General features: G+C 44.4%; 2 protein-coding genes across 6 annotated transcripts; one reads left to right on the forward strand and one right to left on the reverse strand.

Annotated features, from left to right (window-relative positions):
• Positions 1-23,756: 23,756 nt before the first annotated feature.
• On the forward strand, positions 23,757-44,820 carry S1PR3 (sphingosine-1-phosphate receptor 3). 2 transcript variants are annotated; one of them, XM_028748652.2, is made up of 2 exons: positions 23,757-24,023; positions 39,931-44,820. In XM_028748652.2, the coding sequence occupies exon 2, from the start codon at positions 40,091-40,093 to the stop codon at positions 41,207-41,209; it is 1,119 nt and encodes a 372-aa protein (XP_028604485.2). In that variant the 5' UTR covers positions 23,757-24,023; positions 39,931-40,090; the 3' UTR covers positions 41,210-44,820. The 2 variants fall into 2 exon arrangements, with proteins under 2 accessions (XP_028604485.2, XP_077792169.1); XM_077936043.1 differs by lacking the exon at positions 23,757-24,023 and adding an exon at positions 30,324-30,386.
• A 9,071-nt stretch (positions 44,821-53,891) lies between these two features.
• On the reverse strand, positions 53,892-113,954 carry SHC3 (SHC adaptor protein 3). Of its 4 annotated transcripts, none has more exons than XM_077936046.1 (13): positions 113,571-113,954; positions 111,529-111,964; positions 88,013-88,083; positions 87,099-87,162; positions 84,263-84,382; positions 76,013-76,066; positions 73,368-73,419; positions 70,290-70,416; positions 69,250-69,406; positions 66,653-66,749; positions 64,650-64,844; positions 61,256-61,545; positions 53,892-54,837 (listed from the first exon to the last, which is right to left on the reverse strand). In XM_077936046.1, exons 2-13 carry the CDS (start codon positions 111,859-111,861, stop codon positions 54,709-54,711), a joined length of 1,689 nt encoding a protein of 562 aa, XP_077792172.1. In that variant the 5' UTR covers positions 111,862-111,964; positions 113,571-113,954; the 3' UTR covers positions 53,892-54,708. The 4 variants fall into 4 exon arrangements, with proteins under 4 accessions (XP_077792172.1, XP_077792171.1, XP_028604666.2 ...); XM_077936045.1 differs by having other exon boundaries at positions 111,529-112,377; XM_028748833.2 differs by lacking the exon at positions 113,571-113,954 and having other exon boundaries at positions 111,529-113,564.
• Between the last annotated feature and the right edge of the window lie 7,942 nt (positions 113,955-121,896).

Below are 121,896 nucleotides of genomic sequence, written 5' to 3' on the forward strand. Positions count from 1 at the left end.
TTGATGGATGTCCCTTAAATGTCCCTTAAACGATGTCCCTTAAATTTCAAAGGAAGCAGCTCCTCTCCCTCCCTCCCTCCCTCCCTCCCTCCCTGCCAGCCAGGGAGGAGGGAGGCTCCAACTGTGTTGCTTGGCTGTGTTGCTCATCCAATAAGAAGTCTAAGAACGACTGGGGGGTGGAGCTTGCATGCCTTGTGTGTGGCTAGTTAATGCAAGCTGAGAGGTTTTTTGAATGCTGGACACCATTTTGTTGCACGTGCTGCTGCAAACTTCACAGTGCAAAGCCAGGCCGGGGAGCCATCTTAAGTTGAGGCTGCATAGGCCTTGTGGTGCATGTGATTCAGATTCTATTCAGTTGAACCTCTGGTTACAAAGTTGGTGGGACAGTGTTCTCAAAGCTATCAGCAGGAGTTTGACCAGACTGCAGGAGGACAGGAAGACTGGAGTGCCTGGAACAGGTGAGGCTGCAGGTCCCTTATTTTGGCTGCTGGTCCCTTATTTTCAAGGCTGCTGGTCCCTTATTTTCAAATCTGTAAGTTGACCGCTATGCTTGTCACCCCCCAGGTCTGTAGCAAAACGCCATCATCCATTTTGGACCAAGTCCTCTGGAAGCCCTCTTATTTCTCTTTTCTCTCTAAAACACCTTCTAACTTCATAGTCCAAGCTCTTAGGGAAGGGGTGGAGAGCCTGTGGCCCACCAGATGGAGCCTGGAGATGGAGCCTAGACAGTGGCGTGGCGTGGCATGGCGTGGCGTGGCGCAAGGGGATGGTTGCTAGTGCAATTTAGGAAGGATATTAATAAACAATATATCCTCTCCTGTCACCCTGAACATTCCCTCAACTATCACACACAGGTAATACTAGTGGGCTTCCCATAGGCTCGTAGGTTGGACACTGTGAGTACAGGAAGCTAAACCAGATGGGCCCTTGACTTGATCTAGCAGGGCTCTTAACAAAGAATGACCCCAAGCCATAGCATTTGAAGATCCGAAGTGTGTCAAGACTGGCAGCTGTATGTTAAGAAATGTTTGACTATCATGTATGCATTCAGCTGGAAAGATTTTCTAAGATGATGACAATCTCTTTTATAACAACAACAACAATTTATTTATACCCCGTCCATCTGACTGGGTTTCCCCAGCCACTCTGGGCAGCTTCCAACAAAATATTAAAATACAGTAGTCTATTAAACATTAAAAGCTTCCCTAAACAGGGCTGTCTTCAGATGTCTTCTAAAAGTCTGGTAGTTGTTTTTCTCTTTGACATCCAGTGGGAGGGCGTTCCACAGGGCGGGTGCCACTACCGAGAAGGCCCTCTGCCTGGTTCCCTGTAACTTGGCTTCTCGCAGTGAGGGAACCGCCAGAAGGCCCTCGGCGCTGGACCTCAGTCCGGGCAGAACGATGCAGGTGGAGACGCTCCTTCAGGTATACTGGACCAAGGTCGTTTAGGGCTTTAAAGGTCAGCACCAACACTTTGAATTGTGCCCGGAAACGTACTGGGAGCCAATGTAGGTCTTTCAAGACCGGTTTTATGTGGTGTCGGCGGCTGCTCCCAGTCACCAGTCTAGCTGCCTCATTCTGGATTAGTTGTAGTTTTAGCAGTGAAGAAAAAAACCTGGTATGGATTTGTCCAAGGTCGCACAGGGTTGAACTATCTCTTCTGGGATTGGGATACAAATGTTTTTAGACCATAAAGCTGTAACGTTACTTGACAGCATGCTATGACAAATCATCTGGGCATTTTGATGTATAACCTATGTCGTTTGACCTGCAATATGATTTACAGCTTCTAGAGCTACACTGAATCATGTTGACTTGTGTTCCCCCCACCCTTTGCATTCTGCTTAATTTTAAGCACAGTGGTTCGTATGTCATTTCTGAGATGATCTGCATTTGAAAGTACAGCTACTAATGGCCCTTGCATGTTAGAAAACAAACAAAAAGGCTTATCTGAATATTGAACTTCTCATTGTCCATCTTGGAACTGAGAGTAAACAACGGAATGAAATTCTGCCAATGCTACTTGCATGAGAGAGTTGTATTTGAAACAGAAGTCAAGAACTAAAGTCTAATCTAGCATTTTATCTTGGGTATATTAAAATGGGGCCAGGACGTCACATGCTTCTTGATAGAGAAGCGGGGGTTGGGGTTGAGAATACATATCTTAATATAAACTTCCATGAGGGTGTAAGTTTCAGAGAAACCCATAAAACCAGATGTATTGGCCTTCGTCATGTCAAAAACCCTCTTGGTAAAATGGTTTCTTATTTTGCTTTCTATTTAAAGCTATTTTAAAACCTGCTTAATTATTTTTTTTTTAAATAATCAGTGGATTGGATCCAAATTTTAAAAAAATCTTGCACAAATCCCTCTGTACCCATTTGTCTGAAATTTGGCAGGATCCATCCCCTCAAAATGGACGGCTTTGTCTGCCAATAAATAAAAGAGGTTCGGATTTATTTATTTATTAAAAAAAAACTTTCTCAGGTTTTAAAAACTCCTTGCACAACCCCCCCCCCCAACAACTAAGTGCCTGAAATTTGCCAGGCATCAAACTCTCCAATGAGGTTTCTGTGCCTGAAAAGATATATAAAAGTAAATAAATAAAAAATGTGAAAGCTGTTTGTTGATTTTTCCTGTTGGGAAAGACATCTGCATTGACTCTTAGCTGAGAATTCTCTCATAGCATTACATTCAGGAAGGTTTGTAGCAAAGCTATGGTTACATCAGTGGCGGAGCATATGAATGCGCTGCCCAGGGCAGGCGTGCTCCCGAGGGGGGCGGGGCGTGGACGGTGCCCTCCCAGGTGCGGGATAGCCGCTCGGGTGCACGGAGTGGCATGCACGCTGTAGCCAGGAGCGGAGTGAGCCATCCATTGGGGCAGAGCAAGCTGCTGATGGCGGACATTCGGCGTGCCACCCACCTGCGACTCTCAAGCCACCACCAGCTGTCAAAATGAAGGCAGAAGGGGGGAATGCAGCTGGCAAAGTGGCGCAGCTCCTCCCCCTTCCCCCGACGGGGTAGGCTTGGGAGTCATGGGCGAGCGGCATGCCAAATGTCACCCCCCTCAGCGAAGACACCCGGGTTGGTCAGCCCCCCGCCCCCTCTTCCTCTGCCCCTGGGTTAAAAGGTAAAGGGACCCCTGACCGTTAGGTCCAGTGGTGAGTGACTCTGGGGTTGCGGCGCTCATCTCGCTTTATTGGCCAAGGGAGCCGGCATACAGCTTCTGGGTCATGTGGCCAGCATAACTAAGCCGCTTCTGGCGAACCAGAGCAGCACATGGAAACACCGTTTACCTTCCCGCCAGAGCAGTACCTATTTATCTACTTGCACTTTGACGTGCTTTCAAACTGCTAGGTGGGCAGGAGCTGGGACCAAGCAACAGGAGCTCACCCCGTCACGGGGATTCGAACTACCGACCTTCTGATTGGCAAGTCCTAGGCTCTGTGGTTTAACCCACAGCGCCACCCGCGTCCCAATGCTCCTGGGTTACGTGCATGCAAAAATAACCTTGTTTCGTAAAGTCCTTCCACGGAAGGTGCCATGAGTAACATTTGCCACCAGGGGTTGATTCTTCTCCCGTGTCTTGCTAGTTTTCAAAAAGCTGTGTCAAAACGCTGGATTTCCCATATCTTCTAGCCAAAACCTACTTCCACCTTTCCTATCTGATATAGCCAATGAAAGTAAGCTGGGAAAGTCCTTGCTGGGATTCTAGCACCCGATCATATAAACTAATATCCAGGAAGAAACTGGAATGGATAATAAGTTGTTGAGTCTTTTTTGCCTGTTTATTTTTCAGGAAAATTGCCCAAAACAACACTACCGACATGTCGTTGACATGCGTCCGGATTTTCCTGGACATTTTTAGCAGTTTCTGCCCAGCCACTGCTTCCGGCTGCAGTATTCCAGGTATGTCCAGGAAATTCAGGACGTATGGCAACCCTATTAAATCTCAAAATTACCCTCAAATTTTAAGAGCGGATATAGGATTTGGGGGTTAGTTTGTGTGATGTCTAATGATCCCAACCATGCCTGTGGTTTTGCACGCGTGCAACTATGTATTCAACATCCAATGTACCGTATTTTTTGCTCCATAAGACTCACTTTTTCCCTCCTGAAAAGTAAGGGGAAATGTGTGTGCGTCTTATGGAGCGAATGCAGGCTGCGCAGCTATCCCAGAAGCCAGAACAGCAAGAGGGATTGCTGCTTTCACTGCACAGCGATCCCTCTTGCTGTTCTGGCTTCTGAGATTCAGAATATTTCTTTTCTTGTTTTCCTCCTCCAAAAACTAGGTGTGTCTTGTGGTCTGGTGCGTCTTACAGAGCGAAAAATACGGTATATAAAAATTTGACTCAAAGCCTTCTATGAGCCAGAAGTACACGCAATCCATTTGAGGGGTGATGAGACTGAATGATGCCCTTGAAGTCCCCTTGATGGTGATCTCTGTGTACGACTGCAAGATAAAAACGGATTATCCTAGACTCTATGAATATCAAAGCTTTGGAACTTAGCCTCAGTCAGGAGCTCTGAAACTTTATCATAGTAAATCACCCCTGGGGGAGGTGGGAATATCAAGAAATGGTGTTTCTCCCAAAGGTATGGACATTTCCCACTTCCAACAGCCTCAAGCAGGAAATACTTTGTATCTGCTGTGTGGGCAGCAGAAGCCGCCTCGCTTCCTTGTTTTCAAGAACAAGACCATCTCATGGGACAGGCCTGTGTCAGAAAGAGCCAAGGACAATGTCATGTTTCCCAGGCCAGGCGCTCAAACCTACCTTCTCAGGGAAGGCTGAGAAGTTGTTTCCAGCATCCATTGTATAATAGCAGAATTAACCTATCTTTTGGTAGCAGCTGAAATGGGGAAAGCAGGATGGTAACATTTGCATGTTGAGGTCCCCAAATAAATCACAATTCACACAGAATTTTTGTTTAAGGTTTTTGGCATAATTTTGGCCACAACTTTATTAAAATACATAATGTGAGTAGTTGCTTAGGCATTGGTTACGACTATCTGTCCCTGCCCAGGGACAGAACTGACTTTCGCCACCCTGCGAAAGTCAGTAAGGGAAAACATTTTGGGGAGAAAGATGGAGCTGGGAACCATGCCCTCACCTCTCCTCAGATGCTCCCAGGGGCTCTTGCATGGCCCTAGCCCCTCGCCAGGGATTCGGACAAAAGCATGGCAAGCCCCTGGATTCCTTTAACGGAATTCCCTTGCAGCAGCAGCATTGGAGGGGCTGGCACAGCCAACCTTACCCCTCCACCAACCAATTTTTTAACCAATGCTTACTGCAGCCTTACAAGTTGTGACGATTTGCTATGCAGTAGGCAAAAACCAAATAGCACCAGCCAATCTGCCAAATGGACAAAATTCCTACCAGGCCCTTGCCCTGAATGCAGACGACCCCATGACAGGCATAGCAAGGTCAAACGCAACAGCCCTAAATTAGGGAGGGTGGGCGGACGATCCGATGTGCGCAGTGAAAAGAGGAAGCTCAACGTTGTGTGGGAGGAATATATAACGTTCGGGCTATCCAGCAATTTGGTAACATCAAAATCTCCCCCAAAACCCAGAATAGCCCAGTCACAGTCATGGCCAACTAGACAATCCCGCCCAGCAACCAAAAGGGGGTGTTTTGCTAGACCCCCACCGCAACACGTGCTCTCCATGAAGGAGAACACACTTTGTTCAAAGAATGTTAAGAAACTTCAGGCTGTGTGTGTGTGTGTGTGTGTGTGTGCATGCGTGCCGTATCTACCATACTTTTCCGTCTATAAGACAACCCCTTGTATAAGATGCCCCCAATTTTTGGAGACTGGAATTTAAGAAAATGGAGGGAGATGGCACAAAGTTGTTGAGCTTTTGGGGGGAGGGGGATTACCAAGGGTTGTTGAGCTTTCTTTAGGGGGGAATGATGAAAACCGCTCACCCGCACATGTTGCAAAATCCGCCTCCCGTCTGTCCCCTCGCTGACAGAAGCCGCCAATTGCCCGCCCAGTTACCGCAGGATCACCCAATCAACACCACCCATTGACGCAGCAACCAATAACACACACAATAGCCGCTGACAGCCGCGACAGCAACCAGTCAAACGTCCACCCTATGCACAACCTATGTATAAGATGACCCCAACTTTTAGCATGATTTCTCAGGGGAAAAACATAGTCTTATACATAGGAAAGTACGGTAATTCAAAATACAAACAACAATAATAAACAATAATAAATAAAATATTATTTTTCTGAAATGAAACAAAACATACAATAAGATGGAAAATGATGTTTATTTTTCTATATTTGTATAAATAATATATATAATATAATATTTTGTTTTATATGTCCCCCTTCCCAATATGCTTATTTTGCTGAATGGTTTATCAACACACACACACACACACACACACACACACACAGTATTTCCCAAAAATATATTGTGCTCAAAGCAATTCACAGAAAAGAGAGAGCTGTTATTATTTCTATTTATTTCTATTTATTAAGCATTATCTGCTTGTCATCCAAAGGTCTCCAAGTGACTTACACTGGGGGGGGGGGGATATGTACCATATGCATTATACCATAGAAAAAACACCTAGATTTTTATACTTGTTTGAGGCAATACTATCCACTCTGAGAGCTAATGAAAGCAATGTTTTCATGCTGTGAAAAAAGTATTTTTAGCACATAATTTCAATAAACCTTTAAATAGCAATGGACATGCTCTCAGGAAGTGCCCATGGGTGTTTTTTAAAAAATATATTATAATGATCTTGGGACACAATAGATATTTAACAGCTTTTCGGGTAGGTGCGGGGGAGAGCAAAAAAATATATCTGTAGATAGAGAACATTCTGTGTCCTTTCTATTGTTCAGTCCAAACAAAAAAGCAGACTAAAGGGTAAAGTTGTCTTTTTCACTCGAATTGGTTCTGTGCAGCAGCTGAGCCTGTCTTTCCCAGACGTTTAGACTAGGGGTTACAACCAGCTCTCCGTTTTCTGGAGCTCTGTGGGCACAACAAGACTTCCATTTCCCCTCCTCCTTTCTGCCTATCCCAAAGTGAACTTTAGGGGTTTTTGTTCATGTTTGTTTTCCTATCCAAAGGCCAGGACAAACTTCTAGCAATAGTGTTCATACAGTGGTACCTTGGGTTAAGGGATGTGGGTGGTGCTGTAGGTTAAACCACAGAGCCTAGGACTTGCCAATCAGAAGGTCGCGGTTCGAATCCCCGTGACGGGGTGTGTTCCCATTGTTTGGTCCCTGCTCCTGCCAACCTAGCAGTTCGAAAGCACGTCAAAGTGCAAGTAGATAAATAGGTACCACTGCGGCGGGAAGGTAAACGGCGTTTCCGTGTGCTGCTCTGGTTCGCCAGAAGTGGCTTAGTCATGCTGGCCACATGACCCGGAAGCTGTACGCCGGCTCCCTCGGCCAATAAAGCGAGATGAGCGCCGCAACCCCAGAGTCGGCCACGACTGGACCTAATGGTCAGGAGTCCCTTTACCTTTACCTTTTACCTTGGGTTAAGTACTTAATTCATTCTGGAGGTCTGTTCTTAACCTGAAACTGTTCTTAACCCGAAGCACCACTTTAGCTAATGGGGCCTCCCACTGCTGCTGCTGTGCCGCCGGAGCACGATTTCTGTTCTCATCCTGAAGCAAAATTCTTAACCCAAGGTAATATTTCTGGGTTAGCGGAGTCTGTAACCTGAAGCATATGTAACCTGGAGCGTATGTAACCCGAGGTACCACTGTACAGTGGTACCTCGGGATGTGAATGGGATCCGTTCCAGAGCCCCGTTCGTATCCCGAACAGAATGCAAGATGTGACGGCGCGTCTGCGTGTGCGCGGGTCGCATTTCGCCGCTTCCGCGCATGCGCGTGACATCATTTTGAGTGTCTGCGCGAGCGGCGAAACCCGGAAGTAACGTTGCTGTGGAGCACAACTCGAACGTGCTCAACCTGAAGCGCATTCAACTCGAGGTATGACTGTACGGTGATACCTTGGAAGTCAAACGGAATCCATTCTGGAAATCAGTTCAACTTCCAAAACGTTTGGAAACCAAAGCGCGGCTTCTGAATGGCTGCAGGAAACTCCTGCAGCCAATCGGAAGCCCCGCCAGACGTTAGGCTTCCAAAAGCAGTTCGCAAACCAGAATAGTCACTTCCGGGTTTGCAGCGTTCAGGAGCCAAAGCGTCCGGGAACTAAACTGTTCGAATACCAAGGTATGACTGTAATGTAATTTTAAAGCTACCATTTCTCTTCCACAAAGTGCTGAAATCCAGAAGTGAGCAACTTTAGAATGAGCTGTTTTGGTCCAGCATATCTGAAGGTTACCAGGTTGGAAGAAACTGCTTTATAGGGGGAGGGGGGAACCTGAATTTTTTCCAAAGGGCATATGGTCCCAGAACCCAGGTTTCTAAGAACCCAGGTCCTAAAGACTTGATCCAACAACAGGGTGATAGTGGCAAGCGGAATCAAACTGATCTTTCTGGTCCTCTGTTCATGATTTCCCAGTACAGTCGTACCTTGGTTTTCGAACAGCCTAGTTCTCGAACATTTTGGCTCCTGAACGCCGCAAACCCAGAAGTGACTGTTCCGGTTTGCAAACTATTTTTGGAAGCCGAACGTCCGATGGGGCTTCCGTGGCTTCCGATTGGCTGGAGGAACTTCCTCCAGCCAATCGGAAGCTGTGCTTTGGTTCTCGAACATTTTCGAAAACCCGTTCTACTTCCAAGGTACGGCTGCACACTACATTCAGCAATGAATGCGGTCAAAATGTTCTTCTCGAATTCCAAGGGTTTGGGTATTCCACATCTCTCAATTTCTGCACACTGTCACATCTGATTGCAAGCAAGGAAGAAATGATTACAGATGTCTCCTGAAGGTTTTGCCTCCGATCAATCCCACAGAGGGTACCGTGAACCAGGTAGAAAGGAAAGCATCTGGGAAAGCAAACAAACTATACTTAACATTCTCCACACATACATTCCCATAATCATTTCACATGCTCAAGTTCCATATTGTTTGAAAGGTGGAGAACTGGATCAGAGAAGGAGTTTTTTCCCCCCATTTAAAAATGCATTAAAGTCCCTGAACACATGAGATTGATTAGGTGAAGTCCATTTGCCTGATTTTGTTTCCAAGGGAAATGTGAAGCGATTATGGTGAGTTCCTGCAGCGCAGCATTCATCTAAAATTCTTCTCAGGCTCATTTATCTCTAAACAGCTGCTAAATGGATATACCTGGAATGAAGCCACATTAAACAGCACCTCTTAAGAAACAGTATCATTTCCTTTTCTTCAGGGCTAGCAATTTTTATTTTTTATTTTTATTTTTAAAAATACACTCAAACGCTGCAAAGAAATTGGTTGAAACATATTCTATTTTAAGACACACCACATCACCCTCATGTTGTTGTAGGGTTCTAACTGATATGGCAGGTTCAAAAGTTTGACTAAACGTTCATGAAATAAGCTTACTTTATTTATATTGCTCATAAAGGAATTTAAGACTCTCTGGCTAAGGTCTTGTGAGCATATTACATTTTTGCAGTGATTGACTATGTGATAAGTAGCATTTTCCCTGGGGGTCGTTGCCATCCTTTCCCTAAATAAAGATGGGTTGCAGTTTCTTCCAGGAGGGGGTATTTTTGCTTGGTTTCAGTGAATTGCTTCCAGATTCTAATTAGGACCAAACCAAACCAAATAACTTTATTGTACTAGCCATTGGCCTTGACAAATCCGAATCAAAATAAATGCATGTAAAGAAATGCAGCGCCACATATAATAGTCTCTGTTTAGATCTCTGCGTCTCCCTTACAGTTTAATTAGGACAAAAGGTATGTTTTCTTGAAGAAGAAAAACAGTTACTTCTTGGTGGAGCTACAAGAAACAAACTCTGAATCAGAGGTTTGTAATTGCACCAAAGGGACGTGGGTGGCGCTGTGGGTTAAACCACAGAGCCTAGGACGGTGAGCTCCCATTGCTCAGTCCCTGCTCCTGCCAACCTAGCAGTTCGAAAGCACGTCAAAGTGCAAGTAGATAAATAGGTACCACTCCGGCGGGAAGGTAAACGGCATTTCTGTGCGCTGCTCTGGTTCGCCAGAAGCGGCTTAGTCATGCTGGCCACGTGACCCGGGAGCTGTATGCCGGCTCCCTCGGCTAATAAAGCGAGATGAGCGCCGCAACCCCAGAGTCGCTCACGACTAGACCTAATGGTCAGGGATCCCTTTACCCTTTACCTTTTAATTGCACCAAAATACATATAGGGACTTAAGGTGACATTCAACTAAATTTTCTCACTACCACAAGGATTAGTGCTGGAACAAGAGGATTTTCCCACCCTCTCCTCCCACCATGGGTGCCCCCCCCCAAAATCTGCCCCAAAGGGTCCGGTGAACCCCCAGAACAGATATAGGGGGTACAAAGGGAGAGGAGAGAGGTAGAACATTACATTGTGCAAGAAACAAATCCTTGTGCTGACGGAACGTTCACCTTAGCACTATATTGAATTACAGCCCTTAATTTAATCCAGTTCTACTAAAGGCTTGCATTATTAGATCAGATCAGTACATCAGGCAAGCTGCAGGTTGAAGGAATCGGCAAATACATGAGAAGTTAAATGCATGGCTAAGCATGAGCTAAGAGATTGACCCAACAAATGGCATTTCCCTGCAGCTTCCTTTTGAAGAGTGGGACAGAAACAGCTCCTTGCATGGCAAGAAGCTGGTGTCCTAAGACTGGGCAAGCAGACATGCCCTCCTTTGAGTGGGATGGCCCTGTGAGGCATGTTTATACTGGACTCTGGCATCTCCATGTCCCTGGAAATGGAGGCACAGTTGGGGTCAGCTCAGCACTAGGCTTGCTCTCAGTTGCCTCCTGTCAGGAATGAGCCAGCTCTGAGCGAAGGTTTGCAGCCAACTGCAGAAAGCAGCCAGGATCAGAGAGGCTTAGATGTTAAGTCAGGCAGAGGAGCGACGGCAACTGCAGACTTTGGCTCTTTCAGACCTTGACGGACTGGCTGATAAGGCAGTAGCTGAGAGCAGGCTAGAACGCAGTCAAAGCTCACAGGAAGCACAAAAAGGCATGAACAGTCTCAGAGACAGCCTCTCAGAAAAGGAAGAGGTGGGAGCTGATTCACTAAGTCTGTAGAGTCGGTGAATAGGAGGGCTGTTAGATAGGAAGGAAAACAAGAGACGTAAGGGTCGTAAGTTCGATATCTGCTGTCATCGCTGGAAGGAGTCTTCAGAAGGGTCATCTTGAGTAATGATGCCGGAGGCTTTGTTAGAGCCGTCTGGAGCTATCTGTTTGTTTTTGCAGTAAATCCTCCATTTTAATTACCTACACTTACTGTGTTATTTAGCGAGGAACCTAGACTCCTGACACCTCCCCTAAAAGTGGAGCCTCCTCACTGATGGGGAGGCATCAGTGTTTTTAATATTTTGTTGGGAGCTGCCCACAATGACTGGGGCAACCCAGTCAGATGGGCAGAATATGAATAATAAAGTTATTATTATTATTGTTATTATTATTATTATTATTATTATGGTGGTGGTGGTGTTATGAAAATGAATGGGTAGAATGTTGAAACTCTATGGGAGCACATGCAATACATTATTAAAGATAATGTATTAGTACAGATGTTGTACTCAATGAGTTCACTGAGAGTTGCAAGTTAAAGTAACTGCCATTGGCCTGGCTGCTCTGATACGGAGAAACGTTTCTTAAAATAAACCGCAGCATGTGTAACTCTAATTAATGCATGCAGGGGTTAAGACCATAGAGTAAGCTGTCCTGCTAGGCTTAGCTAGGTCACACCTTGGGAGGAAGGGTTACTAAACACTTTGTACTCTTTTCCCTCCCACCATGTGAACCCGACCAGGAAGGATGTTTGTATTTCTATACAAATAATTTAGAATCACAGAGTCTTAGAGTTGGAATGGACCCAAGGGCCATCTAGTCCAACCCCCTGCAATGCAGGAATCTCAGCTAAAGCATCCATGACAAATGGCCATCCAACATCTGCTTAAAAACCTCCAAGGAAGGAGAGTCCACCAGCTCTCGTGGGAGTCTATTCCACTGCCGAACACCTATTACTCTGAACAAACACAAGCAATATGTCGGCTAATCATATGCTGACAATATTTTTATAACACTATACTGTATCAAAATTCATAAACAGAAGACATGTAATATGTGCATGGAGTCACAAACTAATAAGAATCAGACAAATGTTCCATCACCAGGAATGGTAGGATTGGTAAGTCACTGTCAAGGATCACTGAAATAGAGGCAGGATGCCTTTCCACAGTCAATTTCCTGCCAAGGAAATTGAAAAACATCTTTATGTATGCGACAACGGCGGCAAGAGCCTTAATAGCACAAGGATGGAAGAATGAAGAAATCCCAACCAAAGAACTGTGGCAAGAGCAACTGATGGACTATGTGGAATTGGCGAAGTTGACCCATAAACTAGGTGATAAGGACAACTGTGACTTTAAAGAAGAATGGGAACCTTTTACAAAGTACTTAAAGAAACAACAAAACGAATTGGACTCCTTGGCAGGTTTTGAATAAACACTCACAAACTTTTTATTGGTAACATATAGATAAATAAATTAAGGATCTTTACAATTTTATAACATGCAGAGAATAACATGTGCTGAAAAACCAGAGAGAGGAGCCGAGGGAAGTCCAGGGGGGCGAGAGGGTGGGGTTTTTTTTTCTTGGGGAGGGGGGAGGGGGAAATGGGGAGGAAAAATGAGGATGATGTGTTTTTGATGAACTGTTATGTTGCAATTCCTAATAAAAAAATATTGTAAAAAAAGATATTTGAAGATGGCTATCATATCATATCATATCATCATATCATTTCATTTCATTTCATTTCATCGAAGGCTGATCACCGAAGAATTGATGCTTTTGAATTGTGGTGCTGGAGGAGACTCTTGAGAGTCCCATGGACTGCAAGAAGATCAAACCTCTTCATTCTGAAGGAAATCAGCCCTGAGTGCTCGCTGGAAGGACAGATCCTGAAGCTGAGGCTCCAATACTTTGGCCACCTCATGAGAAGAGAAGACTCCCTGGAAACGACCCTGATGCTGGGAAAGATGGAGGGCACAAGGCGAAGGGGACGACAGAGGACGAGATGGTTGGACAGTGTTCTCAAAACTACCAGCACGAGTTTGACCAAACTGCGGGAGGCAGTGGAAGACAGAAGTGTCTGGCGTGCTCTGGTCCATGGGGTCACGAAGAGTCAGACACGACTAAATGACTAAACAACAATCATATCTCCTCTCAGTCTCCTCTTTTCCAGGCTAAACACACCCAGCTCCTTCGAGTGTTCCTCCTAAGGCTTATTTTCCAGACCCTTGATCATTTGGTTGCCTTCCTCTGCACACGTTCTGGAAACATTTGCAATTTTTGAAACTAAATTATCTGCCTGTCTTTTCTTGCTGCTGTATAGAAAAGCACTTGAATCTGACCTTTGAAGAGTTTGTTGAGTAAGCCATTTAAAACTTACTAAACGTGTGGTCTCTTTCTAGGCTAACAGAAGCGGGTAACTTTGATAATAAACAATGTAACTACAGAAGATATAAAGATATCTAAAGGAACAAGGCAAGGTTGTCCACTATCGCCATTGTTATTTATAACGGTTCTGGAAGTTTTTCTAAACGCAATCAGACATAATAATCAAATAAAAGGGGTAAAAGTGGGGCTAAATGAGTATAAAGTTAAAGCCTTTGCTGATGATTTGGTAATGACCATGGAAGAACCATTAGAAAGCGTAAAAGAGGTTTTGGAAGAGATGGAACAATTTGGAAAGCTGGCAGGATTCAGATTGAATAAGAATAAGACGAAAATGATTGCAAAAAATATGGAGCAAGACATGATCGAATTAATGCAGCAACAAACTGAGATAGAGGTGGTGAAAAAGGTGAAATATTTGGGAATATTACCTAAGAACATGGACTTATACCAAAATAACTACATCCCGGTTTGGAAGGGAATAAAAAAGGATCTGGAGGTGTGGGCCAGAATGAAACTATCATTCTGGGGAAGAATATCCACGGTAAAAATGACGGTGCTACCAAAGATGCTATTTTTATTTCAGACTATACCTATACTAAAGGGTATAGGAATTTTTAAAGAATGGCAAAAAGTGATTTCAAGATATATCTGGCAGGGAAAGAAGCCGAGAATAAAATTCAAGTTATTGACAGATGTTAAAGAAAGAGGTGGCTTTGCCCTGCCAGATATGAGATTGTACTATGAGGCAGCATGTTTATGCTGGGTAAAAGAATGGATAAAGTTAGAAAATAATGAACTATTAGATCTTGAAGGTTTCGATAACAGATTTGGTTGGCACGCTTACCTTTGGTGTGAGAAAAGGAGGGTTCATAAAGGATTTGGAAACCACATCTTTAGGGGTTCATTGATAGAGGTGTGGGAAAGATATAAAAATATATTGGAACCAAAAGTCCCGCACTGGCTGTCCCCGTTGGAGGTAATGAGTGTTAAAAAAATAAATATGAGGGAAAAATGGGGTACATACAGTGAATTGGTGACTAAAGAAGGAGGGAAATGGAGACTGAAGCCATACGAACAAATTAAAGAGTATACATATGATTGGCTGCACTACCGTCAGGTTAATGAAATAATTAAAAAAGATTTGAAGGAAAAAGGATATGTAGAAAAGGAATCGACCTTCCAAAAGGATATAATAAACAATGAGTATAAAACTCTGTCAAAAATGTATAAGATATTGCTGGAATGGCATACTATGGACGAAGAGGTTAAATCGGTAATGATAAAATGGGCAATGGATTTTGGGTATAATATCCAACTTGAGGAATGGGGGAAATTGTGGAAAGAGAATATAAAATTTACGGCATGTACGTTGTTGAAAGAGAATGTAATGAAAATGTTTTACAGATGGTACATGACTCCGGTAAAATTAGCAAAGATGTATAAAGTTGATAACAGATGTTGGAAATGTAAAGATAAAGAAGGGACGTTCTTTCATCAGTGGTGGGAATGCAAAAAAGTTAAAAGTTTCTGGGAAACGATATATAATGAGATGAAAAAAATGTTGAGATATACTTTTGTGAAAAAACCGGAAGCTTTTCTTTTAGGAATGATAGGAAAGGACGTAAGAAGAAAGGACTTTAAACTTTTCCAATATGCTGTAACGGCAGCCAGAATTCTGTTGGCCCAAAAGTGGAAACAAGAAGAGATACCGATGACAGAAGAATGGAGACTAAAACTGATAGACTATGCGGAATTAGATAAACTAACTGGAAAAATTAGGTATACAAAAGACCAAAAGTTCATCGAGGACTGGGGAAAACTGGTTGATTATCTGGTAAATACATGTGGTATAAACACAACGTTAGTGGGTTTTCAAGAGGCACTGTAAAAGGTAAATAAGTATTGTTTATCAAAAATAATGGGACTAAGGAGAAATAATGGCAATATAAAAAAGGGAATGCGCATTAGAGATAAGAAATCGGATGACTCTCAAAGACGCTGAAGGAAGTTCAAAACAGAGATAATTTGTTGTATTTGCGTAAAAATGTATAATTGGTTGAAATATAATAAAAAATTATTATAAAAAAAAACAACTTTGGAAGAAACGCAGAAGGGGATATTTTAAAGGTCTAGCAGTCTATATTTCCAGGCTTTCCTTTTGTGCTTGTTTTCTGATTTGAAAATCTCTGCTGGGTTCTCAAGAGTACTTGCCCAAACCTGGATCTAGGCATCCTTTTATTCTTTAACCAAACTATCAAAACCCAACTAGACAGACAACTGTCTTAAGATAAAAGACAAAGTTAAGCACTAGCAAATTGGGCCTTGGAAAAACCTCAGTGTGTGCTGCTTTCTGGAACCCACAATGGTAGCTTAATTCAAGGAGCTGGAAAATGCGTACCACAAACCACTTCATTTAGGACAGGCAATGTTCCAACAGTATCACAGCTCTCTCGATTCCAGTGCCAATTCTCTATTCTTATTCCTGTTGTCTCCATTGCATTCTCCTATCCCATCCAGATACTTGCCATTTGATTTTATTTCCTCTATCCTTTGACTATACTTCCTTAACAAGTCCCATTTCCAACAATCGTCCGCTTCCAATGTAACATTTTGTACTCACTCACTGATCGATTGGCTTTTGTATCTCCCCTCCCATCAAAAGGGTCCCGAAGAGCTTTTAGGAGGCTTTTAAAAGGAATGACACAGGCACCAAATACGTGGAAACGTCACAAGGGAACTGTAACTGTTAAGTTGTGGGTGAACATATCAGACGACACAGCGATTCTTCACACAGCTCTACTTTATTCAGATGCCAGAACAGAACTGAACTGAAGGGCTCAGTCAGCCTGCTTATATAGAGCTCCAGTACCTTGTTACTGTAACAACTTTCTAAAACTATCCAATCACTGAACGTCACTTTCGATCCTTCATTTGCATACAAACTATCCAATCACTGAACGTCACTTTCGATCCTTCATTTGCATAACTATCTACAGTATCCCCCTGCTGGCCCAGGGTGAGAACTTCAGTACATAACAGTAACATTTCCCCATTGGATTCTTACCTGTGACCTTAGATTTCTCTCAGGCTCTGCCCTTTGATACACACCAAAGCAGCTCAAAATGTAAGTGATCAATGGATGTGGTGATATGATTAGAACAAATAGTGAACTTACAAAAGCAAGGCTGAAGAGGATTTGTGTATGTGTTGTATAATAATAATAATAATAATTTATTTATACCCCACCCATCTGGCTGGGTTTCCCCAGCCACCCTGGGTGGCTTCCAACAGAATATTAAAATACAATAACCTATTAAACATTAAAAGCTTCCCTAAACAGGGCTGTCTTCAGATGTCTTCTAAAAGTCTGGTAGTTGTTGTTCTCTTTGACATCTGGTGGGAGGCAGGTGCCACTACCGAGAAGGCCCTCTGCCTGGTTCCCTGTAACTTGGCTTCTCGCAGTGAGGGAACCACCAGAAGGCCCTCGGCGCTGGACCTCAGTGCCTGGGCAGAATGATGGGGGTGGAGACGCTCCTTCAGGTATACAGGACCGAGGCCATTTAGGGCTTTAAAGGTCAATACCAACATTTTGAATTGTGCTTGGAAATGTACTGGGAGCCAGTGTAGGTCTTTCAAGAACGGTGTTATACGGTCTCAGTGGTAACTTTGGAAGAAGTTTAGGACTCCCCCTTCCCTGATCTGATTTGGGGCCTGATCTGGGATTTCCTGCTGAGAACAGGTGTGTGCAGCCAAAGCACAGTGTGAGGCTATTTGAAAGTCCTTTTGTAAACTGCCTCTCCTTCTCCCTCACCCACCACCCCACCGCACCCGACGGTGAGCCTGGGCTGTCTCAATCCAACTTGACTGAAGCCTGATTCCACCTGAATCAGCTCAATTCTGTTCAGAGTCAGTATGGTGTAGTGGTTAAGAGTGGTAGACTCCTAATCTGGTGAACCGGGTTCGCGTCTCCGCTCCTCCACCTGCAGCTGCTGGGTGACCTTGGGCCAGTCACACTTCTCTGAAGTCTCTCAGCCTCACTCACCTCACAGAGTGTTTGTTGTGGGGGAGGAAGGGAAAGGAGAATGTTAGCCGCTTTGAGACTCCTTCAGGTAATGATAAAGCGGGATATCAAATCCAAACTCCTCCTCCTCCTCCTCCTCCTCCTCCTCCTCCTCCTCTTCTTCTTCTTCTTCTTCTTCTTCTTCTTCTTCTTCTTCTTCTTCTTCATCTGGTGCACAACCAGTGCTATTTTTCTAGAAAAAGAGGTGCCTGCACTCACCATGACCTTCTCCCTTGCTCTCTTATAATAGCAATGGCTGAGAGGTGCCAGAACTGATTTCCGGTGAGTTCCAGCTGAAAAAAAACCCCTGTGCACAACCCTAGATTTATTTGCCCAAGGCTCTGAACCCTGCTTTCATCAAAGTTGCAATCATGTTAAGTAGCCTGGTGGAGAAAGAGGAAGAAAAGAGAATGGAGAATAATTTTGGGGCTTGAAACACTTCTCTCTTTTGAGGTGGGTTTTTGTGAGCCCCCAAGGCTCTTATCTGAACTAACAGATTTCTCTGGGACCCCAGAATTAGCCAGGTTACTTAATACAACACCGTGCTGCTAGATGGAACCATGCAGTATTCTGAAACACCCTAGAGAAAAATCAAGCTTTTTAAAAGGTGAGTTGCCGGAGCTCTTCTGCAGCTTCTCATTAATCTGCTGCTTGGGTGGGCTTCTGGAGAGGACATTACGAAATGGCAAATATATGCGGAAGGACATATTGAGGAATAACCTTGCAGAAGGAAGGGACCTTGCAGTTCTGTGGGAATTAGCTGCTTGACCATCTAGTCAAGTCCAATGCAATTAAACTGAAGCGATTTTAGAGATTTAACTAGTTTTTACTATTGGGCACTGTATCTTGAAAGCCGCTTACAGAATATTGTAGTTAAGCAGTATATAAATTGCTCAGCCAAACAAACAAACAAGCAAACAAACAAACAAACAAACAAACAGCTAGCTAGCTAGCACAGTTCCTCCTCTATGCATGCTGGTTGAACTTGTATAGCAACCATAGTGGAGATGGTCAGAACCACAGTTTCCTGCTTGCATCTATGCTTCTTTACATTACCTGCGTAGAAAGGTGCTCTGTACTCACGAATACCATTACCTCTTGCAGTTCCACCCCCTCTTCTGTTACTTCCTGTGGAGACGAGGAGACAACCAGAACAAAATTCCTTTTTGAAAGGTGATGGGGAAAAGAGCATTTTATTTGAGATGGGAGATCCCGAAGTGGTGACTTAGCAGGAAAATGAATGGGAGTGATTAATGGGTTGAAACATCATTTGTGCCGTACAATGGCCCAGCGTGTCCACGCAGTAGCACTCCCCCCAAAGGAGCCCTTTAGACAAATTCACACACTTTGCAGCCTCTGATGCAGTGATGCATTCTGCTGGAACTGGTCTCACAGTGGATCTTTTCAGCCGTGCTGTCAGTGTGCCCAAAATCTGCGCAGCCTTCCCAGAATTCAGTGTCCCTAACACGGTCAGCTTGGCCTCTGGCAAGGGTCTACTGTGGAGTAAAAGTCAGAGACTAGCAGTGCATTGGCTTTGCTCTGAGGCTACTGTTTCAACAACAACAACAGGCTAAAATAGCAGCTTCGCACATGGTGTTTGTGCTGCCCCTATTGGCCCCTTGAGATATTTCAGTAAATGCAAGGAGCGATGCTAAACTCAATGGAGGCAGCAGGAAAGTGCCAAGAATTGGACAAACTTTTTGTTCTGGTGTGTGTGTGTGTGTGTGTGTGTGTGTGTGTGTGTGTGTGTGTGTTGAAAAATCTATTGTAGCTATTTCTGATTTTTAAAAAACCAAAAACATTTAAATGGGTTCCTTTAGTTCAGGGATGACTAAACCACGGCCCTTCAGATGCGGCTGAATTCCAGCTTCCCTTAGCCCCATTCAGCATAGCTGATGGTCAGGAGAGATGTGGTCCATGCTTTTTAACCACCAGCTTAAAACAATATAATGATGATCAATCCTGGCTGAATCAAACCATTCACACCGTTTTAACAGCAGCAGCTGGACCAATTTGAGGCAAAGGTTTACAGGGACCCAAATGGCAAGAGGTGGGAGGAATGGAAGAGGGGAAGAAGCATGGTGCTGATAATTCCCGGGTTGCAGGATCAATGCATATTCCTGCATTGCAGGGGGTTGGGTTGGACCAGGCTTCCTCAACCTCAGCCCTCCAGATGTTTTTGTCCTACAACTCTCATGATCCCTAGCTAGCAGGACCAGTGGTCAGGGATGATGGGAACTGTAGACTCAAAACATCTGGAGGGACGAGGTTGAGGAAGCCTGGACTCTACAAATTGAGGATGCAGGAATAATGAGAGGGGAAGTTGGAAGGGGAAGTTCCAGGTTCAATTTCTGGCACTTTCAGTTTAAAAAGGAAGCAGGTATCAGGGGCTGGGAGAGACCCTCTGGGCCTGAGACTAGCAGTCAAGATAGGCGATACTGAGTTATATGAACAAATCGCCAGACCTGCTATGAGACCAGTTCTCATGTTTCTGTGACATACTAAGCCAACGTTGCTTTTCCATTAGACGGAGGTGCCACACAATCCTAATACTTTACTCAAGTTCAATGCAGTTTATGAGCATCAGAAGATTCCTGCTTCTTCAGGCCAAATGTCCAGCATCATGATCTCACCACAGTCAGCCAAAAGCCCATGGGAAGGCCAAAAGTAGAACAGGAGCACAATAACACTTTCCCTGGTTGTGCGGTCCCAGAAACTGGTACTCAAGAAGGCTACTTGCAACCTTCTCCCTGAATTTGTCTAATCCTCTTTTAAAGCCAGCCAAGTCGGTGGACATCACTGTCTCCTGTGGGAGCAGTTTCCATCATGTCACACTATCTGCTGTGTGAAGAAGCAATTCCACCATGCATAATTTTACACATCCCTATCCGGTCTCCTTTTACTTTACTTTCCTCTAAACTAAAAAACCTCCAATTGTGGCTACTTTTCCTCATAGAAGAGATGCTCTGAACCTTGATCTTTCCAATTGCTCCCTGTTCGAATCTTTCTCAGCTCTACAATATCCTTTTCAGGGAGGGGCGAGCAGATCTCTACACAGTACTCCAGATGTGGTGGCACCATAGAATTTCATAGTGACGTTATGATACCAGCAGTTTTATTTTCAATTCCTTTTCTGTGCCCCTGAAGGACCAGGTGCGCAGCCTGGGAATCATTTTGGACTCACAGCTGTCCATGGAGGCGCAGGTCAGTTCTGTGTCCAGGACAGCTGTTTACCAGCTCCATCTGGTACACAGCCTGAGACCCTACCTGCCCGCAGACTGTTTCGCCAAAGTGGTCTAGTTAGAAACTAGAAACTAATCCAGAATGCGGCTGCCAGACTGGTGACTGGCAGTAGCCACTGGGACCATATAACACCAGTCCTGAAAGACCTACATTGGCTCCCAGTACATTTCTGAGCACAATTCAAAGTGTTGGTGCTGACCTTTAAAGCCCTAAACGACCTCGGCCCAGTATACCTGAAGGAGCGTCTCCACCCCCATCGTTCAGCCTAGAACAAAAGTCCAGCTCCAAGGGCCTTCTGGCAGTTCCCTCACCACGAGAAGCGAAGTTACGGGGAACCAGGCAGAGGGCCTTCTTGGTAGTGGCACCAGTCCTGTGGAACGCCCTCCCATCATATGTCAAGGAGATAAATAACTATCTGACTTTTAGAAGACATCTGAAGGAAGCCCTGTTTAGGGAAGTTTTTAATGTTTGATGTTGTTTTGTCACTTGATGATGATGATGGGAGCCACCCAGAGTGGCTGGGGAAACCCAGCCAGATGGGGGTATCAATAAGTTGTTGTTGTTGTTGTTCCTAATGGTCCATGCCTTTATCAAGGTAGCCCCTGTGACCTGTTCCTGGTCTCATTCCTGGGTAGTTCAGAGGAGCACATCTGTGAAATTAAGGGCACATTTGTTTGACCCATATTTTGATCGTGCTACGTACCAGGTACCATTCCCCCACCCGCTGTCCGAGAGCTTCTCTGAGAGAGCTTCTCTTTTGCCTTGCAAAAACCTGACACTACCTGTCGAATCTGATCCTATCAGATGCATGGGATTTTGCTTTGCTGCACTTCAGTTCAAGGGCACAAGATTGGCAAGGCACAGCCAGAGAGCAAAATAGAAAGCGCTTGGGCCTGGGGGAATTTGCTAGTACAGAATGTGATCAAAATGCAGCTCAAGCGAAAGTGTGGATGAACCCCAAGATTCTTTGCCCTGCCATGCGTCTTGCCTTGGCCATTTTACCTGTTCACATCTTCTTCGTGCAACTATCTACTATCTTCCACAAACTATGAATTTGACAAATTCATGGAGGAAAGGGCTACCGAAAGCTACTAACCGCAATGGCTAAGATCTGCATCCACAGATGGAGGCAGCAATGCTTTTGAATCTTCTTCTTTAGAGATCACTCATAGCCAGGTAAGATGGTCTTCCATAAACACAGTCTTAACAGTGAGTCCGTGACTGTGGAGGCCAATTCTGGATCCACACATCCTTCCGCAGTGGGGACATTGGTTTCCGGGTGGGAGTTGATCCTGGATGTTTAACTAGATGGGCTATTGACTTGATCCAAAATGTATGTCTACTTAAGGATTAACAGCAACCAGTAAAAGGTAAAGGTACCCCTGCCCTTATGGGCCAGTCTTGACAGACTCTAGGGTTGTGCGCCCATCTCACTCAAGAGGCCGGGGGCCAGCGCTGTCCGGAGACACTTCCGGGTCACGTGGCCAGCGTGACAAGCTGCATCTGGCGAGCCAGCGCAGCACACAGAAACGCCGTTTACCTTCCCGCCAGTAAGCGGTCCCTATTTATCTACTTGCACCTGGGGGTGCTTTCGAACTGCTAGGTTGGCAGGCGCTGGGACCGAGCAGCAGGAGCGCACCCCGCCGCGGGGATTCGAACCGCGACCTTTCGATCGGCAAGTCCTAGGCGCTGAGGCTTTAACCCACAGCGCCACCCGCGTCCCTAACAGCAACCAGTAGTCTCTAATAATAATAGACTCCATCTTTCCAAGAATGGACATAGAAGAAACTCCAACATCCTCTGGCATTTGTAGCCCCAGCAGGATGTGGTAGAACACTGCATTGCCAATAGAACCTGCTCAAAATAGTTATGTTGCCAACCCTAGGAGAAACTAGATCAACATATGCACAATTCATGATATGCATACACTTAAAGCTACTTTAAAAGGAGCATCTCCACCACCAGCATTCTGTCCAGACACTGAGGTCCAGCGCTGAGGGCCTTCTGGTGGTTCCCTCGCTGCGAGAAGCCAAGTTACAGGGAACCAGGCAGAGGGCCTTCTCAGTAATGGCACCTGCCCTGTGGAACGCCTCCTACTGGATGTCAAAGAGAAAAACTACCAGAAGACTTTAGAAGACATCTGAAGGCAGCCCTGTTTAGGGAAGCTTTTAATGTTTAATAGGTTATTGTATTTTAATGTTCTGTTGGAAGCCGCCCAGAGTGGCTGGGGAAACCCAGCCAGAGTATAAAATTATTATTATTAGTATTAGTATTAGTATTAGTATTAGTATCATCTGAAGTTCTTAAAAATTAAATATGCTAGCCTATATGCTAACAACTATCTCTTTCCATTAAAAAAAAAAAAAGCAATTGAAATCCCTTCTCCTGGTTAGTGCTTGCCAGCTCCAACCCCAAAAGGGACTTGGAGAAGTGAATTAACCAGCCAGGATTGCTCAGTCGGCAGAGCATGAGACTCTTAATCTGAAGGTCGTGGGTTCAAGCCCCGCTTGGGATGAAAGATTCCTGCATTGCAGGGGGCTGGACTAGATGGCACTCTGGCGCCTACAGTTCTATAATTCCCTGGTTAAGTGTGCATGGGATTGCTGCCTGAGCTGGGAGAGTCTCGCAGGTAGAAACTTTTCCTTTTTTCACGCAGCCCCGCTGACTTGCAAGCGGGGCTCCCTTCCCAGTCCATGCGCCTCGGGTCCGACAGCCTTCTGGAATTGCCACGGATGGGAAACAAGAGAGTCGAGCGGGAGCGACGGGGGCGAGACAGGCGAGCAGAGGGTGGGCGAGATGCGATCCTGGGAGGCGCGTTGGAGGAGGGGAGGCTGGCCGGAGAAGGAATGTAGACGGAGCGCAGCAGGGAGCAGAAAGGGCCGGGATGGGGTGTGTGAAACAGGACATGGAGCGGGGGCGACCTCGCGAGGGAGGAGCCGGAGGAGGGGGCGGGCGGCGGCAGCAGCAGCTTCAGCATCTCCTCGCAGGCTGGCGGGGAAGTTGGCCGCGCTTGCACGGGACGGCGGGCTCTCCAACAGCGCAGCGCCCGTGGGATCAATTGGATCCACGCTCTGGCCAAGAGCCGGGAAGGGGGAAAGGGGACGATCGGCCGGAAAGAGCGCCGGACTCCGGGTATATAAGGCGCTCCGAACGTCCCAGGATGAGGCGCGCCGGGCAGGGAGCCGCGTCGGAGCGAGGTGAGCGGAGGCGCGCGGGATGGAACGCCGGGAGGCTCCGCGAAGTTTGGGGTGCCGTTTACACGGCAGCGGTCTGTAATCCGAATTAGTGTGACCCGCTTGGGGATGGAACGCCAGGGGATTCTCGGCTGACGCTTGGGGTGCCGTTTACACGTCAGTTTTCTGTCATCCGAATTAGTGCGAACCGGTTGGGGATCGGGATTTTTTTTGGGGGGGGGGGTCGTGAGTCCTAGGGATCTGGGGGGGGGGGAATGGTCGGCTCAGCATTGCCCTCCTGCGATGTGACAAGGACTGGCCATCCTTTCCCCGCAGCGTGGTTTGTATTACCATTTTGCCCCAGGAGTCTGTAAAAGTTTGCAGCGCTTCCCGGAGGAGAGGAGATGCCTCTGGATTCCCATCATCGTCAACTGCTGGGAGACTTAACTGGCGGTGGTGGTGCGTTGATGGTAGTTATAATAATAAACTACAAAGGGAGAGAAAGCAGGGGCCTCATCTAAAACTTTTCCTCACCTGCTTTTTGCTGCTTCTGCTCAGTTTGTTCATTTGACTCGTAAAAGTTGAGCTGCATGTGCGCGCGCGTGTGTCTCTTTGGCCGCAAAGCTGTTTGTCTTGGAAGACATCGCCGCTGAAAGCAATGGGGATGGTGACTGATGGATCTCCAAATTACTTGGGATGCTGAAGAATCGCGCTGTTAAAAAGGGCGCGGGAAGAACTGGCTTCCTGCAAAGTTCTTGCCCGATGAGGTTTTCCCAGAGCTTTTGTGTGTTGTGATGCCGAACCACAACGAGAAGCAAAAGTAGCACCCAGTTTGGTAGAGCATGAGACTCTAAATCTCAGGGTTGTGGATTTGAGCCCTATGTTGGGCAAAAGATTCCTGCATCGAAGGGGCGTTGACTAGATGACCCGTGTGGTCCCTTTCAACTCTGTGATTATTATTCGCTCCTAAAGGGTGTATGAGTCCCACTTGGTGCCTGTGGCCACCCCTAGCTATTCTTGATGGTCTTTTGTTGTACACGTTGCTGGCTCAACATGCATGTGTGTACACAACCCTGGTCTCCATCCTGAGGTTTGCGTTGGCATAGATGAGTGCCCTCACCGTGTGGCTTGGGGCTTAGACTTGTGGGTGAACTGATCGTGGGGCTGGCTTTTGGGGAAACATAGCAGCAAAGAAGAGAGAACATGAGATGAACAGGCTCTCATCAATGATTTACACTGTGGGATCATTTAAACCAGAGCATTCCAAACTGTGTGTCGCGACACATTAGTGTGTCAGCTGCAGTGTGTAGGTGTGTCGTAAGAACGCTCCCCGTGCTCCTCCCGGGGCTGGAAAGGGGTTAGTTTAACCTCTGGTTTGCTAGTAAAACTGAATTTTGTTGTTGTTTAGTCGTTTAGTCGTGCCCGACTCTTCATGACCCCATGGACCAGAGTACGCCAGGCACTTCTGTCTTCAACTGCCTCCTGCAGTTTGGTTAACTCATTCTGGTAGCTTCGAGAACACTATCCAACCACCTCATCCTCTGTCGTCCCCTTCTCCTTGTGCCCTCCATCTTTCCCAACATCAGGGTCTTTTCTAGGGAGTCTTCTCTTCTCATGAGGTGGCCAAAGTATTGGAGCCTCAGCTTCAGGATCTGTCCTTCCAGTGAGCACTCAGGGCTGATTTCCTTCAGAATGGAGAGGTTTGATCTTCTTGCAGTCCATGGGACTCTCAAGAGTCTCCTCCAGCACCATAATTCAAAAGCATCAATTCTTCAAACTGAATTACTGTGTTGCAAAATTATGCATGTCTAAGAAGTGTGTCACCGACATGAAAAGTTTGGAAAGCTCTGATTTAAACTGTGATTAGCTGTGATTCCTGCTTCATAGGTGACCCATTGGGTCCCTTCCAACTCTATAATTCTGTGATTCTATAATTCTACGAAACAGCCATACCCCAGTTGTCCAGAGGACAATTGTGCATGTTACAGGAAGCGCCCCAAAGCTTGACTCTCTTTTGCACTTCCAGGTTAATGTGCAAAATAGGGGACTTGTGGGTGTTCCCTGTGGGGAGGTACGTAAATCAACCAGGGAAAGGTCAATTCATGAGTACTTCTGTGTGTTAACAAAATAGTAATAAGAAATGGCCCTGATAATAAGAGACAGTTGGGATTGCGGAATCTGGACCAGAGGAGAAGAATAAAGCAATTTCTAGAGGTTCAGACTAGCCAAGATTTCCAAAGTAAGAGCTCATCGTGGAACCGTGGCATCTGAAATTGAGAACACCCATTATGGTCTCTGGGAGTGTAAAGTATGGAAATAAAGGCTGCCCATTACATGTTATAGGATTGTGGTGTTTTAGAGTATGAGACGGTCTCCTTAAATAAGGGGTGTCCTTCCAAATTAGTGTTCTATCTTATTTTAGCTGTGGCTCAGGAACTAGAGCTGGATGAAAGGATCTGAGCTCTCTGTTGACAATGTTCACAAATGTGCCAAACATCACCCCAAAGTACTTAGGCTACAGACATGATGGGCCCTTCTGTTTGTTATGCAGCCTCCTGCATTTTAAATTTCTCCGCAGCTCACATGCTTGTTGTAGAGGAAAGGGAGCACTGCACTCAACCATCTCCCTCCCCCAATTGCATTTTGGTAGGGGTTCCCTTTGGCTGGGCCCTAAAACCTGCAAAGTATAGTGGTTCACCAAGTCGTGCTAATCACTCAGTATTGATTCAAATTACCAGTGCGCACAAGACACATTCACAGTCACAAAACCCAGCTGTGATGTGAAACCTGAATGTATCAAGCTATGTTTTCATGTTCCCAACTGCCCACCCATTCATTCTAGTATTATCCCAGTACAGGAATTGATTGCTGTGGTTTAACTCTCAAACCTTCTGTAATTTTATGGCTTTCTGGAGAACCTCTGAAAAGTAATGTTGAGTTCTTGGAGATGCAAAAAGATTGAGGGAACGTTCTTTCATATGTGGTGTAAAGAGTACTGGGAAATGATATATAATGAATCGGAAAAAATGTTTTAAAGTACCTTTCCAAAAAAACCAGAGTCCTTTTTGTTGGGGATAATTCAGAGGGAAATTCCCAGGCGTCAAAAAAGACTATTTATGTATGCTACTACTGTGGCCCATGTTTTGTTAGCCCCCAAATGGAAAACAGGAGAGGTCCCAACTAAAGAAGAGTGGCAACATAAGTTGACAGAATATGCACAACTTGCAGACTTAATGTATAGAATAAGAGAACAAGAAGAACATATGTTTAGAGAAGACTGGAAAACGTTTATTGAATATATTGGAAATAATTGTGTACAGCTGAAAACGCTGGCAGCATTAAGATAAATTCAGCAATGTTAATAATTTATGATGGATGTAATAATGGGATACTCAAAGGTGTAGTTTCTGTAAAATATGCAGGGATTTATGATATGTAAAAGGAACCATGGAAAGAGAAGAAGGGAAGTCATTGATAGCTTAAGGATGTATAAATTAGTGCTTTAAATTGTAAAACAGAAAATTTAATAAAAATTATATATATAAAAGACTAATGTTGGGTTCCCTGAGAATGTTGTGTTCAGTTAGGGGTGGGGATTCTGTGGCCCTCCAAATGTTGCCTGCACCTCCCATCATCCCTGACCACTGGCCATGCTAGCCATACTGGTTGGGGCTTATGGGATTGCAGTGTAACAACATCTGCAGGACCACAGCTTCCTGTGTTATGTTCATAACCCACACCTGTTCCTTCTCTATCATGCCCACTCATGGGAACTAATTAAATAAAACAAAGGGGACTTCAGAGTCACCCAGTACTTGTGAGATCAGAGGTGTAAGCCACCTCCAAGAATACAATGGCTAGCCTCACCCATTAGATGTCAACCAAAGGGTTTTTCAGGAGATAACAGAAATCACTGGGTTAAAGCTGACCGAAAGTCCAGAGGTAGAATTGTTACCAGTTTACGATGGGGTGGAAGGTTCACAGGCTATGAAGGACTTGCTCACAAATTTATTGACAGCTGCACAAATTATTACAGCCAGGAAGTGGAAGGGGCAAGCAGAATATAAAATGGAAGAATGCTATAAAGAGGTGTGGGATATAGCTATTAATGATAAATTAACATGTACCATTAAGGCAAGGGACGTGGGTGGCGCTGTGGGTAAAAGCCTCAGTGCCTAGGGCTTGCCGATCGAAAGGTCGGCGGTTCGAATCCCCGCGGCGGGGTGCGCTCCCGCTGCTCGGTCCCAGCGCCTGCCAACCTAGCAGTTCGAAAGCACCCCCGGGTGCAAGTAGATAAATAGGGACCGCTTACTAGCGGGAAGGTAAACAGCGTTTCTGTGTGCGGCTCTGGCTCGCCAGAGCAGCTTCGTCACGCTGGCCACGTGACCCGGAAGTGTCTGCGGACAGCGCTGGCCCCTGGCCTCTTGAGTGAGATGGGCGCACAACCCTAGAGTCTGTCAAGACTGGCCCGTACGGGCAGGGGTACCTTTACCTTTACCTTTTATTAAGGCAAGACAGGGAATACGCAGGAGAAATGATTTTGAGGAGATATGGAGGGTGTTTGTAGAATTTGTACTGTTAAAAAGGAAAGGGGTCAAACTATTGCAAAAGGTGTTGTAATTTTGGGAGGTTGGATCGTTACAATGGAATGGTCTCGGTGGTGGGGTGCACATTTTTATTCTTATTTATTTATGATTATTACTTTGTCGAAAAAGGAACGCGGGTGGCGCTGTGGGTTAAACCACAGAGCCTAGGGCTTGCCGATCAGAAGGTCAGCTGTTTGAATCCCAGAATGAATAAGCAATGGAGATTTAGTGTGATGTAGTAAACAGCGGGTTGGGGTCAGATGAGGGAGATCTCTAAAGCTCACTGGATGACTGTGAGACTGTGTCTCTCAGCCTAACCTACTTATGTACAGATACAGGTTGAATCTTGAGATCTGTGGACATCTCTCATATATATAATTTCTCCAATCCTCATTTTACCTCCACAGCCACCCTATGAAGTCATTTTCCTTATTTGGCCAAAGTGGGTGAAATTTTAAGGCACATGTGCTCCTCTGGAGACTGACAAATTGTAGACAAATAGGTCCAAGGGCTTTTTGTGGAAGAAGGAAAATCCCTTGGCGGGGAGGGGGGGAGCAAGGGATTGTCTCTTGAGTCACACCCACAATGTACATTTGAAGCACTCCTATAACGCGGGTGGCGCTATGGGTTAAACCACAGAGCCTAGGACTTGCCGTTCAGAAGGTTGGCGGTTCGAATCCCCGCGACGGGGTGAGCTCCAGTTGCTCGGTCCCTGCTCCTGCCCACCTAGCAGTTTGAAAGCACATCAAAGTGTAAGTAGATAAATAGGTACAGCTCTGGCGGGAAGGTAAACGGCATTTACGTGCACTGCTCTGGTTCGCCAGAAGCAGCTTAGTCATGCTGGCCACATGACCCAGAAAAACTGTCTGTGGACAAACGCTGGCTCCCTCAGCCTGTAAAACAAGATGAGCACCGCAACCCCAGAGTCGTCCGTGACTGGACCTAATGGTCAGGGGTCCCTTTACCTTTACTTTGTCAAAATAAAAAGATGCCAACCAAACATTGACCATTGGGTGATCAGTTCTCAGCCTGAGAGCAGTGGGAGGGCTATTAAAGGTTGCCATGTGTCCTCTTTTTCATGGATGGAGTCGTCATAGTGATCCATAGTTAAAAGCAGAAGTTGGCAAATGTGTCCTCTTGTTTTGCTCTTCAAAATATGGCAACCTTAGATGTGCATGCCTAGGGTTCCTCCATGGGGAAGGATGCTTGGATAGATGAGGGTTCACATCCCTAGGAAAGGAGCCTTACTTGCATACATAACAGCCAACTCTTAGGGACCCAGGCCTCTTTGCTGCCCCCCTCCAATAAAATATTTGAGGGGGCAGCGACCCCAAAGTTGATGGACATTGCCATTTTAATGGTGGGCAGGCCCGGGCTCAGTCGCTGCAGCGGCACTGGAGAGCCAGAGGTCAGGTGGGCGGTGGCAGGGTGCGGCATGTGGTGGCAGTGGCAGGGGGTGGAGGATGAGCGGCCACAGCAAATTTTTTGAGGTTCCCTGGAGTTGGTGCCACTGCTTCAAATGGACACCAGTTATGCATTGGCCTGTCAGAGTCATCATATGTATCATCGCCTAAGGCACAGCTTTTCATGTTGGTGACACACTTCTTAGACATGCTGTCAGGTGTCAGAGGATCCCCACACCCCTGGTAAGTAGCCAGGAATGGATAAGACAAGGGAAGTTCTTACCAATGCTTTTTTATTCAATATTCACAGAGAGAGGCTTGGAAATGCAGCCGCTTGGAGTAATGACGTCTCCACCCCCTCCCTCTCTCCCTTCATGCGGATCACTACGGATGCTGAGGTGTGCCCTCTGCCTTTGAGCTCTTTGCTCTCCTACTTTCAAGGCTTGCCGTGTTCTGGGAGAGGGGGGTCTGGAATGCTTTCTAAAGACACTGAAGAGTTTGGATTTGATATCCCGCTTTATCACTACCCTAAGGAGTCTCAAAGTGGCTAACAATCTCCTTTCCCTTCCTCCCTCACAACAAACACTCTGTGAGGTGAGTGAGGCTGAGAGACTTCAGAGAAGTGTGACTGGCCCAAGGTCACCCAGCAGCTGCATGTGGAGGAGCAGGGAAGCGAACCCAGTTCACCAGATTACGAGTCCACCGCTCTTAACCACTACACCACGCTGGCACTGAGTCCATCAGCTGTCTCTCCCCTTCCTCCTCCTCCTCCTCCTCCTCTTCTTCTTCTTCTTCCTCCTCCTCCCCCTCCCCCATTATTTCCCAGCTTTCCCCCTCATCTGCCTCTGAGCTGTGACCTCCCTCAAACCCCTGTTGTAATTCTGAACTGTCTCCTTCTTCTCTAGAAGAGTCAGGCTGGGGAGGCAGTCTTCCCCATTCCTCCTCTGCCCCGTCCCTGACACATGCATAATTTTGCAACACAGTAATTCAGTTTTACCAGCAAACCAGAGGTTAAACTAGCCCCTTTGCAGTCCTGGGAGGAGTGTGGGGAGGGCTCGCACGACACACCTACACGCTGCAACCGACACACTAATGTGTCATGACACACAGTTTGGAAAGCTCAGACTGTCTGAATTTTGTGGCAGGGATTCAAGTGCATACTGGAACTTTCAGTTTGTGTATTCTAAAGTGGATTAAAGGGCTCTGTCGCCCAACGCAAACAACCCTCCCCCCACCCCCACAAAAAAAGCCCCAGACTTTCTGAGGTTTGGAAAGTGATGGAGAAATGCTTTGAAAAGTGTAGGGCGAACAAGTAAGTAAGCAGGAAGACATGCAAGGAGCCTGCAAGCAAAGCACAGTGAATGCAGGATGGATGTCCGTTGTCATATAACCATTCCGCAAACAGATCAGAACGGATGCTCCACAGGAACGGGGTATAATCTAGCATCCATGTAAGCTTTATGCAACAAATCAGAATGAATGCTCAATGAGCTGGATGTCTGGAAGGGGCCTGAGTCTTCAATGGAAATGCATTACTTTTATGGGCATTGCAGTGCATTCCTGCCGGCTAGAGGAGTTGCCCTGGCAACAGCAGCAAACCACTTCCTCGCCACAAACTCTGTCTGTTCATTATTTTGGTTTACCACACAGTTCTATCTAGACTCACCAGCAGGTGTCCGACAGCTAACAAATAAGCATACTCTGCTGAGACTGCCCAAAATTCAGTTCTGGAGTACCACAGATGGTGCTGTGTGCTGCTGCTGATGTTTGTCCTCTTTCTAACTTCACTGGAAATACTTAAGACATCAAATGATGTTGTGTTTTGGCCTAACTGGACCACGGCCATTATACTTTTGAAATTATGTGAGGAATTAAAGTCTTCCAAACATTGGTACAGTCATACCTCAGGTTACAGACGCTTCAGGTTGTGTTTTTTTGGGTTATGAACCGCCGAAACCCAGAAGTACCGGAACGGGTTACTTCTGGGTTTCGGCGGTCGCACATGCACAGATGCACTAAATCGCACTTTGCACATGCGCAGAAGCACCAAATCGCAACCCGTGTTTGCACAGATGCGCAGCTGCAGGTTGCAAATGTGTATCCCACACGGATCACGTTTGCAACCCAAGCGTCCATTGTCGCCATTTTTTTTTTATTTCTTTTAGCTATGGCTCAGCTTTATTCACCACCAATTCCCTTTCTTCCTCTTGCTAAGGGGCTAGTTCCTGGGACATTTCTTTTCAACATAAGCTCAGGTTTTTCTTTTCAGTGTCATTTTTATCACCAGTCTGTTATCTTATGTGCCACGGTAAAAATTCCCAGGCTCCTATAAATCAGATAACTTGAAAGGTAGAGTTGTTGGTATCAGTTCCTGGGATTTTAGATTTATCTCTCGACATAACAAGAGCTAGAAGGCAATTCGAGAAATAAGAATGACTTAGGGCTGTAGGATAAATGTTTGCCTGCACATTGATGGACTTCTAAGGAGGTCTGGCTAAACAGTTGTGGACCTCAAAACTGCTCTAGATTAATCCACTGGGAGAGCGTGTTCTCCTTCATGGAGAGCACGTGTTGCGGTGGGGTCTGCTCAGCCACCCCTCTGTTACCAGGCAGGGTCTCTAAAGATGGCCTGGGGCAGTGATTGCTTCACTGGGTTGCTGGGGTAAAAGTTATGTTGCAATTTTGGTGGGAGGGGTAAAATGTTTAAATACTCTGCACACAGCCTGGAGATTTCTCTTTGCTGTGTGCAACGGATCACCCGCCTACCCGCCCTAGAGTAAGGGGTTGTTGCATTGACCTTGCTATGCCTGTCATGGGGTCGTCCGCCTTGGAGCGGGGGCCTGGTAGGAATTTGTCCATCTGGCAGATTGGCTGGGCCATTTGGTTTTTGCCTACTGCGTAGCAAATCGTCACAACTTGTAAGGTTGCGGTTAGGCATTGGTTATAAATTGGTGGAGGAGGGGTTAGGATAGGCTGGGCCTGCCCCTCCATGGTTGCTGCGGAAAGGGAATTCCGTTAAAGGAATCCTGGGGCTTGCCATCTTTTCGTCCAATCCCTGGAATGGGACTAGGGCCGGCAAGCCTTCGGGGAGCAGGCGGGTGAGAGGTGAGGGTCTGTGACTCAGCTCCATTTCTCCCCCACTTGCTTTCCCCCGCACTGTCTTTCGGTGGTGCCCGGAAGTCAGTTCTGTCCCCAGGCGGGGGGACAGATAGTCTTAACCAATGCCTAAACAACCACTCACGGTTTTGTATTTAAATAAAGTTGTGGCCAAAATTATGCCAAAAACCTTAAACAAAAATTAAGTGTGCGTTGTGAGTTATTTGGGGGGTGGCTTGGGGACCTCGACACGCAACTATATGAATATAAGATATACCGTAGCTGTCATGCTTTGTTCTGAAAATACCTTTGGACGTCTAGGTCACTGTGTTACTGGAAAAATCTGAGGGCTCCCTTGGACAAATAGTAAAGACACCAACCAGAGTAAATTGAAGCAAATCAGCAGCCTGTAGGCTTGGTCTTTATTGAAGAAAGACTGTCGTGACAGGGTGCTCCCCTCACTTGCAGGTGAGAGGAAAGACCCAGAAAAATAGTGTGCAAGGTCTTATAAAAACTTTTGAAAATTTCCCTCCTCTAGGTCAAGCCCACCCCCAGAAACATCATGCATACATTACAGAAAGGAGGGGTTGAGGGAGGAGTTGGTGGTAACCTGATTATCTTGTCACCTGGCTGGTTCCTCCTTTCCCCCCTACCCCTTGAGTCACTTCCAGGAGGCAAAGGGGAGTTTGCAGTTTCCTGCCCCCTGAGGGAAGATCTGATCATTGTCCTTTGTTTTAGTCCATGCTGAATCCACTCCCATATGCAAGTTCTTTGTGATCTTGATTGTCTTCTGTCTGGGATCATCTGGGCAGGGCTCCTGCAGATGTGCTGAGACAGTGAAGGGATTATAGCTGACCAGGGCCAAGCCACCCCCCTTTGTTAGTTCTTGTCATATGGAGTAAAATAAAAATGGAACAGTGCAAATCCGATGTATGGTTGATTTTCTATGTGTGTGTGTGAGGTTTGTACAAACAGAATGATTGGGGTGGGGGGTGGGGTTCCTGCTACAACTGCAACCATCAGAGTGAGACCTACCAATAGGTAAAATGAAGCCATCACCTCTAGGAGCTGATTCTGTATTTGTTTGTTTGTTTTTATTTTCATAAAATATATACACCACTTGATTGTAAAAAGACAACACCACACCTCCAAAATAGCTTACATTTAAAGTACAGTGGTACCTTGGGTTACATACGCTTCAGGTTACATACGCTTCAGGTTACAGACTCCGCTAACCCAGAAATAGTACCTCGGGTTAAGAACTTTGCTTCAGGATGAGAACAGAAATCGTGCTCTGGCAGCGTGGCAGCAGCAGGAGGCCCCATTAGCTAAAGTGGTGCTTCAGGTTAAGAACAGTTTCAGGTTAAGAACGGACCTTCGGAACGAATTAAGTACTTAACCCAAGGTACCACTGTACTCTTTTATCACTTTAAACAGTCATGGCTTTCCCCCAAAGAATCCTGGGATCTGTAGTTTGTAAATGGCACTGAAAGTTGTTAGAGGAGACCCCTGTTTCCCTCACAGAACTACAACTCCCAGAGTTCCCTGGCAAGAGAGATTTATTGCTAAGCCACTCTGAATTGTAGATTTGTGAGGGGAACAGGGGTCTTTAAACAAATCTAAGCACCTTTTTTTAAAACTACAATTTGCATATGTCTTTGTGGGGAGCCAATACTGAGTGTCATGAAAGGGTAACTAAATTGGCTACTTAATTTATTCCCATGTTATTTTTTTACTGCAAGGGACAGTGCTTTTTCTGTCTGAGGTGCTAAAGTAGCCTTGGATAATATCTAACTTGACTTTGGGGGCTGGATTTGCGGCTCCCTCTCAGGGCTGGTCCCAGCAGCCAGGCACACCTTGGGAACTGGCCAGTGACTAGAAAGACTGAAGAGAATGAAAAGGAAGCACTTATGACCAGTGGCGTAGCGTGGGTGGTCAGCACCCGGGGCAAGGCAAGTAATTTGCGCCCCCTAACCCATGGATTTGTGCCCCCTAACCCGTGGATTTGCGCCCCCTAACCTGTGGATTTGCCCTAACCCCAGATGTTGCGCCCGGTGCGGTCGGCACCCCCTGCACCCCCCACGCTACGCCACTGCTTATGACTTACGTTAGCTTGGCTAAAACCACAATTGAAATCAGCTGATAACATATGTGAGAGTTATATTCTAAAAGAATGACAAAATCACATTTCATAGAAGCCAAGACAAATAGCGGTCTGCTTAAAAGATGCATGCGTTTTCTAAGAAACGGCATTTTGTGAGCTACAGTTCTCTAGATTGCATTTGCAGTCACAAAGCTATGCAGAGCAGACACACACAGAGCATAAATTTATAGCCAAAGCCAAGTCCTGTCCTAGACATTGATGCCACTGATGGGAACTTGACAGATTATACACAATAACTCACCACTGAAGAACTCTTACATAAAATATATACGATGTTTGCTTTTTCACTTTAGATGTGCTTGCTTTTCTCTGGTCTGACGATTTCTGCTTGCGGCCACCCACACACAAAAAGAGGAAAGCTGAAATAACGTTCCGTGTGTCTTTTATTTGTTTAAGTTTCTGTGTTGCTTTGTGGAGTATTATAGCATCAGAGAGATGTGAGACTTGCTCCTGTTGTGTTCACCTGACAAAGAACCAGCTTATCAATGGGACTGTATAATTTAGCATGACTCTGGCGAATGGTCATTCTGCCATGGGACTGCACAGTTAATATTTTGTACATGAGTAACTTTTATCATTTATTCCATTTTTTATCTCACCTTTCCTTCTAAGAGCTCTTGGTTTGCATCAGCTGTGTGTGGGGAGGGCAAATAACGGGGCGGATCAAAGTGATTCAGGGATCTTTCCCTCATTCTGAGTCAAAGTGTGATGTTAATAACCCCCTCCCCAAGTTGGACAAGGGTCCTGCAATGCCTTGTGTCACTGCACTTTGTACCTTACAGCTTTATATTTTCCTACATCTATGTGTTTCTATAGGGCAATGAACTCTCCAAAATATTGCCTGATTTACAGTGGTATCTCGGGTTAAGTACTTAATTCGTTCCGCAAGTCCGTTCTTAACCTGAAACTGTTCTTAACCTGAGGTATCACTTTAGCTATGGGGCCTCCTGCTGCCGCCTCACAATTTCTGTTCTCATCCTGAAGCAAAGTTCTTAACCCGAGGTACTATTTCTGGGTTAGCGGAGTCTAACCTGAAGCGTCTGTAACCTGAAGCGTATGTAACCCGAGGTACCACTGTATTTGTTTGTTTGTTAAAGTACCGAGGTGGAGGCTTCTGTTAAACATTAAAAGCTTCATTTAAGATTATTATTTTTTAAATCCTACTTTAAGAAAACCAAAAAATCCAGAGTTCTTCAGAACTCTACAGGCAGTACTGTGAGCAGCATCCTCTCGTAAGGCTTATTGGAAACCTTTGTCAGAGGACAGGCATGAAAACCAGAAAGAAAGTCTGCAAAAAAAATTAAAACAGACAAGCAAGATTATGTGCCACCAAACCTTGTTCTTGTTGGCATCCATCTGCCTACCTCTCCATTATTTTAAGATAAGGAAGAGCAAGGTTGCATACACACCATAAATTTTAAAACACTATGATATAACTTTAAACAAACATGGCTTCTCCCAAAGTGCTCTGGGAACTGGAATTTGTTAAGTTGAGAATCCACGAGTTAGTTAGAATTTCAAGGATTCTTGGTGGGAAGCCATGATTGTTAAAATGGTATAGGAGTACTTCAAATGTACATTGTGGGTGTGACTCAAGAGACAATCCCTTGTGTCGTCGTCGCCGCCCCCCCCCCCCCCGCCAAGGGATTTTCCTTCTTCCACAAAAAGCCCTTGGACCTATTTGCCTACAATTTGTCAGTCTCCAGAGGAGCACATGTGCCTTAAAATTTCACCCACTTTGGCCAAATAAGGGAAATGACTTCATAGGGTGGCTGTGGAGATAAAATGAGGATTGGAGAAATTATGTATATGAGAGATGTCCACAGATCTCAAGATTCAACCTGTATCCGTACATAAGTAGGTTAGGCTGAGAGACACAGTCTCACAGTCATCCAGTGAGCTTTAGAGATCTCCCTCATCTGACCCCAACCCGCTGTCCACTACATCACACTAAATCTCCACTGCTTATTCATTCTTGAGCCCCTGCATCATTTTTTTTGACAGAACAACAAGGTGGCAAAAATTCTGCTCAGCAAAATAATGGACCAGCTGACAGAAGCATTATTGTTGGTGGCATATGTAGCAATTCTAATATTACTGTGACTTTAAAAAAGAATCCTCTACATCTAATATTTCTGCGGTGTGTTCCCGAAGGATGTTGATTCTTTCCTTTTCTATGGTGAAAATGTTTTATCAATGATCACATAGCATTCCCTTGTTGCAGGACTCCAACTCCCATCAGCCCCTGCCAGCATGGCCAATGGTCAGGAATTATGGGAGCTGTAGCCCAGTGACATATGGAGGGCCACAGGTTCCCCACTCTGGTTTAAAGGCTTGCAAGTTAACTAAACATGCACAGCTGGTCAGAGTGAGATCGGTACCCCCCGAATTGAAGCCATGAGAACGGATGCTAATTCCATGGACAAAAATGCCTGTGATTTCTCCTGCCTGTCCGACTGCCAGTCTTTAAACATTACAGGAATGCCATGAGAAATATGCCTTCCTTTTGGGTCCCAGGAAAGTTTAAATGGCACCTTAATGTGACAGAGTTAGGAAGATTGAGAAGTTTGGTTCTTGATAGCTTGGACACAAGGGGACAGATTTAACTTCTATATAAGTAAGTGGCTTCCTTTTTTTTCCCCTGTAAGGAAAGGACAGTGCTCTGTTGTGGGAGCAACTACAGTTGAAATACGACATGCCTCTGGCACTGTTACTATGGCCAGAAACTCCATGGAAGAGGAAGGAGTGCTGTACTCCCATCTCTGAAGCCAACTTCAAGGTTGCAGCAATACCAAGGATGAGCAAGACGTTTCCGAGGCATACCTTACCCCAGACAGAATACCAAATTCAGTGCAGGAGGCGGGAAGGATGAACAGATGCAATGCACGCCACTAACTCTTTCCCTGCTCCCATTCTGAATGCAGCTTCCGAACTGGAATAGACAAGCATTCTTTACATACCCTTCATGGCCCAGAGGCCACGTTTGGTTTTAGGGAACAGACTGAATGGACGGATTTGAGAAATAATTCATGAAGATATTTATAGGCAATGCTGGTTTGAATTTATATGGTTTTTAATCTTTTGGGAGCCATCCAGAGTGGCTGGGGAAACCCAGCTGGATGGGCAGGGTATACATAATAAATAATTATCATTATCATTATTGTTATTATTATTATATCACAGACACACAAAGTGATTATAAACTGTTTCAAAAGAAGGTTTCCTTTAGATGTTATAACATATTATTGAATACAAATATTTTTACTTGCAATTTAACCGCTTTGCTCCCATTTTTTCCTCTAGAGAGAAAGGACAGGGCTTTTGTGAAAGGCAGAGGAAATCATTCCGCATTGCATTCATTAGCTTAGGTTTTACGAAAGAAGATTGCGTTTCAATCCAATTGTGCATTTTGGAAAACAGCCCACCCTGTTGTTGTTTTATTGATGCAGGTTTGTACCCAACAAAGTTGTTTCCATTAGTGCAAAGTCTTCTGCCGGTGCAACAAGACTTCCTCTACTTCTCTGTCTCTAAGGGACCATCTCCCCTCCCCGATCTGTTCTGGAGGTTAGGGGAAACTCCAGAATAGATTTTTTTTGTGGGGGAGGAGCACCAGGAGGAGAGGAATTCTCACTGTATAGGCAGAAGTCCTTGCACTAATAAGATGACTTCATTGAATACAACCCATGACTTTTCTTGCACCATTTTCTTTTGCGCTGTTGACATTATATCGTTTGCTAGCCTGCCGCCTTGGCATTTTTTTTAAAATGAGAGGTGGTTTACAAATAATATAAATAAATAGGCATCCTCTCTTGTTTTGTTTAACTGTATTTTGAAGAGATTTGGAAAGTGAAGTTATTGGTCTATTTAACGTAAGACTTTGATGGAAGAAATTCAAAGATTATTTAGTTAAAAATGTTAAGATAATTTAAATAGAATTACTTGCGAGTATCAGATTGGCCTAGGATTTAAATATGTGGTGTTGTTGAATACTATGGATAAAAGTTAAAATGAAAAGAAAGAAAGATGTTAATGGACCAAGTAAATTTTATGTGAAATCAGTTTTGGAAAACTGCTACAATGATTTATATGGAAGCTCAGCCAGGGGGATTCGAGGAAGTCACCCAAGAATGATAACAAAAGTGGAATTTCTACAGTCAGGATATTTGTTTGTTTGTTTGTTTGTTGATGTTTTCTTTTTATGTTTGTGGATATGTTTGTTATAAATTTGGAAAACTAATAAAAAAAATGGGGGGGGGAGACTTTGTTGTTGCTTGTGACGAAGTTAGGGATAAAAGCTGTGCGGCTGCCACCAGAATAGGAGCCCATTCTCTTCCATAAAGAGAGACATTTCTCCAGATCATCATATTGTGTATCGCTTCCCTTCCCTGTTGCACATAATTTGCTGATGACGATGGTTTGAAAATATGGTGAAGTTGGGGGAGCAGCTCAGGGGTCTTACTTGTTATTAAATTTGGAGGGTGGAGATAGAGAAAAACTTGGCAGAAGATGGTAGCCCCAAGCATCTGGGAGCTTCTAGATCTGCCCTGCCAAACTCATTAGCTAAACATCTGCAAGAGCCCACATATCTGTTCTCTATTGCATTTTATCAGAAAGTATGAGCTTGCTGTTTTTAATATGAAGTCAGGTGATTTAATATGTTGTCATTTGTTGCTGTTTTAAAGGTTTTGGTGGAACCACGGCAGGCTGCTGACATGCGACCAGTACAGAAGCTGACCTTTCCGAAGACGTCTTCTAAGAGGTGTGATGCGGGCTCCCCCTTGTGGGAATTAATTGGATCGAAACTTCCCTGATTTGAAAAGCGGATCAGTCCAAAGCTGAGCCATGGATATGGTGAGCACGCAACCGTCTGTTCAAGAATTTGAAGGGATGGACCCTCTGATACGCCGCCATTACAACTTCACGGGGAAGCTCATCCGAGGAAAAGAAAAAAGCCTGACGACCATTATCCTTCTAATCGTCTGCAGCTTCATCATCCTGGAGAACCTGATGGTGCTGATCGCCATCTGGAAAAACAACAAGTTTCACAACCGCATGTATTTTTTCATTGGCAACCTGGCCCTCTGTGATCTGCTGGCTGGGATAGTTTACAAAGTAAACATCTTGATGTCGGGAAACAAGACCCTGTCCTTGTCTGCCCAGATTTGGTTTATTCGAGAAGGCAGCATGTTTGTGGCCCTGGGGGCTTCCACGTTCAGCTTATTAGCGATCGCCATCGAGAGGCATTTGACAATGATCAAAATGAGGCCATACGATGCCAATAAGAAGTACAGGGTCTTTTTGCTCATCGGAACGTGCTGGCTTATCTCAGTTTCCCTGGGCGCCTTGCCAATCCTTGGCTGGAATTGTGTTGCGGACTTAGCTGACTGTTCCACCATTTTGCCGCTCTATTCCAAAAGGTATGTGGCCTTTTGCATCACCATCTTTATAGCAATCCTGGTGGCCATTGTCCTCCTCTACGCCCGGATCTATATCTTGGTGAAGTCCAGCAGCCGCAACGTCACCAACCACAACAACTCGGAGAGGTCCATGGCGTTGCTTCGGACAGTTGTGATTGTGGTCGGGGTCTTCATCGCTTGCTGGTCGCCGCTGTTTATCTTGTTGCTGGTCGACGTGGCCTGCAAAGTGAAAGAATGCCCCATTTTGTACGAAGTGCATGGGTTCATTGCCTTGGCGGTCCTCAATTCAGCCATGAACCCTGTCATCTACACCCTGGCAAGCAAAGAAATGCGCCGGGCTTTCTTCCGCCTCGTCTGCGGCTGCTTGGTGAAGACCAGCGCCACCACATCACTGCCGATCCAGCCCACCCCAGATCAGAGTCGCAGCAAGTCCAGCAGCAGCAATGCGCAGAAACCGAAGGACGAGCACCCACAGACTAACGGCTCGCCAGGTTTAGCGAAAAAGAACGAATCGTCATTTCACAATGGGAATTGCTGCAAATGAAGTCCGTCAACTCTGCAGGCTAAGGATTCTTTAACTGGCTTTTTAAAAGAGCCGAGTGGAAGCCTTTTGGTGGGGTTTCATGCACTTAAATCACAGGGAGAATCACTCGTGAACGGCATAATATCAAGTGCCTTTTTTTTTTTTAGCCCAGGCAGTTTTGGACTGGGTTTTAGTTCTGTGAGGGATGGACACAGGAAGGCACTTCACTGCCTCCCGAAATCCTGTCAGTATCAAGAAAAATGGCACATTTGACATGACACAAAATTTATACGCATTAGGGAATCAATGTAGAAACCATGGTGGGTTATTTAAAACCAATAAACGAAACCCAGTCTGCACCTCCCAATAATATGCAAGTCTAAAAAAGCTGGAGGTGCTGTGTAAGTTTTTTTTATTGCCATCTGTTCCGTGCCTTTTGGGCCCGGCTGCTGCCTCACTTCCTTCGTCCCTTCCTTCAAGCAGCCTACCTTCTTGACCTCTATACAGAAGACAATGCCTGGGATCTGTGGGAGACTTCGTTCCCACCCAAACCCACCTTTCGCTTTCTCCACCCAAGTAGGACGGGTTGGCAACATTATACAACTGACCTCCTCCCCAGGAGTTAACAGTATTTATAGATATTCTTTGATATCATCATTGCTCAGCCAGTAGTGCTGGGGAAGGGGGGAGAATCACATGGGCAGATGGCAGCCAATGCTAGCCTATTATGTGTATATATAAATGTGTGTGTGTGTGTGTGTGTGTGTGTGTGTGTGTGTGTCAGTCGATTCACAGGAAACGTTTCCATTCACCAAGCACTGCACACCCTCTGCAGGAATGTGTATCCCCTGTATGCTGACATTTAAAGTTACGAGAGAGATTGTTTACCTCCGCAGTGCTGCATTATTTTCCAACTTTTGCGTCTTGTTGTTATGTTAATGGATTCACACTACAAGTATTATTTGACGTGGCATCCCAAGAAATAAATGCTTAGGACCGATCACTGTGCCACAAGGCATAAACTACCATATTATGAAGGCAAGGAACTCACACTGACATGAACAGACAGATGGATACCCCAGAACAAATATTTAGGGTTGAGCTGCAAGCCTAATTATCTCTTTATTTATGCCAGTTGTGTAAAAAGTTTACATTATCTGATGTTGTCACCATGATTTTCTGTATAATATACCAGATCTTCCAAGTACTGTGGGCAGGTATGTTCCAATAGTGGTGTTTTGGTTTGGTTTTTGGTTTTTTAAACTTCACCAACAAAATTTTGGAGGAGAGAAGTTGGATGCTACACGAACCCAGTATTCTGTCTTGCAATTATCAATGCAAACATCCTGCGAGAATAGCTAAATGTGAAGGCTGGGACTAGAAGGCATTTTGGTTTTGTTCTAGGACTTTAAGAAAAGTTGGCTCGTTCTCCTTGAATTTCTTCTTTATTTAATGTAGTTTAGTGCCCAACTGAAATATGTGTCTTGGCATTTTATGCATAGCATGTATATAGATATATATTTAATCAATGCATTTATTTTATTTTTTTGCTCTTTGAAAGATATTTTTTTAAAAAATTGAAGGCCCAGCCTGTGTTATGGAAAGCCCAAACACAGAAGATTAGAAAGATCTAATGGAAGTGGCATGGTCTTCTCAATGTTATTTCATACAAAACTACACATTTCCAGAAAACTATCCCAACAGAGCTTTACAAAAATCGCAAATTGCAGTTTAATGTTCCTTGACAACTATCCCTAGCTCAAACTTGAGTCAATTGCATGGCTGGTGGATGTTTTTTATTCATCTAGCTCTAGAATTAATATTCTGTCATCTGGACTCCCTGCCCACCAATATATTTTCCCCCTGATGGCTTATGTTGGAAGAAAGCCAGCAGAGAATAAATGGGATTCACCATGCACTTAACGTGGACTAATGGGTGAAATTGGGGGATGCCTGTACCACAGGAAATAAAGTTAGCATAAGTGGAAGAAACAGTCAAAAGTGGTCCATGAGAACCTCATACGTGGTCCCAGGTACTCTGAGATTTTCAGCCATCTTCTGCTTCTTTTACAGCAACAGGACTAATTTTCAACTGAACCATCCCCCTCAGCATCAGAAAAATTCATAAATCTCTTTTGACATCACAGCAGTTCAGCCAGGGGCTGGGAACTGCAGATAGGGGACAGTCACTTTATATATGCCTTCTGAATGGGATTTTATTCTAGATTTAAAAATATGCATAAAGGCATGATTTGTAAAACACCCTGCTATCATTATTTGAGGGGATTTTTTAAAACTTAAGAATGACAAGCTGTGAAAATTCTGTTTACAAGAGGCATTTAAAAGGGGGAGGGCATGCTATTTCGACCAGGGGTAGCCAATGGGGTACCATCCTAAAATTTTGGGATGCAGCTCACATCAGTCCCAGACAGCATGACCAGTGGACAGAGAACATAGTTGTAGTACAAAGCATGTGAAAGGCACCACATTGGCAAAGCCAAGAATTAAACATGAAATTATGATAGACATAAAAGAAAGAGGAGGCTTTGCCCTGCCACATGTGCAAATGTATTATGAGGCAGCCTGCTTGTGCTGGTTAAAAGAATGGATTACACTGGATAATGCGGACCTCCTGGACTTAGAAGGCCATGATTTAAAATTCAGCTGGCATGCATGTCTGTGGTATGGGAAGGCAAAAATCTATAAAAGTTTTATGAACCATATTCTAAGGAAGAATTTGTATAGAGATTGGGAGAAATATAAAAATCTGCTGGAAAGGAAAACACCTTTATGGCTATCTCCTATTGAGGCTATTACAATCAAGAAAGTTAATATGGATAGACAATGGTCAGTTTTTACAGGGAATTGCTGCATTTCACAGAGGGGGAACTTAAACTGAAATCAATGGAAAGTGTAAGAAGCCATGTTACAGACTGGCTACAATATCATCAGTTACATGAAATGTTTGAAATAGATAGGAAAAATGGTTTTTCAAACCAAAGTTCACAATTTGAAAAAGAACTTATACAAAACAAAGAAAAACTTTGATCTAAAATGTATAATTTGTTATTAGATTGGGAAACAAAAGACGAGCTTGTGAAAGGCACCACATTGGCTATTCCTGTTTTAAACATTTCCTACAGCAACTTCATTGAAAACCTGTGTCTAAGGGCAAAAATCCTAAGCACATTTAAGTGGAAATAATAGATGGGAATGACTTGCACAGAATGCCACAAAATCCTTTTGTCCCTCTGATAATGTAATGCCCATAGCAGAAACGCTCCTAGTTGGTATGAATATTTGTTATTTCAAGTGTAAAGTCTTGTAAACATGTATATTAACTTTTCAATCTCTGTGCAAAATACAAAAGAGTATGCTGAAACTGTGAATGCCAAACAGTATAAAGTAACATATCAAATAATAAAAACTGCTGAAAGCAGCGAAGAGACATTGTCTTTGAGATGATCCTGGTTAAACAGCAAGGCTACGGACAAGGATGCTTAACCTGTAAATACAAATCAAGTCACAGGTATATCCCCAGGTGCTCTGAAGAGTTTCCTAATTTTTTATATATTAAATGTATTGTGTTGTATTGTATGGCATAATAATAAAGTAAAAGAAGAGGTCCCTCATTGAAGCATGCGGAATAACAGAATCACAAACCAGTGAATGATAACTTAGTGATTACCGGTAACTAAAATTTTAGTGTTCGAAAGAAGCTTCTCCCGGTCTAAATGGGTGCTGGACGGCCATAACCTTGAACAGATTAAATACTTCAGTTATCTATGGCTCCCATTCCATCATACAGGATCTTGGAAGCACCACTGGCAAACCTCCCTTCAAAAGGTGGAGATCACAAAGCTAGCCATACTCAGATTCCTTTTCACAAAGGGCGGCAAATATGTTCCAGCAGCCTTAAGGGTTTTCAACGCAAAATCCATTTCCCAACTCCTGTACGCTGCAAATGTCTGACATAATGGAGACCTGCCTAAGCTAGATGGCTTTCAGGCAAAATTTCTACGATCTCTGCTGCAGGTACCCAACTGCGTTCCCAACTCCATACTTGTTAGAAGCTGGTGAATGCCCAATTTCAACTAAAGCATGGTGGGCTGCCCTAAAACATTGGCTCAGTATTTCAGTATTTGATCTAGGGAAGGGTTTGTACCAACACTTGACCAATGAGGGGTTTGTCAGCAAATGGCAGAAAGCCATGACTAGAAAAGCCACCTCTATTGGTCTGTCACCCCCCCCCCCAAATTTATTACCTGGGTTATGAAGGCACCCTAAAGACGTTAAAGCAAAGATTATGGGATAATACACACAGTGACTTGTGATCTTGATCACACACAGTTTGTAGTCCACTGGCAGTAGGAGTACAATATGGGCATGTCTTTAAGTTAACACCTTACATTAAAAACCTGACAGTACCAAACTATTGAAGGTTATTCACCAAAGCCAGACTAAACGTCTTTCCTTCTGCAGTGTTGGACGGCAGGTTGAGAGGAGTTCCCTACCAGGACAGACTTTGCTCGTGTGCTCAAGACATTGATTCTATAAAACATATTTTGCTGCACTGTGCGAAATATGAGCAAGCCAGGGCTGAACTGATATTACCCTTGCTGGTACCTTTGCCAGGAAAATCAGAGGCTCAGTATGTCAGGTTCCTATTGGAAGACTGGACAAATGCTAGAACATTAGCAGTGGCAAAGTTTTTATCGGTGGTTGCAAGAATCAATGATCCCTAATCTTCAAGTCTGAACAAAATGCTTGTTTAACCTGGAGGTAGGCTGTCTGAATTGTGCATTGTTTTGTAACGATTTGTTGGGTCTTTGGACCGTAATAAAGATTGATTGACTTAGCGATTAAAGGCATATATCAGGTACAATAGGAAAATGCAAAATAATACAGAGGTATGTCTTGATGAAATAAGCAACCAAATTTTTGTTGTTCTCTATTCTCTTATTGTGGGACATGCCACTTTAAATTTAAGAGTGATTGCCTGGCTATTTTTCTTTGCTCGCTTGGGATTCTACTGCATTGAACAACTATTTCTGCTGCTTCGTTGTACTAGTGAAAAAAACACTTGGTATGGGATCATACTAACCATTGCATGACTGACCGCAGTCCCAATAGTTTGGTCTATATACCTACCTGGAACTATTGGGGATTGAACCTAAGACCTGCTGCATTCAAAGCTACAACCCTTCGTCAATTTTACTACCGCAGGACTCTACCACCTAATATCATCTTCATTCTGCTATATGGCTAGATGCCGACCTTTATTTCTCTGTAAATGTGATCGATAGGATTGGTTCGCGTGTCTTCTAGATGGGCAATGCAGTGGTTCCGATTTAATCTGGCAAGTGGTAAAAATGCCCCCAAGTGATAACATCACGTGTTCTCATAATGTATTCTTTGATACTATCCACAACGAAAGATAAGCAATATGGTGCCTTCCAGATATGGTTGGACAGCAACTCCCATAATCCCAGGCCACAAGTCATGTTGATGGGTGTTTGAGTCCAACAACAGCTGGAGGTCACCCCATTGGACACCACTCTTACTGTAATATTCTTTGAGTATCAGGGTGGCTCTACACCATGGGTAGGCAACCTAAGGCCCGGGGGCTGGATACGGCCCAATCGGCTTCTAAATCCAGCCCGCGGACAGTCCGGGAATCAGCGTGTTTTTACATGAGTAGAATGTGTCCTTTTGTTTAAAATGCATCTCTGGGTTATTTGTGGGGCATAGGAATTCGTTCATTTTAAAAAATATAGGTATATACATAGTTTGGCCCCCCACAAGCTCTGAGGGACGGTGGACTGGCCCCCTGCTGAAAAAGTTTGCTGACACCTGCTGTACACATGGGGGGGGGAGGACACTATAAATACAGTGGTACCTCGATTTACGAACTTAATCCGTTCAGGAAGTTCGTTCTGAAACCAAAACTGTTCTTAAACCGAGGTGTGCTTTCCCTAATGAGGCCTTCCGCCGCCAGTGCCCTTCCACCGTTCGGATTCCGTTCTTAGACTGAGGTAAAGTTCTCAAACCAAGACACTATTTCTGGTTTTGCAGAGTTTGTAAACCAAATTGTTCTTAAACCAGACCGTTCTTAAACCGAGGTACCACTGTAAGTCATTTTACAAAACAAATTCACATAGGAAAGTTTTGTGCTCTACAGGACCATCTGGTGTTGTGTGTTTATAATGCATATAAAATGCTGTTTTTTGACTAATGTAGCTGAGTCCTTGGAGACAACACCAGTTGCCTTGCATCTCAAACAGGAGGTAGCCATTGCACTCATACTCTGGTTGTTCTCGTGAGAACAGAATTCTGGACTAGATGGGTCCTTGGACTGATTCAGCAGGGCTCTACTTATGTTCTCATGCAAAATTATCTGACTGTCCTGTCTGAGGCGGATAAGGTTGCATCCATCTGAGCACAGTCTTGGATCTGATCCACATCTAACCACACTGTCGGCAGTCTCTGCCATACTGAGCATGCCCCCTGAGGATTACAGCTGTGCTGATCATGACCATGTGGTGAGCATTGTCCACAGTTTGCCAGGAGTGATATAACTGAGCAGTCATCCTTCAAATTTCTTCTTTTCTTCAGTGGGTGCTCTTGGGAGGGGGCTTCCACTTTAAGCGGTTGGGGATGGATGGCGGCTAACAGATTGAGGTTGAATCCTGACAAGACAGAAGTACTGCTTTTGGGGGACAGGAGGCGGACAGGTGTGGAGGACTCCCTGGTCCTGAATGGGGTAACTGTGCCCCTGAAGGACCAGGTGTGCAGCCTGGGGGTCATTTTGGACTCACAGTTGTCCATGGAGGTGCAAGCTTATACAGTGGTACCATTAGTTATGAACTTAATTCATTCCGGAGGTCCGTACTTAACCTGAAACTGTTCTTAACTAGAGGCGTGCTTTCGCTAATGGGGCCTCTTGCTGCCGCTGCGCTGCCGGGGAAAGTTCATCCTGGGGCAAAGTTCTCAACTTGAGGTAACTCTTCCAAGTTAGCGGAGTTTGTAACCTGAAGCGTTTGTAACCTGAGGCATTTGTAACTCGAGGTACCACTGTATAGCCAGTTGACACAGAGGCTTTCTCACAATTCAGTGGTGCCCCGCAAGACGAATGCCTCGCAAGACGAAAAACTCGCTAGACGAAAGGGTTCTCCATTTTTTGAGTCGTTCTGCAAGACGAATTTCCCTATGGGCTTGCTTCGCAAGACGAAATGTCTTGCGAGTTCTTGCGAGTTTGTTTCTTTTTTCTTAAAGCCGCTAAGCCGTTAATAGCCGCTAAGCTGCTAAGCTGCTAATAGCCGCTAAGCCGCTAATAGCCGTGCTTCGCAAGACGAAAAACCGCAAGACGAAGAGACTCGCGGAACGGATTAATTTCGTCTTGCGAGGCACCACTGTGCTCGTCTATTCTTGCAGCATATGGAGGGGAAGGTTACAGATTACTCTAGAACCTTAGAAAGGTTCTATGCAAAACATTTTTGGATACTGTGCATGCTGAGCTGTGATATTGCTTGGGTTCCCCTGCCCATCAGCATCACAGATGGACAAGCATGTGAACCAAAGCAGGAACAGTTCATATCACACACCACCAAACTGATGCCCTCCAGCTGATTTGGACTACAACTCCTATCAGCCCCAGCCAAAAGGGGTCTGCTGCCGGGGGCTGATAGGATTTGTAGTCCAACACACTGTAACTAGAGGGCAACAAATTGGCAAAGGCTGAACTATTTCACACCTATTTTTTTTTGCTGCCCATGAAATGTTTGCTGAATGTGCAATCCAAGAGCTTAAGTGCTTAGAAAAGTGCAGAAGAAATTCCAGTATCCCTTATACCTTTTAAATCAAGGTGTACCTTTATGATTGATCCCACTTCTTAGTGGCACAAAACCTTCTTGAGCAGGAGAGCTATTAGCCCAATATAAAATTTAGGGAACAATATACCTCACCCAGTCCTTTTGAAAATCCTGCTGAGAAAGCAATGGAAAGGAAAGCAAAATTTCAGCATTGTTTGGAAGACTTTTGAGTACCATTTGATCCCTATTTTATCACCATTTAGGGGAAACAATTATAGTTTAATGCATATATTACACATCTTGGATCTGCTGTGCCAAACCTCATTTGCATTTCACTTTCCTTTTTATGAGGATATTTGATTCCAGCAAAATATTGTGTGACTGACAGTAACTATTTACATATTCAGTGGCAATGGCTATTTTGATCCCCACTTCAGTGCCATTGATCTCGATTGGACGACAGCAATGAAACTGAGCTGTCTGTTTTATGTGTACATTCTTGGAATGGAATCTGCTCCCACCAAAATGTGTGAGTTTTGCCACTTGCGTTAAAGCAAAATGTGAGAATTGAAACCTCCCTATGTATGGAAAACACCACTTACACATAATTACGCCCACGAAACATTTTCCTCTCTTTAAATTCCCTTATGAATATATGGAATTTTGCTTGTTAGAAATTACTGTACGATGCAATAAGCATTTATGAATTCTCATGACTTAGCAACACAGCATGCAGATGAGAGCAAGGCAGAGAATATAATTCCATGGAGATAAGAAAGGGAAACTGGAGCCAGACTGCTAGCGTATGTTCCTCTATTTCTTTATGGGATATTTTCCCTTCACACCATGCTTTCATATTTTGATCTTCTAATTTCTATTGCAGCCAAATTTCAGAAAACGTATGACAGTCCAAAGATCCTGGAAGCTTTGAGCTCCATTGTGACTAGGAAGTAATAATCCGCTTTTTCTTTTTAAAGTGAAGTCTGGTTATTTTTTTTCAGGTGCTCGGATCAAAAAGCAGATTCCCCTATTATTATTATTTTACTTTGCATTTAAGCATTAAGGGGTCGTGTCCAGAAAGTGGTGTTGGGGGATGAGTGTTCAGACCCCTGGGCTCTCACTTGTGGGGTGACTCAGGGTTCTGTCATCTCCCCCATGCTTTTTAATATCTATATGAAGCCGCTGGGAGAGATAATCAGGGGGTTTGGGCTGGGTGTTCATCAGTATGCAGATGACACCCAACTCTACCTCTCTTTTAAATCAGAACCAGTGAAGGCGGTGAAGGTCCTGTGTGAGTGCCTGGAGGCGGTTGGAGGATGGATGGCAGCTAACAGACTGAGGTTGAATCCTGACAAGACAGAAGTACTGTTTTGGGGGGACAGGGGGCGGGTGGGTGTGGGGGACTCCCTGATCCTGAATGGGGTAACTGTGCCCCTGAAGGACCAGGTGTGCAGCCTGGGGGTCATTTTGGACTCACAGCTGTCCATGGAGGCACAGGTTAATTCTGTGTCCAGGGCAGCTGTCTACCAGCTCCATCTGGTATGCAGGCTGAGACCCTACCTGCCTGCGGACTGTCTTGCCAGAGTGGTGCTTGCTCTAGTTATCTCCCGCTTGGACTACTGCAATGCGCTCTACGTGGGGCTACCTTTGAAGGTGACCCGGAAACTGCAATTAATCCAGAATGCGGCAGCTAGACTGCTGACTGGGAGTGGCCGCCGGGACCACATAACACCGGTCCTGAGAGATCTGCATTGGCTCCCAGTATGTTTCCGAGCACAATTCAAAGTGTTGGTGCTGACCTTTAAAGCCCTAAACAGCCTCGGTCCTGTATACCTGAAGGAGCGTCTCCACCCCCATCGTTCAGCCCGGACATTGAGATCCAGCACTGAGGGCCTTCTGGCAGTTCCCTCATTGCGAGAAGTGAGGTTACAGGGAACCAGACAGAGGGCCTTCTCGGTAGTGGCGCCTGCCCTGTGGAACGCCCTCCCTTCAGATGTGAAGGAAATAAGCAGTTATCCTATCTTTAAAAGACATTTGAAGGCAGCCCTGTTTAGGAAAGTTTTTAATATTTAATGCTGTATTGTTTTTAACACTTGATTGGAAGCCGCCCAGAGTGGCTGGGGAAACTCAGCCAGATGGGTGGGGTATAAATAAATTATTATTATTATTATTATTATTATTATTATTATTATTTAACAACAATAGCTGTAACTTATGCAAAGGCGCACAAAGGAACATGGGACGCTGCCTCTGGCTGAGTCAGACCATTAGCCCATCTTCCTCAGTATTGTCTACACTGACTGCCAGTGTCTCTCCAGAGTTCCAGACTGGGGACAATACCCAGCCCATTCTGGAGATGCCAGAGATTGAAACTGGACCCTTATGCATTCAAAACAGATCATAGTTCACAGAATTGTAGAGTTGGAAGGGACCGTGTGGGGTCACCTGGTCCAATGCTCTGTTACTTAACTACAGCCCTTTCCTGTATGCAACCACTGAAAAAGCATGGGAGAAGATAGTACCTTGCACTGACTGACTGTCACCATCACAGTGACCAGGGTAGGGAATGTGGTGTGCTCACTTTGCACACAGTGGACGCAGGTGGCACTGTGGTCTAAACCACTGAGCCTCTTGGGCTTGCCGATCAGAAGGTCGGCGGTTTGAATCCCTGTGACAGAGTGAGCTCCCATTGCTCTGTCCCAGTTCCTGTCAACCTAGCAGTTCAAAAGCACACCAGGGCAAGTAGTTAAACAGGTACTGCGGCGGCAGGAAGGTAAATGGCGTTTCCATGTGCTCGGGTTTCCATCACGGTGTCCCATTGCGCCAGAAGCTAGTGTTAGGTCCATCATGAGATGTCCACCAGCTTCTAATCACAGATACCAGCAGCCTTCAAACAAGCAAACTTTCCTTATTATCGCTCCCAAGCATCCCACTGCCAGAAATTGCCTCCTTCCATTCACCACTTTGCCTCCTCCAAGTGGAAGAAACCTGGGCAGTGCTGAATGTCACATCCATTGCCAGGTGTGTCCTGCTGGAAACAGAAAAGGGCTTTCCCCTTGGCCTTGCCTTTATAGCTACTCAGTTGCCAAGTGCCTTTGTGACATCACAAGAAACCCACAGCCAATGGCAACAGCTGGGGAGGCATCATCTTAATTGCTTTGAGCCACACAATGGCAAGTGCACCTATCAGTGATTGTGTGCTTGATTATTCAGGACATGGGTGGAGCTGTAGTCTAAACCACTGAGCCTCTTGGGCTTGCCGATCGGAATGTCGGCGGTTCAAATCCCCGTGACTGGGTGAGCTCCCGTTGCTCTGTCCCAGCTCCTGCCAACCTAGCAGTTCGGAAGCACACCAGTGCAAGTAGATAAATAGGTACTGCTGCGGCGGGAAGGTAAACGGCATTTCCATGCACTCTGGCTTCTGTCGCAGTCCTCCATGTGACAGAAGCAGTTTAGTCATGCTGTCCACATGACCCAGAAAGCTGTCTGTGGACAAACGCCAGCTCCTTCAGCCTGAAAGCGAGATGAGCACCGCAACCCCATAGTTGCCACCTTTCTGTTGCAACAAATGCTTACAAGACTACATACAAGCAGGACAGAACAGGGATGTTCATTCACTATTGTTTATCCCAACACCTGCCGTTCTGGTGTAGATGCTGCCTCTGTACATGGATATTTCATTGAGTTAACATAACATAGCCATCGACAGATCCTATCTTCCATGAGCGTGTCTTCTATTGTGTTTAGTTGCTTAAGAGAGCCAGTGTGGTGTAGTGGTTAAGAGCGGTGGCCTCGTAATCTGGTGAACTGGATTCACGTCCCCGCTCCTCCACATGCAGCTGCTGGGTGACCTTGGGCCAGTCACACTCCTCTGGAGTCTCTCAGCCCCACTCACCTCACAGAGTGTTTGTTGTGGGGGAGGAAGGGAAAGGAGATTGTTAGCCACTTTGAGACTCCTTCGGGTAGTGATAAAGCGGGATATCAAATCCAAACTCCTCCTCCTCCTCCTCCTCCTCCTCCTCTTCTTCTTCTTCTTCTTCTTCTTCTTCCTAAGCCATCATATCTGAAGGATGCCCCCCCCAAAAAAAACACTTGTGCAAATTAATCTCAGCATTTATGAATTAAATGATACGGCACTTACCGTATTTTTCGCCCTATAGGACGCACCGGCCCATAGGACACACCTATATTCGGGGGGGATAAAGGGGAAAAAATTATTTCCCCCCCCCCAGCCCCCAGAACAGGACCCAGAGCGATGCCGAAGCTGCGTGCATCTTTGGCATCACTCTGGGAGCTTGTGGGGCTGGGGGCAGGGAAAGCGGAGCTTCCCCCTCCCCCAGCCCCCAGAACGGGACCCAGAGCTTGCGGGCCTGGAGGAGCTTGCGGGCCTGGAGGAGGGGGAAGCCCTCCGCCAGCCTTCTAACCAAGTCGGGGGACAGCGGGAAAGGCGCGCTGCGCCTCCCCGCTGTCCCCCGAGCTTGTGGGGCTGGCGGTGGGGCTCTCCTGAAGCCTGCGCACCGACCCCTCTCGCTCTCCAGGCTTTAGCGAAAGCCTGCATTCGCCCCATAGGACGCACACACATTTCCCCTTCATTTTTGAAGGGGAAAAAGTGCGTTCTATAGGGCGAAAAATACGGTATTAATTTTTTGTCTGTCTGGAATGTGCAGCAAATCAGCAGGCAGTTGCGCTTCTACTCATCAGAATTCCCTGTTCAGTGTTTGATTCAGATGGGGACACATTTGGGAGCAACCAGCTGTTACCTCTGATCAGTTGCCAGTGATGACTGTGGGACTTTGGCAATTATGTTTAAAAATCACACACATGTAAATGTTCCTGGCATCCTCTTAGCCTTATATTCTCTGCTACAAGAGCAAGTTACATGTAGAAGAATCTTAATACCGAACACTGTATTTAATAAATCAAAGTTGTATCTTAAGGTATATTATTAGAAAAATCAATGCATATACCTCATACACAGAGAGATCACACCAAGTCAAAGCCAAAACAAGTTACAAACAATTTGGAGTAGCATTTATATAAGAATTTAAGTGGGACATCAGAAAGAGAGAGAGAAAATGCTTTTGTACTTAAGAGACAATGAATTATGCTTTGAAAAGTTGCTTCAAGCTAACTTTTCCTGTTGAAATATTAGCTCATTGATTCATGTTACATCACTCACCATTTAATCATTGGATCTTGTCTGTTTTCTCTCTGTTATTGTGCTTATTTTATCATAAAACTACCTTTGAGATTTCCTGTATCAATTTTCTCAGGGAAACAAGACCGGATGTAAGTATTGTTTAATCTAGACAACCACTCATTTCTTGTATCTTCAGTTAAAAATGCTTTTCTTTTCTTTTTTGGCCCATTATCTTCTGCAGACTGACTTCAAAAATATAAATATCTACCGTATTTCTATAGAATGTGTGTGTATGTACACGGTCAATATTCATATTAAGGAATCAGGAACACTTTGATTACATGTTTTGAAGAAAACCCATCCACCTGCTACTTTTGCTATTCTTTACCAACTCTGAAAAGCCACAAGAATGTTCTTCGTCTTGGCACCACACAGAATGGCATTTCTTTAACCTACAGAAAACGTAAACTGGTGATATTCTTTTTCTACAGACAAAGGTTTGCAGTTCCTTTCTGACTGTGGCTTGTGAGCGACACAGCTACATATTTTGCCATGAGGTGGGGGTGGAGTCACTGTTTTTTCTCTGCCGGCTGATGGAGACAAAGTTCACTCCCGGAAGAAACAATCGGCAAATTGTTCTCCAGGTGGTGGTTGATGAGGTGGCTGATGCTGTCAAATATGCGGTCCTTTGTACGAACCTGGAAAATAGAGGGTGCAAGGAGAAAGTTTCTATATGTTCCACAGAAATGGAGCAACAAAAACCCCCTGTTATTAGAAAACCAATTTGATGTACAGGTACTGAGGAAGGATTGGAATAAAGAATTAGAGATCTCCATTTTGACCACACAGTGGGGAACTGTTTCAACTGCTATAACAAGGGTGTCTCTGGATCTTAAATTGAGGCTCATACAACAAAAAAATAATATACTGGACCCCATTATGTTTGTTTTAAAAAGGGCTGTCTAGGGCATGGGTAGGCAAACTAAGGCCCGGGGGCCGGATACAGCCCAATCACGTTCTAAATCCAGCCCACGGATGGTCCGGGAATCAGTGTGTTTTTACATGAGTAGAATGTGTCCTTTTATTTAAAATGCATCTCTGGGTTGTTTGTGGGGCATAGGAATTCATTCATTTTTTTCTTCCAAAATATAGTCTGGCCCCCCACAAGTTCTGAGGGACAGTGGACCGGCCCCCTGCTGAAAAAGTTTGCTGACCCCTGGTCTAGGGTATCTAACGTGGAGATGCAATAGGGATAATGCTTCTCTAAAACATATGTCTTTTCATTGTCCTATATTGAAATATTTTTGGCAGAAGGTAACTGAAACCATCAACAGAATTGTACAGAACAACCTTACATCACAGAGCATAATATCCTCTTGAATTGTATACCCAACACATGGAACCTTACAAAAGGACAATATGAGTGGACTCTCCGTGCCCTGACCACGGCAAAAAGACTGATCCTGATGAATTGGGAAAATAAATATGCGGCTCCCTTCTACGATTGGATTGAAGACTTATACAAACTCGCAACGTACAAACAACTTGAATATAAACGCAAACTTGCCATGGACAAATTCAATGATATTTGGAATCCATTCTTACAAATACTGTAATAGGTTGAGATCTGGTGAAGTACAATAACAACCTTGTAAAATATACAGTTTTGGGTTCCCCCCTCTCCGCTTTGTTTTCCCTTCTGCACGGATTCTGTTTCTCTTTTGTTTGCATCTCACCGTGTCTGGTGCACATATAGTTATGTACTTTTTGAACTTTCAATAAAGATTTTTTTAAAAAAAAAAAAAAAAGTTCCACAGAAATGGCAATTCTAAATAATGTGGGTTTGTAAAAAACTATTTCCCATTGTCTTGTCTTGTATTGTATTGTATTGTATTGTATTGATCTTGTTCCTTTGTTGTTTGCTGCCGTGAGCTCCTTCGGGAAGAAGGGTGGGATAGAAATACAATTAACTATTATTGATAATCATGTTGACCTTTAAGCTAAGGACCAAACTAGCCAAATGAATTTTATCCGTTATCCTCAGTCCAATACACGTACAAACCCAGTGAGCCACAAGGCCCGGCAGGAATTTCCTTGGTCTAAGCCCAATACTCTCTCCACTACACTACAGTGGGTCAGCTGATATAAAACACTATGTAAACAAAACAGTGTGCATTTTTAGAAATCATTGGGTAGTGTGCCACTAAGTTTTAATCAGAACAGACCCACTGAAATTAGTGGGTCAAACTTCGCCATGTTCATTAACTTCAATGAGCCTAATCTGATTAAAATTAATTGGCCATCTATTATTATTATTATTATTATTAGGCAAATGATACTATTGGGAAATTTTGGGGTGGTTCATGCATTCTCTTTCTCTCATCTCCTATTTAGTTTTCTCCCTACCCACAGAAGAGGCAGATCTCTCTTGCCAGAGTTCTGCTCTAATCACTTACAGAGGGCTTTTGAAATTAGTCCAAATCACTTATAAATAATGGGGATAGCAAAGTGGAATTTCCAGCATCAGCGCAGGGATGTGTTTTGAGAACGTCAGAGATTTTGGAAGGTAGCTACATCTTTCTCAACACTAAATTGGCAAAAGACTCACCACCTTTTTGACCCGTGAGGCACAGACAGAAGCACACTTTTGAAATGAAATATCTTTTCTTGTTCGCATGAAGCGTTTGGCTTGCTACAAAAACCTCGCCAACCTCAGGCGAATTCTCCTCTGTTGGAAATAGTTCCAAAACTAATCTCTGACTGACCTCTCGCGTTAACAGTGTGAGTTGCATTCATTGCTTGAGGGGAGGCTGTGAGCCAGCCAGCAAAATGTCTCTTGCATCTCATGAAAGCATTGGCGGCACTGCAGTGGCTATTCCGTTCAACTGTTACATACACCTTCCAGAAGATGTGACTAGGGAAAATACTGACAGGGGAGTTTCTGAATTTTGACAGAAAGAGATTACATGTTGCTGAGCTCTGATGGAAATTGCACGCTGGGATCCCGTGTGTTGAGGAACTGCAGGTGGAGCTCTCCTCACACCCCTGTCATGTCATTCATAGATAAGCGGGTGATACCAAGAGACTGGGACGCGGGGGGCGCTGTGGGTTAAACCACAGAGCCTGGGACTTGCTGATCAGAAGGTCGGTGGTTCGAATTCCCACGACGGGGTGAGCTCCCGTTGCTCGGTCCCTGCTCCTGCCAACCTAGCAGTTCGAAAGCACGTCAAAGTGCAAGTAGATAAATAGGTACCCCTCCAGCGGGAAGGTAAACGGCGTTTCTGTGTGCTGCTCTAGTTCACCAGAAGCGGCTTAGTCATGCTGGCCACATGACCCGGAAGCTGTACGCCGGATCCCTCAGCCAATAAAGCGAGATGAGCGCCGCAACCCCAGAGTCATCCGCGACTGGACCTAACGGTCAGGGGTCCCTTTACCTTTAACTAAAAGACTATATGCATCCAGAGTTCAACCCTCAAAAGGAAATTGGTTCTGCACGCAGCAAGTTGGCTGTGTTAGCCTGTTGCAGCGACAACAACAAAGCACAGCAAAAAATCCTGAGGCATCTTAAAGACATGCAAGAAATCATTGTTAGAGGATTACAGGGGGCAGTGGGAGTCCAAATGTTGTCTTTAGAGTCCACTCCAAGCCTCTGGTCTTATATCTGTAAAGTGGGCTTCTCCTGAAGTGGTCAAATGGAACTTTTAGTTGTGTTAATGGCTCCAGCCAGGTCTGCTGTCTCTTTGCAGATAACGTGTAACTTGTTGCCGCTGATACTGCTAAGCTGGAGATGCCTCCAGAAAGTGGTCAAACGGGAACAGGACTCTGCCCCACTCCCCTGGCTGGAGGCGATGGCGTCTACGATAGGGCGGTTCATAAAAAAAACTCCACAAAAATAGCTGTTTACTTGGCTGTTTTCCTATGTCGTGAAGGCTGAAATTTCAATTCAGTGGAGCAGGGTCCAGATATTAACTGATATGCCAGAAATTTCAGATATTGCTATATAATCCCCAGGGTAGTAAGATAAGACCTTTGGAGCAAGCATTATTTTTTAAAAAAGTTTTTTCTGAACGGCCCTAGTCTACGAGTGAAAAAGAACATCAGACTCCAGTCTCATCTTGGACAGGACTGGGAAGAGACACAGAGGCTTGGCTTCCTCTCTGTGCTGAATCCAAAGCTTTGGCCTTGACAGCGCCCCCCCCCCCCCCGTAACCTAATGAATGGGAAACAGGACTTGTCAGAGTGTTGATGCTGTGAGCCCTCCCAACTTATACCTGTGTATATGTGTAAAACCAAAACAAAAAAACCACACCAATTATTACAAAGACAACTCCAGTTATTTTCATTTCAAAGAAACCCAAAGTATACTCTGACAACCTCTGAGAGCTCTTACCACCTGGGGATTGGAGAGCACATTATATTAATACAGTGGTAAAGGTAAAGGTACCCCTGCCCGTACGGGCCAGTCTTGCCAGACTCTAGGGTTGTGCGCTCATCTCACTCTATAGGCCGGGAGCCAGCGCTGTCCGCAGACACTTCCGGGTCACGTGGCCAGCGTGACAAGCTGCATCTGGCGAGCCAGCGCAGCACACGGAACGCCGTTTACCTTCCCGCTGGTAAGCGGTCCCTATTTATCTACTTGCACCCGGGGGTGCTTTCGAACTGCTAGGTTGGCAGGCGCTGGGACCAAACGACGGGAGCGCACCCCGCTGCGGGGATTCGAACCGCCGACCTGATGATCGGCAAGTCCTAGGCACTGAGGTTTTACCCACAGCGCCACCCGCGTCCACCAATACAGTGGTACGTCAGGTTAAGTACTTAATTCGTTCCGGAGCTCCGTTCTTAACATGAAACTGTTCTTAACCTGAAGCACCACTTTAGCTAATGGGGCCTCCTGCTGCTGCTGCACCCCCGGAGCACAATTTCTGTTCTCATCCTGAAGTGAAGGAATGGGTTTCTGAAACCCATTCCTTCAGAAGCAAAGTTCTTAACCTGAGGTAATATTTCTGGGTTAGTGGAGTCTGTCACCTGAAGCGTATGTAACCTGAAGCGTATGTAACCTGAGGTACCACTGTACAATACAGCGGTACCTCGATTTTTGAACGTCTCCATTGATGAATGTTTCGGAACTCGAACACCATAGACCCGGAAGTAAATGCTTCGGTTTCCGAACACACCTCGGAAGTCAAACATGCCACATGGCTTCCGTATTGAGTTTTCCGTTTTGAGGTTTCCATTTTGAGTTTTCGGTTTTTGAACATTTTGGAACTCGAATGGTCTTCCGGACCAGATTACATTCAAAAGCCAAGTTACCACTGTGTAAGGCAGGGGTCCCCAACCTGCGGCCCACGGAGGCCATTTAACCAGCCCACGAGCCACCCTTGAACCGAGCCACCCGCTCGGCGAGTACCCGCGCGCTGCGCTAAACTGGTGGAACACGGCATGGGGACTCTCTTCTGCAGCTCCAAAAATCGCTTCTGCGTGTGCCCAGATGCCGGAAATCGCATCTGTGCATGTCTGCGGCACCGGGAATGGCTTCTGCGCATGTCCAGACACCAGAAATTGCTTCTTCACAGGTGCAATTTTCAACGTGTGGGCATGCGCAGAAGTGATTTCCGGTGCCACGGACATGCACAGACACAATTTCCAGCGTTGTGTTGCGCCGGCCCGGCCCACGGAGAATCTCCACAGGAGTGATCTGGCCCATGCCCAGTAAGCCTTGCCAACCCCTGATATCAGGCTTTGTTGGTTCTATCAGCAGCTGCTGGTAGGGCAGAATGGGGCTTCCCAAAGATGGGGTCGCTGCCAGTTACGGAGAGGGAGCTGAGCAAGGTGCGTTGTGCGAGAGCAGTGGCGGGAACATCCGATTGGCTTTGCCACTGCACTTGCACCACATCAACCTCTCCATCAATCTCATCCTTTTCCGTCACTGTAACTGGCAGTGACCTTGAGGTTGGGGAGTCAGGTAAAGGACCCCATCAACCACTACTGACTTTCTGCACACCATGCCCTGAACATCCTATCACATTTTGTTGCAAAACTATGTTAAGGGAAGTCATGGGTTTCTATACTAACAAGCTTTGAAGAAAGAGATCTACACTAAAAATTATGAAACCAATATCATGATATGGACTTGAAACTGGTTCTGGATGGTATATTGCTCAGCCGTAACACATCATGCTTCACGCTATATTGCCAGGTAAAAAAATTAAGAAACCGATATCACAATATGGTCTTCAAACTGGTTTCAGATTATATATTGACAGCCCTAAAATACACTAGTGGCTAAAATTTTGGACTCCTTTAATGAAGAATGTAATAGAGGCAATAATTCAATCTTGGTTTCACATTATTACAGCTGCAGAACTGAAAAAAACTTGGTTCACTCCATGGGAAGGCATTGTAAGGCCGTAATTGAAGCTAAAGGTTACCCAACTAAGTATGAACTGACATGGTGAGAATTTTTGTATATCTCATTTTTTCTATGTGTTTCACGTTTCTTCTTCATGACTGCTATTGCAATAAATAATCCTTCACAAAAGTTATTGCATTGCATTCTTCATTACCGGTACATTATCTTTCCATTGACATATAATGTTATGGTATTACTCCAAAAAAAAGTGGTGTTATGAGCCACCAAACCTCAGAAATACACTTTTCCCAAAAGGTTTCCACAATTTTGGCCACTACTGTATTCTAGGGCTGGACAGTATATCAATATATCATCCGAAACCAGTTTGAAGCCCATATTGTCATATCTGTTTCATAGGGGTTTTTTACCTGGCAATATAGCACAAATCATGATGTGTGCTAGGGCTGAGCAATATATCGCCCAAAACCAGTTTCAGTCCATATCATGAAATTGGTTTCATAATTTTTGACCTGGGAATATATTGTGAATTGTGGTGTGTGTGTGTGTGTGTGTGTGTGTGTGTGTGTGTGTGTGCTATGCAAACATCACAACGTGGGGGGAAACTGTGAAGCCTGCCAATGCCTCTACATGGCTCCATCCTTATTTCAGACATTGTGATTTTTAGCTGGAGATATATCACCAAATATTTGAAAACCAAATATCGCCCAGCCCCAATCTGTTCCCCGTCATTGGGGTCAAATGCTTACAGTTCCTTCGGGATCCACCAAGAGAAGGTGCTTGGCTTGTCCATTGTGTAACCCAGTCAGCACGTACGAGCCTGGATTGGAGGTGCTTTTCCTAACCAAGAAGTCTCCGCATTTCTTTAAGAGCTGTTCGGCTTCTTTCCTGCTCATCTCCCCTTGATACCAGGGTTCTGTGCTCAGTTCTGCTGCCGCACCTTCTGCTCTGGAAAGAAGTGGGCTGGTACATTCAACGGAGGTAGCCTTGTTCAAAATGGGCCCAGGGGTTTGGTTCTTGAGAGCATCTTCAAAGGGGCCTGTTAGTAAGGGTGGGTAACAAATACAAATTAGTGGCATAAGTAGCAGGACAGCAATTCAGCGCAGTTCAGTGACTCGTTGCATTTTCCTACAATAAAAGTGCTGCCTTGACGAAAGATGTCTGGGTATCTTGCAACAACCTGAAGGCTGGAAGGGTTTCTTCTGTTGGATCCAACTCTATGATTCTATCTTAAATCCCCTTAACTTCCTCTGGATTATATACCTGAAGGAGCGTCTCCACCCCCATCGTTCAGCCTGGACACTGAGGTCCAGCTCTAAGGGCCTTCTGGCAGTTCCCTCACTGTGAGATGTGAGGTTATAGGGAACCAGGCAGAGGGCCTTCTCGGTAGTGGCACCTGCCCTGTGCAAAGCCCTCCCATCAGATGTCAAGGAAATAAACAACTATCTGACTTTTAGAAGACATCTGAAGGCAGCCCTGTTTAGGGAAGTTTTAATGTTTTATGTTTTACAGTGGTGCCCCGCAAGACGAATGCCTCGCAAGACGAAAAACCCGCTAGACGAAAGGGTTTTTCGTTTTTGAGTTGCTTCGCAAGACGATTTTCCCTATGGGCTTGCTTCGCAAGACGAAAACGTCTTGCGAGTCTTGCAATTTTTCCCCGCTCCCCCCCCTTTTTCTAAGCTGCTAAGCCGCTAATAGCCTTTTAGCCGCTAAGCCGCTAAGCCTTTAATAGCCGCTAAGCCGCTAATAGCGCTAATCCGCTAAGCCGCTAATAGGGTTGCTTCGCAAGACGAAAAAACCGCTAGACGAAGAGACTCGCGGAACGGATTATTTTCGTCTTGCGAGGCACCACTGTATTGTGTTTTAAATATTCTGTTTAGAGCTGCCCAGAGTGGCTGGGGAGGCCAGGCCAGATGGGTGGGGTATAAGTAATAAATCATTATCATAATATATTATAAGGGGGAGAAATTGTGCTCCCACTGATCAGTAAATTCAATCGAATAAATTAACAGAGCAAATGACAACTGTGCTAAACTAAGAATAGGGATTTCTCCTAAGTCCCTAGATTTTAGCGCAGCAAATACATACCTCAGTAGGCACCCCAACAGGTATAGGATCAAAAGTTGCTGCTGTGGCAATTACAGTTTTCAAGAAAATTTCTGCTCAACAGCAACAGAAACTGAGAATGAACTCCATTTGGTTAATAGAGTTATGACAACAGGTTCAATGGCTTCAGTTTTTTTTTTGTCCTATTGCCTGTTTTGTAGCTTTGCTTTCCCCTGTCAGGCTTTTAAAGTGAGAAAGTTGCCATCTTTCAGATATGTGAAATATAGCATTTCAGTTCTTTCAACTATCATTACTCTCTGGTTTTTCTGGATCAATGTGCTGTCATTTTGTCTTTGTCACAGCAGGCAAAAAAAGACCTCAGCCCTTATTTGCATGGGCGGTGAGGGAGACTTTGAGGAATTCTCCTTCCTCACCGTCATCTCCAGGGACCCTGAGAAAGTGGACTGGCAGGAAGCAGCAAGGCAAGGAACTGTGTCTGGGACAGGTGGTAAAAGTGAAAAAGGAATTAAAGGGGAGACCATGGATGGCACATAGTCTGATATATATGTCTGGGATCTTGTATAGGGTTGTATAGGATATGGGTGGCGCCATGGTCTAAACCACTGAGCCTCTTGGGCTTGCCAATCGGAAGGTCGGTGGTTCGAGTGACAGAGCGAGCTCCCATTGCTCTGTCCCAGTTCCTGCCAACCTAGCGGTTCAAAAGCACACCAGGGCAAGTAGTTAAACAGGTACCGCGGTGGCAGGAAGGTAAATGGTGTTTCTGTGTGCTCTGGTTTCCATCACGGTGTCCCATTGTGCCAGAAGCTAGTGTTAGGTCCATCATGAGACGTCCACCAGCTTCTAATCACAGATACCAGCAGCCTTCAAACAAGCAAATTTTCCTTATTATCGCTCCCTAGCATCCCACTGCCAGAAATTGCCTCCTTCCATTCACCACTTTGCCTCCTCCAAGTGGAAGAAACCTGGGCAGTGCTGAATGTCACATCCATGGCCAGGTGTGTCCAGCTGGAAGTAGAAAAGGGCTTTCCCCTTGGCCTGCCTTTATATCCACTCAGTTGCCAAGTGCTTTTGTGACATCACAAGAAAGCCACAGCCAATGGCAGCAGCTGGCGAGGCATCATCTTCATTGCTTGAGCCTCACAATGGCGGGTGGACCTATCAGTGATTGTGTGCTTCTTTATTCAGGACACGGGTGGAGCTGTAATCTAACCCACTGAGCCTCTTGGGGCTGTATAGAACGCGAGTGGCACTGTGGTCTAAACCACTGAGCCTTTTGGGCTTGCCGATCAGAAGGTTGGCAGTTCAAATCCCCGCAACAGGGTGAGCTCCATTGCTCTGTCCCAGCTCCTGCCAACCTAGCAGTTCGAAAGCACACCAGAGCAAGTAGATAAATAGGTACTCCTGTGGCAGAAAGGTAAACAGCGTTTCCGGGCAATCTGGTTTCCGTCATGGTGTTCTGTTGTGCCAGAAGTGGTTTAGTCCTACTGGTCACATGACCCAGAAAGCTGCCTGTGGGCAAACACCGGCTCCCTCGGCCTGAAAGCAAGATGAGTGCCGCAACCCCATAGTTGCCTTTGACTGGACTTAACCATCCAGGGGCCCTTTACCTTTTTTACCTTTCTATACAGTGGTGCCTCACAAGACGAAATTAATCCGTTCCGCGAGTCTCTTCGTCTTGCGGTTTTTTCGTCTTGCGAAGCACGGCTATTAGCGGCTTAGCAGCTATTAGCGGCTTAGCAGCTATTAACGGCTTAGCGGCTTTAAGAAAAAGGAAACAAACTCGCAAGAACTCGCAAGACGTTTCATCTTGCGAAGCAAGCCCATAGGGAAATTCGTCTTGCGGAACGACTCAAAAAACGGAAAACCCTTTCGTCTAGCGAGTTTTTCGTCTTGCGAGGCATTTGTCTTGCGGGGCACCACTGTATAGGGTTGCCACATGTCCTGCCTAATACAACAGCTAAAGAAACACCCCTCCCTTACAGCTATTAACTGAATGATTGTTGGCAAAATACTGAGTTCTGAGATGCAAGGAAAATTCAAAGAGAGGCTTCTAGAGAATTTTCAGGAGGAACTTACTCATGTCAAAAAGATCTTTTTCTGGGCTGCTGTCTTTGGTACTTTCTGTTGTTCCACTAAAGAGGTTTTCAGCATCTGCCTGAAGAGCCTGAAGGATTTCCATATTTATGTGTTGCGTATTCACATAGGCCGCTACCTCTCCTGGTGGGGTTACATTAGATTTTCCTTCCGGCAGGCTGTAAATGTCCAAAGAGCCTGCAAAAATCAATGCAACCTTTTTTTTTTTTTGTCCCAGTTTGCAGTAAGGCAATTTAAAAGAGCATCCTTTGGCCTCGGGCTGTTTCCACACTAGAGGTGCAATGAGATGGGTGCCTATGGCAGGATCAGGGCTTCTTGTGAGTGTGGATGGTGTTCTTTTTGTCAAAATGATGGGTGGGTTCAGATTGATGATGGGCATAACGTGCTGCATTTAATGAAATATACTGAATTATTTCAGGAGTTAGAATGCTGTTTGAATACACAAGTTATGGGGATAAAAGTACTTCTCGTAGCCCAAACAAAGGGGATAAATTGCATCCTGGACATATTCTCATTACATCTAAGGGGGTCACAGAAATGGCTTATGTATCAGAAGAAAAGGAAGCCTCAAAGGTTTCCAATACGGCCATTTTCTCTATATATAATATATAGGGCTGGATTCAACCACCCAGTGGGAGTCGGGGCAAGGATTCCTGCTTCCACAATAAGGCTTATCCCCCTCCTCCCACTGAGTGCCCCTGTGTCTCCCCCAAATCTACTCTGGGGGGTTATGAATACTTCCATGGGGGAAGAACCATCTCCTTTGTGCTATGCTGAATTCCACCCAGAATGTTTGTTGGCTTAGTTTTGCATTTGTCTCCACCTCCTTTCGCTCACCCACCTCCAACTTTCCCACCACTGTATGGCGGAATAAACATTTTTTTAAAAAAAGAAACAGCCATAGAATTTAAGCCCATGACTAAAACAGGCTCAAAAGTATGCTGGAAATTAAGGGAAAAGAAGGCACCTTTTATTATACTGTATGTGGTGGAAATGTAAGCGAGTAAAATGATTTTGGGAAATGATATAGAATGAGTTGAAAAAAATGTTTAAAATAACCTTTGCTAAAAAAAACCCATGAAGCCTTCCTTTTAGGAATTCTAGGTGCCAAAATCCCAAGGGAGCAGAAAAGACTATCTATGTATGCGACCACGGCTGCGTGGATGTTATTGGCCCAGAGATCTTTCCATAAAGTTCCTACCAGAGAAGAATGGCAGATGAAATTGATGGACTATGCTGAAGTGGCTAAAATGGCCGGAAGAATCATAAATCAGGAAGACCAAAATTTTAATAAGGAATGGGGGAAATAAATTTACAATCTTAAGGAGCATTGTAAACAGTTAAAATCGTTAGTTGGATTGGAATATCACTTGTAGTTTAATGGTGAATTCTGGATACAATGGAGATGTAAAAGATTTGGATCATTATAAAAGATGCAGGAGGAAATTATTAATAGGACCACAAAAGGAAGCCCAGGAGATTCCTTGAAATCTTGTTAAAAGCCTCAGCGCCTAGGGCTTGCTGATCGAAAGGTCGGCAGTTCGAATCCCCGCGGCGGGGTGCGCTCCCGTTGCTCGGTCCCAGCGCCTGCCAACCTAGCAGTTCGAAAGCACCTCCGAGTGCAAGTAGATAAATAGGGACCGCTTACTGGCGGGAAGGTAAACGGCATTCCGTGTGCTGCGCTGGCTCGCCAGATGCAGCTTTGTCACGCTGTCTTCGGACAGCGCTGGCCCTCGGCCTCTTGAGTGAGATGGGCGCACAACCCTAGAGTCTGTCAAGACTGGACCGAACGGGCAGGGGTACCTTTACCTTTACCTTTTATGTTCAATATATGACTGTAAAATTTTAATCTGAAAAACCAAATAAATTTTAAAAAATTAAAAAGAATTTAAGCCTATGACGTGAAGACTTCCACCAATCCACATTCTTCTGTTTGCCTCTAGAACTCATGCAGCAAAAGTGCAACCATTCAAAGCAAAGCTTACCTTGCCTACTGGGTCGCTGTTGTTGATCTTCGCCAAATAGGTCCCTTACGTATTGGCTCTGGTAGTATGTTTGCTCTCTTCCCATTGCGGATGCAGACTAAGGTGGCAGTAAAAATAGTCTTCATGCAAACTCTACCTTTTAAAAACTGCAATGCATTTTCAGTGGGTCTTTTATATGATTGGTCCAGGTGCAATTCTACCCAAACCCAGTCTTCGTTCATTCATCATGTATGACACTATGACTGAGCATTCTTTTATGAATGAGTTTGCGTAGGAGGAGGATGAGAGAAATGATGACCTTCGGGGAAATTGCACTCCTTTCCTGTTTTATTAACCCCTGTAATTCTAAATGACAAAGTAGGTATATTACATCTATAAAAGGAACCCCTCCAGTTCAATCACCTTTTCCTGGAACAAACTTGACAGCCTAATGATTTCCAATGAACTTTTACAAACACAGAGACGCAGAAGGGATGCTGGAACATTATTATAATCGTATGTTGGCTACGTGTAAAACTTTGTTTCCCAATGCAGGGCTCATCCAGCCTCTCTTTCGTGCTGAATTTCTACGCATAGGTCCCTTTTGCCCCTAGAAAGTGTGGGGCAAAAGGTCAGTGTGGGTGAACCCGCAAATAAGGACTTTAGGGATGCAAAGTAGAATACCAAGGAAGAAATCCCATCATAGTACTTTTCTTCCCACTTTGCCATCTTTTCAGTAAATGTATGCTCATTCAAGATTACATGAAGAATACAGAAAAGAACCGTGTATATGAAATCTACTGCTATTCACTTATCTCACACAACTATATATGCATAGATATAAATCACAATAAATTTAAGTAACTCAATGAATGTTGCTTCCATATGAATGAAAAGCAACGCAAATATTCACCATGGCAGATTTGCCAAAAAGTCCAAGATTCCTGGCAGGAAAAGAAAATCACAACCCATTGCAGCATTAATGTTTGAGGGAAGAGTTGCCCACAGATAAATTGTCTGTGGGTTGTTTAGTTTAGACTTCAGTAAGCATCTAAAAGGGACGCAGGTGGTGCTGTGGGTTAAACACACAGAGCCTAGGACTTGTCGATCAGAAGATCGGCGGTTTGAATCCCTGAGACAGGGTGAGCTCCCGTTGCTCGGTCCCTGCTCCTGCCAACCTAGCAGTTCGAAAGCACGTCAAAGTGCAAGTAGATAAATAGGTACCGCTCCAGCGGGAAGGTAAACGGCATTTCCGTGCGCTGCTCTGGTTTGCCAGAAGCAGCTTAGTCATGCTGGCCACATGACCCGGAAGCTGTACGCCGGCTCCCTCGGCGAATAAAGCAAGATGAGCACCGCAACCCCAGAGTCGGCCACGACTGGACCTAATGGTCAGGGGTCCCTTTACCTTTAAGCGTCTAAAACAGCCTCTCTTGCATCAATCCCCTGAACTCAAGCTCATAGGAATTTAAACAGTTTGGAGATTCAAGGGGGGGTAGCAAGAGACATTCGGCAGGCATTTCCTGTGTCAACTTTTACGTGCTGGTGAAAATTTTTCTAATCCTCCAGATCTATGCAAGCAATTCAGAGTACATTCCCCACATTGATCTATTGATGGTCGCTTTTAATTTCTTTTTGCTTTCAACTTCTTTTTAATGTTTTATTATGTTATTGTTTGGTTTTATGTTTTTCTATTGTCATAGACCGCTGTGATATATTTTTATAAATGAATGAATCCACAGAGCTACATTTGTGAAACCTTTGCTATTTCCCCACTCATCTAAACTAGACTGCAGTGCTACGTGGTGATCTATGCAGTTTGAAACCCAACATGATAGACGGCAGGAGTAGCACATCACAAGCAATTTCTTTCCTACCTGTAGTGAGCGCACACCTTCCGTATATGAACGTATGCAGTATATCAGACATCCCCACATAGACATAATGTTTCACCACAGAGTACACTTATAAGATCCAATGCACGTTGGACCAAATCACATTGATTTTGTCTGAGATCTCAATTGTGCTGCTCACGCATTCATCCTGCCGAAAGATTACGTCCATGTGTGGATGTTCAGTGGTCTTGGAGATGGGACAGGCATTTCAGGTAGACATGAGGGGACAGTCTAATCTACTCTCCCACCAGACAAAGGAGAACAGTGGGGGGATGTTATTGACCAAACGGAACCAGGAGCCCTTAAACACAAAGAGAAGAGCTTCCCGGGTTGTGGTAGAGATTGCTCATACACTTGCTGAGCAACAATGCTCCTCGTGTGGTGAAATATCAGGCGCACACTCCTCAAACACACATAGACCAGGTGAGGTGGAAGCCTATATACATCTAGACCCAATTTCCCTAAAAAGACAAAAAGAATAGATGGCACAAATCAGGACTGTGTGTGTATGGGCATCCATGTAATGGGTCTGCCTTAAATATCCATCCACATGTTTTTGGTAGAGGTGAGGAGGACTGCCACCCAGTGGGTGTATGAACTGGCTCTTTCAACTGGTGCACCAACACCTTTTGCTTAAAAGATCCATGATAAGTTATCCTTTATACAGCTATTTTCAGTCCATTAAAATAACACCCAAGAGAACCAAGCTAGGATTCATTGGCCTACCTGAGTAGGATCTGACACAGAGGAGAGCTTGGCTCTGAGCCTTGCATCAACCAGGCCCCCGGTCGGAGGTATTTTGTTAGGAATGTTGTTGTAATATGGATGCTCTGCTGCTGCCTCAACATCTTCTTCCATCCAAAGTTCATCCAAACTTTGCATCCTGTCAGAAAGAAGCTCTGTTACTTTGTTCCTTCAGTTTTTTATTCAGTTGTCTATTTAATTGCCAACATCTAAAATGTGACAAATATATCCCTTAACAAATTCAGTCCCGTTGTTATATAAACTATAGAATTCACCTTTGGACATAATCCAACAGTTTGAGGGATCTTTCGAATTGGCTTAATAGGTTCCCTGTTGACCAGCATATTCTCAGATACAATAGTCCCTTGTATTAACTACTTTGTTGCAGTACAATCCAAGACTGGGAGTAAGGGGTCTTCCACACTTTTTCTTGACCTGTATTTTGGTGTATTGTGTACCGATTTAATTCTACCAGGCCCAAGAGCTTTTCTTGTTGTTTTGTGGTTGTGCCTTTCAAAACTCCAATATTACCTGCTGAATCAGATCTTAGCAGATGTGCGGAAAATTCAAAGGGAGGTTTTGCTTAACCGAGCTTCAATTCAGCAGGTACGATCGGAAGTTCGCAATGGGCAGCTGAAAGGACACTGTTATTGCTTTCTCTGTTACAGAGAGCAAGGGTTTGAGGCTGGCACCCGAGTTCGTTACCTGAGCAGCCTCCTCCAACCTGATACCCCTCAGAAGCTTTGGGGAAAAACAACCATCATTCTCTGACCATTGGACTCTGCTGGCTGGGTCTGATGGCCACATTCAACAAGATTTGGAAGACATCAAGTTGAGCGAGGCTGTTCCAGTGATGTAAGCCTTATTCTGTTGGATGGGGCAGGTGTCACAATAATCTGTTGTGAGTCAAGTACTGCAGCCAGTTGTTCCCTCCTGCAAATGAACTCTCCTTTTATTTTAGCGGTCGTTGAAGGAAACAGCACTTCCACACAAATATAAAAACTCCTGTTGTGCTTGCTCACCTATCATGAAGAGCCGGGATCTTTGAGGGGCATTGCAAATATTGCTTAAAACGCAGTTCAAATGCTTGTCCTATACTGCTGATAATATCCTGGGCCAGGCCATCAGAGCACTCCAGGATATGACACGCTAAAGGAGCGGGGAAACAAGAAAGGTATTTTAGAGTCTAAGCTTGAAGCTTGAAGAAATCAATGCTGTAGTAGTAGCAGTAGTAGTAATCCACTCTGGCAGGCTTGCAGCAAAATATTTAAATATTTTTTAAAAATTAAATACAAGTACTTTTACACCTTTGTCCTTTGCTTAAAAAAGATAAACTTAAAACAATCTATTTTTTAAAAAAACAAAAAATTTGGCAGAAGTAAAATTTAAAACCATAGTTCTAATATATGGGACTTATTTTGAAAACAGATGTTTCCCATCCCCTACATACAAGGTTGCATTCAACTCAGTCCTACTCAGAGTAGACCCACTGAAGTTAGTGAGCCTAAGTTAGTAATGCCTATTAACTTCAACAGGTGTGCTCTGAGTTGTATACCACCCCAGGCGTCCCAAAAGTTTGCTTTTAAAAATATCACTGGCATCTTCTCTGTGCCTCCCTATCTTTTTCTAAAAAATAAGAGAATCTTTTAAAAGACACACACACACACACACACACACACACACACACACACACTTAAAAATAAAATAAAAAATGAGTGTCCCCATGGTCTCTTGCTTTGATACCAAAATGGCTTTTCTTTTTGGTTACTCCAGACCACTCCAAAATTTAAAAGACAGCTACCAAGCTGTCCATCCCTCATGGGGAAGTAGACTAATGGCTCATTCACCTTCCAACTTAATAGTTTATAACCTTCTATAGCAAACCTCTACATATTTCACTAAACCGCATCATCTAGGAGGTTACAAATCATTTTCTTCCTCCTTGGCGTTTTCTGATTAATTACTTCTAGTTAATACAGCTGCAAGAGAAGAGTCTCACAAAAACTCTGAGGAAGTGACTGAGCTAGCAACTCAAAAGATTGCTCAAACTGAGAAACATTCCTTAAGTTAAACCTTGTCCGCAGCACCATATAAATGTCCTGAGTTTAGTGGGGCACCTTATGGCTGCAAACTGAGCAGCTGCCTAGCCTTTCAGGTGAATTTCTATGCAGGAACTGAGGTTCAAATCAAATCCCCACTCAGCCCAGTGGATGGCTTTGACCAAGTCATTGACTCACTGCCAGACCTACTTCATAAGGTTCAAAATGCAACTTTGAGGACCAAACTAGACATAGGAATATACTGTAGGAAGTTGCCTTTTACCAAGTTGGACCATTGGTCAGGCTATCTCAGTATGGTCTTCTGAACTTGGGACCTTCTGAAATGGAAATGGATTGATTCAAAAGGGGTGGGTGGGAAGGTTTCTGCTCTCTATGGAAGCCACATGCAGCTAGCCTCACTGCCAGGTTGGGCAAGGCAACAGCCAATGGCCAACCATCCAGCAAGACACCACCCTCCAAGTGGGGCCTCCGATTGGCCCACTGAAATTTGCCCTCTTTGGTGGGAAGACTGCCTCTCGCTATCGCCGGTCAAGGGGAATTCCCCAGCAGCAGCTGGAGAGCAAGCATGCTCTAGCTGCCGGGGCGAACGTGAAACGCAAGGGGGCCACAACTGTCGCCCGCCCCGCCCCCATAAATGTGGCGAGTGGCCATTATCTACTGCTGAACTACAGCCCTTCCCCAAGACAAGACAATAGAGATCTGTGTTCATCCCACCTCTTAACATTTTGGCAAACAGAAATTGTGTAAGGGGCCGTTTAGATCGGGAGCACTGTCATGGGTAGTTAACATTTTACTCCAGTATTGTGCCTGCCTATGCATGGTTTTCTTCTAACAGGTGGGAATAGTGTGGGATGTAATCCACTGGGAGCAGTCAAGTACAACATTCCTTGTTTTCCTAGAGTGGACATGCAAGGAAATGTTTGGTCCAGCCAGTTGAAACTCCCTGTTCCTTCTGGCTGGAGCATCCTTCCTTTTGCATGTGATAGAAGGTGGGTGTGACCTAACCTGTCCAGGTAACAAAAGGACGAGTCATGCAGCAATTCTCTCTCTTTTCCATCTTCCTTTCATCGTGTGAACTGCTGGACTGCTAGCCTGCAGTCACTGGGATTATTCCCCCATATGGAGTAGATCCACATGTACATATTGTAACTAAGTCTGCCTTCAGGGATCCAACTGTGAACTGATGTAAGTAAACTTCTTTTATTGACTTTGAATAAGATTGTGGTGTCTTTATTCTTTTAAGAGGGATTCAAGGGAATTTACCATGAACGTACAATTCAATCTGAGGCAGACGGAATCGTACAATAGTGAGAGCCTCACACGAGCCTGCAACCAGCTATCTGCTGTGAATGTAGAAGGTGAATATAGCTCTGCTAAGAAAAGGAACTTGCTAGCGCAAGTTAGGAAGGATATTAATAAACAATATATCCTCTCCTGCCACCCTGAACATTCCCACTAATAGGAGCTCCATGAAAGGCTTGTGTGTGATGAGAGGCAGGACTGAAATTTGGACATGCTTCAGACTGTGGGAAGTCGTAAAATTAAAAATTACAATTCGGAAGATAATTTGACTTTTTATTTTAGTTTTTTTATTGGATTATGATTTGATATGTTAATGGGATGTCTTTTATTGGAAAATTAACAAATGTTCTAACAAAAGAAAGAAAGAAAGAAAGAAAGAAAGAAAGAAAGAAAGAAAGAAAGAAAGGCTTGTGTGTGTTTTCCATATGTAGAAGTGGCAGTTAGGAGAAAAGGCTGGTCACCACAGTCTCCAAACCCTGGAGCTGCTGTTTTCCATAATTTTAAGAAACAGGAAATCCCATCTCAGAGCTCTGACATCTCATCTGATTTGGCAACTGAGCTCTTTGGAGGCGATGTGGGATGCGAATGTAAGAAATAACAGAATACACTTTGAATATGGTGCATGATACCGTTAGCGGAAGGGAAGCCATTATCAATAGAACACAGTGCCTTAATGAGAATCTGAGCAGCGTATGTTTTCAAAAAGAAGAGGAGATTGAATGTTAAGCAGTACTTTACCTCTGCGATTCACAGGGTCCTTAGCTACATAGGCGACATAGTCTGTTGTATCCTGTTGGCAGAGGGAGGGGAGATGGGGGGGGGGCAAGGAGACAAACATCTACCATGAATATCATGTGAGTTTTCATTTTATGCTGCAACAAAGGTGCGCTGCTTTTCATCTGAGTGTTTGCAACTGGTTGCCTGTGCTTGGATACCATGGTGACGAGTGTGTTATAAATATCATCCAGATAGAGAGATTAGATTCTAGAGTAGATACATTAAGGCAGGAAGGCACAGAGAACCTCTTGCACAGAAAACCCTGCAAAATAATAGAGCGTGTCCTTGGTATAAAATCATCAATTCAAAGGCTATAATACCATTAAAAACTGGGCCATCTTTTTCAGTATCTATCGAAAGGTACCCAAATTACAATTAAAATGGCATGCTGTATATTGAGGAGGTACAATTTTCTTAAAGCAACAAACCATTTTTGTTGTTACATCTGAAATGAGCCAATATTTTTATAAGTGGGGAAATGTATTATCTGCCCCCCACAAGTGCTTTTGTAAATTGTGAGTGGGATTTCAGGAGTGTTGTATCAATGGGATATTAGTCGAGAGAATACCACATGTTCCTGCTGAGGAACATTGCAACTCTTTTTTTTCTTCTGTGCCCAAACACAATCTGTACCACACTGAGGTGTGTTTGTAAGTCTTCAGTATTTAAGCTAAAAAGTACAAAGTTTGTGGTAAGAGAATATGCAAGAGATGAGTTTCAATTTACAATATAAGTTTATAAAAAGTGGGGGGGGAGCAGAGGAGAAAGAAAAGGGAGAGGTAACTACAAATGAATATGGGCACAGCTCACAAACGCAACAATAATTCACCCATTTGAGTCATCACTAGGGTCGGGGGGAGGGGAGCTGTGGCCCTGCAAATGTTGCTGGAATATCGCTCCCATAATCCCTGAGCATTGGCCACACTGCTTGAGCTGATCTGGTGGGCGACAGGTTCCCTAACTCTGGCTAAGGTCATACCATCAATAAGCGAAGATGTTTGTGTGATCAATCACAGATTGATCACTACAGCTAAAAATATAAGGGGAGCCTGGTGGATCGGGCCAACGGCCTGCTCAGCAGCCTGTTCTGACAGTGGCCAACCTGTGACAAACCCACAAGCAGGATTCAAATACAACAACGCTCTCCCCGTCTGTCGTTTCCAGCAACAGGTATTCAGAAAGTAACAACAACAACAACATTATACAGTCATACCTCGGGTTGAAGTAACTTCGGGATGAATATGGCAAAGTTTTTATCGGTGGTTGCAAGAACCAATGATCCCTATAGTCTGAACAAAACACTTGTTTAACCTGGAGGTAGGCTGTATGAATTGTGTATTGCTTTGTAACGATTTGTTGGGTCTCTGGACCGTAATAAAGATTGTTGTTGTTGTTGAATATTTTTGGGTTGCGCTCCATGGCAACCCATGCGTTACTTCCAGGCTTCGCCACTCACGCATGCGCAGACGCTCAAAATGACGTCACACACATGCACGGAAGTGGCAAAACGCAGCACGCACAGACGCGTGTTACATTCGCTTCAGGATGCGAACGGGGCTCCGGAACAGATCCCGTTCGCATCGAAAGGTACCACTGTATATTTGTTTGTTTGTTTGTTTATATGCCCCGTCCATCAGGCTGGGTTTCCCCAGCCACTCTGTGTGGTTCCCAACAGATTAAAAACAGAATAAAACATCAAACATTAAAAACTTCCCTAAACAAGGGCTGCCTTCAGATGTCTTCGAAAAGTCAGATAGTTGTTTATTTCCCTGACATGTGATGGGAGGGCATTCCACAGGGCAGGCACCACTACCGAGAAGGCCCTCTGCCTGGTTACCCCTGTAACCTCACTTCTCGCAGTGAGGGAACCGCCAGAAGGCCCTCGGAGCTGGACCTCAGTGTCCGGGCAAAATGATTACTGCCTCCAATTGTGAATGCACAGCATAGTTGGGTGGAACTTTGATACCACCTGCTTTCAAGTCATGCAAAACTTTTCAAAGGGGACAGTTCATGCGTTCAACTGAGATCCACCGTAGTGAGAGATGCATGTGTAAATTTAGCCCTGTGTCACAACAATCCTTTGAACTGGGCCTCTCCTCCACCCATCTCTTGCTTGCCCCTAGGCAACTCACGTACCGAAAATTCAGTAGGCAGTGGCATTTCAGGAGCTGACGCTTGGGTTACAAATAGAGGCTAAATAACTGTAGAGACTAGAAACACCTCTGCCCACAGCAGAAATTGCTCATTATACAGTCATTTAGTGTTCAGACCGCTATGCTATTGATAATATGGGCTTCTTCCTTTTTTCTTTCTTTTTAATCATGAAGTTATTTTCACAACATATTGGCTTCATTTCATTTTTACTGTAACACCTTTGAGAGTACCTTCATATATCACAGGAGTGTTCGTGTTAAACTGTATGATGATGCCTTGTTTTGAATTTCCAGAGCTTTCACTTAGAACTTAATGGCAAAGGTCTAATTAGTGATATTTCCAGAACAAGTTAAGCGATCAGTTGCGGCACAGTACCCTTACATCAGTACCACAGTATGATTTCATCAGTTCCAAAACGAGAAAGGTTCTAAATAAATGAATCAAATGCTTACCACATCGACTCCAGACGCAAAGGAAATAGACTGCATATGATGGTTTGCTATAATCTGGAAAGGGTTCAGGAAAAGATTAGCATGAGTGTGAGATGCAGTCAGACTTTCCAGAGTCACATTCGCACCATCTGTTTAAAGCACATGGTTTCCCCCAAAGAATTCTGGGAAGTGTAGTTTACCTCTCCCCAGAGACACACAGTTCCATGCAGCTATAGCAAACTACAGTTTCCAGGTAAAGGTAGGTAGCTGTGTTAGTCTGCTGTAGTCGAAACAAAATAAAAAAATTCCTTCCAGTAGCACCTTAAAGGTAAAGGGACCCCTGACCATTAGGTCCGGTCATGGCCGACTCTGGGGTTGCGGCGCTCATCTCGCTTTATTGGCCGAGGGAGCTGGCGTACAGCTTCCGGGTCATGTGGCCAGCATGACTAAGCTGCTTCTGGCGAACCAGAGCAGCGCACGGAAATGCCGTTTACCTTCCCGCTGGAGTGGTACCTATTTATCTACTTGCACTTTGATGTGCTTCCGGTCAGCTGCGATCCCAGCGCAAGCAGGGTTTTACACCGTGAGGTGAGAACCCGAGCTATTTTGAGGGATAGGGGTGTCTCCAGGGCGCGGAGACCCCCAAAACTCCTTTGAAGGGTGTTCAAGGAGTCTAGTCCTCGGTACGACCGAAAGAAGGATCAAACCGGCTACCAGGTACCCGAGAAAGGCGAAGAGTGTAGCGGAGAGATCCAGCGGGTCTAGAGGAGCCATTTTCTAGCCTTCAAATAGCGAAGCCCTGCGCTTGCAGGGAGAGCGGCTTGCTCTCAAAGAAAAAGAAACCCGATACCTGCAACTTTGTAGCTAAGAGCAGCAACAAGGAAGTCTTGGGGAACAGAGAGAGGAAAACGGAGTTCAGTCGATAGCCGAAGTCAATTTAAACGCGGCGAGAAACCAGTGCTAAAGAGAGTGAGTAATCTGCCCGGGCGGTAACGTGGTTCCCTTTTAAGCCCTCTCTCCCCCTCCGGAGAAACAAACGTTAAAACACAAAGGAAGAATTACAACCGTGGAGGAGTGGAGGAGCTTGGAAAGGGTCCAGGAAAAGAGAGGGCTGGCGTCCTTGATGAACAGGAGGTTAAAAGTAGGAAAAAGGACGCTCTCTTCTTTTGTGCTTTAATGCTATATATGTGAGTGGAAATCTTGGAAGAGAAGCACCCGACGCCATTTGGAACCTGAGAGAGAAGTTTGTGGGAAGAGGGAAAAAAGAGGACAGTGTTCTTTGATATTTGCTAGCGTGCATCGGGAACTGCTTGGGTAGAGCCACATTCCCTCTGTTAAATCTGAAGACGGAGGTTTGAGGTTAGAAAACGCTAAATTTTTAAGAGACTAAGGTTACTTTAAGAACCAGCGAGATCGTGTGCTGACTTGACGAACTTTTGAAAATAAGATGGAGGAGATGGTGTGAGTCGTGACTAATCCCCCCCCACTCATTCTCCCTCCCAAAACTCTCCCTCCCCCCTACCTGACCACCCAGCACTCATTTCTTTAGGTTTAAATGCCTCCTTGCTATTGAGCTTTTTGAAGCCTTCCTAGCTCTTGGACTAACTAATAGAGGACTAGTTGGGTCGGGAGAGGAGAAGAAGCGTGTGTTTCTGGGACCATCACATACTTAAAGGAAATATCCTCACAACAGGAACCAAGTACTGGCCGATAAGTGAGATTACGATTGAGATAGTGAAGACACACGACGTACTATTACGGACCAACTGTTCTGCCCCTGATTTTTGCATATGGTTTTACTGATTATGGATTAGTGTTTTTTTGTGGGGAGTACATAGAGATAGTAAATGTAAATCCCAGCAAGGAAGGAAAGTGAAAAGTGAAAATAAAGAAACAGTGGGAGGTACTAAGAGAGGGTGGGAGAGAGGGAGGGGTATAAAGGTATAAAGGGGTAAGATGTCTCATACAGGGAAGAAAGGAACGAATGGGGGAACCCCAGGAGAGAGGAGGGGCTCGAAACAGGAGGTGGATTTTAAGTCGGATATTCTGAAAATGTTTGCAGAAATTAAGCAAAGCCAAGCTAACGTAGAGCATAAGTTAGAATTGGTGGACAAAAGAATTGGGATATTAGATTAAAAAATGGAGGAAACTGTGAATGAACTAAAGGGCCAAGTAAAAGAAATATCTAGGAGGACGCAGCTCACAGAAGAAGGATTAAAAAGGACAAAGGGGGAGATAAGAGATATTAAGAGGGATAAGGAAAAGATCAAATCAGATGTAATGGAGTTAAGTAGGACACAGGAAGAGATAAAAGATATTATAGCGATGAATGAACTAAGGCAGAGGGGGGTGAACCTGAGGCTGAGAGCGGTCTCAGAGACACAGAATGAAAATGTTAAAGAAAGATTGACGAAGGAGCTAGCGGAATGGATGGGTATATCAGTGGAAGAAATGGCCAATAGTGTACTGAACGCATTTAGAATGCGGGTCAATGCAACAAAAGCAAAGAGATTCACAGGTGACTGTTTGATTACTTTCAAAAATAAAGAAATGAGAGACAGGATCCTTCAAAGGAACAGAGAAAAGAGATTGAATATAGACGGGAATTACATAATTTTGTTTAAAGATATCCCAATTAGATTACTTAAAAAGAGAGACTCTTATAAACCCCTGGTGCAGACATTGAGGAAAAATAAGATTGAGTTCAGGTGGGAATTCCCGGAAGGGATATCATTTACATACAGAGGTAAAAGACATAAGCTTATAAACCAAGAAGAAACTGGGAAATTCCTTAGGAAATACAAGGAGCTAAAAACGGAGGAGCAAGAATTAGGGAGAGGAGAGAGGGCCCCATCAGGAGAACCAAGAGTGCTAGAGGAGGGAGAAGAGGAGGGGAGTGGGTCGGGAGAGGAAGAAGAAGAGGAAGTGGAAGATTCTGAGAATATATAACTGATAGGAAGATTCTAAAGAGTAACGAAAGGAAAAGCTAAGCATTATGGGATTAAAAATTTGGAATTGGAACATAAATGGGATGAACGACAAAAAAAAGAGAAATAAAATTGAACAATGTTTGAAAAGGAAAAATTTGGACATTATCTGTCTTCAGGAGACGCATGTGGCCAGAAAGCATAGAAAGGTGTTGATTAATAAACGGCTAGGAAATGAGTTTGAAACCCTGGATAGGGTAAAGAAAAGAGGTGTGGTACTGTATATTAGTAGTAAAATAGAAGCTAAAACAATGTTCAAAGATGAGGAAGGGAGGATGATAGGGGTCAATATCAACTGGCAAGGAGAAAAGATGCTGGTAGTAGGGATCTATGCCCCGAACGGTAGTAAAAATGATTTTTTTAAAAGATTAGAAGAAAAACTAATGGAGTATGTCGATCAAAAAATAATCCTAATGGGGGATATGAATGCAGTCGTCTCGCCTGATATGGATAGACTTAGAGACGGAACAAACAGAGAGGGGAAACTACCAAAATCTTTTTTCGCCTTAGCGGAAAACTGCAGTTTAGTGGACATCTGGCGCCTCAGACACCCACTCGAGAAACAATTCACTTTCTATTCAGAACCTAACCAATCACTCTCACGAATAGACCAGATTTGGATCTCAAAAGATCTATGTCCAAGAGTTAAACTTATAGAAATAAGACCGAAAGTAATATCAGATCACAATCCATTAGAGATAGAACTAGAAAGCTTAGAGAAGAGACCCTTTAGATGGAGATTAAAGGACTATTTGTTAGATGATCAGAAAGTGGTGGAAACGGCAAAGGAAAAATTGACAGAGTACTTTAAGGATAACTGTGATAAAGGAACAAAAGAGAGCGTAATTTGGGATGCAAGTAAGGCAGTAATAAGAGGGTACTTCATACAACAGAATGCAATTAAAAATAGAAATAGAGAGAAAAATAAAGAAGAGATCCTCAGACAGATAATGGCAAATGAACAAAAGTTAGTCCAGAAGCCTAACTGCCCAAAGACAAAAGAAAAAATAAAAATACTGCAAACCCAGTTTGCTACAACAATAAACAGAGAGGTAGAGTGGAACATTAAAAGATTTAGACAAAGAAACTTTGAATTTGCGAACAAACCAGGGAAATGGCTTGCCTGGCAAATCAAAAAAAGGAAAGAGCAAGGGACAATCAATAAAATAATAACAGACGGGGAAGAAAGAACTGATCCCAGAGGAATAAGGAGTGAGTTTCTTAATTATTATAGAAATTTGTATAAAGATCAAGAGAGAGTTGCCCCAAGGAAGATAGAAAGATTCTTAAAGGAAAAAGGGGGACAAAAAATTCCAGCAGAAGGGAAACAAAGACTGAATACCCCAATTGAAAATGAGGAAATAGAGGAGGTAATTAGAGACCTAAAGAGGGGCAAAGCACCAGGCCCTGACGGATTTACTGCAGGATATTACAAAGAAATGAAATCTATTTTGGTGGGACCTTTGAAAAAGACTATGAACATCATCTTAAAGGAAGGAGAAATCCCAGAGACCTGGAAGGAAGCATACATCACGTTCCTCCCCAAACAAGACGCGGATTTAACCCAGGTTAAAAACTATAGACCAATCTCACTGCTGAATACGGATTATAAGATATTCGCAGGAATCCTGGCAAAAAGGTTAAAAAATGTGTTAGTAGATATTATTCATATGGACCAGGCAGGATTCCTGCCAGGTCGGCAGATGAGGGATAATACAAGACATATTATTGATATGTTAGAATTTTTGTCTGTTAGGATTGATAAGCAAGTCACAATGATGTTTATTGACGCCGAAAAGGCGTTTGATAATGTGATATGGAACTTTATGTTGAGAAATCTAGAATATATGGATGTAGGTAACAACTTCTTCAACGGGGTAAGGGCAATATATACTGAACAAAAGGCCAAACTGATTGTAAATGGTACGGTTACGGAAGAGATAAAAATAAGGAAGGGCACAAGACAGGGCTGTCCGCTCTCCCCGTTACTATTTATAACAGTGTTAGAAGTACTCTTAAACTCGATAAGACAAAATGGAAATATAAAAGGAGTAACGTTAGGAAAGAATGTGTATAAAACTAAGGCCTTTGCCGATGATTTGATAGTGATGACAGAAGACCCTATAACCTCAGTAGAAGAAATCTTGAAGGAAATAGAATCATTCGGAGAAGTGGCTGGGTTTTAATCTACTTGCACTTTGATGTGCTTTCGGACTGCTAGGTTGGCAGGAGCAGGGACCGAGCAACGGGAGCTCACCCCGTCACAGGGATTCGAACCGCCGACCTTCTGATCGGCAAGTCTTAGGCTCTGTGGTTTAACCCACAGCGCCACCTGCGTCCCTAGTAGCACCTTAGAGACCAGCTAAGTTTGTTATTGGTGTGAGCTTTCGTGTGCGTGCACACTTCTTCAGATATCTGAAGAAGTGTATCTGAAGAAGTGTGCATGCACACGAAAGCTCACACCAATAACAAACTTGTTGTTGTTTAGTCATTTAGTCGTGTCCGACTCTTTGTGACCCCATGGACCAGAGCATGCCAGGCACTCCTGTCTTCCACTGCCTCCCGCAGTTTGGTCAAACTCATGCTGGTAACCTCGAAAACACTATCCAACCATCTCGTCCTCTGTCGTCCCCTTCTCCTTGTGCCCTCAATCTTTCCCAACATCAGGGTCTTTTCCAGGGAGTCTTCTCTTCTCAAGAGGTGGCCAAATTATTGGAGCCTCAGCTTCAGGATCTATAACAAACTTCGTTGGTCTCTAAGGTGCTACTGGAAGGAATTTTTTTGATTTTGTTTTGACTACAGTTTCCAGGGTTGGTTTGGGGGCAACCATGAGCTTGAAACGTCCTCGAAAGCCTAAAAACAGAAACAATAACATCAAAAACAAATGTGCAAAGTCGTGCGTCTCCAAACCTTCTGTGACAGCATGGCCAGATGGCAACTCCCCAGGATCTCAGAGCGGCACTCAGATGCTAAACCCAAAGTCCTGGAATCTTGCAAGGCGGGCTGGCTTTTGGTGTCATCACAGTATGACTCTTGCCCCACGGATCCTGCAGCCCACAGATCCTGCCTTAGGCAGAGTGGGCAGGCAAGGACAGGTGGAAGCACAGCATGGAGTCACCCATTTGTGCAGATTGTGGGAAGTCGTTTGCAATGAATGCACATCCTCTGAACCCCATTTGAAACTACCATCTGGGTGCCCTTTGAGTCAGAATACCCTAAGCATACTGCCAAATTGAAGACGCGTACAGTGGTACCTCGGGTTAAGTATTTAATTCGTTCCGGAGGTCTGTTCTTAACCTAAAACTGTTCTTAACCTGAAGCACCACTTTAGCTAATGGGGCCTCCTGCTGCTGCCGCGCTGCCAGAGCACAAATTCTGTTCTCTTCCTGAAACAAAGTTCTTAACCTGAAGCACTATTTCTGGGTTAGAGGAGTGTGTAACCTGAAGCGTATGTAACTCAAGGTACCACTGTACATGTTTCACTGCGGCTGGAGAAGGTGGCAAGAAGGGATAAGGAAATACACTTACAGCTGCCTTATACCATGTTAGATAGTGTAGAGTTAGACAGCATAGAGTTCTGCAGTACAGAAATTGGTCCAGAATTTCTGCCACCAATTGGCAGCCGCTCTCCAGGGCTTTATACAGGAGTCTTTCCCATCCTTACCTGGAGAGGTCAGGAATTAAATCTTTTGCATGCAAAGAATGTGCCCTACCATGGAGCTAAAAGGTAACAGTAAAGGGACCCCTGACCATTAGGTCCAGTCATGGCCAACTCTGGGGTTGCGCCGCTCATCTCACTTTATTGGCCGAGGGAGCCGGCATACAGCTTCCAGGTCATGTGGCCAGCATGACTAAGCCACTTCTGTCGAACCAGAGCAGCGCATGGAAACACCGTTTATCTTCCCGCCGGAGTAGTACCTATTTATCTACTTGCACTGTGACGTATTTTCGAACTGCTAGGTTGGCAGGAGCAGGGACAGAGCAACAGAAGCTCACCCTGTTGCGGGGATTCGAACCTCTGACCTTCTGATTGGCAAGTTGTAGGCTCTGTGGTTTAACCCACAGCGCCACCCGCGTCCCAGACCCCCCCCCCCTTTTATGGTACTTTTATCCTAGGGAAAAGAGAGAGAGACCCGTTTGCTTACTTTGTAGTCTAATTTTAGTAGGAAAATAGGAAGTTGTCTTGTGTTAGCCAGACTGTTGGTCCATCTAGCTGTCAGGCAGCAGAAGTTCTTACCAGCTGCTTTTTAGTCAATAGTCACAGAGAGATGCTTGGAAATGACATTGCCCCGAGTGAGTCTCCACTCCCTTCCTCTCTCATGCTTCAGCTACGGGTGCTGAAATGTGCCCTCTGCCTTTGAGCTCTCTGCTCTCCTACTTTCAAGGCTCGCCAGGTTTTGGGAGACAGGGGGTCTGGAATGCTTCCTAAAGACAATGAATCTGTCAGCTGTCCCCCCTCTGGTACTTCTTCTTCCTTTTCTCCCATTATTTCCCAGTTTTTTCTCTCATCTGCCTCTGAGCTGTGATCTCCCTGAATCCCCTGTTGTAATTCTGAACTGATTTTTTCTTCTCTAGAAGGTCAGGCTGGGGAGTCGGTCTCCGCCATCACTCCTCTGCCCAGTCCCTGACACTAACTCATTATTGTCTACAGCAGGAGTGGGGCAGAAAAAGAGGCAAATGTAGGCAGAGCAGAGGAAACGGAAGTTCCACCTTTGTGCAGTGGGCGAGTTTCTACGCACGCTCTCCGTCCCCCAACCAGACAAGCAAAGGCATAATAAGAGTACAAGGACCTGTTCCAAAACATTTGGGCTTTGAAGATGGGCCAGTGCAGTTATCACTGCTGCTGTGGTGGGAAGGTGAATGGCATTTCTGTGCGCTCTGGTTTCCGTCACGGTGTCCCGTTGCGCCAGAAGCGGTTTAGTCCTGCTGGCCACATGACCCGGAAAGCTGTCTTTGGGCAAACACCAGCTCCCTCAGCCTGAAGCAAAATGGCCCCATAGTCACCTTTGACTGGACTTAACCGTCCAGGGGTCCTTTACGTTTTTACCTTAATGGGTTCTAGCCACGGATGACCTAATCCTCCATGCATTTGTCATCCAAGTTGGTGGTCATCCCTCCCTTCTTCTGGAGCAAATCCCGCACTTTAACATGTGCTGTGTGACGGAAGTACTAGTCATAACAAATGAGTACAGGACCACTAAGCACAGAAATAATCTGGCTGGTAGCAAGGAACAAGCGCCATGGAACTATTCAAAGCAGCAAGCAGGAATGAGAGCATACAGACCTGTCTGGAATCAGGCGTCATCAGGTTTAAGCTGGTGGTAGAGATATTCAGAGTAATGCTCATTCCTGCGAATTGAAGGTTGCTCTTACCCAAGATACTAGAGAGGGCTTTACTCGGTGGCTGTGAAAGCAAAAATCACATATCTCAGTACTCTAGGAGCGTCTGGTGACACCTGACTCCACGCTGCATAAACGGGAGCCTCTGGGGTTTATTCGTCAAGAGTGTGACATTTTAATCAACGTTCTGCGGCTGCTTTTATCCGAAGTTAGTAAGAAAGAAGTCGTGTGTCGATTCACAAGGAAGGGACAGTGCTACGAGGAGAGAGAGAAAATGCAGGTTGTTTCCATATAGATAAGGAAAATATAGTGATCTAAAGTGGTTGGTGTCATACCAGGGAGATCTGGATTCAAATATACCTAAAACCCTACTAGATAACCTTGCTTCAGTCACCATCTCCCAGCCTACCCTACGAAATGGGAGTGAGGAACCATGGACAGTGGTACCTCAGGTTAAGAACTTAATTTGTTCTGGAGGTCCGTTCTTAACCTGAAACTGTTCTTAACCTGAAGCACCACTTGAGCTAATGGGGCCTCCTGCTGCTGCCATGCTGCCGCCACACGATTTCTGTTCTCATCCTGAAGCAAAGTTCTTAACCTGAGGTAATATTTCTGGGTTAGCGGAGTCTGTAACCTGTATCGTCTGTAACCTGAAGCATCTGTAACCCGAGGTACCACTATACACCATTCTGAGCTCCTTGGGAGACTGGATTGCATATTAAACGAATGTAATAAATAGATAAAAAGAACCAAGAGGCATGAGATGAACATGTGGAGCAAAGTCGAATTACCTCAAAGTCATGACAAGTGTCAGTAGAGAAGCTTTCCCGTAACAGCAGAAAACTAAAATCTATTAACTATAGAAATGCTTAAACATTTGCAATTACCGTATATTAGCTCACAAAAGCCACTTTAAATCCCTCCATATAACTCACTGAGTAATAAACCATTTGTGTGGATTCTCCACACAGTTGGGACAATTTGGGGCCACAAGCCCTTCCTTTAGGGTTTGCAAGCGTGGAGGAAAGTGTTGTTTTATTTCATTCAGGAAAAATGCTGTTAGACAAGTACAGTGGTACCTCGGGTTGCATACGCTTCAGGTTACATACGCTTCAGGTTACAGACTCCGCTAACCCAGAAATAGTACCTCGGGTTAAGAACTTTGCTTCAGGATGAGAACAGAAATCGTGGTCCGACGGCGCAGCGGCAGCGGGAGGCCCCATTAGCTAAAGTGGTGCTTCAGGTTAAGAACAATTCAGGTTAAGAACGGACCTCCAGGACAAATTAAGTACTTAACCCAAGGTACCACTGTATTAACAGGTGCACTGGCTGAAAATACAACATACCTTGTTTTCCTAGAGTGGACATGCAAGGGAATGTTGGTTCAGGTGGAGGAAGCATCTCCTGCACCTGGGGCAGGGTGCGCATGCACAGTGCCCGTATGGACTGCACATGCGCAGCGCCTGTACAGACTGCACACACGTGGCAGCCTGTATGGACGCCAATCGCCCTTGGCCACTCTACAGCTGGGGGGGAGGCAGTGGGCCATCTTGGCCCCCGCCCCAGGGTGGCACCTGGGACACACCGCCCCACCTCCACCCCTGCCTTCGTATGCCCCTGGGTCCAGCCAGTTGAAACTTCCTATTCCTCCTGGGCTGGAGCATCCTTCCCTTGCATGTGACTAGAGGTGGACATGACCTTACCTGTCCAGGTAACAAAAGGACGAGTCATGCAGCACTCTCTCTCTCTTTCACTTCCTTCTTCGTTCGACCAGCTTCTCAGCTAGGAATGCTCTGCTAGCTGCCAGTTTGCAGAAGCACTGGGATTACCACCATGTGGGGAAGATCCACATATACATGTTTGTAACTAAGTCTGCCTTCAGGTATCCAACTGTGAACTGATGTGAGTAAACTTCTTTTATTGACTTTTAATAAGATTGCTGTGTCTTTATTCTTTTAAGAGGGATTAAAGGGAATTTACCAGGAATTTACAATTCAATCTGAGTCAGACTGAACTGTATACAGTGGTACCTCAGGTTAAGTACTTAATTCGTTCCAGAGGTCCGTTCTTAACCTGAAACTGTTCTTAACCTGAAGCACCACTTTAGCTAATGGGGCCTCTTGCTGGTGCTGCACCGCCGGAGCACAATTTCTGTTCTCATCCTGAAGCAAAGTTCTTAACCCGAGGTACTATTTCTGGGTTAGTGGAGTCTGTAATCTGAAGCGTATGTAACCTGAAGTGTATGTAACCCGAGGTACCACTGTAATAGTAAGAGGCTCACATGAGCCTGCTACAAGCTATCTGCTGTGCATGTAAGAAAGGGGAATGTAACTCTGCTACATGAAGGAACTTGCTAGCGCAAGTTAGGAAAGATATTAATAAACAATATATCCTCTCCTGCCACACTGAACATTCCTACAAAAAATTCTGCACCCAGAGCAGTCGCCCCAGTAGCTCCCCGCTACCCACTGTTAATGCATGATATCAGCGAAACATCTCACTCAAATACGTTATCTAGGGAAGTACCAGTGGAAGAATCTCTGTTGACCCCAATAGGAGCGCCAGTATTTGTATGTGCATGTGTGTTGTGATTTTGGGACACAGGTAAAGAATTAACTGCCTTTGCCATGGGCACAAAACTGCTCAGTTCCTCCCATGGCAGCAATTCAAAGGACAAAAACTGTAAGTGTAAAATGCATACATGGACTTAATGTCGCATCCTGTTTGCTCCCAAGATGAGAGAATATGATCATGTTGACAAAAAGACACAAGGCAAATACCTTTCTTTTTTTAAAGGCTCCTTTGGCTGCCGGCACAGCATCGCAAACAAGGCTGATCGCTTCCCTGGAGAGACAGAAAAGAACATTGGGAAGCAAATGGTTTCATGGTGCCAGAAGCATACAGTTTGGTTTCTCATGGTGACATTCAAGTAATGATCTACTGGAAAGTCTGCATATGGACTAAAGCACTCTGATGCTCATAGCAAACCAAAGTTTGCATTTGAAATATGACACTATTTGATGGTCTCATAGGCTGTATCGAGTATGCTAAAAGTAAGAAAAGCAGGGCAACCAATCTTGCTAATTTTCTTAGGGAATTGTGAAGTTTTAGCATATTCAGAGCTAACCCACAGTTGAGGCAGAGTGAAGCAGCTACCTCAGGTGGTAGAACCATAAGAGGCAGCCAGTGGTGTAGCATGGGTTGTCAGCACCCGGGGCAAGGCAAGTAATTTGCGCCCCCTAACCTGTGGATTTTAGCACTCGAGTGCGAGCGCCCCCCCAGATGTTGCGCCCGGTGCGGCCGGCCCCCCCTGCACCCCCCATGCTACGCCACTGGAGGCAGCCCCTGCCCAGCCCACAGAAATGCTCTGCTTTTATTCAGGTGTGAATAAGGAAAAGAAACACTAATAATAATAATAATAATAATAATAATAATAATAATAATAAATTTTATTTATATCCCGCCCTCCCCAGCCGAAGCCAGGCTCAGAGCGGCTAACAGCAGTAAAATGACAAAACATTCTAAAATAATTTCATTATAAAATTAATTCCCATCAGATTAATGGCAACCATTGGGCTAGAGTTCTGTGAGGATTCTTTTCTGCTTTTGTTCTTCTTCAGATGGTACGTACTTATGCAAGGTAGTTCAAAAGATAGGTGTGGAAAAGTATTTGCAGTACATCATCTCATATTACCTTGTAATCTGTGTTCTAGTATTGAAGTCAAGGGATCTCATGGAACGCAAGACCTCTATACATCCCAAATACTACGGGAAGGAGAAGAAAATGGCAAGTAAGCATCAGTGAGAAAGCTTTATAACAGGCATTTTGAAATGCAAAATAAAAGCACAAATCATTTCCTCCCACAAGTGCACACAAACAGATGGAGAATGGGGCACACATAGGAATTTATATAGCTTTATTTATGCATGTTCTTATACTGTATGTCTCATTTTCACCAAACAAGAGTCCCCACACAAACTGATAAAACAAATAAAAGTATAGTATAATAGTCCCCACAAAATTAACAATATTAAAATTAAATAATAATAATAATAATAATAATAATAATAATAATAATAATAATAGAAGGGAAGAAAACCACAGCCCTTTATTGACGCAGAAACTGTTCCCACCCACCAGATTCTTACATGGATGCACGGCTGTTAATGGGCAAGCCAGGCCCTTCCCCACTTGACACAGTGAGATCAAGTTGCGTGATCTACAAAAAGCAAAACATCTCTTTGGAGAGGTGAAGAAGAGTGAGCAACTGGATCAATGTATTTGTGCAGGGGAATCATCTTCAAAAGGAACAGCTTTTGACAATGGAACTGTTCTTTAATTTTTTTAGTGATGTGTTTTTTTGTTTTTTGGACAAAGTAATAATCCTAAATAAATAAGAATAAAAATGTGCACCCCACCACAGAGACCATTCCATTGTAACTATCCAACCTTCCAAAATGTCAACACCTTTTGCAATAGTTTGACCCCTTTCTGCTCTAATAGTACAAATTCTACAAACAACCTCCGTATCTCCTCAAAATCATTTCTCCTACATATTCCCCATCTTACCTTAATGGCACATGTTAATTTATCATTAATAGCTATATCCCACACCTCTTTATACCATTCTTCCGTTTTATATTCTGCTTGGCCCTTCCACTTCCTGGCTATAATAATTTGCGCAGCTGTCAATAAAGTTGTGAGCAAGTCCTTCATAGCCTGCGAATCTTCCACCCCATCGTAAATTGATAATAATGCTACCTCTGGACTTTTGGTCAGCTTTAACCCAGTGAGGGGACGCGGGTGGCGCTGTGGGTAAATGCCTCAGCGCCTAGGGCTTGCCGATCGAAAGGTCGGCGGTTCGAATCCCCGTGGCGGGGTGCGCTCCCGTTGCTCGGTCCCAGCGCCTGCCAACCTAGCAGTTCGAAAGCACCCCTGGGCGCAAGTAGATAAATAGGGACCGCTTACTGGCGGGAAGGTAAACGGCGTTTCCGTGTGCGGCTCTGGCTCGCCAGAGCAGCGATGTCACGCTGGCCACGTGACCCGGAAGTGTCTCCGGACAGCACTGGCCCCCGGCCTCTTGAGTGAGATGGGCGCACAACCCTAGAGTCTGTCAAGATTGGCCCGTACGGGCAGGGGTACCTTTACCTTTACCTAACCCAGTGAGACAATGGAACTTGTTAAGTTGTGGGTGAACATATCAGATGACACAGCAATTCTTCAAACAGCTGTTGTTTATTCACAGGCCAGGACAGAACTGAGCTGAAGGGTTCAGCCAACCTACTTATAAAGTGGTACCTCGGGTTAAGTACTTAATTCGTTCCGGAGGTCCATTCTTAACCTGAAACTGTTCTTAACCTGAAGCACCACTTTAGCTAATGGGGCCTCCTGCTGCCACCGCGCCACCAGAGCACAATTTCTGTTCTCATCCTGAAGCAAAGTTCTTAACCCGAGGTACTATTTCTGGGTTAGCGGAGTCTGTAACATGAAGCATATGTAACCCGAGGTACCACTGTATAGAGCTCAACTACAAGGCAACAGTAACAACTTTCTGTAACTATCCAATCACTGGACGTCACTTTCAATTCCTTGTTTGCATATGTGGACCTGAGTGAAAACTATCTGCAGTATCCCCCTGCTGGCCCAGGGTGAGAACTTCAGTACACAGCACAACTGTTCTTTTGCTGTTTGCATAAGACATGCTAGAAACCTCTGGCTCACCCCATGCTGTTCTAGGTTCCTAAGGAGTCCTTGGATTCCCCACTTTCCTTCAGGGTTCATTTCCAACTTTACACCAGATACTCAATGAAAAGTAACTGAGGATGGACACCAGCCCCACTGAAAGCTGTCGATGCAGTGGATCTAAACACTTTTCACACGCTATGCCTGCATTACGCTCAGACTATAAATAATGAGTGTGTGCACATTCACCCAAATCTGGTTAAGCAAGAACTCAAGTAAGTAGAGAGCTGGGAATTGGATTGTTTGTTTGTTTTAACTTAAAATTTTGTTTTTTATTTGTGAACTGAATAGATGTTTATTCCCGAGTCATCAGTTTCTGCTTCTTCAGTTTCTTTTGAGATATCTTCTCCTTTTGAGCAACTTCCTCTTCTGGCTTAGGGACAATTTGCTCCTTCTCTGTGAGGATCATCTCAATGTGGCAAGGAGAACTCATGTAGGGGTTAATGCGACCATGAGCCCTGTAGGTTCGCCTGCGCATTTTGGGAGCTTTGTTAACCTGAATGTGCTCAATTACCAGAGAGTCTACATCCAGACCCTTGAGCTCAGCATTGCTCTCAGCATTTTTAAGCATGTGCAGGAGGAACTCAGCACTCTTTTTTGGCCAACGCCCCTGTGTCCAGCCCCACTGCTTGGCCTGGGCACATCTGCCAACACCACCATTGTAACGACGGAAGGGAACACACTGCTTCTTTAGGGTCACATCCTTCAAGTACTTGGTAGCTTTTCGGATGTGCATACCCTTGATAGCCTGGGCAGTCTCACGTGTGTTCTTAACTTGACTTGCATGATTTTGTGGGGTTCTCCGGATCAAGTGAGTAGCGGACCATTTTCAGAGCTTACCTTACAGCCACCCTGGGAATTGGATTGTTGAAGCAGAGGAGGTACAGAAGTGAGGAGCTAAACACCCCTCTGCAAGTTCCCGCCCCGCAGCTTCTCTCTCCTCCAAGTTCACCGTGTGTTATGTACTAAGCCTGGATCCCAGAATAATAGGCAAGTAAGATCCTAGAATGCAACAACTGATTGGCTTGCAGGAAAAGAACAATCAGCCTCCAGGAGGGAAGCAGAATCAGCGAATCAGACAGGACTCATTGTGTAAATAATGTATATAAAAGCCTGAGGTTTGGGGGGCAATTCAATCACTGTTTTACAAGCTGCAATAAAGAGCATGAAATCACTACAGGCCTCCGAGTATATTTCACTGTGGCACCAAGAAGCTAGCGAGGAAAGCACTAGCTTCTGGGCACTTAGAAGCAGTTGTGGAGAATCAGCATCCCGCTTGACCTTTTGCTGTAGAAATACGACCGCAGATACTGCCGTATGCACAGAACACAGATCTACCTCCATCACATGGAGTCGGAGTTTTGAACTCTCTAAACACGCCCTTCACCGCTCAGCCCTGTAAAATGCTACGCAGCAGATCTGCACGGGAGGTAGTGTAATGCAGGGGTGAGACCACTGAACTCTCTCACACATTCCTGCATGCACGAACACACAGAGCGCACGCGTGCGCACACACACACAGAGTCCTCCCTCTTCAGCTGATCCAGTTGGGAAGGAGGAGTATCGCCCTTTCTGCACACACCAGACAACTGACTCAATGATTGGGAAGAGGGCAATTTGCACCCCTACCAAGGCACCAGATTCTGCCCAACCAGCGCAGTGTCTACTTAAGTCCTACCCACCCACTTCCACCCTGTTTTTAGCTGCTACTGCCAGAATTGTTTGGTCCTTGGAGTAGGGTTACCAGACATCCCCATTTCCTGGGGACAGTCCCCGGATTTGCGAATAAGTCCCCGGACAAATTCCATCCCCGGAATGTCCCCGGATTTCATCTAATGTCCCTGGGAAACACAGCAGCAGCAGTCTCAGCAGCCCGGAGCAGTTGGCTCTGTCTGGCTTCAGGAGCTGCTCGGAAGTCCCCATATGAAGGTGGTGCAGGGGCTCTAAGATGCAGCTTCCGGGCTGCCTCCACCTTCCCTGACCCCAGCAACTAAGCTGTGAAGGGAGGCTTCATGCTGCCTATCAGAGCTTGCATGCAAGCAGGAGGGGGCAGGGATCTCTCAGTTAGGCAACGGGAAGCCTCCCTTCCCAGCTGATGGATCCCCGCCCCCTCCTGCTTGCACGCAGGTAGGGATGGGATTGGGGCTGTTCTGATGCGAAGGAAGGCATTGTGCTACCCGAGCCTCGCCGCCGCCACCACTGTTCTCGGCCCTCCTTCTCCACCTTCCATGCCTGATCCACCACGCACCGCTTCCCCACCACCACCACCGAAGAACCAACAGGCTCATGGAGAAAGGAGATAGATGCCTCGGAGGAAGGCGGAACATGGTGGTTGAGGTCAAGGTGGCGGCTGCCCCTCTGCCATCGCCATCGCTGCATTTATTTATTTATTTAAAGTGTCCCCGGATTCATTGAAAAAAAATCTGGTAACCTTACCTTAGAGCAGTGTTTCCCAACCTTGTGCCTCCAGCTGTTTTTGAACTACAACTCCCATCATCCCTGACTAGCAAGACCAGTGGCAAGGGATGATGGGAATTGTAGTCTAAAAACAGCTGGAGGCACAAGGTTGGGAAACACTGCCTTAGAGGCCAGATAAATTTGCAGCAGATCAGGCCTATGAACTGGGAGTTGCAAGCCCTAATCAATCACCCACCAATGTGGATGAGATATCAATTCCTCTTAAAGGAGGGAGCGTGTTGCGATCGGATCTCTAAGCACCCAGCGTGGGCAGGGCTATGCCCTGCTCCAGTCTGGTTCATCATTTCACTGTCACTTGGACCCTTGGCTTGGGAGGTGACTGCAAAACAATATTTAAGCCCTGTGTGTTGTTTGCTGGTTTTATTTGCCTTCGTGCAGTGGACCCTTTTAATGAGGGTCCAAGTGACCTTTTAATGAGGGTGAAAGAGGAGAGCGCAAAATATGGTCTGAAGCTCAACATCAAAAAAACGAAGATTATGGCCACTGGTCCCATCACCTCCTGGCAAATAGAAGGGGAAGAAATGGAGGCAGTGAGAGATTTTACTTTCTTGGGCTCCATGATCACTGCAGATGGTGACAGCAGTCATGAAATTAAAAGACGCCTGCTTCTTGGGAGAAAAGCAATGACAAACGTAGACAGCATCTTAAAAAGTAGAGACATCAGCTGGCCAACAAAGGTCCGTATAGTTAAAGCTATGGTTTTCCCAGTAGTGATGTATGGAAGTGAGAGCTGGACCATAAAGAAGGCTGATCGCCGAAGAATCGATGCTTTTGACTTATGGTGCTGGAGGACACTCTTGGGAGTCCCATGGACTGCAAGAAGATCAAACCTATCCATTCTTGAGGAAATCAGCCCTGAGTGCTCACTGGAAGGACAGATCCTGAAGCTGAGGCTCCAATACTTTGGCCACCTCATGAGAAGAGAAGACTCCCTGGAAAAGACCCTGATGTTGGGAAAGATTGAGGGCAGAAGGTGAAGGGGACGACAGAAGACGAGATGGTTGGACAGTGTTCTCAAAGCTACCAGCATGAGTTGCACCAAACTGCAGAAGGCAGTGGAAGACAGGAGTGCCTGGCGTGCTCTGGTCCATGGGGCCACAAAGAGTCAGACATGACTAAACGACTCAACAACAACAACTAAGCGGACCCCCGCCCACCCACCCTTTATTTAGGTCCGTCTGGCCTTGCTATGGGCTTGTTGGCTGCCTGTTTTGTAATGGGGGCCTGGTAGGAATTTTTCCGTCTGGCAAATTGGCAGGGCCATTTGATTTTCACCTACCACCGTAGCAATCGTCACAACTTTGTAAGGTTTGGCGGTTAGGTTAGGCATTGGATCAGCAATGGTGCGGAGGGGAGGTGCGGCCATCACCTGTCCCTCCAAGCTCAAGGGTATTCAGTTAAAGGAATCTAGGGGTTGGCCTAAGGGGCTAGGGCCATACCAGGACCCCACGGGGGCACCGGGGGTGAGCACCAGTCTGGACCCTCTGGTGGTGCTTCCTCTGGTGGTGTTTCACCCTTTTATCAGATTCCCCGCGATGCGGGTGGGAATCTGATATACCGTATTTTTTGCTCTATAAGACTCACTTTTTCCCTCCTAAAAAGTAAGGGGAAATGTGTGTGCGTCTTATGGAGCGAATGCAGGCTGCACAGCTATCCCAGAAGCCAGAACAGCAAGAGGGATTGCTGCTTTGACTGCACAGCCATCCCTCTTGCTGTTCTGGCTTCTGAGATTCAGAATATTTTCTTTCTTGTTTTCCTCCTCCAAAAACTAGGTGCGTCTTGTGGTCTCATGCGTCTTATAGAGCGAAAAATACGGTAGTTTGGATGATTCCAATGCCTAAGCCAATACCACTCACATTTTGTATTCAATAAAGTTGTGGCCTAAACTTTGCCCAATAACTTAAACTAAAATCCTGTGTCACTGTGTTTCATTTTTGGGGGGGTCTCGAATCGCAACAATATAAAAGAAAGGGACAGCCACCTGACATTGCATAAAATACAACTGCTGGAAGGCCAGCAATAATAATAATAATAATAATAATAATAATAATAATAATAATTTATTATTTATACCCCGCCCATCTGGCTGGGCCTCCCCAGCCACTCTGGGCGGCTTCCATAGAAACCCAAAATACAGTAAAATATCGCACGGTAAAAACTTACCTGAACAGGGCTGCCTTAAGCAAACAGAAACAGGACTCAGGAATGGGTCAGGAACTTCTCAGCCACTTTCCCCCCTGCAATTAATCTTAAATATTACCCATATAACCTTTGCTAAGAGTCCCCCGGTCCCTATCACCCACCCAGCAGATGCTGAAATGGCAGTTTAAATGAAGTATAAAAAATAAAGGTGCTGCGATGTGACCTTAGAAATATTTCATGAACAAAAATGTAATACCCCATACCCTTGAGATTCTACGCAACGTCTGGTCAGAGGTATACATTTTGATGATGCGAGCAGCAAAGTCATCTGCATTTAATCCTGGCGCAGAAAATCCCTGAAAATGCTGGTTGACAGCCAGCCCTCTATTAACTATTCTAAAAATAGGCCTGCAAAATTAGAAAATTTCTTACTTAGGGAGATTTGAATTCATGGCTGTCTGCATACAATCTGTCTCAGCGTCGCATTGTAATAGTTTTAGCTGGGAAAGAGGAGCCTTCCTTCGAAAACTTGCCAAGATTTATTCATGTTGAACTGATTACTTGTACAGCAATGTGATAACACAAAAATGGCTTCATTAAAAAAAATATCCAGGGTGTTAATTGCACATGAGGGAAAGATATGAATATGTGTGTTTTCAGATATATTCATGTGTGAAAGAAGATCTCTTAATATGCAGTTCCCATATCTGAATTATGTTCTAATGGGTGAGATTTGAGCACCGGAGAATGACAAGCAGTCATAGAGATTTAAGGCTGCAATTTAATCTAATTCTTCAATCTCAGGAGGGCGTGGATGACGAACAAGAGAAAGGCATTAAATTCCTTTAATAGTTAACAGAATAGCTGGTGGGCTATGCATTTGCTTTGTAAAGGAAACTGTACTATTAATCTGCCATTTCAGAAATATAAAATCAAGAGCTCTGTGGTAAAAAGTCTCAAATCCATATCCACCTTGGATGCTCACTGCAGCTTCTCACCAGTTCCGTAGCTCTGTGGAGGGGAGAAATTTAGTTGCCTTCTTGCCCTTCTTCTACTAAGAGCGTTCTCAGCATATACTGTGAACCTCCTAGGTCACACTGAGCAGTCTCACTCTGATAGGATTGCCAGAGGCAACCCTAACTTCTGGACATACTGATTTACTAAGCTGAAGTGGAAAGTCCTCTGTAGTCGCTGTAGAATGTCACTTGCCCAAAAACAGAAAGAAGAAGAAGGGATAGAAGAACTTATGAAATATGCAGAAATGGCGAAACGTACCGGAAAAATAAGAAATCAAGATAACAAACTTTTCATAAAAGAATGGAAATGGTTTATGGAATATCTACAAATAAACTGTAAATAGATAAGAACATTGGCAGTTATAAAACCTGCAGTTTTATATGGGTATATATTTAAAGTAAATGAAAAAATGAGTAACTTAAGTCAATTTGAAATATACAGAAAATATAAAAATAAAATAAAATTAAGGAACCGCAGAGAGAGGGGGAAGGAAGTTGAGTTTTGAAATGTTAAAATGATTGTAAAATTACTGAGATGTATAAAACTGAAAATCATAAATAAAATAATAAAAAAAAATGAAGTGGGAAGTCCTACAGGTTTCCTTGCGGGATCAGTGTTCATTAGGCATGCATGTTTTTGCAATGTCCATATAATGCCATTGACTTCAAAATGCCAGCCCAAATTTCACCTTTTCCTGTTTAATCTGGATTCACCCTTCCAAGCTAGGGATTCAATAAGTATTTTTTTAAAAAAAATATTGCTGCCAATAACTTATTTGCAATATCTCAAATTAAGCCCCCCTATGGAAGCCCTCTTCATCTTCAGAGAAGAAAAAGCAAATGGTCTAAATGACCTGTTTATCGAGCATTCGTTCTGATTTAACTGGAAGGAGGGTGAAGCGAGGTATTTATTGTGCATTTATTATTATTTGTTTGCAGAGAGGTCGGAGAGCAAGTGTTATCTGACATTTTCCAGTGCATTTTCCCATCATTTTCCTTATCACCAAAAGCCTAATCTTCTTAGGAAGTGGGTTTGTTGCATAATACCTCCTGATCAGCTGGAATTCCACAGCTGGAATTTGTATGTAATTGAATTCTACTGCAAAACAGAGTGTGTCTAAAAACACCCATAGACTGTGTCCATTGCCATTATCCATTCAATTTTCAGAAGCAAGATGCACATTAAGCTCACAATTTCTTTGCCACCTCATTTTAAACGAGCCGAGAATACTTGAACAAAACAAATACTGTCCTTTAGGTTATGGGGGGAAATATTTTGGCCAAAAGCAATTCTTTAAATGAAAACTGGGAGGCTCGCTGCAAGCTGCTAAATTTTAGCAAATCAATTCAGACAGATAATAAGAAAAGCAAAGCTGGCACATTAAAGTTTATATTTGTTCATTTCCTGAGCCATAGATAGTGCTCACTATAATACATCAAACTGCATGGCACAAGTTAATCAGTGTAATACGTATTATTGCACGAACATATTGTGTTAGTGCATATATCACTCCTTCTAATAGTGAACTCAGACAGTGAGCGCAGGCAGGGTTGCAAGCCCAAATATGGCTACTGTAAGGTTACCAGATTTTTTTCAATGAATCCGGGGACACTTGCGTGTTGAGTCCCACAAAGCCACCCCCCACCAAAAAGTCACACATCACACATAATTTTTGTTTAAGGTTTTTGGCATAATTTTGGCCACAACTTTATTCAAAATACAAAAAATGTGAGTGGTTGCTTAGGCATTGGTTATGACTATCTGTCCATGCCCAGGGACAGAACTGACTTCCGGATTCCAGCGGAAGCCAGCGTGGGAAACAAGTATTGGGGAGAAGATGAAGCTGGGCATCAGTCCATCACTTCTCACCCTCATGTTCCGGTGGGGCTTGCACGGCCCAAGTCCGACTCCAGGGACAAGGACGAAAAGAATGGCAAGCCCCTGGATTCCTTTAACGGAATTCCCTTTTCTGCACACCATTGGAGGGGTAGGCACTTACCCCTCCACCAACCAATTTTAACCAATGCCTAACCGCCAACCTTACAAGTTGTGACGATTTGCTACGCAGTAGGCAAAAACCAAATGGCACCAGCCAATCAGCCAAATGGCAAAATTCCTACCAGGCCCCCGCACCAAGGCGGACGACCCCATGACAGGCATAGCAAGGTCAATCGATCCAGAAAAAAACCCCTCTATTAAAGGGAGGGTGGGCGGGTGATCCGGTGCAAAAAGCCAAGAGGACGACCCACGTTGGGCGTCCTATATTTATAGCCTCTGACCCCTCCTCCGAATTTAGCAATATACAAAACTCCCCAGTAACCAAATTAACCATTAAGGTCCCGGTTTAGCCAAAACTGCCCATTCACAACAGGGTGGCTTGTATTCCCCAACCGCAACACGTGCTCTCATTTAGGGAGAACCCGCTTTTTCAACTTCCTACTAAATAGATGGATTTTGTCAGGGGACTGATTTGTAAATACAGGGACTGTCCCCAGGAAATGGGGACGTCTGGAAATTTTAGGCTACTGAGAAACAAGAGTGGGGTGTAGGTTCACATTAAACAGCTAGAAGACCAAAAACAGCAAGACTTAATAACACTCAGCATATAAATAAAACCAACAGTTTTTTAAGAAAACATAAAAAAAAAAAATTGATTTACATGTCTGAGTAGGCTTGGGACTGTGGAGGTGGGAGAGGAGGGTTAAATTTCCCCCTCCATCTACTGTTTTTCCCCCAATCAAAGTGCTCCCCTAAAGCTGCTATTTGCCCTACAAGTGGCAGAGGGGACATAAATAGGTGTCATGTGTTTTGTTCAATGTGGCAAATAACAGCTGAGGCAGGAGCAGAGGTTATTACAGGAAATTTTGTAGGGGAAAAGGTTTAAACTAAGCAACCTGAATCAGGCCTCCTTTGGACGCTATTAACACTCTCTGAAGTACTAATAAACAATGATTATTCTGTTCCTACATAAAACACATCGGAAGGTGTATACTGTAGGTGCAAGGGTGCAATTGTAGAAATTCAGTATTTAATATTGTTCTTAATGCGGGGGGCGCTGTGGTCTAAACCACAGAGCCTAGGGCTTGCTGATCAGAAGGTCGGTGGTTCGAATTCCTGTGAGTGGGTGAGTTCCTGTTGTTCGGTCCCTGCTCCTGCCCACTTAACAGTTCAAAGGCACATCAAAGTGCAAGTAGATAAATAGGTACTGCTCCGGCGGGAAGGTAAACGGCATTTCCATGTGCTGGTCTGGTTCGCCAGAAGCGGCTTAGTCATGCTGGCCACATGACCCGGAAGCTGTCTGAGGACAAACGCCGGCTCCCTCATCCAGTAAAGCGAGATGAGAGCGCAACCCCAGAGTCGTCCGCGACTGGACCTAACGATCAGGGGTACCTTTACCTTTAACATTATTAAAGTAATATTAATATAGTGTTCAGTACTATAATATCTCGTGAAAGAGTGATTAAAGTAAGAAACAAAACAATGAAGATTTTTGTGGCACCTTAAAAGCCTATGAGCCAGTGTGGTGTAGTGGTTAAGAGCGGTAGTCTCGTAATCTGGGGAACCGGGTTCGCGTCTCCGCTCCTCCACATGCAGCTGCTGGGTGACCTTGGGCCAGTCACACTTCTTTGAAGTCTCTCAGCCTCACTCACCTCACAGAGTGTTTGTTGTGGGGGAGGAAGGGAAAGGAGAATGTTAGCCGCTTTGAGACTCCTTAAAGGGAGTGAAAGGCGGGATATCAAATCCAAACTCTTCTTCTTCTTCTTCTTCGTCTATAGATATACAGTATATACTATGGTGTAACCTTTTGTGGACTGGAGTCCAATTCATCAGATGGAGTGGACTCTGGCTCGTGCAGACTTATGCCATAATAAATTTGTCAGCCTTTAAGGTGCCAAAAGACTGTTGTCATTGCTGCAACAAACTGGCATGGCGTCCCATCTGGAAATTGTTCTAATGAATCAATACCTCTCTAATGGCCATTTCTCATTATAGACTGTACTTGAATATGTGCCCCCTGTCCTGGATTTAAAAAGAAAGGGAGGAAGCAAAAGAGATGGGATGGAAAGTTCTAAAAACATAAAGCACCATCCGGCAGGAATTTCCCTCCATAAATCCCCATTAAACTGGAAAACGGAATAGCAATTGTTTATTGTTATGTACTTTACTGTTCAAAAGCCAACAAGAATGTTATGCTTTGGCTGTAGTGTCAACTCAGAAAAACAGCAACTGCTACAATCAAGTGACACAGCATTGAAATGTTTTCAGATTAGATTAATTTTTTGCCTACTGTTCTTTTTGTAATTGTTTATATTAGGGTTTTCGGTACTGTGATACAATGTAAAAACAAACAAACCCAAAACAGATACAGTCATACCTCGGGTTACAGATGCTTTAGGTTGCATTTTTTTGGGTTGCGGACCCACTGAAACCCAGAAGTACCGGAACGGGTTACTTCCGGGTTTCGGTGATCGCACATGCACAGAAGCACTAAATCATGCTTTGCACATAAGCGCAATGTTCGCAACCCGCGTGTGCGCAGATGTGGCACTGCGGGTTGCGAACATTGCGGGTTGCGAACGTGCCTCCCGCACGGATCACATTCGCAACCTGAGCGTCCACTGTATAAAGTAAGACAAAAGAAACAAATAAGTACTGGAAAGAGGATTACGTACAAATATTGAGACAATTGACTCACGTGGAAAATACATATATATCATTGAATAGGAATGAGAGGATGAAAAACGTGAAGAAGGGAGGCAGAAAATCAAGTAAGAATGTCTTATAGCTTAAACTACAATGGTACCTTGGGTTACAAACTTAATTCGTTCCGGAGGTCTGTTCTTAACCCGAAACCATTCTTAACCTGAGCAGCGCGATTTCGGTTCTCATCCTGGGGCAAAGTTTGCAACCCAAGGTAGTATTTCTGGGTTAGCGGAGTCTGTAACCTGAAGCGTCTGTAACCTGAAGCATATGTAACCTGAGGTACCACTGTATATGCTTTTACTCTTCTCCTGTGAGGTCGTCTAATTACATCAACTTGCCAGCTGAGTCCCAAAGCTATGAACATCGTTCTGCCACTGAAACATCTACGTACGACCAGTCACAATGGTCTCACCATGGACGCAGTACGACAGTTCCTAGTTTATCATTGGATCTGTTACTGACACCTTGTTCCTTCTCTGATGCAGTTGCACCAACATCCTGCAAACTCTTTAAAACAGGTGCCCAGTAAAGAGGTAACGCATTGGCAGAACCCTATCGGATTTTGTTGCATGGCATCAGAAGCCATTTCAGCACAGCAAACGTTGATGCAACGATTTCCCCTCTGTTGCTTATCAAGGACGTTTAGGGGCAATGCTAGTGGTAAACTGGGCTGGGAGGACAAATGGTACTCTTTAATGGATGAGTTCAATTCCAGAAATGACTTCTTTAAAAAAATCAATCCCCACAGTGCACACATTTTGATTCCCTGCCTCCCCCAGTGCATTAGAGCTTTTTTTCTCTTTTTTGTTGGCATTTTGCAATGCTTGTGATCAACCCTTTGTCTGTTTGGTTCTTTTAAATAAATATAGCTTTTAACTAATTGGGTCATTGCTCAGATCGCTGCTCCAGGGAGCACAGTCCGGCGGCTCAAGAGCCCAGCCCAGCACTGATGCCACGTCAAATCCGTACCCAGCCTTGGAATCACACGGCAGCCTTGGACAGGATGAAGCCTTGGAGGAGCGAAGCAAGAACAGGCCCATGAGAAAAAATGCAAAAAGCAATATGTGTAGTAAAGAATTATTGCTGTAACAGCCAAAGCTAAAGGAAGGGATACCAGAACTGATTTGATTAGCACAGCAGAGAAAGGAAATGGTTTTACTGAACGCTGCAGCAGAAACGGATGTGGGGGTTTTTATTAAAAAAAAAGGAAACAAATTTGTACTTAAATATTATACTTCACCTATCACAAGATAATACCAAGGGGGGGGCCAAGTTCCCATACAGAAACACCAGGCTGCATTGTTTTATACGCTGTGCATAGATCCCTCAGAAACCAGGACATATTTTTGAATTCTACTGCGTGGCTATGAGTCAGTGTGTGTTATTTTAGGCTCTCCTTTAAATAGCACAAAAACTGTTTGCAATTAATTGCCTGATCGATGTCTGAGGCGGTAACGTGTAGCATTGCACTTCAAACACTTCTTAAGAATGCACTATAAATAAGTGATAGCAAAACCATAATAGCAACTATTGGACAAAGGTTGCGATGTAAAAGAGACGAGGGAAGAGAGATGTAAGCCCGTGCAGTATTCATTGGTGCATCAGTTCAAAGTACAGTAGTTTGGATCTCGTGTCCAGGTCACTTAAGGAAGTTGGGGGTAGACTTGGACCAACTGACCTACCTTAAGAGAACAGCAGCAAGAATTAACCAAAGAGACAATCTGCAAAAACATCTGTGTAGAAGTGACATGTAAATGGTTTGCAGTAACAGCTATTCCCATCCCTCTTTGCAAAGCCTTGAAAAGCCTCTCTAGAGAGTGGGGAAGCCTTCTGAGCCCTATGGAACGAGGTGCAGGGGCTACTGGAGATGCTGGAAATTGCCTGAAATTGGTTGGAGGATCACCCAGCTATCATTTCTGTAAATCCTTAGCAAAAGGAACAGCAACAATGATTTAAATCGCATCATCAGTCTATAGATTGCTTTACAAAGTAACAGGTATTGTGTTGTTGTTTTCAGAAAGACACACCTCTCTGCTTCGAGCAACTTACAATCTAATCACAAACAGCAAGAGAAAACATTGGGGGTGAATGAAAAGAATTATAGGCGCAATTGTATTAAATTACTCTCCCTGGTCACACACAGAGGTTGCTATTTGTTTTTGCAGTAGCAGTTTCCGGCGATGTGGGGTGGACAATTTTCTGCTGAAAAATGTCCAGGCCTAGATTCCCACCCACCTACCCACCCCCACCCAGCTTAGTAACAATGAATGTGTGCCAGCTGTAAATACAATATTAGGCAAGTTTGGTAGTTTCGAAGTTTTTGGCCTGTTTGCTAAATACAAGTAAAATAAATATGTCAAACACTCCCTGGTGTTCTCGGCTGATTCTGATGCAAACTGACCAATTTCCTATGCAAATTAGCCTTATTTTCTAGTAAACCCTCCACGAAACCCACAGGATAGAAACCAGCAGCAAATGATCAAGCAAATGGAACAAACTCACAGCTGTGTGAAAAGTTTCAGATCTTAAACAGCAAGGAGGCAACCCCATAATCGCATTTGACTGGATTTAACCGTCCAGGGGTCCTTTACCTTTACCTTTGGTGATTATAATTTAAAAGCACACTTCCTGCTGGAGATGCTATATCTTGTTACCGTCACCAGTGATAGCCTTTCTCTCCATGAATCTGTCTAATCCCTATTTTAAAGCGGACCAAGCTGGTGTGCAAGAGCACATGGAAATGTATTCCATATTAACTCTGCTTTCTGTAAAGTGCTTCCTTTTGTCTGTTCTACATCTTCCACCATTCAGCTTCATTGGGTGACCCCAACTTCTATGATGATGATGATGATGATGATGATGATGATGATGAGAGAGGAAGAAAACCACTTCTCTGTCTATTTTCTCCACACTGTGCATAGTTGTATGTATAGACCTCTATCATGGTTCCCCTTGCTCGACTTTTTTTCTAAACTACATAGCCCCAAACATCATCATCATTTTAAAAATTTGTAAAATTTGTACTGTCCTTCATCCGCAGGTCACAGGGTGGTTCGCAACAGAAAAATACAAAATACGTAACAAAACAAAAACAAACCAGTAAACCCTCCCCAAACACATTAAAAAAGCTATAGAATGTTAACCAACCGAACACCTAGAATCATAGAATCATAGAATCACCTAGAATCATAGAATCATAGAGTTGGAATAGACCACAATTCCACTGTCAAACAGCTCTTACTTTCAGGAAGTTCTTCCTAATGTTTAGGTGGAATCTTCTTTCTTGTAGTTTGGATCCATTGCTCCGTGTCCACTTCTCTGGAGCAGCAGAAAACAACCTTTCTCCTTCCTCTATATGACATCCTTTTATATATTTGAACATGGCTATCATATCACCCCTTAACCTCCTCTTCTCCAGGCTAAACATGCCCAGCTCCCTTAGCCGTTCCTCATAAGGCATCGTTTCCACCTGGTTGTAGAGAAATGTTTTCACCTGGCACATAAAGATATGTAATGAAGGAGCCAGGTGAGACTCCCTGGGGAGAGCATTCCACAGACATAAGGTAATTGTTCCAGCCCCTTGATCTTTTTAACTGCCTTTTACTGCTCTTGTTCATCTCTTTTTGATATCCAGTAAAGAAGACTGGAGGGAGGCGGGTGGCGCTGTGGATTAAACCACAGAGCCTAGGACTTCCCGATCAGAAGGTCGGTGGTTCGAATCCCAGTGACGGGGTGATTTCCCGTTGCTCGGTCCCTGCTCCTGCCAACCTAGCAGTTTGAAAGCATGTCAAAGTGCAAGTAGATAAATAGGTACCGCTCCGGTGGGAAGGTAAATGGCATTTCTGTGCGCTGCTCTGGTTCGCCAGAAGCAGCTTAGTCATGCTGGCCACATGACCCGGAAGCTGTACGCCGGCTCCCTTGGCCAATAAAGCGAGATGAGCGCTGCAACCCTAGAGTCGGCCACGACTGGACCTAATGGTCAGGGGCCCTTTACCTTTGTTTTAACCACCTTGAATAGTTTGGCATCATGAGTCTTCTGTAAACTTGGCCCCCTCGCTTTTTAAAAATTGGAACTACATTTATCAGTTTCCTGCCCTCAGGCACAGAGATCAATCTTAAGCTACATTTTTGTTGTCGTTAGAAGATGAGCAAGATATATATGGACCCAGTGATTTGTTAAGTTTAAGTTTGTCAATAAGGCATATTCCTTCATCTCTTATTACCAGTATTTGTATCAGTTCTTCAAGCCTCTTCCTAAAAATATCAGTTATCTGCCCTGTCTTTTTCTGTAGCAAAGAAAGACACAAATATGTTCCTCAAATTCTCTCCTCCATCCCTTATTGTCTGCTTGGGCCAATTTCCCCGAAGTTTGTGCTTGTGATCTAGTTGAGATTCCTGCATTGCAGGCGGTTGGACTAGATGGCCCTTGGGGTTCCTTCCAACTCTACAGTTCTATGATTCTATGATTTGGGCAAGACATTGATTTTTCTGAAGGAAGCCTTCATTCCTATAATAGCTTCCTTGACTCTGCTGGTGTCCTCTTGGACTGCAGAGCAGGGTTGGGGAGAAATTCAACTCAGTTCATACCTAAAAATGAATCTACCTAATTCCTGCTTTCTGAAATAAGACAGAAATTGAAACTTAGCATTCTCTTGAAAGTCACACTTCCTTGCATGTTGCAGTGCGCTTCTCCAGTCAAGTAATGTATATAAAAGTGCATATACTAATGTAAGGTGTGCATAAAAATGCACATAGTCCTGAAAACAGCATACAAAAATGCATTACAAAGAAGGGAAATTTAATTTGCAGAAATGTGTATGTTAGGGAAAAATTGCACTAAAATCCCAATGAATTTTTATGTGGGGGGAGATATATATAGATATATATATATATATATATATAGGCAAACTGATATGGAAATGTGGAGAAGTGAATTTCCTAAGAAACTGAAAGAAACTGAAACAGACTGATTCAATCATCCTTCCTGGAGAGCACATTTCCTAATCTGCACAGGTACACATTCTACCTGAGCTTTTATTATTATGATTTTGAATAACCCCATCCCCAATACTTTATGGAGAGTATTGGTTTAAAGACTCGCTCAAGGCAAATCTTTAAAAATGTAGTATAAACACCGACAACTGGGAAACACTGGCCTGCGAGCACTCCAGTTGGAGAACAGCCTTGACCAAAGGTGTCATGGACTTTGAAGAAGCACAAACTCAGGACAAGAAATGTGCTAAGAGGAAGGCATGCTTGGCAACTCCATGACCAACTCCCTCTTGGAAACCAACGGCCCCACTGTGGAAGGACGTGTGGATCCAGAACTGGCCTCCACAGTCACTTACGGACTCATTGTTAAGACCGTGTTCATGGAAGACAATCTAACTCAGCCACAGGTGATCACCAAAGTAGAAGACGACTTTATGGAGAGATGCGGTCCTCTGGCCATTCTTTTCAGCTTCCTTTTTACCAATCCCTTCGTTGTGAGTAAGCTGCCACTTTTGAAGTCAAATGCAAATTCCTTGGAAATTGTCCGCTTACATATATATTGAATTTAATAGCACAGTGGCCATGGGTGGTTCAACAATACCTACATCTCACCATACAGAGCAATACAGAGGATTAAGTCCATGTTCATGTCCAACAACTTTTATGGTGAGCCGAGACTATCTTCCCCAACCGATTGTGAGAAGATGCAAGTCAAAGAAAATTTATAAATAGTCACTGGTAGTGACAGGAAAATCTGTTACTTTTGGTTCCTCTCAGTTTCTCATTTTTCCAATCTTAACTTCAGATCTTCACATTTTCATAACAGTTTGTGATTTCTTTTTTTTCTTTCTTTTTTTAAAGCCTTCATGAAAATTCATCAGCATTTTTGTGTGAATTTCTCCTAAATGCTGTTTTGCTCACAACCTAAAATGTGTCCATTTAAATGGATAATTATTTGGCCTCTGTTTTGTGCAACGGTTCTGTCATTGCTAATGTGCGTAGCATTCCTCACAGAGAACATTTCTAGTGATGCGCAGGACGGTTAACATACATGTTTAGCATCCGATTAACATATTCATGCCACTTTAAAAAAAAAAAGTGTCATAATCAGAGATAGTGATAATGAGAGATACTCTGCTTCAGTTCAAACTCAGCCCGGATGCTAATTTCTAACAATTATCATTGCGAACCAGGTATTGTAATTTTTCTACTTCTTCTCCAGTATGCTACTTCTACTTCTTCTCATAATATATGCTAATATGCATATCTCTCCTTTGAATTTGCCTTCAACATGATACCGTGCCTCAGAAGTTGTATAATGTCTCAACAATGTGCCAGGCTTTTTAAAACCTTGGTTCTTAATAATTATATATTCCAGCTTCAGGCTGCAAGCCTATGTAGTTATATGATTATTTATTTTCTCTGTTGACTGATTGACGTAGGGCTTTTTTTAATCCCACTTTTCTTTAATTAAAACACAGACATCTTACAGACACACCAGGACCACTGAAATCAGCAAGATGTATGTATACTTAACTGTGTAGTGATCTGCAGGTAACTTCTTTTAAAATATCTCTAATCATTTACACTAAAAGAAAGAACTAAAGCAGGAAGTTATACACACACCACACACAGTGCTTTTTTCTAAAAAAAAATGTTTAGGGGCACTCTCATTTTGACTCAAGAAAATCACCATTTTATAGTTCAAATCGGGGAAAATAAATACAGTAAATGGACAAAAGTACACAGATTTACAAAATGTTTAGGGGTATGCGTACCCCTGCGTACCCCCCAGAAAAAAGCACTTTTGTGTGTGTGTGTGTGTGTGTGTGTGTGCGCGCGCGCACACACACAAACACACAAACACACAAACACACACATATATATATACTTGATAAATAGATAAGATGCCAAGCTAATTTTTATCCATTCTTCATTTGAAAGAAAGATTGTCTCATACAATATGTGTGATTAGAAAAGTCTTAACTGCAGCTCAGGTCCAGTCACAGGGAACCTCACACATAACAATTGGCAGCACACCCCCATTTTCATTATAAAGCACGTCCAACTTGTATAATCTGGTCTGCGCGAGCACCGGGATGTAGATGTATGTTCAAATGAGCATTTTCATTTTCATTGACTAGGTGCCTAGAAGGTTGATTCCACGAGTGGATTTCTCTTGTTCCATTTTCCCCGTTTGCGTGTTCAGACCCAGAAACCTTCCCCCCTAAATAAATTCACACTTGACTCAAATTTTTGTTTTGGTTTTTGGCAGAGTTTAGGCCACAACTTTATTGATTACAGAAAGTGACTGGTTGCATAGGCTCTGGTTCGACTAGCTCCCTGCCTTGCAGGTAGCGCTGACCCAGGGCACCAACATAGGTCAGCCCAAGGGTGAACACCTGGATAAGCGGAAAGCCAGGAACAGGCTATCTCTGCCACCCAAATGCCCCCCCCCCCACTCAGGCATGGGCACAACCTCCTCACAGGGGATGACCAAACCATCAAGTCCCTGGATTCCTTTAATGGAATACCCTTCACATAGGGATGGCGAGAGCATTCTCCCATCCCTATCACCTGAGCCAGAGCCTATCTGCAACCTTACAAGTTGTGACGATTTCCTACGCAGCAGGCAAAACCCAAATGGCAACAGCCAATCAGCTAAGTGGGGAAAATTCCTGCCATGCCCCTGTCCCAATGACAGACGACACACAATGGCATAGCAAGGTCAAGCGCAAAGCCCTAAAAATAGGGAGAGGTGGGCGGGTGGTCCGATGCACGAGCCGAAAGAGGAAGCTCTGGGTCACGTGCATAGGTATATATAGGTCCCTCGAACTGTTTGGACTGCATCCCATTGGCCAGATTGCACCCAGCTACAAGGGATCTACCAATCGGGTGTTGCGGCTGACCAACCATACCGACCCACAACACAGGGTGTCGGTTTCCAGGTCTCACCGCAATACATGCCCTCTTCAAGGGAGGACCTGATACACTATATGAACTAGCATCTTGCATTGCACGGTGAATTTTGAATGTCTGCTCAGAAAATTCTAGAATTGCTTTGGTTCCTCTTACCACTGAATTGTCGGGAACTAGTGTGTCGAACTACACATTTATCAAAAAATGGTCCATTTTGCTCTGTATTGTTAGTGCTGACTTTGACACTGTTAGCAGACACTGGAAATGAATCAGTAGATATTGGAAACGAAGGAAGATTTTTCCCGAGAAATCAGAAAGCCAACGGTGTAAAAGCTCTTATCATTTCACGGAATCAAAGGCTTGAAGGAGAACTGGAAGGGACACGAAGTTCAGCTTCCCCTCTTTATTTGTTCTATGCCTGGAACATCTGCACATCACATTTTCCCTTTACCAAATAACATTCTTTCACAGAACATGAATGCGAACTATGCCAAGACTCTTGTCATCGTCATTCCTTAGAATGTCTATGAATTTTCTATTTCCTTGGTGGAATTTACTTTGCAGACCAGTTGAAGTCAAGCTACCCATGACTCCTAACATTTAATGCCAAAGAAACAAACAATGCTGTTTCAGCCAACAACATATTATTGTTACCTTGTTACCACACTGGTATGAATACATCTATCCTTGAAAATGGGGGAATAACATTTGTATCTTTAAGCTTTCCACTTTAAATTGTTCTGCAAGGAACATAAAGCTCTCATACATCACCATCCAAAATCAAATACTAAACAGTATAGCTACCTGTCAGAATGTTTTAAAAGCCAGGGCAATATGACCAAAGCGACGAAAAACTTTTAGAAAATGTCCACCTTTTTAATCTACTATGATTATGTCTATAAATAAAGCATGGCGGACGAGACGGGCGAGGAATTATGAAAGCGTAGTTGACAAGGATGGAGCCTTGTGTTGAATTCTCACCATTTCTATTGTGGATAAGAGCTTGCCATCTATTTGGCAAAATTCATATCTTTCTCAAAGGAGCCACCAAAAGTACTTGTAGTTTTTCTGTCACCTGTAAAATTATAGCAGTGTTGATAGTTAATAATGAACTGCCCTTTCAGTGTACCCTGCCTATGTGCCGGATTTGAAATTTTGATTGGACCTAAAATACCCTAAAATACAAAAATGTTTTTAACATGAGAACTTCTATTCTCGTGCGTGCGAATGCTGCACTTATAGATGAAGAGTCAGATATAATTAAGAGAAGGTATAACCTAAGAAGAACGGCTTCCGTTAGGTGCTTTATGATCAGTAAATGAGCAATACAAAGATTTTGTCCATCCACGGCATCATGCCTATTAGCCGGTATTTTTTTATATATATATGTCATCATGACATGACTTACATTTGACAGTTTATATATCACTGGAATCAGTGTTGTGATGTTTGTATATTTCTTGCTTTCTTCTTAGTTCTCAAGTGATCCTGTAATAATCCCTAAGCCCTTGTAGTCACATCGTCTGTCTACCGACAGTGGCCTGGTTCCCATCACCCTTTCTGAGGTGCTATAAGTGCTGTAAGCTATGCATGCTTAGAACTTACACTATAACCACAGCTGGGTGAGAGCCATCCTCTCAAAGGTACTATTACCAGGGTTTGTTTTCTCAGCCAAAGCTCACAGGAGCTCAGTTCCAGCACCTCTCAGGTGGACGCCATTGCCATTCTAAGAGAAGAAGGGAGAAGTTTGTGATGAGCTCCGCCACCTCTTTTTCTAGAAAAAGACGACTACCGCACTGACTACCACCACTAGCAATCGTATCTTGCCAACCATAAAGCACAGATATTGCACAAGTTTCTGGAATCAGGTGGATTTTGTGGGCAACAAAATACTTATATGACAGAGAACAGCTAGTCTGAGGCACAGTGTCAACTTACATGCCTCCCTCATTGTCAAATAGCACACGGTATGTTCTGAAAGGTAGCGATGAAGATCTTATTTCACCTCATGTGCTGTGGTCATTTTAATATGGGAGAGGGGAACATCGCCCTTTTTGGAGATGCTTCTTAATGAACCCACTTGTTGTAATTACCATCGTCAAACAATCCCCACACCTCTCATGTCTGCCAAAAGCACGCAGTCAAGATAGATATTTAACAAGATATTTAATACAAAATTACAACCAGTGGAACTAAGGTTAAAGGTTTGCACATTATAGCACTACTTGGAATACTGTCGCTTTTCCCTTTGAAATCAACAGAGCTATCTCTCTCTCTCTCTCTCTCTCTCTCTCTCTCTCTCTCTCTCTCTCTCCATATCTATAAAATTTTTGCTTAGTCCTTTAGGATACAACAAATTAATGTTGCTGAAAAGCAGTACAGTTACACAGCAAATAATTTATTGTTTGACAGAGTGATTTTTCAACCAGGTAACAGAGCACACATTGAAATCTCTAATTGCTACAAAGTAAGCCATCAGTCTCACCACAATGCCTTACATTCTACCTGGTTAGAGTACACTTTTAAGAACACTGAAATATGTCTCAGCCATATTGGCCTAGAAATACCCTGGGATTTTTGCTCTGCAACTAAACTATCAGCGTGCTGAAAAGAAATAATGTTAAAAGTGGCTGAAAGACTGTTATGTAAAACAAGACTGCATTTTATCTGCACCAATTGGAAAAAGAATATTCAGGTTTGCAAAATATGACAAATACTGCAAGCTGTGGCTTTTTCTCCACCAAAAACCCCAAACCACACACATACACTTGCAAATGAAACAGACACACACACACTGGAGATATTTCATGCTTGAAATACGGCAATGGATAAGCACAGGTTCAATATGAATAAACTCTTGCTTCTTCTATTAAACCCGACATATGAGAAATCATTATGCACAATAAATTTGCCCTATTCTGGGGGAGAGGGAAACTGAAGACTTTTGCTTTAGAAATATTCCTTTCCCACTGTTTTAAATCATGTTAACTGCCAACGAGTCAGCATGCATGCTTCCTTAATTAAAACAAATTAACGTGGATTTCTGACAACGTCTTTCTGCTCTTAACAATCTTTGCAGTGCTTCCAGAAATGAAATGTGCCAAGAGAAAACCTTCCAGCCTGCCTACCTAGCTGCTGAAATAAGAAAAAGGTTCCCCACCACCACCACCCTCCAGTTGATTAAAACAATAGAATGGAAAAGAAAACAGACCAACCTTCACAATGTACGTCACTCCAGGTCCCAGGATCTTCTCGTTCGAATGCAGCCACCCTTGGGAGACTTTGCTGGCAATGTTGCTCCCTTGATTCCAGTCTTCGCCTCCCAGGTTCATTTCCTCTGACCATGTTTTTTTCCCTGTGTTCATCTTGCTCTTGTCCTGCTGAGAAGACGGAGTGGCAGAGGCAAGGTTACATGTGTTGTCTGAAGCCTCTGCTGCCGAGCTCCCCTGCAACTTGGAGGCAGCAAGCTCCTTCACTGCAGACGAGAGGTTCTTGATGCCCGAAAGGCTGCCTGAATGGGAGAGTTTCAGGTGGGACACTTTGTGCATGAGAGTGCAAATGGCGGTGGATCCATCTTGGTCCTTCTGGAGAACCTCAGGAGAGACCAGGTACGGCGATGGTGTTGACGTTGGACCAATTGATGAGACCTTGCTGTTCATGGACAAGTTATGGATAAGATCGTCAACCGATGTCACCGAATCATTCCTGAAGCGGTTATATTTGGTACGTTGAAGCATTCCCTTCTATCACGAACCTTGCATATGTTCTGACAAACCAGGGAACTCCTGTGCTAACATAGCAGGTGATCCAGAATATCAGCGATGGATGGTGCACATTTGGCAATGGGGCAAGATAATAATAATTTTTAAATTGCTATGAATTTTTTAAAGGGATTTTTGCTTAAGGTTCCATGGTCAAGCTGGGTGCAGCGATAGTTTTCTGTGCAAGAGAACGATCCCAGTCCTGCTCAGAGCTGCCAAGTCTCTCACAGCAGAAGCATGACTCACACAAATGAGAAGGACCCCTTTTCAACAAAAGGCTCAGTGAACGCTGCAAATCACTTCCTGTAGGGGGAAAAATCCACCCACTTACAGCACACTACCACCAATCAATTCTCAAATTTCCTTTTCCTCTCTTAAACAGATTCTCCCCCATCTTTCCTTCCTACCCCATTTTTGCAACCATAGGTGAGTGCCTGCAATAGTTCCAAGTATAACTGCGTTAACCTCCCCACCACCACCCGAACTACTTTTTCATTTTCATTTTCCCCCCTTCTGTCCTGTTCTGATGACTTTATACAGCATGCCTTAGTTAGGCAGGAATAAAGTAACAATTTCATGAACAATGTTCAGGCAAACCCACCAGCATACAAATACCTGTAAAGGCTTCCATAATACACAGGAGGATTGCAAATTCTGTGTGGGTTGAGAAATTTATATGGTAAATAATCTAGTCTTTTCCTTTCAGGTAAGCATTAAAATTGTGCTGCTCTTTACCATAATTGCCACATTGCAGTTTTTCTTTAAAAACTGTGATGCCATTATGCTTTTGCTTTTTTCATTTCCAAGAGGGAAAATATCTCTGGGAGGGTTTTTTAATGCAGCGTTACACTAAAAACTTTTGGCTGAGCAAAAAATGCACCCACCCGTGTGTTTGGTGGCGGGGGGGGGGGGGGAGTGTGGCAGTGGCAAGAGGCTTCTGAAACAAGGTTGCTTTTTCTCTCACAATTTAATGCAAAGGAGATCTTAACTTTACCTCTCAATACTAAATTTAAATCTTGAAAGCTAAGAAATACGGGAGGATTATTCAAGAGTACTTAAGGCAATGAGCTGATGCCTCGCTTTCAAAAATGAACATGAATACAAAAGGAAATGCTTCAATGCAGTCATAAAATACACTTACTTGAAAAGATCCTCAACTCACACACCAAATCCCCTGATTTGTTGCAGGCATGCAAAATTTAACATTAGTCTGACAACCCAATATTAACCACACACTAAAGGACTGAGGTTTGTTTAAGCAGTGTATGGATTTCAATTACTTATGCTGCAAGAAAACAGATTCAGAATGGCACCGCAACTTTTTGAAAAGCAGATAAATAAAACTGCAACATGCAAGTCAACAAATTTCCCAGAGGGTAGCCCACACTCCTTTTTCGTACTAAAGGCTTAAGTACGGAAAATGCATCAACGCAGTAGCATGCTTCACTGCACGTATTTTATGAGAAGAATTCATGATACATAAATGAAGGCAGCACCTCTGATCCCAGTAGCGATGAATGAAAATGTCCTATTCATTGTAAAAGCAGGTTTCTAGTGATCTGCAGAGTTGCTTTTCAGCACACTGCAAACCTGCTACAACATCCAAACTGCATTCATTCCACCCCCCCCCACTCCGCCCCAGCTTCCTCCTGCTACCCTAGCAACAGCAAATATACATCGTATAGATCATTTCTGGTCTTGTGTTCAGCAACAAGCCGGAATCTCTGTCATTCAGAAATGATTCCCTTCATTAGAAGTAGATTTTTTAAAAAAACAAAAAAACCTGGAAAATGTGAATGGAATTCTCTGTATATCTGAATGAAAGAGCTGGCTAGCATAGCAGCATTTCTGTGAATGAAGCCCGGCCTTGCAGCCTCTGCCAGGCAATCCCTTGGATGCTAAGTATCTCAGCCAATAAGAAACAGTCTGGATGACTCATTCAACAAAGACTCTCTAAATAGTGGAATCTTCCATTTCACACACAGGTAGAATTTATATATACATATACACCAACTTCAAAAGATATAAACATGACCTTCAACTCAAAAATACACACTTGTTTACAGAAGGTATTTCAAGCGATTTTTATTTTGTTTTATTTTTTACAATGTGTATTTGTACTGTTTGGGTGGTGATGTTTTTCACCCCTCAAATAGTCATTCAGTTGGTTTAGGCGTCCTGAGGATAGGAACATACATACTTAGATGCCTATGAATTCACATCGCCAGGTACACTGGGCAAAATTCGGTCATGGGTCAGCTCCCTTGTAAAGAGAAGCTAGAATGATTGGTACTTTTCAGTTTAGGGACAAAAGGTGGTTAAGGACAAAAGTGATGTTAATAAAAGGATGCTTGGTGTTGAGATAATGGACAGAGAGAAGTTATTCTCCCTCTCTCATAATATTAGAACCTGGGTCATTCAGTCAAAATGACTGGTCCAATAGTCGAGGCAGATAAAAGGAAATATTCTACATGGTACATTGTTAATTTATGGCATTCAATGTTTTGAAGGCAAGCACAGATGTCAAAGAGAACAACAACTACCAGACTTTTAGAAGACATCTGAAGGCAGCCCTGTTTAGGGAAGCTTTTAATGTTTAATAGGCTATTGTATTTTGATATTCTGTTGGAAGCCACCCAGAGTGGCTGGAGAAACCCAGCTAGATGGGCGGGGTATAGATAATAAATTATTATTATAAATTATTATTATTATATCAGGAACCATGGGGAACCACCTATTGGTGGTTTACCCTTACAGGACTCCCTACAGGAGTAAGATACAGTCTGTTCAATTTCCAATGCCTAAGCCAATACCGCTCACATTCTGTGACCAATAAAGTTGTGGCCTAAACTTTGCCCATTAACCATTAACCTAATATACTGTGTACATGTGTCATTATTCTTCACGGGGCGGGGGGCTTGTGGTCTTGACACGCAAGTGGTCCCCACTGGAGAAGTGGTATGGCCCTGGCCCCAGTCTGGGCATTGGCAGGATCCACTCTTTCTGGAGCCTTTGAACAGGATACAATCACCCCTCTAACCAAGACTAAGCTTACCCAATGCCTATCTGCATTACACAAACAAAAATGAAATATTTTACAGAGTGGTTTTTTTATGTTGGATCCTTTGTAGTCCAGAGAAAGATTGGGCTAGGCACACGCCCACCCTTTTTTTGCAAGGCAGATTATAGAACATCAGAGAAAATTAATCCATCATGGCCTCGATATGGTTAAAATGTGCTGCCTCTTTATGGGGGCAAAATATCTCTGCCATTCAATTTTTGCCTTTTATGCAGCTGTTAAAGACCCAGGCACTTTTCCTGGAATCATTCCCACCCCCACCCCCCCATTAAGATTGGTAAATGACAACTTTCTAAGACAAATTTGGAAAAACTTTGGCCTTCCAGATGCTGCTGAACTACAACTCCTATCATCCTTGCCTGTTGGCCATTCTTGCTATGGCTGATGGGAGTTGTAGTTCAGCAACATCTGGGGGGCCATATATTCCCCACGCCTGCTCTAAGGCCTAGATGCCTCTCAAAAATTTGTTGTTGTTGTTGTTTAGTCGTGTCTGACTCTTCGTGACCCCATGGACCAGAGCACGCCAGGCACTCCTGTCTTCCACTGCCTCCCGCAGTTTGGTCAAACCCATGCTGGTAGCTTTGAGAACACTGTCCAACCATCTGTCGTCCCCTTCTCCTTGTGCCCTCCATCTTTCCCAACATTCCAGGGAGTCTTCTCTTCTCATGAGGTGACCAAAGTATTGGAGCCTCAGCTTCAGGATCTGTCCTTCCAGTGAGCACTCAGGGCTGATTTCCTTCAGAATGGATAGGTTTGATCTTCTTGCAGTCCGTGGGACTCTCAAGAGTCTCCTCTAGCACCATAATTCAAAAGCATCAATTCTTCAGCGGTCAGCCTTCTTGATGGTCCAGCTCTCACTTCCATACATCACTACTGGGAAAACCATAGCTCTCAACAATTACACTAAAGATAATACCAATAAGAAAAAAAATTGGCAACCATAACAGATGGAGCAGTGGTCCAAAAGATCAAGAAGCCAAACTTGTCTGTGGAAGAACTAGGTTCAGTTTCCATGTTGACAGCACCATAGATTCAATATGTGGCCTTGGGCAAATGACATTCTGCTCAGCTTTGGTTTTCCATCTGTAAAAGAGGAAAAGGCAGCAACCTGCCTCGTAGGACACCTGTGAACACAATACTGGAAAGCGCTTTGCAAATGAATAAATACTGCCATTTGAGAGGATGGTAAAGGTGGTTATCGATGCATGAGGCTGCAGACTTCCCTGGCAAAAGGAAAAGAACAAGGAAATGGAGAATTGTCACTACGAACCTCTAATTCTGTCTACCCGGATCCTTGTAGGTTACCAAAAATTGATCTGCACGTCACAGTGGATGACTACTGAACATTTCAAAAATCGATTTCTTTTCTCTGTGCCTTAATAAGAGCTGAACTATCTACCTGAGCCTCCTGAGCACTGGAAAAACAGAGTTCACATGAACCTCTGGTGAGTTCTGTGGGGTGGGAAATGAGTGTTGACCATCATTGATGACTCCTGACTTTTAAGCAATTATTATTATTATTATTATTATTATTATTATTATTATTATTATTATTAAATAAAGCGAACGCAAGCCCTCAGTCATTTTGATGTGACTATTCCTTTCTGCCCACGCACAGCACATTTCATCTGACACACATGCACAGCCATGTGAATTTCCAAAGGCAAATCAGAGCCGCCATCGGCATCAGGAGAAAAAGCTGTTGCTGTTGAGCGTTCTGATTCAAAGCATTCCTGAGAAAACGAATTCATGAATGGGCTCGCAGCATTCAGATTTCTCTACCCTGGACGTTTGGGTTTATTCTCATTGGATGAGAAGACACCGAACAGTTCTTAGGCTACCGCAACAGCAAGAAGCAAGAAGAGGATGGGAAGACAACATTGCCTTTCTCTTGTCTCGCTAATTCAGACTTCTGTATTACAATAAAGCAGCCTTGCAGCCTCCCCCTTTATATGCACTGTATCCATGGCAATTTTGTTGCTATGGGTGGGCCCGGTACACACATCGCTGCCTTATCTGGCTTGGGAAGTTGCTCCTCTAAACGGACAGATTAGCAATAACTGCAGCACAAATGCGGCACAGAATCCTTAGATCTGGCCTTGCAAGCCTTTGTCAATGGCTCCGACGCCTTGCTGAGGTGTGGGCTCACGCTCTGATTCCAATTCCTGGGAGATAAACCATCACACCAGCAACGAACGCACGTGCTCCATTTTAACGCAATGGCTGTCACAATGGCCCGGAGGCTTGAAAAAGAGCTTTGCCATTCACGTGGCAGCTCCAAAACAGGAAGCACAAGTGAGTTGTACTTCCTATGCTTTGTATCCTGTGTGAGGTACACCAGCCTGTGGAACACACTGAGACTCAACATACATTTCATCAGCCTCTCTCTGTGACACACTATTCTACCATTTCAGGGTTCAAGACAGAAAACAGAAGAGCTTGTAGCTCGCAGGGCTGCACGTGCACTGTAAATTTAAAGGACGTTTAATAATAATAATAATAATAATAATAATTTTTATTTATACCCCACCCTCCCCAGCCAAGGCCGGGCTCAGGGCGGCTAACAAGCAATAATAAAAACAAGTGAAGGGCTTTAAAGGTCAAAACCAGCAGCTTAAATCTGACCCTGTACTCCACTGGGAGCCAGTGCAGCTGGAAAAGCACTGGGTGAATATGCTCCCATGGCAAAGACCCCGTGAGGAGCCTCGCTGCAGCATTCTGCACCCGCTGGAGTTTCTGGGACAGCTTCAAGGGCAGCCCCACATAGAGCGAATTACAGTAGTCAAGCCTGGAGGTGACCATCGCATGGATCACTGTGGCCAGGTCGGGGCGGGAAAGGTAAGGGACCAACTGCTTGATGCGGCGAAGGTGGAAAAATGTCGCCTTGGCTGTTGCTGTAACCTGCGCCTCCATGGAAAGGGAGGCATCAAGGATTACACCCAAACACATGACTTCCCCCAACGGATCCTGGGAAGTGTAGTTTACTTTTCACTTCCCAATATTCTTTGGGGGAAGCCATATGTTCAAAATGTATGGTGCACAGACAGGAAAAGAGATGGCCCTGCCACTCTAAGGGGCAGCCTTTTCTGCCTTCTGGGCAACTGGGGAGTGACTGAGTTTCACTACAGTGGTACCTCGGGTTAAGTACTTAATTTGTTCCGGTGGTCCGTTCTTAACCTGAAACTGTTCTTAACCTGAAGCACCACTTTAGCTAATAGGGCCTCCTGTTGCTGCCGCGCTGCCGGAGCACGATTTCTGTTCTTATCCTGAAGCAAATTTCTTAACCTGAAGCACTATTTCTGGGTTAGCAGAGTCTGTAACCTGAAGCGCATGTAACCTGAAGCATATGTAACCCGAGGTACCACTGTATTTCCATCCTGCTCTAGATATAGGTCATCAGTGCCCAAGGCTAATTTAGTCCCCAAATTCAGTTATGCATCCTTGTTGTTGTTTAGTCGTTTAGTCGTGTCCGACTCTTCGTGACCCCATGGACCAGAGCACGCCAGGCACTCCTGTCTTCCACTGCCTCCAGCATTTTGGTCAAACTCAGGTTAGTAGCTTCAAGAACACTGTCCCACCATCTCGTCCTCTGTCGTCCCCTTCTCCTTGTGCCCTCCATCTTTCCCATCTTTCTCCATGCATCCTTGCCAGGTGATAAAAGGTTCCAGAACTGCAATCGTTATTCAAACCCATTTTCAGCTCGTTTTCTGCATCCTTTATATCCAGTGCTTTTTTTTTCTTTAAAAAGTGTTTAGGGCAGGGGTTGTCAACCCGGTCCCTACCGCCCACTAGTGGGCGTTTCAGGATTCTAGGTGTGCAGTAGGGGGTTCCACGGTGCAAGCGGAATCCTCCTTCCATCGAGCGCTGGTGGGCAGTAAGAAAATTTTACCATCAAGAAAGATACATTAGTGGGCGGTAGATATAAAAAGGTTGACTACCCCTGGTTTAGGGGTACAGTGGTACCTCAGGTTAAGTACTTAATTCGTTCTGGAGGTCCGTTCTTAACCTGAAACTGTTCTTAACCTGAAGCACCACTTTAGCTAATGGGGCCTCCCGCTGCTGCCGCCGCGCCGCTGCTGCACGATTTCTGTTCTTATCCTGAAGCAAAGTTCTTAACCTGAAGCACTATTTCTGGGTTAGCAGAGTGTGTAACCTGAAGCGTATTTAACCTGAAGCGTATGTAACCCGAAGTACCACTGTACTCTTATTTTCATACTCATATTGAAATACTGCCCCTCAATGAGGCCAAACTTAGATTCACGAAATGTTTAGGGGTATGTGTACGCCTGCGTACCCCCAGGGGAAAAATGGTTGCTTATATCCTTGCAACCTGATTGCTTCTTAACAGGAAGAGAGTGAGCCAATCTCTCCTGGGGGAAACACAGAGTTTGACTTGATGCAGGAGCCGAACCGTCAAATTCCTGTTCACTTTTCAAAATCCTTGTGAATTACATTCTATCCATATCCGTGTCCAGAGTCTACAAATTAAAACGAGCAAGAATATTAACTTAATTTGCATGTCATCAAAGGCGGGCGGGTTAGATCTCGTTAAAAAGGGGAAAGGGGGGGCGCTATCATTTAGGCTGGCGTCCTTTCCAATAAGACGGCCTGCCACTCAGAGCGGCTAGCATTTGATTCCACGAGGAATCTTTCTTTTTTCAGCCCGCTTGGTATGAAAACGAAGCCCGGCGCTTGGAGGGTTAATCTGGTGAGTCGTGACTACTTGTAACTGTCAACTTCTCTCCCAGGATAAATAATTAAAGCTTCAGGAAGAACAGGCACACAGGAAGCAGTGGAGATTGGATGTACGTAGGTGTGGAAGGCATTCATTCTTATCCAATCAGGGAATAAAGAGCACATTATTCATGCAATCTGGTTCATTCACTGCTACGTGACCTGAACTACAATGGGCGAGAGAGGCTGCCGCATCCAGTGCGGAGCTGGGAAACGCACAAAAGGAGGCAAAGAGGGAAGAATCCGAACTGTATCCAACGCGACGTTCCGGGCAGAAGAACAAAACGCTGCGCTGTCAACGTGCACCTTATGCCTGAGACAAGCTCTTGCAGAAAACATGTACTGTTGGTTCAAGAGTCCTTCCACCCCAATTCCAAACTCTGAGAAAGCTGTAAAAAGAAAGAAGCAGAATATAATATGTGCACGGAGTCACAGAATTAATAAGAATCAAATAAACGTTCCAGGAACAGGAATGGTAGGAGTGGTAAGTCGCTGTCAAAGATCACTTAAATGGGGGCAGAATGCCTTTCCACAGTCAATATCCTACAAATGTGAGGTGATGGGTGCTCCGAACGTCGCAATAGGGTGCTCTGAGCACAGGAGAAGACAGAACAGTTCTTCCAGGATAATGAACTGTTTCAATAATCATTCTTCATCAGCTGGCAATAATACAAAATGAAATCCATTACATTCAAATACAATACAGTGGTGCCTCTGGTTGCGAACGGGATCCATTCCGGAGCCCTGTTCACAACATGAGCAGAACACAACCTGTGTCTACGCGTCTGCGGGTCACAATTCGCCGCTTCTGCACATGCGTGTGACGTCATTTTGAGCATCTACGCATGCGGCGAAACCCGGAAGTAACCCTTTCCAGTACAGTGGTACCTCGGGTTATTTACGCTTCAGGTTACAGACGCTTCAGGTTACAGACTCCGCTAACCTAGAAATAGTACCTCGGGTTAAGAACTTTACTTCAGGATGAGAACAGAAATCGTGCAGCAGCGGCGCGGCGGCAGCAGCGGGAGGCCCCATTAGCTAAAGTGGTGCTTCAGGTTAAGTACAGTTTCAGGTTAAGAACGGACCTCCGGAACGAATTAAGTTCTTAACCCGAGGTATACCACTGTAATTGGCAGAAATTTCTTTTTCTGTCACCACTCTGGTGTTTCAGTACCACTGTACTTCTGGGTCACCGCGGGACGCAACCTGAAAAGATTTAACGTGAAGCAAAGATAACAAGAGGTATGAGTGTATAGAGATTGAAATGACAGGTCTGCATATAAACAACCAAAGCCTCCTTTTCTCTCTCTTCTGCCTGTTTCCTGTGCCTCATATTAGCTTGTTTTAAATTTACTTCCCACTTTTGGGTATAATCCCATCAGGAGCCTTCAAAGCAGGATGCGTCATGAGGCAGTTGGGAAGAGAGGGACACACACAGAGGGAAGGAAGGGGAAATATTGTGACAGAAGGCCTTGAAGTGCTTTAGGTTAGCTATGCAGCATTCTTCCTTGAGTTTGTTGTGCAGCACTGCTTCATAATAAACAGTTTACTCACACCTGTTGAGGTCCTCACCTCTTTTCTGTCCCCCTATGTGTTGGTCTATCTAGCGATAGATATCTATCTACAGAGAGAGAGAGTCATAGCATAGAGCTTTCTAAATCACAAGGAATGTTCATTTGAATTAATTCACTTAAAATTACAAATTCAATTAATTCAATTAATTTCAATTCAATTCAAAACTCAAAACTGTGATGATAAACAGTATTTCCCCCCTCCTCACTGTTCAAAAATGAGCAAAAGAAGAGTTTAGACAGGTGCCATTTACCGGTGGAACAATTCGACACAAAGATAAGCAAATGCACTGAATAACCAAAGCCCTTGTGGAAAAACGAAACCTTTGGCAATGTATCTTACTGGTTCAAACAATAGTAGTGCAAAGAAATGTGAGCCTCTCATGTAACTCTGATTGATTGGGTCAGTGCTTGCTGCATGCATGTGCATCTTGAGTT

The sequence above is a fragment of the Podarcis muralis genome, chromosome 11, assembly GCF_964188315.1.
Source record: "Podarcis muralis chromosome 11, rPodMur119.hap1.1, whole genome shotgun sequence".
NCBI lineage: Eukaryota > Metazoa > Chordata > Lepidosauria > Squamata > Lacertidae > Podarcis > Podarcis muralis.

Coding starts and splice junctions, on each gene's coding strand:
- SHC3 (XM_077936045.1), bottom strand. CDS start 112,050: ATGCTTCAACGTACCAAATATAACCGCTTCAGGAATGATTCGGTGACA. Junction 66,750..69,249: donor CTGTGTCAGATCCTACTCAG/GTAGGCCAATGA, acceptor CTGCCACCTTAG/TCTGCATCCGCAATGGGAAG. Junction 61,546..64,649: donor AAAAGATCTTTTTGACATGA/GTAAGTTCCTCC, acceptor CCTTACTAACAG/GCCCCTTTGAAGATGCTCTC.
- S1PR3 (XM_028748652.2), top strand. CDS start 40,091: ATGGATATGGTGAGCACGCAACCGTCTGTTCAAGAATTTGAAGGGATG.